This window comes from Natrix helvetica, assembly GCF_964273705.1.
Source record: "Natrix helvetica genome assembly, chromosome: 5".
Taxonomy (NCBI): domain Eukaryota; kingdom Metazoa; phylum Chordata; class Lepidosauria; order Squamata; family Natricidae; genus Natrix; species Natrix helvetica.
The window spans coordinates 78,751,156-78,873,051 of NC_138551.1; the positions used below are offsets into that span (position 1 = coordinate 78,751,156).

General features: G+C 42.0%; 3 protein-coding genes across 6 annotated transcripts; 1 reads left to right on the forward strand and 2 right to left on the reverse strand.

Annotated features, from left to right (window-relative positions):
• Nucleotides 1-13,325: 13,325 nt before the first annotated feature.
• On the reverse strand, nucleotides 13,326-44,645 carry FAS (Fas cell surface death receptor; the record flags this gene model as incomplete). The annotated part of the gene is made up of 9 exons (XM_081954083.1): nucleotides 44,594-44,645; nucleotides 37,679-37,814; nucleotides 31,687-31,824; nucleotides 26,232-26,343; nucleotides 20,046-20,113; nucleotides 16,752-16,826; nucleotides 14,849-14,916; nucleotides 13,525-13,549; nucleotides 13,326-13,333 (listed from the first exon to the last, which is right to left on the reverse strand). The coding sequence occupies exons 1-9, from the start codon at nucleotides 44,627-44,629 to the stop codon at nucleotides 13,326-13,328; spliced, it is 666 nt and encodes a 221-aa protein (XP_081810209.1). The 5' UTR covers nucleotides 44,630-44,645.
• Nucleotides 44,646-62,615: 17,970 nt separating this feature from the next.
• Nucleotides 62,616-80,653, forward strand: ACTA2 (actin alpha 2, smooth muscle). The gene is made up of 9 exons (XM_081956485.1): nucleotides 62,616-62,771; nucleotides 68,487-68,657; nucleotides 72,212-72,340; nucleotides 72,624-72,734; nucleotides 74,095-74,179; nucleotides 74,271-74,432; nucleotides 76,958-77,149; nucleotides 78,717-78,898; nucleotides 80,328-80,653. Exons 2-9 carry the CDS (start codon nucleotides 68,529-68,531, stop codon nucleotides 80,469-80,471), a joined length of 1,134 nt encoding a protein of 377 aa, XP_081812611.1. The 5' UTR covers nucleotides 62,616-62,771; nucleotides 68,487-68,528; the 3' UTR covers nucleotides 80,472-80,653.
• A 717-nt stretch (nucleotides 80,654-81,370) lies between these two features.
• On the reverse strand, nucleotides 81,371-119,961 carry STAMBPL1 (STAM binding protein like 1). 4 transcript variants are annotated; one of them, XM_081956483.1, is made up of 11 exons: nucleotides 119,627-119,961; nucleotides 102,557-102,624; nucleotides 101,687-101,904; nucleotides 98,095-98,170; nucleotides 96,795-96,890; nucleotides 93,210-93,546; nucleotides 91,918-92,042; nucleotides 88,095-88,232; nucleotides 86,110-86,222; nucleotides 84,890-84,989; nucleotides 81,371-81,681 (listed from the first exon to the last, which is right to left on the reverse strand). In XM_081956483.1, the coding sequence occupies exons 2-11, from the start codon at nucleotides 102,572-102,574 to the stop codon at nucleotides 81,625-81,627; spliced, it is 1,278 nt and encodes a 425-aa protein (XP_081812609.1). In that variant the 5' UTR covers nucleotides 102,575-102,624; nucleotides 119,627-119,961; the 3' UTR covers nucleotides 81,371-81,624. The 4 variants fall into 4 exon arrangements, with proteins under 4 accessions (XP_081812609.1, XP_081812607.1, XP_081812610.1 ...); XM_081956481.1 differs by having other exon boundaries at nucleotides 102,545-102,624; XM_081956484.1 differs by lacking the exon at nucleotides 119,627-119,961 and adding an exon at nucleotides 106,660-106,792.
• Between the last annotated feature and the right edge of the window lie 1,935 nt (nucleotides 119,962-121,896).

Consider the following 121,896-nt stretch of genomic DNA (forward strand, 5'->3'; position numbering starts at 1 on the left):
ACCAGCTTGTAATGGCATCTTTCAGCTCTTGCAGGCGTGCACTTTCGATAGGAAAAAAAAAAACAGAGGATCAGGCTACCCACGATGTGCTGCACTGGTCAGTTGAATTGACAGCAAAAATTATTTGGAATCGGAGGTTTGGACTTCAGTGCCCATTGTATAGTATTTTATGCAAATGATCTAATCTTAAGAATCCCAACATTTAGTATGCATTGGAATTTGAAACCTATTTCTCAGGATTCTGAATGACGCCCAAATGGCTGGTGAGATTTACAGTAATACCAACTTTCTCCAGTCTGGGATCCTCCAAATTTAAATTTCAGAATTCCCAGTTAATTCTCGGAATTTTGGGAATTGCAGGCCAATTGTTCTTCTGTAATTGTTAAGAACTCCATCAACAGCTGCTGGTGCCAGCATGAATTTCTTTAAACACTTTCACAGTATTGCTGCCCTCAAAGACTCTCCCTCTCCCCCCCTCTCCCCTCACCCTCCCCTACATACATACATACATACATACATACATACATACATACATACATCCTTCTATCATCTATCTATCTATCTATCTATCTATCTATCTATCTATCTATCTATCATCTATCTATCTATCTATCTATCTATCTATCTATCTATCTATCTATCATCTATCTATCATCTATCTATCATCATCTATTATCACATTTATATGTGGCCCATCTCACTATTGAAGTGATACTGGGCAATTTTCAGTTAAAAAACAATAAAATCCATAAAAAACACAAAATTAAAAGACAAAGTTAAAAAGACAAAGTAACTCAGTTACTTTCCCTTGTTTGCCTTTAGGTGAATTCAAAAAACACAGACACAAACAAAAAAGGGATTGTTGTTCTTCATAATAAAAAAAATTGAATAAAAAAATGTAAGGATGAATGGATGGAAGGAAGGAAGGAAGGAAGGAAGGAAGGAAGGAAGGAAGGAAGGAAGGAAAGTTTTTCTGGAAAAAGCAAGTGTAATTGTGCTTTATCACTTCCTTTTCCCACCAAACGTTTCTCATCTGAAATGTCCTATTTCCAACCAACCCATACTAAGAAAAAAAAACCCACTCAGTTCCTTATTTTATGTCCACCTATGGGGGTAAACAGTGGCCATTGGAGCTGGAGAATCGTATAACTGGGAAAAAGTAATTTGGGAAGGGTCAATTCTCATCTCCCAGTTGCATTGTTCCAACCTAAATCACCCAGATCTACTAACTTAATTAGCCATTGGAACCACAGACCCCCACACTATCTTTTTCCCTTCTGACCAGAGGTGATATTCAGCTGGTTCAGGCGAACCGGTAGCGGAAATTTTGAGTAGTTCGGAGAACTTGCACCTCTGGTTGGCCCCACCCTCTGGCCCCCATCATTCCCTGTCCTGTGTTCCCTGAGTTGCACGGCAGAGAGGATTGCTGCACCTCAGCTGAGCTAAAAAACAGCTCAGTTCACCTGCGCTGACACCGAGGGTGATTTTTGAGTGCTGCACGCATGCACAAAGTGCTCTCTTACTTATAGAACCGGTAGGAAAAGATTTGGAACCCCACCACTGCTTCTGACCCTCATCCAGATTGAATGTGGCTGTCATTTCCTGAATGCATCCTGAATGTACTAAGGAGGGTTTCCTTTTCCCAAACAAAAGAAGAGCAATGTGGTATATGCAGTCCACTGCAACTACACTGGAGAAACCCAGCTGCCTTTACACAAGAGGATGGCCCAGCAAAGGAGAAATGACACCACAGAACCAGAACCAGCAGCATACCTTCATTTAAAAGAAAAAGGACACTCTTTTGAGGACAATAATGTTCTCAGGGAAGATAGATGGTTTGAGAGAGCGGTGAAGGCATCCATGTACGCCAAAGTGGAAAACCCTTTCCTTGACGGAAGTGAAGGCCTCAGAGACAACCTCTCCCCCATTTTTTATGCTGCTCTTGCTGTCACATTCAGGAGTTCACGTTGAAAATAAACAGAGAGTCCGTTTGTTTGGTGAAAAACTTTATCTCTATCTAAGAAACTATGTGTTAATGGCACTAAATGACTATGATACAAAGGTAAGCAAATCCAAGTCAGTTCTAACAAAGTTAACCCCATCACCGTATATATACCATTACCCCACCCATTTCCACCCACAAATTCACCCAATTACCCAAATGATATCCCTAATCACCAGCACCAATCACCATGACCCTCAGCCACACCCCCACTCAGTGTCATCATTGCCTCCTTCCTTATCGGCTGCACCCAAGTAGAAGAGTTACTTCAGAGTAGGCAGCTACACCTGAGTAGAAGAGTTACTTCACAGTAGGTGGCTTCACCGGAGTAGAAGAGTTACTTCAGAGTAGGCGGCTACACCAGAATAGAAGATTACTTTAGAGTAGGCTCTGAAGTGTAGCTGCTGTCCAGGAGGTTCTAACAGGCTCCGCTGACATCAGAGAGATGAGAGGGCTTTGGTGATGGCCCCAGCGGCATTAGCGGCAGTTTCAGCGTTGGCAGTGTGTAAGCATGGCTCAGTGGATGTGGCATTGGCGGTGTTAGTTATGGTGGTGTGGAAGCCCTCGCTGAGGTTGGGAGGTAGTGCCGCCATGGAAAAGCCGCTACCCGCAAGTATCAGCACAAGGGCTGACACTTTCATCAGTCCCCAGGAAGATCAAGACCAGTTCAGAGATTCACCAGGGAGGCCACAGGCATGACAACCCACCCAGGAGAACAGATTTAGGGGGTGAGAAATGAAACCATCCTGGAGTTCATGTATGGTGTGTCCCTTTGATCAACTTGCTTCAGGCCAATGAATCTGCTTGGATAAGCAGCTAAACGTTCCAAACCAAAAAGGAAAGTAGTCCAGGTGACATGACTCAACTTCTACATGATGACTGAGAATCTTCATGGGAATGTTTCCTTTTGTCAGCATCTGTAACTCTCTGGGTGGAGTCAGAGTTGACTCCACCCAGTGAGGTGGGTTGGGGGGAATTCTCAGTGCTCTTTCATTTTTGGGTATTCACCACGAGCACCTTTGTGCTCCTAAAGGAATGCAGAATTGCTGGTATGTTGCGACATAGTTCCGGGTTTATTCCCCCCCCCCCCCAGTGAATCATTTTTTCCATTGAAGACTTCTATGTTTCTTACCTAGAACAGGAAGTGTCAGAGCATGTTTTGTTTTGTTCTAAGAAATGTTTCCTTGTGAAAATAAGGATTGATCACTGTGATGTTTTAGCACCTATTATTATGTTCTTCGTCTAATGCTATTTGTTGAACTATGCATCCCTAACCTCCCTGCATAATTGGTTCAGAAAGATTTCTTTAAAAATTCATTTGGAAACTCCCTTCCTATAATTTAAATAACTGCGCTACGGAATGAAAAAGAAAGTTCTCAACCTTGTTCTGGGCAATTTCTTTTTAGGTGTTCAACACCCCCCCCCCCCCATCATTTTTATTTTTCAAGGCTTAATGATTCTCAAGTCTTCCCATCCGATTTCACAGCCAAACGAGTTTTATTACAACCAACAAAGCAGAACTCAGAAATTCACGAGCAGACTTCGTTTTCTTGATCATTCCTTCTTATGATCTTTCTCTAAACATGTTTCATTTTTCTCTGAAATCCTCTTAAAGCACAGTAGAAATGAACCCAAGACCCAAAGGAGACCTTGACTGACACAGAATAAAGTGAAATGATTATTTCATGAGATTTAGAAACTATACTACTGACGATTTGATCCAGAATTGCATCCCCAACCCCTTAGCCACATCAGTCTGCAGTTTAGTATATATTCTAAGATGTTTTTCACATGTATCATCCCCACGTCAGATATCTCCGACTTTATACCAGCACATTTGAATTCTGTTTCTTAACCACATTACTTTGCATTTGTCTCAGCAATCTTTCATTCTGTTATTTTCAGGCTATTTTGTAACATATTGAGATTGCTTAGAATTTTTTCCCCGGACTTTTAAGGCTCCCACCTAGTTTTTTTGTTAGTTGAAGATTGGTAAACATTTCCCCCATCTTTTTGTCTAGGCCAGAGGTGGGCAGCTATAGCCCCTTGATGACTGGTGGACTTCAATTCCCAGAATTCCTAAACCAGCATGGAATTCTGGGAGCTGAAGTCAACAAGTCATAAAGGGGCCATAATTCCCCACCCTGGTCAATAGAGGAAAAAAAAGACTATGAGATTGAAGCAGGGGTGGGTTCTGGCAGTCGCTACTGCCAGTTTGCTCATGGCCGTGGAGTGCACATGCTCAGTGCAAAAAAAATTGCTCTGCGCATGCGCAGAAGCAAAAAACAAGATGGCGGCACCTTCGGTGCGGTTTGGGAGCGAGAACCTGGTTCAGGGGCATGGCAGGTCTGGGTTGCTGGTGGTTCCAGCGACCCAGGCCACCAAACCACTACCGATTTGGCTGAACTGGTCCGAACTGGTAAGAACCCACCACTGGATTGAAGGCTGAGCTTTGTAGTGCCACATTGGAAGTTTCACTCCAGTCTTATAAGGAATCATTGATAGACAACAATTTCTATGTGATTCTCACACTTTCCCCTTTGTGAATGTTTATTAAGTACAGAAAACTCATTTCTTCTACCTGAAATTGCCCTTGTGAGATCAGATGGCATGACTCATACATCAAAGCTCTTTTTTTTTTAACAAAACATTTTTAAGAGCAGCTACTTGTCAGGGAAATTCCATGTAGAAATTACAACACACAGCTCTGAATCTATTTCAGGTCAAGCCATGTGTCTATCATGACCCACAGAGCTGTAGTTCACTGCACAAGGGAAATACAAGCAGGTGGAGAGTAAAGAAGGGTATTTTTATTTTGTGGTTGGCTAGAAAAATATTGAGCTAAGACATAAGAAAAATCAAGTGTGCTAGAACTCTGTTTTACGAGAGGCTTAATCAGTGCCCATTTATAATGCATTATCACAACCATCAAAGAAGGAGTAGGAACCAGAGGTGGGTTCCTACCAGTTCGGACCAGTTCGGCTGAGTAGGTAGTAAGTCAGCCTGCCAGTAGTATTTATTTTAGTATTGCATATGCACGTATAGTGCGCATCAAGCGGGGCGTGCAGCGTGTCTCTGAGCAAACCAGCAGTAGCAGCAACCGTACCCCACCCCTGATAGGAACCCTTCGTCCTCTATAATTTTCTATGGGAATATCCTTGAGAAACAGGATGAGGAAGAGCTGCAGCCAGGGCAACAATCGGACAAGAGACTTCTCAGCCCACAGGAGTAATAGAAGCATCTTAGAAGGGATTCTCTCTAGTTCCCTGGAAAGGTAAGGGGACAGAGATGTGCATCTATACTTGCAAGATTCTATTGACTGTTTTGATTAAAGAAAAGAACACAATTAGGTTTGTTTCCACTTGGAAACCGCTTTTGGACTTTGTGCTTGAGCTGGGGCAAAAAAAATAAAACTTTGATTTTGGGTTTTGCTGATTAGATAGGTTGGTAGTTACAGAAATAGCTACTATGTAGCAATAGCACTTAGACTTATATATCGCTTCAAAGTTCTGTGCAGCCTTCTCTAAGTGGTTTTACAGAATCAGCACATTGCCCCCAACAATCTGGATCCTTATTTTACTGGCTTCGGAAGGATGGAAGGCTGAATCATCCTTGAACTAATGAGAATTGAACTGCTGGCAATTGGCAGAATTAGCCTATAATACTGAATTCTGACCACTGCACCACATAATATTATATTATTAGAAGAGCCGTGGTGGAGCTGTGGTTTGAGTGCAGTACTACAGGCTACTTCTGCTGTCTGCCGATTACCAGCAATTCAGCAGTTCGAATCTCACCAGGCTCAAAGTTGACTCAGCCTTCCATCCTTCCGAGGTGGGTAAAATGAGGACCCAGATTGTTGGGGGTAATATGCTGACTCTATAAACCACTTAGAGAGTGCTGTAAAGCACCGTGAAGCTGTATATAAGTCTAAGTGCTATTGTTTTTGCTATTATCTTATTCTCCTGCACAAAGTTAGTTGGAAGTATCCTACACTGCTTCCTCTTCCCTGTTTCCTCCCATTTCCCCATTATTTCAATTTTTCTTTGTATTTCTGCATTTTATATTTTGATAAACTATTAAAACACTTAAACCCAGACTTGTAGTATTCCATTCTTGTAACCTTACAATAAAATTGCATTAGTACTCATAGTTTTGGTTTCTTATCTGGCCTACTCTGAAGCACTGGCAATCTGTGAGAAATATTTAAATATATACACCAATACTATATACACCAAAATTTAGTTTCCACAGATAAATGTAAGCTAAAGTGTGGTCGAATCTCCAACTACAGTGGAGAGAGGAGTGAAAAGGATTGTGAGTTTAGACTCCTTGCATGGCTGAGTAAATTTTAAGTTGGTGAGAATTGAACTTCTGACAGTTGGCAGAATTACCATGCAATACTGCGTTCTAACCATTGTACCACCACAGCTCTACATTCATTCATTTTTATTAATATCTCACTCAGGTGTAGAATTCTCTCCGTGCAGAGCCTACCATGTCACCAAACAAAACTATACAAAAATAAATATTTCAACAGCAGGAACTGGAAGTAAAGAATAGCTTCATTTTTAAAACCAGATATTTAAAATGCTTGAAGTAGATGGATAACTCCACAAATGGTACCATTTGCAGAGAAAGCATTCTATAAGGGGGTAAGCAGGGCTTTTTCAAGTTGAGCTCAACTGTTGTTGACTTCATGAACATAACCAGGTAGTATATGCGTAGCAACAGTACAAAAGCAGTTTACAATTGCCCTTTTGCTGGATTTCTTGAACTTCCTAGTTTAGTGTACATCACTGTTTTTTTACGTTGCAGTCTGTGGACTTCTTGTGATATCATCACAGGGGATCTATGAAGGCTTGAGCAAATGTTATTATTTAAATCTTGAATTAAGTTTTGGGGGTCCGTGGCCATGGTCTGTGGCCACAAAAGGTATTTAAAGGGGCTCCATGATGAAGAAAAGATTGAGAACCATGGTTTATATCAGGGTTTTCAACCTTGGCAACTTTAAGCCTGACGGACTTCAAAGCTGGCTGGAGAATTCTGGGAGTTGAAGTCCACCAGGTTAAAATGCATCCAGTTTTGGTCACCACACTATAAAAAAGATGTTGAGACTCTAGAAAAAGTGCAGAGAACAACAACCAAGATGATTAGGGGGCTGGAGACTAAAACATATGAAGAACGGCATGGAACTGGACATGGCTAGTCTAGTGAAGAGAAGGCTAGGGGAGACATGATAGCATGTTCCAATATTTGAGGGGATGCCACAGAGAGGAAGGGGTCAAGCTATTTTCCAAAGCACCTGAAGGCCAGACAAGGAATAATAGATGGAAACTGACCAAGAAGAGATTGAACCTAGAAACAAGGAAGAACTTTCTGACAGTGAGAACAATCAACCAATGGAACAACTTGCCCTCGGAAGTGGTGGGAGCTTGATCACTTGAGACTTTCAAGAAGAGGTTGGGTTGCCATTTGTCAGAAATGGTGTAGGGTCTCCTGCTTGAGCAGGGGGTTGGACTAGATGACCTACAAGATCCCTTCCAACTCTGTTAATCTGTTAAAGTTGCCAAGATTGGAGACCCTTGGTCTACATCAGTGGTTCCCAAACTTTTTCAGTCCACCGCCCCCTTGGTGCTACATACTGATCTTCAGTGGCCCCCACCCAGTGATGGAATTCCATTTTTTTTACTACCAGTTCTGTGGGCGTGGCTTGGTGGGCGTGACTGTGGGGGTCATGTGACTGGGTGGTTTGCACGACGGAAGGAAGATAGTAACAGTAATATTCAAAACTGCAACAACTAATTGCACATTTATTCAAAATCCAATTTAAAAACCTTTTAAGTTAATGTTAATTCAATAAAATTGTTTAACATGATCCAGTGATACCAGGTTTTCAAAGTCTGATAGTCATTTATCAAGAACCTTAGTAACTAGTAACTTAGTAAACTCAGTAAAATTTAGTAACTACTTCACTGTTCAGTAAATTCTTAATGTGATGGATGGGCTTGATGAAGTGATACCAGTTTCCCAATGTCTGGTTTTAAGTCACTTAGCAGGAGTCTAAAATCACCACGTTCAGTAATCTGAAGTCAATTTCTTTGCTTGGAGAGAAGTTGGATGACCACACTGAAGCCACGTTCCACCAAATATGATGTTGGAAATGCAACAAGGAGCTTCTTAACCACTGTCCATAGTGCAGGATAGCAATCAGAAATTTCTTTCTGTAACCAAAACTCTTGGTACAATTTCTTAAACTTTGGCTTCAGCTCAATGTCATTTTGCAGCTCTATGATTGTTCCTCCACTACCCCATCTTCCTCAGTATCTGAAAATGGATTTATCACCCAATCTGGAATTTCCATCAAAAGAAGATCCTGATATCACTCAGACATCTAAGTCTTAGAATGTCAGAGAAACAACTTTAGCTGGATAGTCACATCCCTGCAATAACATCATTGTAATTTTCAGTTTCATTAATTTCCACAATATCAACACTAGCTTTGCTACTAACCCCTTCCAAACCATCTGCATAGTCTTTAAGATTTGGTGGTCTAAATATCAAAAACGGTTGACACACACCACACATCTATGCCAAACTGAAGTACAATCTATTTTTCCTTTTTTTTAAAAAAAAATCTCAATTTTAAGATTTGTATTACTGTTTTCATCCAGTCCCCATCCAAAAATGGCAAGAAACTCTGGTGTCATTTTCTTAAGCAACCATGGACAGATAATTGCTCATACTTGCTTTAATATTATTAGCCAAGTTTCTTATTGGCTATGTTAACAAAGAGGTGCTCTGGTCATTGTTAACCCTGCTGCAAAATTTATGTGTGCACATATACACACATACAAAGGCATACAATATAATCTTATCTCCTTCAGATTGCCAATTATTTTGCACGACACAAACATTCTGCCTTTAAATGCTTATGTGGTTTCAATGGCTAAATTTCTGTTCGCCAAACCAACTATTCAAAACCAGTAATTCTGCAAGGAGAGAGGATGGGAATGGGGATATTTCAAAAACTAAACACATATCCTAAAAGAAAATCCACCCGCAACCAGCATTGAGTGGAGCTTTTATAAACTTTAGAATAAATGAGCTGGAAGGGACCTTGGAGGTCTTCTGGTCCAGCCCCCTGCTCAAGCAGGAGAACCTATACCAGAGGTGTTCAAACTTGGCAACTTTAAGACTTGTGGACTCCAACTCCCAGAATTCTCCAGACAGCTATGGACTTCAACTCCCAGCTATGCTGGCTGGAGAATTGTGGGAGTTGAAGTCCACAAGTCTTAAAGTTGCCAAGTTTGGGGACTCCTGATCTATACTATAGTAGTATATACATATAGTATACGTTCTGACCCCCCTTCCTCCTTCGCCCACACAGAACACGCTCCGGAACAATACTATTTTAACAGGGTTTATTTCACAGACAGGCAGACAGATTCTTGGCAGTAAACCACCACAACAAAGCTCACAAACACAAGACACGAAAGCAGCTATCCAGCATGCTACGTTTCCAAGACCAAATTTCTTGCAGGATTTCTTTGTTGACTGCTGCAAAGGGCGTATACTCAGTCAACCCTTTTATAGCCTGAAGGGGAGTCCACTTATCAGCAGCTGAGAGCCCTTACAGCAGATAATTGCATCCTTGCTCCTTGTGTCTATGGGTGCGGTGATAACGGGCGTCCAAGAACTCCCTGCTGATCTCTGATTCACTGTCCCGTGACTCCTCCCCACTGCTCCAAGGCATGGCATCAGGAGCCCCCCTCCTCTGGTTCTCACCGCTGCTCCATGCCTCAGGCGCCTCCTGGTGGCCGACCAGACTCTCCGATCCCTGCTCAGAGTCAGAACCCTGCCCAAGATCCTCCTCATTCTCCAGAGCCAACTCATAGGGACCCTCACTCTCGGAGTCTGGTGGCAGCTGCAACGGCTCCTGCTGGGCCACAACACTATACTATACCTATATCAAAGAAAGCTCCCGTGAGTTTAACAACACCCGTATTTCCAAGGCTAGAAACGGAAGATTGCAATTCGAGTTCCCTCCTGCTGGTAATCCAAACCTCCCTAACCAAAATCCACACCACCAAAAGGGAAAAACTGCACATCCGCTCATCACCCCCTCCCCCCAGTTACTTTTACCCAGCAGCGTCTCCATGGAAAGGAAAAGGATGGCACGAAATATGTGACCATTTTTTAAACCAGTGGCAAAGAGTTCTCTCGCAAGCTCAACTAGAATTTGATTGGTGGGGTTCCCCCCCCCTAACAACACCATGCACGATCTCCCCACTCACCGACCGTTTTTTAAAAAAACTTTTCACAAGCCAAGCCGGTCAATTAAGACGCCGGCGGTATTGGGGGCAGGCGATTGAAGCACCACGTGCCCCGCTCCTGGGAGGAGGGCAGTGATTGGAGGGGAGGGTGGTGATGTTGCTTAAAGGGAAACCCGCAGCTATTTCCAGGTTTGTTTGGGTAATTTCATCCTTCTGCCCATGCCAATGGGCTTTAAACAGTCCATCTTCTGCTCAGCAAGTTTCTCCTTTCCATCTGAGAATTAGCTAAGGGAAAGCTATCAACCTAGGGGTGATGCCCTCTGCAACCAACACAATACATTATCTTTTTTTCCTCGCCCTCTTAGCGCCCCCCTGCCGCCCTCCTCTTACCTCTTAGTGCCCTCTGCCATCCCCCCTTGCCTCTTAGCGCCCCCCTAAGTCATCCCAACCACCCACTTTGGGAATCACTGGTCTATATCATTGATCTTCTATCTTTGTACATAGATTCTGAACTCAGACATGATACTGTAATCAGATGCTGCCACCTGCTGAAACATGATCAATGTGCTACCAACAAAAAAAAAATATTGGTGGTTGTTTTGTTTGCCCACACACCACGTCATACTTCGAAGGAGTCCTTCATGAATTGTATAATGTCTTATGTTGTTGTAAAGCAGTGATACTGCACTTGACAAAGAACTCCTGAGGTAGTATTAGTGTAATTTTTGAAGGACGCTTATCAGGAACATTGCTGTATCAACTAGTCCTGTTACTGATGTTATGCATGCCGAAATATGCCGTGTCAACATAGACAGTCCAATCTGATCACATAGAGACATCTGGAAAACAAAACAGAAGTTGTTCTTTTCAGATAGGTGGCTGAAAATAATGCGAATGTGAGTTCAGTTCCCAAGAGAACCGTCTGTTGAATCAGTCCTATTACATAAGAATAGCACAATGTGATTTTTATCTGAAAAGCCTTATACTTTGATGAGCATTTTAAATATTACCTCTTTTAATCTTCTGGATGGCTGAATCCTCTCTCAATTATTTCTTTAACTCTATTAGCCGCATCATAAAATTTAAGTTCTCTCAGACTGGTGATTAAAGTCTGATAAGAACCTTTTCGCCCATGTATTTCGTGCCAACGTTCCAGTAATTTTATTTTTTGTTCAGAAGAATCGTTTGGATTATCATGCACGATCCCATCAATCTGAGGCGTACAAATACCCAAATTCCGAACAAGACTTCTAACTTGGTTCACTTCCATATCACGTACAATTTTAGGAATGAAAGGCTTCAGGTTAATATCTGCAAAGGAAAATAAGGAAAAAATGCATGCAATTATAATAATCAATTATTGTCTTCAATTGTTTGTATTCAATCAATTTTAAGGGTGACCCATAGACATCAAAATGATAACAACGTGAAAAGACATCACCCTAACAACCAAGTTACATGTGGCTGAATTCTCAAAAGTTTAGTAAATTTAAGCAAATGAGCTTCCTAATCATAGAATGCAGCATAGCCAATATATTCTGTGAGATAGGGTGAACAGGTGACAGAGGGCTCAGGCTTCTGTCACAACAAACAGCTCTTTATTCGGTAACTATGTACAGATCTAGCGCTGGCCTGTCTGACAGCTAGCCCTTTTATAGGGAGCTGTCAGACGGCTCAGCCAATCGGCTTTGAGCATTTTCCCGCCGTAATGGAGGACCTTGGTGGAGCCTATTGCCCCAGTCTCAGTTATGTAACATATTCACTTACAGTTTAGATTCTGAGGGGTTCTAAATGTCTACAAATGTTGCAAATAAGCAGACATATGAAAAGGAGAAGTTAGAAACGTATTCAGGATTTTTTTTTAAAAAAAAATCTTATTTTCTCTTTTGCTACTTGTGGTATTTTAATTTTTGTTAAATTTGCTCCAGTCTGTTTTTCTTTTTATTAACACGTAGTACACACACACACACACACACACACACACATACACACCAGTCATGAGTTCCAGATCCCGTTGCAACCGGTATGCTGCAATGGGGCCATCCGTGACGCTCCAGCTGTTTGGCGTAAATGGCCCGGTTGGGTCAAATACAGGTAAGAAGAGCGGGCAGGCAGGTGGATCCTGAAATGGTACCTGGTGCTCCCAGTAGGCACCAGTACTCCTGTCCCGGGGCATACCAGCTGTAACCCACCACACACACACACACACACACACACACACACACAAAAACACACACACAGAGAGAGAAACACACACACAGAATGTACACAGAGTATAAATACAATTGAGATTATGATATTAATTATGACTTTTAATAATTTACGTATAAAACTTTTACACATAACAAACACTTTTGGGGCAGGGGAGAAGGAATGTATTGCTAAGGCCATGATTTTCGCAGATGTAACATAATGGCTGTTGAAACTATGCCATGAGAAAAGAATAACAGTAACAACAACAAAGCTAATGCTGGAGAAAATGGTTGATAAAGCTACGAAACCAAAGCTTAAATATTTTGCAAAAATCTAAGGCAAAGGCGATTAGAGAAAATCCAAAAGGAGTTTTAAAAATGCCCCCCCCCCAAAAAAAAGACATTAACTAGATATTGTCACTGATGGCCAAAGCATGAGCTTACAAGAATTCACAGCAGTTCCTGGCAGAAATATCCTTGAAATAATATTTTTCAGCTAATGAGGAATCTGAAACAACTAGGTAACAGAATATTTATAGCAAAGGCCTAGATAACAGTATTCCTATATGTTTAATAAATAGAATTGTGCAAGGCTACAAGCATAAAGTAAGTTACATTGGAAAGGAGTTTCTGTGAAGGTTTCTTTCTAGATCTGTTTTGGAAATTCCCAGTCACTTCTCTAAGACTTCTTCCTTGAGATCATTCAAATTAGAAGATCATTATAAGCCATTTATGAATTGGACTTAGAAAGAAACTGGAAACCAATTCAATACAGTAATTTGCCTCTATCAGGGCTAGGATAGCATACTTGGATTGTAAAAATCAAGAGACTCATGAAATGCCAGCAAAGCTTGTCTAGATCTCTAGACAAGGCAAAGGGGATAAACAACCTCATTACCACATTCTGGATTAATGAAAGACCATCCATTACAGAACAAATCTTAGTGGTAGAATGACGTAACTGAGCCATTACTATAGTCCAATACAGCCCAAGTATAAAAGCAAGCACATGCAAGCATATAGTGCAATGATTCGTTTTTAATTTTTTACGTACCTGGACACTCGATTATCATCTGCTCCTAAAAGGAAACAATTAAAAACAAATGAGCCATATCCACACCACCAAGCTTTGCTTACTTTTTTAATGTTTAATTTTTTATTAAAACTTTTGAACCGGAAAATTAAAGTTAACACAAAGTAATAGAAAGTCAGGAAGAAGAAAGAAGAAATCAAAGAAAAGGAAAAAAAGTTAAAGAAAAACAGAAAGAAGTACAAAGAAGTGACTTCCAATATTCATAGTGCAAATTCTGTAAAGTAAATGTCACTTTTTAAATTAGTACTAGGCAAAATATACCATTTTGTTCCCAAAAAGTGAAGTTTCATATCATATCTAAAGAACTCTTCAGCAAAAGCAGCATACTCTATATGGATTGAAATTGATCTTTGATCCTTGTAATAAAGAAGATGGGTCCTGATGTAATCAAACATTATCAGATAAGTAGTGGCTCTGAATTGAGAGGAAATTAAAAACATTTAACAATTATACTTCATTCCCATCCATTTTATTAGTTTTCTACACATGTGTTTATTGGCCTGAAGCCATGATGTTCAACCAATGACTTCTTCCCTTTTTAATCAAATTAATTTGCAATTTGTGGTGAGGAAAGTAAATAAACAATAAGAATCTCCACAGACTGGAACAGTTTATTGAAACAAGTACTGGTTTATATTCAGGAATGATTTTAAGAACTCTCCCAACAGAGACAAAATGTCAGAGATGAATGTCTCTATTTTGTTTTCTGGCATTCTATTTTATGCATGCATACACCTCTTATGCATAAGCGAATGAGGTTACTAATGCATAAGTAAATGAGAAACAAAATACAAAACAATAACTATGGCAAGTTACATCATTGAATAAAACGAGTGGCAAAGTAAAAAAAAACAAATTCAGTGCCCAAATAAATGAATAAATAAATACAAGAATAGTAGGTACAGCACGTAGTTCTAAATTTTCTCAATGTCTGACAGAACCCATTCTTTTCTTGACAAAGAAAAGGGTATTACAGTTTCGGGGTGTCTATGGGGGCCCATGTTATTTTTATAGTATGGTCATGGCCATAATTTTGACTTTTTGACCCTCCAGTAGATGTCCCTGCACAGATGGACATCTCTACCAAGTGGGTCTCACACCTCACTTCAAGGATTAGAAAGAACATCTGAGCAATGTAAAGACAAAAACCACAAAGAAGCATTAGTAGTGGAAAAACACCACTACTACTATTAGGAGCTAGACGGAGCCTTGTTAGTTCAATGTCTTAGGTTACTCTCCATCATCTTTCTTAGTTCACTGGATTACTTCAAAAAAGGAGACTCACATGTGATTCATAGTTATAGCCCTCTTGATTTGGAATGTTTGGCCTCATTTGAATTCTGTACCTTCGACCTACAAAGGAACACAAAGAATTATTTGCTAGACAGTCTTCAAATAACCAGAAATAGCGTATTAGGAATGTGCTTATAATAAATGTGAAATGTAGTAATTGCATGTAAAATTTCTGGAATTTGTGGTGACTGGAGTTCTTAAACTCTCTTTTAATTTACTTCAATTTGCCATCCTAAAATGGCAGGATGCTGAAACATAGAAGTGAGATGGTATATATGGCACTGGGATTGCAAGTTACCAGTGCCTGACAAGGAGCTTGTGGTTGACTTCCATTTTTTAGGGATGTTTGTCTGTGTCTAATTCCGTCTTTTAATTAATGCGTAATCTACAAAAATCTGGTTGGTGTGTCTTGTCACACTAAAGATATACAAACATGAGAGCTGGTAGAATAGGAGCAACAAGTATCTGGCCCAACCTTTGCCTTCAAGCAAATATTGAGGGTGTCAACTGCCACAGTACGTTTGCTAATGTACTTTGATACCAGGCAGTGACAGTATGCCATGAACTCTGGTGAGAGTGGATGGGAATGGGAATGCTTGGGGGAAAGAGAAAGTAACTGCTGTTGTTCTGACCTAGGCTTCCTGATACAGTAAAAAACACATACTTAGTCCTAAAAACCCTCTTTTTATTTCAAAGGCTGTGAATTATGTTCATTCACAGTCCATAATGAGTCCCAAATAGTTGAAAAGAATTCTACAGTAGGCTGCCAAATTCTTTTGGGATAAGGCAGATAAGCACCCACCTTTATCTTCCTTGAAACACTGCCAAAGACTTAATTGGCAATTAACTTGGCAAGGCCACACAGAGCAAAGAATCAAAACAGAGCTTCAGAAGGTAAACTGACCAGCATGAACCAAGGTGCTTCCTGCAAAGGCTCACGTGCCTTTGCTCCTCCTTTATGTCCTATGGGAGTGGCCAATCACCTCTAAACCTTACTCCTGAGTCGTCCCTTCTGTCTTAACTGTTCTTGCCTTCTGGCAGCTCTGCACATGCGCACACTGGGAACAGAGGGAGCCTGTTCCTCTGCCTCACTGCTGTCCGACTCTAGAGGCTCTGGAGACAGAACATAACTCCCAGATAGCCCTGGGCCCCTCTCTGCCTCCGACGCAGAGCCCTCGTCCAAACCTTCCCCAGACTCCAGGACTGGCCGATGTTCCTCCCCAACCTCCTCGCTGTCCAACTCTTCTGCCAGTCTGCAGGCTGTGGGCAGACCACAACAGCTGAATCACCCTGTGAGACTGCCTCAAAGTCACCTGGTTGGGAGAAGAAGGCAGCTGCATACCAACTTACGCTTGAAATGACCATTCTGAAAACATCTTGCTTGAACCTGAATGGTCATGAGGGGATCAGTGAAGTGAGGCAATTAAGGGAGGGGAATCTTGAACTTAGGGATTTTGACATGCGATTCTCAGTTCTGGCATTACTGCAATACACTTAATAAAATTATACCTTTCTCAACAAATGGAGCCAAGGATCATTACTATTTAGAGGATAAAGTACGGGCAGGTTTGACAGATGGTTCAAATACTGCCAGGATAAACCTTCCCATTTTGGATGCATTTCATTAGGGACCAGAATTATAAATCAGTTAGGTTAGGATAAAGTGAGTAGACAATATTTCTTGGATTCCTTTCAATTTGCTGTCCAAGATGAGAATTTTTCTCTATCTCAAAGAAGAACCTTGACTTCCAAAATTGTTGAAAGAGGACACAATTGGGTTTTAAATGTAGGATGAAAACTTTGGGAGATAGTTGTTCCTCTGCATACTTGCTGACTTTAAAAAGTAATAGTAAAGTTTATAATGCGTTTTTTAAAGGAAAGTGATATCAACTTACGATAGTACCAATATAAAATCGATCCCACAATCAATGCTACAAAAGGCAGAATTAACCAAAGCCACCGCAAATCACCTGTGAAGAAGAATATTTAATAACATCACATTTTCCAATCCATATGGGTCAATTCGCAGATTTTTGAATCAGTTCTGTTAAACAAAGCAACAAATGCAGGGCTAAAAATGGAAACAGAAACCACACTTTGGTAGAATTTTAAACATTCCTTTGAATTAAATCGAATCAAACAGAATACCGGTAGTCCTTGGTTTACGGCCAGAATTTGGAGCCAGAATTTCTGTTGCTAAGCAAAGTGGTTGTTAAGTAAGTAGTGCCCAGTTTTATGTTTTGCTACCATTAAGCAAAACACTGAAGTTGTTAAGTGAATCATGAAGTCGTTAAGCAAATCCTGCTTCACCCATTGACTTTGCTTGTTGGAAGCCATCTGGGAGAGTCACAAACAGCAATCATGTGAACCCGAGAGGCTACAACCACAGTAAATGCCAAGTACCCAAATTTTGATCATGTGACTGTGGGCATATTAAATAGCAATAGCACTTAGACTTGTATACCGCTTCACAGTGCTTTACAGCCCTCTCTAAGTGGTTTAAGGAGTCAGCCTATTGCCCCCAGCAATCTGAGTCCTCATTTTACCCACCTCGGAAGGATGGAAGGCTGAGTCAACCTTGAGCCTGGTGAGATTTGATCTACCAAACTACTGGCAGGTGGTGATCAGCAGAAGTAGCCTGCAGTACTGCACTCTAACCAGTGCGCCACCTCAGCTCATATGATTGTTGTAAGTGCGAGGACTGGTCATAAGTCACTTTTTTCAGTGCTGCTGTAAGTTTGAATAGTCGCTAAGTCAAGGTTGTAACTCAAGGAATACTTGTATAATTGATTACCCATTTTATACTACAGGTTTGAAACCATTAGCTTTTGCTAATCTCATGTTGATGTCCATTTATGCCCTGAACAGACACACAGTAGTAATAGTATATGCTCTATAGATAAGATCTCTTTTGAGCTGAATTAATTTTTGATGCTTTTATGGACACATCCTAGACATTTATAATGTTGCTCAAACACTGTAGACATACTCAAACTCTTTGGAAGAGGAACCAAGTTTGATAGTGACTCTTCCAAACATTGGCCAAGTATCTGCAAAATTCAGATACTTGGTGAAATCCAAATGAGTGGATGAAACTCATGAAAAGCGTCATTTAATTCTTAAGATAGATTTAAAATTGTTTCAAAAATGAGTGCTAGGTCAAAGCTGTTTGCTTCCATTCGATTCACCCTGGCTGAATATTGAGCCAATTAATAAGGGGGCAGATTTCTGCAATTGTCAGAAGATGAATCAAAGGCAGGTGAGATGGGGGGTTGAAGCTCAATAAATATTTATTTATGCAAAGTGTTATTCAATGCTTGCTGATATTCAAGAGTGGCTTTGATGCCTTCTGGGAAAGATTGATAAAGGACCCAGGCTTCTGTCCAAAGAGAAGAGGCGGCACAGCCATTGATTAAGGTACTAATATCACTCTATAAAGCCCAATAAGACCATACCTAGAGTACTGCATCCAGTTTTGGTAACCACACTATTAAAATGATGTTGGGACTGTAGAAAAAGTGCAGAGAAGAGCAACCAAGATGATTAGGGGACAGGAGGCTAAAACATATGTTGAACGGTTACAAAAGGAACTGGGCATAGCTAGTCTAATGAAGAGAAGGACCAGGGAGACATGATAGCAGTGTTCCAATATTTGAGGGGCTGCCATAGAGAGGAGGGGATCAAGCTATTTTCCAAAGCATCTGAAGGCCAGACAAGGAATAATGGATGGAAACTGAACAAGGAGAGATTCAATCTGGTAATAAGGAGAAATTTTCTGACAGTGAGAACAATCAGCCAAAGGAACAGAAGTTGCATTCAGACGTTGTGGAAGCTTCATCACTGGAAGTTTTCAGGAAAACAGACTGGACTGCCATCTGTCAGAAATGGTGTAGGGTCTCCTGCTTGAGTGGGGGGGGGGGGTTGGACTAGATCACCTACAAGGTCCCTTCCAACTCTGTTAATGTGCTAAACTGATTAATTCTGCCTTCTCCTCAATGCCTCTAAGGTCATTCCAGGGGTCTTGAGTGAGAAGTCATGTTGGAAGGCACCCCTATCTTCAGAGCTGGCAGAGGTCTATCCAGCACCAGATTTAATCCAGCACAAGATTAGATCCAACCATATTATTCCATATTACAGACAGACTGATGTTGGACTCCACTACTTTCCTGGTCCCCTTTGCTTGCCAAGGTGGTAGATGAAGCGAAAGGAAGTAACAACAGAGAAAGAGTTTTGGACAGACTGGCTATTAGAGCCTCAATGAGCTGAAAGATAGCCTTGCATACATTCAAATTCAGTTCTTCCCATGGGCTTCAACAGGGAGGGGTATCAAGCAAACTCAAGATAAAAGATACAATCATTAATCAAAGATGCCCCCCCCCCATACAGATCACAAAAAGAGGTGGGGCTTCCATCGTGAAGTTGTGCTGGCACCTTGATTTTTTTTGACACCTCCTTTGTTACCCCTTGTATCCCTTCCTTTCTGGAGCATTAATCTGTTCTGACCTAGGCTTCCTGACACAGTAAAAGCAGATGCTTAGTCCCAATAATCCTCCTTTTATTTCAAAGGCTGTGAATTATGTTCGTTCACAGCCCGTAATGAGTTACAAATAGTTTGTAAAGAGTCCGACAGAAGTCTGCCAAAGTCCTTCGGAATAAGGCTGATAAGCACCCACCTTTATCTTCCTTGAAACACTGCCAAAGACTTAATTGACAATTAGCTTGGCAAGGCCACATGAAGCAAAGAGTCAAAACAGAGCTTTAGAAGGTAAATTGACCAGCATCAACCAAGTTGCTTCCTGCAAAGGCTCACATGCCTTTGCTCCTCTTTTATGTCCTATGGGGGGGGGGCAATCACCTCCAAGCCTTAATCCCAAGTCGTCCCTTCTGTTTTAACTGTTCTTGCTTTCTGGCAGTTCTGTGCATGCACGCACTGGGAACAGGGGGAGCCTGTTCCTCTACCTTGCTGCTGTCTGACTCTGGAGGCTCCGAAGGCAGCACATAACTCCCAGATGGCCCTGGCCCCCTCTCTGTCTCTGACGCAGAGCCCTCGTCCGAGCCTTCCCCAGACTCCAGGACTGGCCCATGTTCCTCCCCAACCTCCTCACTGTCCAAATAGGCTGCCAGCTCTGCAGGCCACTGGCAGGCCACAACATGATCAAACATAGTTCATTAATCAAATAAATAGTTACCTTGTTTTTCCCCACAAACCGTGTTTTGTGTTCGGGTGCACTCTTTTGCAATGATGCCATTTTTACACCTGCAGGTAAAAAAGTGGATAATAATGAGGGGGTCCAATCAGAGAAATCTTTTCATCTGATCAAGTTCTTCCTTCTTGAATTTTGGTGTATTCTACCGTCCCTTTCGCCTTGATGGATCAAATTGGTGAAAGGTGCATTGAATTGCTTGCTGACAAGGAAGGTTCCCATGATCTCCCACAATGTGCGGAGAGATATGTCAGAAGAAAAGAAAGTGAAAACTGTATACTGTGCTCATTTTTGCCTTCCCAGCTTTAAAAACAATGTTCTAGGCATTCAGCATCAATCTTAGGATTTGGCTTACCCTGTCAATTACTAATATGAGTCAAGAGATTTGGTGGTGTATGAATTCAATAAACAGATAAGTAGCATCTATTTATAAAAGTTATATCCGAGTCTTTGCCATACAAAATGTTACATTTAAAAGGACAAGAAGGATGTTGCAACACTCAGAGAAAAGGCATGTGATAACCAACTATCACCCCATATGTCAACCCATGACTCAGGCAATTAAAGACACTGAGCTTGTCAGCTGGAAGGCTGACAGTCTGGGTTTGAGACCCAAGTGCTGCACAATGAGGTGAGCTGCCATTACTTGCCCCGGCTCCTGCCCACCTAGCAATTAGAAAGCATGCAAGTGCAAGTAGATAAATAGGTATCACTTTGGTAGGAAAGGAACAGCATTCCATGGCCCCCAGCGTATAATCATGCTGGTCACATGATCATTGAAATTCTTTAGACAATGCTGGATCCCTTGGCTAAGAAATGGAGATGAGCACCGCCCTGGGTCAGACATGACTGGACAGGGGCAATTTTTACCTTTATGTCACGTTTGCCGCCAGGAATTCAACACGCGGAACCAGAAGGCGGGAGAGTCAATCAACCAATATGTTGCAGCCCTGCGTAAAGCAGCAACTCACTGCGAGTTCAGGGATCTGGACGAGCATATCCTGGCACAATTTGTCTGTGGGTTAAGAGACATTTCCCTACAAAAGAAGCTGTTGGCAAACCCAAATTTAACCCTACAGATAGCACTAAACGAAGCAAGGGCATCAGAGTCAGCAGAGAAATCATCGGTAACCATACAACGCGGTTCCAGCGGAAGCCAGCCAGCACCCAGGCAAACCAGAGTTCACTACGAGGACACAAACCCCGACTACGAGGATCCCGAGTTCGAGGACAGTCACCTGATGAGGAGCAGTCACATGAGGCCAGGGGGGAGACCCGGATCCCGCTTGCCGCCCTGCGCAAGCTGCGGAGGGAATCACCCCCGGTCTACCTGTCGGTTCAGGAACGTTGTTTGTTCAATCTGCAACAAACTTGGGCACATCGCACGAGTGTGCCGGAGCGGAGTCCCTGCCTCATGGCAGCCACCTACGTACCGCCAACAGAAGCCCAACCCAGGGGCTTGGCGAAATCAAAAAGGGCGCCCAGAGAGAAATCCACAAGTGTTTACCCAGAGAGAAAATCCCCAAAGAGCTGAGCGAGCGTATTCCCAGAAAGATTACACACAAGGAGCTGAGCGAGCGTATTCCCAGAGAGATTACACACAAAGAGCTGAGAGAGCGTTCTATCAAGACGCTCAACGAGAGTATTTTCAGGATACAGATGCTGAGATAGAGTTGACCCAGAGAGAGGAATTGCGAACGTATCTCACCACAATAAGTCAGGTCCGCACCAAGCGGCCTAAAAAGCTGAAAGTCACAGTCCTCTTGGAGGGCTCACCTTGCGAGCTAGAAGTTGACACAGGATCGTCCCTGACGATCATTTCATGGGCATCCATGAAACAGGCTATCCCTAGCCTCAAAAAGAGCCAACTACGCGCCCCAGACATCCTGCTACGAGACTACCAGGGAAACCGAGTCCCCATCGTGGGCCAAGGCACGTTCCAGATCCGTTTCAAGGACATCGTAGCCCAGCTGCCCGTGACCATCGCCAGCGCACCGTTACAGAACCTTCTAGGACTGGATTGGTTTGAATCATTGGGGCTAGAAGTCACCGGAATCAACGCCGTGGAGAACAGCAGTGCCGAGCAGATTTTTAAGGAGTTCGAGGATGTGTTCAGCCCCGGTCTTGGTAAGTATGTGTGTAAACCAATCTCATTCAATTTAGACCCCAAAGTGGCGCCGATCCGACTTAAGCCGAGACGAGTGCCTTTTGCACTCCGCCCAAAAATAGATAAGGAAATAGATAAGTTAGTGGAGCAGGGAATCCTTGAGCCGGTGGATCACGCGCGCTGGGAAACTCCCATCGTGACACCAGTCAAGCCAGACGGATCAGTCCGCATCTGCGCGGTCTATAAATGCACAATTAATGTCGCGCTACAACAGAGCGCATATCCTGTGCCAGTAGTACAACACCTATTGCATTCGTTGGGGCCAGGAAAGATATTTGCTAAGTTAGACATGGCACAAGCTTACCAGCAGTTGCCAGTGGATAGCGCCACAGCTGAGGCCCAAACTATAGTGACGCATAGAGGAGCATTCAAATGCAACCGGCTACAATTCGGTGTGAGTATTGCTCCTGGTCTGTTCCAGAGCGTCAAGGAACGGCTGTTGCAAGGGATACCGGGAGTCGTCCCCTATTTCGACGACATCTTGGTATCCGCTGAAAACGAGGAGCAATTGTTAAAAAGAGTCAGAACTGTTTTGACCCGAATCAGAGAGAAGGGCCTCCGCCTTAAAAAAGAAAAATGCCAAATTAACGTGCCTAGCGTAGAATTCCTAGGATATAGAATCGATGGTCAGGGAATACACCCCACTTCAAAGAAAATTAAGGCGATCCAGGACGCCCCCACACCACGAAATCAGACCGAGTTGCAGGCCTTCCTCGGACTACTTAACTTCTACAGCGTTTTTCTGAGACAGAAGGCGACCGTTGCTGAGCCATTGCATCGACTACTCCAGAGGAACGCACCATGGAAATGGGGACGATCCGAAGCAGCAGCTTTTGCCGCAGTAAAGCGCCTGCTCACCACTGACTCGCTGTTAGTCCAATACAGCCAGACACTGCCGCTGGTATTGACCTGCGACGCATCACCTTTTGGAGTTGGCGCAGTCCTTAGCCACAGGATGCCAAACGGAAACGAAGCACCCATCACTTTCTACTCTAGGACTCTTTCATCGGCCGAGAGGAACTACAGCCAGATGGACAGGGAAGCGTTAGCTGCTGTAGCTGGAGTAAAATGTTTCCATGAATACCTCTACGGCCGCGATTTTGAACTAATCACAGATCACAAACCGCTGTTGGGACTCTTGGCGGGAAACAGCCCCACTCCCGTCTCCCTGTCTCCACGCATGACCAGGTGGACTGTTTTCCTGGCTGCGTACTCATACAAGTTAATTCATCGACTGGGCTCCACTTTAGGACACGCAGACGCACTCAGCCGTTGCCCATTACCGGACCTTTTGCCAGACCCCACTCCCGAAGTACTGGTGCTGCTCATTGACTGTTTGGACTCAGGACCGGTTTCTTCCTACGACGTTGCAAGGTTCTCCTCTAAAGATAATATAATAAAGCAAGTGCAAACTTGGGTTTGGAGGGGGTGGCCGAAGGGAAACGTGGGCCCGGAATTCAAAGTGTTTTGGTCAAAACGGGATGAACTCTCAGTGTTACAAGGTTGTTTATTGTGGGGGGATCGAGTTGTTATTCCTTATGCGTTACGTAGAAATGTGTTAGATGCATTACATGCGGGTCATCCGGGGATTGTTAGGATGAAGGCGTTAGCAAGAAGTTACGTTTGGTGGCCAAACATGGACAAAGAGATAGAGGAATGGGTGGCCACTTGCGATCCATGCCAGGAATCGAGACCAGCACCCCCGGAAGCGCCCGCCACAGAATGGGAGAAGCCTAAAGCACCCTGGTCGAGAATACACATCGACTTCGCAGGGCCAGTTCAAGGTCAGACCTTCCTCATAGTTGTGGACGCATACTCCAAATGGCTAGAAGTAGTCCTAATGACTTCAACCACGGCAGAGGCAGTCATTAAGGTTCTACGGCGACTTTTCGCCACTCATGGCCTGCCCGACCTCCTGGTCTCCGATAACGGGCCCCAGTTCACGGCCATGCAATTCGAAACATTTTTAGCTGGTCAGGGGATTCAGCATGCCCTCGTCGCGCCATTCCATCCGGCATCAAACGGACAGGCGGAAAGAATGGTGCGATCCGCAAAAGAGGCCCTCGCTAGGATGGGTCCAGGTGATTGGCAAACACGCATTGACCATTACCTATTAATCCAACACATTACCCCCAGCGCAACGACGGGTAGGAGCCCCGCTGAGCTACTCATGGGCCGCCGTTTACGGTCTCACCTGGACCGTCTTCACCCAAATTACTCTGCCACAGCACCCCCAGACTCCACAAGCAAAATTCGGAGTTTTAGCATAGGGGACTCTGTATACGCCCACAACTATGCAGGGGGGGCATTGTGGATGCCGGCAAAGGTCATTGGCATCACGGGTCCACCATCGTATCTGTTAGAACTAGAAGATGGGCGGAACTGGAAAAGGCACATCGATCAACTTCGGGGTCGCCTGGCGCATTCAGATCTACGAACTGAGAACGAGAGCTACCTGCCAATGCAAAGTCAGCCGCTCGAGAGCCCCATCACAGAGAACTACGACACCTGCGAGCCCAGAACAGAACAAGAGGTTGAGCGCGAAATGGAACAACCCCCAAGCAACGAAAGCAAGCAAATCCCCGAATGCCAAAACAACGAAAGCCTGCAAATGCCCGGAAACGAAACACAGAAAGAAACCGATCCTGCAACTACTTCTGACCACCCCGAACTGCGATGCTCCACCCGAGTAAGGCAAACACCAACGTATCTTAAGGACTATGTTACTAACCGCAACGTTCCATCTAGGAGGGGAGGGGTGTTAGATATTAACATATATCGTAGCAAGTCTCCTCTCTGGTCCGCTGCTACAGCGGGAAACAGGTATCATTCTGATTGGTCGAGGGGCGTACCCGACTCCTATAAAAGGGGAACCCTCCGACCACAGAGCAAGCTGGATCACTATTACTACTAATAAAGAGCTGTTAAGTCACTTCGTGTCCGCAGTCTGTTCTCTCGCTGCCCAGATCTAACAGTATACTCCTAGTGTTGGGTAGGCAATATATATCTATATACAATAACAAATGGTCGTTGCTGCTTTAAATGGGTGAATGTACTTACCAGCTGTAATTAACTTTACAATAAGAGGGAGTCAGGAGAGCTCACTCTCTCTCTCTCTGCTTGCCCTATGCTTGATAACTACTTACTCACTTGATGACTGGAACGTGAACTGCGACTGTAAGCAATTGTTTGTTCTTTGAATTGTGTTTGGACATATATCTACTATCACTGCTTGTGAAGCAATTATTAGTAGTAAAGCTACTTATTTTTACTAGCAGTGTCTGAAACTCTATTCATGTGTTTTTCTACTAGCAACGTTCTTTCTCTCTAGCTGTACATTCCGCTGCACTATTTTCTGTCTCCCAACGGAGATACCCCTAACAATTCCCAACTCTAGGGGGCAGTGCTCATTTCTGTTTCAAAGTCAAAGAGCCAGCACTGTCTGAAGACATCTCTGTGGTCATGTGGCCAGCATGACTGAAGGCGCACGGAGCACTGTTACCTTCCAACCAAAGGTGGTTCCTATTTTTCTACTTGCATTTCTACATGCTTTCGAACTGCTAGGTTGGCAGAAGCTGGGATAAGTAATGGCAGCTCTCTCCATTATGCGGCGGTAGGGATTCGAACCACTGAACTGCCGACCTTTCTGATCGACAAAGCTCAGTGTCTTAGCCACTGAGCCACCGTGTCCCTACTGAGTTTCCTTACTATTTTCTTTCTCCTTTTTCCCCTAGAAAAAGACGTCCCCCTCCCCATTTCCATTTCCTTGTCTGCTACTGGTACTACCAAGGAATCTCCTGCCCCTTCCTCTCAAATATTTTAAGGTTTTATAGGCCTCCCTCCTTCTGCCTGAGAAATGCAAGTCTTTCCTGGACTTCTTGTTTGCGATAAAGCAATATAAGATGTGAAGCTTTAGGTAGGTTGAATTTCTGGAGAAAAGAGATAAATGGTCACATCTGCACTGAAATACATAAGTATCTAGTTTTGTCATGCTTAGTACTTACTCATCACATTTCTCACAGTGGCGGCAAGGCTTAGTTGAATTGCAAAAGAAACCAATCCTACACCTACATTTTACATTCTGGGTGATGGTACAACTTGTTTCAGCTTCCATCCCTAAAATAAATGAAAACACTTTGTTATTCAAATATTTTTTTTTAAAAAATCTTATTTTTAAATGCCTGCCATAATTTGAAGACTAGGCACCCTCTCAAGGAAAATAATGCTGCTCTTCCAATACATGAGAGAATTTCAAATGAAAGACAAAAGCAGAGGGGGTATTCAGCAGGTTCTGACCAGTTCTGGAGAACCGGTAGCGGAAATTTTGTATAGTTCGGAGAACCGGTGAATACCACCTCTGACTGGCCCCGCCCCCATCTAGTCTCTGCCTCCCGAGTCCCAGCTGATTGGGGGGAATGGAGATTTTACAGTATCCTTCCCCTGCCATGCGCACCAAGCCACACCCACCAAGCCACACCCACAGAACGGCTAGTAAAACATTTTGAATCTCACCACTGGACAAAAAATTATTCTTTGCACTGTCACTGGCCATGTAAATTGCATCTTTCAGTAATAGATGTTTGACTGAACATTCAGAGAAACTTTAAAATCAGAAGCACGTCACCCATAAAGCCAATCTCTATTTGAAAACAGGTCTGTGGTTGGAAAAATTTCTCATGAAGAGGCTCTAACTCTGAACTTCCTGCATCAAACGAGGGCCTGAACAAAGTGGTTTTCAAATTTCCCTCCAATTCTAGAATTGTCAGGGTTTTTTTTTTTTTTAAAAAATGCTCAAGCCTGCACCAAACCTCAGTGACTCGAGACTTCTTTCTTTCCAGCTAGCATACACCAGGACGCAAACATGCTTACATGTTTTTAAGTTGTATTCAGAACAATACCACATTTCACTTCTTACTATGTTACAGAGCCCCTGATTATGACTGCGAACATGAGAACAAGCTTACCTGACTACTAAAGTGGGCAGCCTCCTGCCCACACCCTCTTATCTTTTTGGGAGACCTCTACTGCATTTTTCGGAGTATAAGACACACCTTCCCCCCCTAACTAAAAGAGCGTGGAAATGTTGGTGTGTCTTATACACTGAATAGAGCCATTTTTTGCCCCCCTAAAGCCCTGCCCTGCCCCCGCCTCCCATTTTTGCAAAAAATGGGCTATTCTTCACAAAACAGAGGCGTTTTTGCCTTCTCCCAGCCCCCAGAAGCACTCTGCAGGCTTTAGCAGGGCTGGGGGAAGGCAAAAATACTTCCATTTTTGCAAAAACTGCCCATTTTCCACCCATTTTTCACAAAAACGCTGGCGTTTTTGCTTCCCTCACCCCTGCTGAAGCTTGCCGAGTGCTCCTGGAAGCCGGAGAGGACAAAAACTTTTTTTCTTACTTACCTTTTCAAAATCTTGGTGCGTCTTATACACTGGTGTGTCTTATAGTACCTCTTATTAATTGGACCATCAATGAATGTACATCCGAACCCATACCTGCAACCCTTCACAATGCTGTTACTAACCTGGGGCTAGATTAACTAGTTAATAACAACACTAGGCTCAACAACTGCCTTGATCTCATCTTCTGCAACAGTTCAAACTCAATTTACGTTCTACAAACAAAAGAACCCTTTTCCAACAGTGACCACAGCATAATTGACTTTTGTCTCAATATATGCCCTTACAAAGATAATCACAATGATGGTATCCCCAATTATAACTTTTATAAAGCCAACTACAGTCTTATAGATACAGACCTCTGATCTTTTGATTGGCAAATTCTGTTTACTGGCTGTAATACTGCCAAAGACCATTATAACCCTTTTTTTTTTGCTCGAAATCAAGAGTCATTAGAGGTAGACATATCTCTAATAATCCCCAAAGCCAGATAAAACAGATTACCCATAGCAATAAGGAAGCTTCAATGTAAAAAAAAAAATCTCTTTGGCGTAAAAACAAAACTGGTTACGTAGCTAACTTCAAAAGTTAGCTATAAAACCTTATGCTGCCAGATAAAGACAGAATGCATCAATTACCACAGCAAACAAGAGGAAAACTTTCTATGCACAAAATCCACCCACGCCTTCTATAATTTTATTAATAACAAACTTAAAGACCCGAGATCCATCCCATCCCTAAAAGGACCTAGCGGTAAAGACTGTAATGATGAAGCTGTTAAAGCCAACCTATTTAACATGTTCTTCAGTTCAGTCTTTCTAAACAGCAATGGCTCATGACCCACATTTCCTAGTCGTACCAGAACGAATTGCAACGATCTACTACATACCGATTTTACAGAAGGTAACGTTGAAAAGGCACTACATAGCCTAAAACCTTCTCTATTTATTGGACCTGATGGATTATGAGCCTACTTCTTAAAAAAAGCTCTCCATTGCCTTAGCAGAACCTCTAAGTATAATCTATGAAAAATCTTTCAGTACCAGCTCCTTGCCCTATGGCCGGGATGGCGAACCTATGGCACGCGTGCAACAGGTGGCATGCGGAGCCTTTTGTCAGGGCACACAAGTCGTTGCCCAGTCAGCTGATTTTAGCCTTTTTTTGAGGCCATTTTTCACCCTCCCCAGGCTCCAGAGGCTTTATAGGAGCCTGGGGAGGGCAAAAACAGCCTCTCCTGCCCCCCCCCAGACCCTCCAGAGGCTTCAGGGAAGCTCCTGAAGCCTCCGGAGCGCAAAAAAACGGCCCTATGGGCAAAATGGAACTTCAAGAACAGACATATGGTTTTCTCGTAGAGCTGGTTTAAGCCCTCTGGAGTCTTCAGGAGCTTCCCTGAAGCCTCTGGATGGTCTCCAGAGGCTTCCGGGTTGCTCGTAGGGTCCTTTTTCATCCTCTGGAGCCTTCAGGGAAGCCTCCTGAAGGCCCCTCAAGGCTCCGGAGGGCTAAAACTGCCCCTACAAGCAAACTGGAAGTCCTTTCTTGAAATTTTGGTTTGCCCATGGGGCTGTTTTTTTGTGCTCCAGAGGCTTCAGGGCCTCCAGGGGGTGGGGGAGGCTGTCTTTGCCCTCTCCAGGCTCCTCTAAAGCCTCTGGAGCCTGGGGAGGGTGAAAAAGGCATGTAGAAAATGGGGTGTTGCACCTGTCATGCGTGCATGCTTGCTGGGGCTCATGCATTGCATTATGGGTGTGGCACGCCCATGCAAGGCCCCCCTGCGCTCCCTCCCCCATGCAAGCCCAAAAAGGTTTGCCATCAATGCCTATGGTCACTAGCCACAGTGACCATAGGCATTGATGGCAAAAAGGGTGACCTGAGCCTAGTTGACAATTACAGACCAATTTCTTTACGTTGTGCCACCTGCACAATCATGGAATCAATCACAAAGCAGTCCATTACCCTCCAATTAGAGATAAACAACCTACTCTCTAACAAATAATATGGTTTCAGGAAAAATATTGTCCTGTAATCTACAACTTCTACACTGCAAAAACATATGGACTACACAACTCGACCAGGGTAAAGCAATAGACGCAATTTACAAAGACTTCTGTAAAGCCTTTGATTCAGTGGTACATGACAAACTACTTCTAAAACTAAAATCTTACGGCATTTCCCTGCACAAGTGGATAGCTCCGTCAGACAGGAAACAAGTAGTCAAAATAGGGAGCGCTCCATCAAAACCTGCACCTGTTAACAATAGTGTCCCCCAAGGCAGTGTATTATGACCCACACTCTTTATACTTTACACAAATGACCTTTGTGACCATATCATAAGTGACCGCATTTTCTTTGCTGATGATGTAAAACTATTCAACATCACTGACAATGCTACTGCCCTACAAAGAGACCTTGACTACATGTCAGAATGGTTAAACAATTGACAACTCCAAATCTCAACCAACAAATGCTGTCTTACACATTGGCAAAATAAAATCAGAACACCAAATACAAACTGGGCAGATACGACCTGGTAGATCAGTGATGGCGAACCTATGGCACGCGTACCACAGGTGGCACGCGGAGCCATTGGTCAGGGCACGCGAGGCGCTGCCCTGTCAGCTGGCCAGCGCACATGCGTACGCTGGCCAGCTGAGTTCACCCTTTTCTAAAGCCATTTTTCGCCCTCCCCAGGCTCTAGAGGCTTTATAGGAGCATGGGGAGGGCGAAAAGAGCCTCCCCCCCCGGAGGCCCTCCGGAGGCTTCAGGGACCGTCGGGAGGCTTCCCTGAAGCCTTCAGAATGCTTAAAACAACCCTCCGAGTAAACTGAAAGTGACTTCCGGTTTGCTCGGAGGGTCGTTTTAAGCGTTCCGAAGGCTTCAGGGAAGCCTCCAGACGGTCCCTGAAGCCTCCGGAGGGCCTCCGGGGGGGGGGCGGGGGAGGCTCTTTTCGCCCTCCCCAGGCTCCTATAAAGCCTCTGGAGCCTGGGGAGGGCGAAAAAAGCATGTAAAAATGGGAGGGGAGCGCCTGTAGTGTGTGCATGTGCACTGGGGGGGGGAGTCGCACATTGCATTATGGGTGCGGCACACCCGCACACGACCCCCATGCACTCCCCCCACTTGTGGCACGCGAGCCAAAAAAGATTCACCATTGCTGTGGTAGATGATCCTCACTCTGTCAAGGACTTTGGAGTACTCATTTCTAATGATCTAAGTGCCAGAGCTCACTGTAACAGCATTGCGAAAAAGCCATTAACCTAATCTTGTGAAGCTTCTTCTCCGGTAATATTGTATTGCAAACTAGGACATATAAAACCTTCGCTATACCTATTCTCGAATACAGCTCATCTGTCTGGAACCCGCACTGCATATCAGACATTAATACATTGAGAGAGTCCAGAGATACTTCACAAGAAGAGTCCTCCACTCCTCTGCACACAACAGAATACCTTATACCACCAGGCTTGACATTTTGGGCTTAGACAACTTAGAACTACGCCGCCTTCGGTCTGACTTGAGCATAGTCCATAAAATTATCTCCTACAATGTCCTACCTGTCAATGACTACTTCAGCTTTAACCACAACAATACACAAACTCACAATAGATACAAACTTAACGTAAACTGCTCCAAACTTGGTTGCAAAAAATACGACTTCACCAACAGAGTGGTCAATGCTTGGAATGCATTACCTGACTCTGTAGTTTCATCCTCAAACCCCCATAACATTAACCTTAAACTGTCTACTGTCGACCTCACCCCATTCCTAAGAGGTCTGTAAGGGGGGTGCATAAGGGCACCAACGTGCCTACTGTCCCTGTTCTACTGTCCCCACTTATTCTTATCCATTTCCTGTATTCATAATCACGTTCATACTTATATCTGTACATGCTTGACAAAATAAATAAATAAACAATCTATTTTGCTGCACAGGAATCTTGCTGGTGTTCACAGACATCTGCAGCTTGCGAGGGCCATATCTTAGGCTTTCTGTAATCGAATGAACTAAATATCCTTTTCTCCTGTGGGAAATACATGGATGTTGAGTAAAATATTGTTGATCATACATACCGTGTACTCCATCACATAAATTACATCGTAGGCAAGCAGTTATATAATTGTCTTTATCCATATAATCTTTACCCTCTGTGCAAGGTTTGCAATTGGCTTTCGGATTCTTTTTGCAATCTAATGATTTGACAACAGAACCTGTAAAAGAGAATGTTTCAGAAAAGGCCAATAAAATCCTTCTGATTAGGAACATGGCAAATTTGGGCCAAGGGAGACATTGGAAACATTGGGAGCTTCCTATAAGAATTTTCATAGATTTGTTACTGTGAAATCCATAGGTAACCACAAATGGTACTCTTATTGATGGGACTGTTCCATTCACTAGTCCATCAACAGGACTTCTGTGCTACTAGCTTACATAGTATGTTTTTCAGCCCTATGAGGAAAATCAGGTGAGCAAACTGGTTGTTATCATCATCATCATCATCATCATCATCATCATCATCATCATCATCATCATCATTATTATTATTGCATCAACAGAATAGTATCATAGCGGCCAGTTGTTTCGCCGGATTTGGCATTAATTACTAGTCGGGCCCCACCCAGGGGCCTAGGACGTCGTAACTTCTTCTTCTTCTTCTTCTTCTTCTTCTTCTTCTTCTTCTTCTTCTTCTTCTTCTTCTTCTTCTTATTATTATTATTATTATTATTATTATTATTATTATTATTATTATTATTATTAATCACACAGTCATCCAGATGTTCAGACAAATGCCAAATCTTTGGCATTTGTGTCTACCTATCGTGTCCTTTCCAAGGACTTGGGATAGGTAGGTCTGGATATTGTTGTTGTTGATAGTATTAGTTATTATTTAAGATTTATTCTTCAATTGGATTCACAATCTTGGACTGATAAAAACATAATAGTTTGTCCTAACCCAGGACTTAAGAACTGTTAAGGTAATGTCTGAGTATATAAGCAGTTCCGAGTAGAGGTTTTTTGATTGGTTTTTTTTTTTTTTTGCAAAGTCTGATCAGATCAGGTCTGATAAGTTCAAAATTTCTAAGTATCTAGGCAACCCTTTGGGTATTGCTCCAAGGGCTCCTATTATTTTTGCTACACCCATTGGTTTCTTCCTCCACAATTGCTCAACTTCAATTTGCAGTATTTTGTTATTTTTTAGTTGCTTCTCTTCAGTTTGTGCACACTTAATGTTGCAATATTAATGAACAAGACCTCCCCCCCCCATAACTTTGATATCAGGCATGTTGTGGGCCAGTTGTCTGTCTGTTTGGATTTGAAAGTCCCACAAAATCATGACCTGTTCGTTTTCAAGAACTTTGTCAATTTGGTATTCCCAATAATTTTTGTTGCATTCGAACTGAAACTTCTGGCAAAGCTTCCAACGTATGATTTTTGCAAATCGTTCATGACGTTAACAGTTCAAGTCCTAACTAAGGGCCTAAGAGCTATTAAGGTAGCACAGAAGAAGAAGAAGAAGTTGGGCAATAGTCAGTTTGAATCACCATGGTGTAGGAGTTATGGTGCAGCGCTAGTTGTGGAAAGACTTAGATTTCCCTTAGGCACAGAAACTATCTGGGTGACTTCGGCACAGTCATCCTCTCTTACCCTTAGACTGAAAAATTACAATAGCCTTTGGATATATTTTCCAAAGATGGAGAGGAACAGCTGCAATGCTTAAATTAGAGATATCTCACACCCTGGAAGGAATGGAGGTGTGGAAAACATCTCAGAAGGGACGTCCCCTAGTTCTCTGGAAAGCAAAGGCAAGATGAGAGAGATACTATATGCTTTCAGATTTGCAAGATTATGTTACTGTAACCCTACAATAAAGGTAGGGTTAGTACTCATGGGATTGGTTCTCTATCTGGACTACCTCAAAAGGCTGACAGAAGTTGAAAAACATCTGTCTACAAACTTGCAATGGACTAGGATGGTAGACTATGATCACTGAGCCCTTCAGTGGCCTTCATCTTGCAGTGGAGTACTTTAGGCTGTTAACATTCATTCATTCATTTGTTTATTTGTTTGTTCATTTCCTGGTCTGCTCTGTTTAGAAAAAATATCCATGTTTTTCCTTTTCTAAACATGCCTCTATTGGGGTTTAATCTGAGACCCAGAGGCATTCTGGGAAATGAAAATGATACCTCAAACGAATACATTGTTTTGCTTCCCAGTTATCATTTTAAGAATATGCATTGGAAAAAAATAACATCTGGAGAGAAATGGAGTTTTCCTTTCTTAACCATTTTAGATTTCCTGACTTACCTGGATCTATGCACAATCATCTAATGGAATACATTGTTGGAAGAAGACTTATGAAATACACGGGGCTTAAACAGCTTACTTGTTAGAATCTTATTTGACCACATGACTTAAACTAAGTTTGCAAAAGAAGATGTACCTATATATTTTATTTTAAGAGGATTATGAGAATGACCCTTTATCCACTAGGATGAAAAGTGGGTATGACAATCTTCTCATTTACTTACTACTCCCATTTCCTTGTCAGGAGACGGAATGTGACAACTTGCTGCAGGCAACTCGCTGCGGGCAACTCATTGTGGGCAACTCGCTATGGGCAACTTGTTGTGGCTAACTCACCATGGCCAACTCACTACAGCCAACTCACCATGGCCAACTCAACACAGGAAAATTTAACAATTGAGTTTAATTATTTAAAATAAATAAACAATTATTTTAATTTTTATCATTCACATTTCATTTTGTACCTTCTTTTGCATCCTTTCTTTAATGATTCTAGTCCGCCATTTCTTTGATATTAGTGTAATTCTTGTTCTGCAGTAAGTTGCCCCGTGGCAAGTTTGTCAGTGTATAAGAAATTATGAACTGGAATAGCCATAACAAGAAGTCAGCCAATGGGAACGGTTTGGTGCCTGAGATACAGGATTTATTGTGAGCCATGTCAGACGGCTTGGAGGGTAGGCGTGGCTTAGCTTAACTGTTCTGTGTATATAAGACTTTGTTTGTCTTTGCTTGGTTGTTCTGGTTCTGGCTTCTTGCCCTTGTCCTTGTAATTGCTACTTCTTCTTCTCTACCACATTGCAAGAGCTGCATGGGTATGGTATACATGCATCATGTTTTATATTATTGTATATAAAGACGTTTATTCTATAAATGAATCCTGCTGAATTATTTGCTTGTGTACTGGCTCTACAAACTCTAACAGAGTTGGCCATGGGAAGCTGGCTGCAGCAAATGGTCATAGACCTGTCAGGAGGACAGAAGAGAGAGAGAGAAAAATGCTGCAACTAGCATGCTTCTCTCTCCATCTTTACATTCCATTTACAGCACTACACAACTACATTGTGTGTTAATGTATCATGTTTTAGGAAAATCTTTGAACTGTCTTATGGAGCGATTCCTCAAAAGTGGTTCAACTTCCACTTTAAGAAAAACAAACGTAGGTAGTCAAGTTGGGTTATTCAGAGTGACCTCTGAAACAGTGCCACACGGCCTTCATTCAGAATGAGAGTTTGCATGCATGCATAGCATAGCAATAGCACTTAGACGTATATACCGCTTCACAGTGCTTTTACAGCCCTCTCTAAGCAGTTTACAGAGTCGGCCTATTGTCCCCAACAGTCTGGGTCCTCATTTTACCCACCTCGGAAGGATGGAAGGCTGAGTCAACCTTGAGCCTGGTGAGATTTGCACTGCTGGTAATCGGCAGTCAGCAGAAGTAGCCTGCAATACTGCACTCCAACCACTGTGCCACACCATAGCATAAAGGAGCACTGGGGAAGGGGGAGGTAGACAATAAAGATGGCAGTTGCGACATCAAAGCCCTGAGTAAGCCACCTTGAATATTTTGAGACACATTTCCCCTGTAGTATGTCAGTCAAAGCTCAGGAGAAAGACGGATATGGAGCTGCTGCAGTTCTCTGGAATGGTCAAATGTTCTGATGCCCTGCAGAAACCCGTTAATAGTCAGTAAATACACCAGGATAATGTTGGTGGGGGATGCTTCTCTTTCGCTGCTATAAAGAGAAAGAATGAGAAGAGAGAGTGGCAACAAATGGCTCCTTTCATAAAGAAGGCCAGACTTCTAGTTAACATAATCAAAACTACATGGCAGACTTTTCATTGTGCAAAGTACACCATTGTGATACTGATCTTCACTAGAAACTTGGCTACGGCCAAAATTGAATTTCCAAGTTTTTGTCCTTAAAGTAACTTAGGCTATGTTATTATTTTAAAAGATTTTTTCCCCCTGCGAGCTGCCTGAAACTATAGAAAAGTCAAAAAGCACGGCTTCCTTATTGCTGTGTCACTATGTACTTTCTTCCAGTCCCTGAGGTAATACAAAAATATTGCAACACCCTTTGTGCTCTGCTCGCTTGACCAAACCCTATCCTGCCTCAGTGACTAAGTCAGTAATGGGCGTGGCTCTTGTAGATGCAACAGGGTTCAACTTGAGAAAAGTGATGGGTGGAGCCCAGGGATGGGTTGCTGCGGGAATTACTGCCGGTTCGGTGCGCAAAATCTTTTGCTCCATGTGCGTGCGCATTTGCACCTATAAAGCTCTGCACATGCGCAAAATGTTAAAAAAGGAAAAAATACATTTCTGCTATGAAAATTGTTCTGTGCATGCACAAAACCAAAAATCAAGATGGTGGCGGTGTAGGAGAACTGGTTTGGGAGTGTGGCAGGCCTGGGTCGCTGCTGGTTCCAGCGACCCAGGCCGCCAAGTTACTACCGGTTCAGCTGCACCTATCTGAACCGGTAGCAACCCACCTCTGGTGGAGCCTCCAAATATTATCTGCTGGCAGGAAAAGAACAGCAAAAGGATAGATGATTGAAAATAGAAAATTCCTTGTAATTATGGGCCACATGGAGGGAATTTTAACTTCCATTCTACTAAGCTGAAATGCTTTTCAACTGTTGAGACCCAACCTGGCAAGATCGGAAACTAAGAAGGCAGAAGTACACAGAAGATGCATATGAGCAAGCCACATGGGGTAGCTCTTTCTATTTTAGCTCTTCCACTTGGTGAAAAATATGTTAAGAAGATGAAATAATGAATGAAATAAATAGAGGCTATGGATGAGGTCTGCACACTATTGGAATATAGTTTCCTTCGGATTCTGCTCCGGCTAGAATGGTGTTTCTCAACCTTGGCTGCTTGAAGATGTGTGGACTTCAACTCCCTGCAATTCTGCAACCAGCCTGGAAAACTGGAGAGCTTCTGCAATCACAGAGAGGTGGAATCAGGGGTGGGCTGCTGGAGATTCACACATGTTCAGGTGATCCTCTAGCGAGGATTCTGTCTAGTTTGGTGAACCCCCAAATGCCACCCCTGGTTGGCCTCTCCCACCCCTCCCGCCCCTCCCCTCTCAGGAGTCTACACATGGCCTGTTCATCATGCCAGATAAGTCCAGGGCCTTGAGGAGGGTGGGAAATGGGCCTACCGGAAGTTCCGGAAGTCTGGAAATGGGCCTGTTTTCTGGCCTCCGGAGGGCCTCTGGACTCCGGGGGAAGCGGTTTTCGCCCTCTTGGAGGCTTGAGGAAAGCCTCCAGAGCCAAGGGAGGGCGACCTCCCCCCCCCCTCTGTGGTGCAAGAGGCCGACTAGGCCACACCACCATGGTGGCACCATGGTGGCAACGTGGCAGTGAACTCCGTTGCTGCAATTTTTGAAGCCCATCCTTGGGAGGAATGCATCATGTTATTTTGCAACCCATCACATGGATCTGTGCTTTAAACTTGGCAACTTGAAAATGTTGGGTTTCAACTTCTACAATATGGAGCCAATATTGAGAAACACCAAATTAGACAATGATGCATCAGAAAAGTAGAGCCTCGCTTACTCATCTTTGCAGTGGGGACCTACTTCTGTTGGTGACCGCTGCCTTCCTACTAACTTCATGCATTCTCAGAGGCACCTCTGAGCCATCCCAAAAGGGGCACACCTTAATAGCAAAACCATTACAAAAATTCAAATTCTTTTCACCTTTTCATAGAGACATCAATCTTTTTAACCCCTATTTCTATGTGATAATACTTACCAGGCTTACAAAGGCTACAACAGATACCATTGGTGTCATATTGCTCACTGGGACAGCTCTGGTTAGTTTGCTCTAGCTTTGCTGCAAGTACAGAAGCATTATTGTGTAAGGATCTGGCAGTGGTTAAATCAAGAATCTGTAATGGAAAGGAAAACACAGTATTATTGCGTTGTAGCTTTTGGTTTTAGGGACTATTAGAGGGGATTAGTGCTGTGTTACTAATTGTTCTCTGTACTCCTTAGCAGAGACTAAGTTAAAAAAAGAGAAAAAATGAGTGATGTGAGCAGATGATAGAAATAGAATGATGAGTATAATGGTTCTGGTGGCATTATTTCATTTATTTATTCATTTCAATTTCCGGCTGCTCAACTCCAAAATGTCTCAGGGCACCTTCACAAGTTAAAAGAACATGATATAAGATAACAACTATCCTAAGAACAGAAACAAGCCCCAATACCATTTTCCAAGTTAAAGGGAACTACCAGGTTAAAGTATATACAAGTATATAAAAGCTATGCTAACTTGTGGATTGGGGGGGAACTCTTGATTTCTGATGTAATCCTGAAAGCCCACCTCTTTTTGCTGTATAGAATAGACAGCTTGCGATTTCCTGCCTTGTGTGATAGCACCAGAGGGGGCGGGGGGAGGATTTGGCTGTGCCAATTCATGGTTTGGCCATCAGTTTGCAATACATGTTGTACCCAAAAAGTGTCAAATGCAGGAAATCAGGACTCCAGGCAGTTCAAATGGATATTACTTTACTTTACTTTTACTTTTATTGGATTTGTTAACCGCTCCGTCTCCCCTAGGGGACTCGGGGAGGTGTACAAACAGAATAAAAACATTATAAAAAACATTATATACCACAAATTACAAAACCCCATAAAACAAATTAAACATAAGTCTGTACAATAATGCCTAGATTAATTAATGATTAAAACCAAATTAAATAGCCCAATTTAAAATAACCAGTCAGGAATATCAAGGGATTAGATCATGATTGCGATTGGGTCAGGCCAGCTAATTGGAAGAGGTGGGTCTTGAGTTCCTTACGGAAGGAGCGGAGGTCAGTAATGATTCTAATGTCAGGGGGGAGGTCGTTCCAGAGGGTCGGGCCCGTCACAGAGAAGGCCCTACTCCTGGGCGTCGCCCGCTGGCATTGTTTGGCGGACGGCACCCGGAGGAGTCCCTCCCTGTGAGAGCGAATTGGTCGCAGGGATGTATGGGGTAGGATGCGATCCCGCAAATAACTAGGCCCTGAGCCATGGAGCGCTTTAAAGGTGAGAATCAACACTTTGAAACGCACCCGAAAGGCCACAGGTAGCCAGTGCAGCTCGTGCAGGAGAGGTGTTACATGGGAGTACCTGGTACTCCCCATAATTGCCCGCGCGGCCGCATTCTGGACCAGCTGCAGCCTTCAAGTGCATCTCAAGGGGAGCCCCATGTAGAGAGCATTGCAGTAATCCAGGCGGGACGTCACCAGGGCGTGAGTGACTGTGCGAAGCGTGTCCCGGTCCAGTAGGGGGTGCAATTGGCGCACCAGGTGAACCTGGTGGAAGGCCCCCCTAGCCACGGCCGTCACGTGGTCATCCAGCGACAGCCGTGTGTCTAGGAGGATGCCCAAATTGCGCGCCCGGTCCACGGGGGTGAGTTGCTCACCCCCAATGGTCAGAGATGGAGCCCATTGGCTGAACCAGGGTGCCAGTAACCACAGCCACTCCGTCTTGGAAGGGTTGAGCTTGAGTCTGTTGTCGCCCATCCAGACCCGTACGGCTTCCAGGCACCGGGACATCACCTCGACGGCTTCGTTGGGGTGGTTCGGGGTGGAGATGTATAACTGAGTATCATCAGCATATAGATGATACTCAACCCTGAAACCTCGAATGATCTCACCCAGCGTCTTCATGTATGTGTTGAACAGGAGAGGTGAGAGGACCGAACCCTGTGGCACCCCACAAGTGAGTGGCCTCAGGGCCGACCTCTGCTGCCCTGCCAACACACATTGCATCCATCCGGAGAGGTAGGAGGAGAACCACCGCAGAATGGTGGATATAGGTTTATTGTGTGCTAATGCTCTTTACAAAAATTTGAGCTACTAATGGTCAAAGCCAATTGGCAGTGGATAAGAGTCAGTGGAATTCAAGCTGGGCTGGACTCAGATCTCCTTGCGTGAGGGACTCGAGGCTCATGATGCATTTGACCCCTCCCTCGGATCCAGCCTGGTCATCTCCTATTGTCAGCATTCCAAATATCATGCAGAATTAAATCAGAGTCCAAGGCAGAGCTGTCCTTAAAGTTCCAATTTAATAAGACAGACATGTTGGCACATCTGTGGAATCCCAAATCTAAAAGCCTCCTGGGATTCCACCCAGTTGAAAGTTCATAATCTTATCCCCACACCCATAAATCCATCACATGGTCCAATCTTCTTCAGCCACGCTGGCATCTCCACCCAGCTGGTTCCGGTCAGGTGCAGAGGTGCAGAGACAAAAGATGACCTTGGGCGACTAGAAAGGAATGACAACAACACATTCCACAATTCTACTCCTTTCTATTCCCCCTCCCAATTACTACACTAATGAAACAGCATAATGAAATAATAGAGAATGTGGCAGGCCAAAGATCCTAGAAAGAAATATGACTGCAGGACTGACACCTATATCAGAACAGAGAGAGCTCCTGACATATGAGGATAGTCAGTCTCTAGCACAGTGATGGCAAACCTTTTCGGCCAAAAAGGGAGTGCACATGTGGGGCCATCAGGGCTGCAACCTGGAAGAGGAGCTACCCAGGGTGTATGCGTGCGCTGGAAAATGAACTTCTGATTTCCAGCATGTGCATGCACGCCAGCCAGCAAGTCTTCTGGTTACTGGTTCTCATGCACGCCTGACAATCAGCTGGCCTGTGCGCATGCTCACACCAGAAAATGGAAGACCAGCTCTTCCAGTTTCCGGCACTGCTGCATGCACGAAGGCTAGCTGATCATCGCACACGCGTGCACACCAGAAACCTGGAAGAGGAATTGGTAATGCTGTGCATGCCAGGCGACATGGCACCATGTGCCACTTTGGGCACGCGTGCCATAGGTCCGCCATCACGACTCTAGGATATTCTGAGTGGCTCTCTGTGGAGACCAATAATGAACCTTTTAGTCCTTAAGTAATACGGCTGTACATATCCTTACAAAAATAAAGTGCTTCAGCGTATGCAGAGCACATATGAAGAATCGGTTTCTGAATCATTAAAGCAACTGTATCTTTTCCCAGGATGATGTCGCAGCTTTGGAAACAATCTCCAGCAACTCTTTCACCCAGAAACAGTTTTCCAGTAACAACAGCCTGGAAAAAAAGATCTGGCTGTTTTAATTATTTGAAAAGAAATGGCAAACATTTTTCCCCAAGGGTTTGCACCGTCCTTCTTCATAAGCCCCGCATCTCTTGCCACCTGGTTTAGAAATACATTCTTTAATTCTTCCATGTATTCTCCTTTCTGATCTTTGTGCTTTAATTCTGTCAGTATTGGTGTAAGTGTTCTGACCCCCCTTCTCGTATACCAAAGCACTCCGAAACAAGGTCTCTGCAAGATGTTTTATTTACATACAGTTTAAACCTTGGCAGAAATCCAGGTACAGATAACACGTTGGCAGCAATCCAGCCTGCCGAGGTCCAGATAACACCTTGGCAGCAATCCAGCCTGCCGAGGTACGACACAGATTTGAGAGTGTCTCCAACTCTAATGATAAGTTGATTCCTGCAAAACAACTTTCGGAAAGTTCCTCCTTAAATAGCCTTGAGAGGAGCCTGATTATGATCACCTGAGCCCAATCATCTCTTGTAAATGCATAGCTGTTCTCTACGTCTATCAGCTCTCCATTGCCGGGCATCCAGAAACCACTCCCTTGTCTCCTCCCCACTGCTCCAAGGCATGATGTCAGGAGCACACTCCCTTTGGCTTTCACCACTGCTCCAGGCCCCAGGCGCCTCCTGGTGGCCAACCAGTCTCTCTGATCCCTGCTCAGAGTCGGAACCCTGTCCAGGGTCCTCCACATCCTCCAGAGCTGACTCATAGGGACCCTCGCTGTCAGAGTCTGGTGGCAGCTCCAACAGCTCCTGCTGGGCCACAACAGATAAGGGTACACATGGGGAAGAAATGGAGGTAGTGACAGATTTTATTTTCCTGGTCTCCAAGATCACTGAAGATGGGGACTGCAGCGAAGAAATTAAAAGACACTTGCTCCTGGGGAAGGAAAGCTATGGCAAATCTAGACAGCATACTAAAAAGCAGAAACATCACCCTGCCAACAAAAGTGCATATAGTCAAAGCTATGGTTCTCCCAGTTGCAATGTATGGCTGTGAAAGTTGGACCATAAGAAGAATGAGGGGCAAAGAACAGAAGCCTTTGAACTATGGTGCTGGAGAAGACTTCTGCCAGTCCTTTGGACTGAAAGGCGATCAAACCTTTTAGTCCTAGAGGAGATCAACCCTGACTGCTCCTTAGAAGGCCAAATCCTAAAGATGAAACTCAAATAATTTGGCCACCTAATGAGAAGGAAGGAGTCACTGGAGAAGAGCCTAATGCTGGGAAAGATTGAGGGCAAAAGAAGAAGGGGACGACAGAGAATGAGATGGCTGGATGGAGTCACCGAAGCAATAGACGTGAGCTTAAATGGACTCCAGAGGATGGTAGAGGACAAGAAGGCCTGGAGGAATGTTGTCCATGGAGTCATGATGGGTCAGACACAACTTCGCAACTAACAACAACAAAGCGTACAAAACATATTCTGTATAAATTCAGCCCTATGGGATATCTGGGGGATATGATCAAAGTATGAAGACAATGGCCATAGCAGTGTGATGGAAGCCATCTTGAGCCTGGCATTCCTCAGTCAACAGAGCTAACACAAAATTCCCCTTTCTTTTATTCACTTAAACATGATCCCTTTCATTTTCTCATGTGAGGGGAAGTTAAGCTGAGAACTGTTCAGGTATAAGAGCTTTCCCTCCCACAGAATGCCAGGTAATTTGTTAGGATAGGGCTACCTGTGGTCTTTCGGGTGCGTTTCAAGGTTTTGACCACCATCTTCAAAGCGCTCCATGGCATAGGGCCTAGTTACCTGCGGGATCGCATCCTCCCACACACATCCCTGCGGCCAATTCGCTCTCACAGGGAGGGGCTTCTCCTGGTGCCGTCCACTAGGCAATGCCAACGGGCGACACCAAGGAGTAGGGCCTTCTCTGTGATGGGCCCAACCCTCTGGAATGACCTCCCCCCCGACATTAGAACCACCACTGACTTCCGCTCCTTCCGGCAGAAACTGAAGACACACCTGTTCCGACTGGCTGGCCTAGCATAATTTTTAACGTCTACCTCCTGGCATATATATTTCCTACTGGTTTTTTAGGGGACTTAATTTTATAGGACACTGGGGTTTTAAATTCTGTATATTTTAAATTATTTATTTAGCAATTACAGTTCTGTGTATTTTTATCCTCCTCTTATTTATGTATTTATCCATTTAATAATTTTAATTGTTTAAATTTTATTTATGATGTTTTTGATATGGACTGTACACCGCCCCGAGTCCCTTTTGGGAGAGGGGGCAGTCTAGAAGCGCTAATTAAATAAAATAAATAAATAAATACGTTACTTCAAAGCAGGGACGAGTTGGGTAGATAGAAATGCATTTCTGAATCCTCTGAATAGAAACCTTCTTTTTCACGAAAAGCTAGTTCATCCAAAAGAGCTTCCCTGGTGTGCTACTTTGTTTAACCGCAGGGACTTTTTCACATGAAAGATCAGTTAAAAGTTTCACATTTGGAATTAGAATTGGTTGTCCAGAAATAGCTAAAATAAGATGAAGAATCTAAACCACTGAACCAAAAAAGTTTCAGAGGTATTTTCTTGTCAATTTGAATTTAACGGCACATCATCAGAACTGGTAGTGATCATTTTTTAATACTTCTCCTATCCAAAGACTTTTTTTAAAAAAGGAAATTAGCATGGTAAATATTTTAAAAAGACCTTCGAAATGTTACAGCTTGAATATCCTGTGCAAAGAGCATGTGCAGCGCCTTAAACAGGAACCGAGCGGCAATATTGTTATGCCTCTGAAAGATATCTTCCCAAGATGCAGAATAATTAAGAAAGTTCCTGTTTATAAGAATGAACTTAGAATGACGTCTAAAATCATTGCAGTCGAAATAGTCTGAGGTTTTAACTTCCTAATCAATTGAAAATTGTCAAACGGTTTTAGTTTGCTGGCCAGTGAGGAAGTAAAAGCATTTTGAGATATTGCCTATATCAGACTGTAAATTTCTATTTCTACAACTCAAAGAGAAAACGCTTTAATACCTCTTCTTGAACTGAACTGCCTACAGACTTCTTAATACCTTTCTTTTCTACTTAAAAATTGCAACGTGGTTTTTGCGTGAAGTTACAAGTTCCTTGAGGAAGAAAAAAAAATCGCTTCTCATTGGAGAGGCTTCATCAGTTGTGATGGGAGATGGGGAAATGGAAGTGAAGGTACTGACAGTTGTGACTGGAATGAAAGGATTGTAACACACACACACACCTATTCAGTCAGAACCTATCCTTCCCTCCCCCCCCCCCCGCAGTCTCAACCTTCAGTACCTATCCTTCCATTCTCTCCCTCCCTGCAATAGGAACTGATGAAGCTTCTTGAATGAGAAGGGAAACGTTGCCTTCTCTCCCTCAAGGAAAACAAAACCAAACAATCCGGTTGTCTTTTGAAGAAGAAGTTAAAAAAAAAAAAGCACCTTTGAGACAACTATGATCCTGATGTCTGAGAATCTCCACAGTCAGTCAAAATGAGCAACTGAATTTCTGCTACCAAAAAAATGCCCCTGAGGTGACCCTTTTAGAGTAGAAAGCTCTACATATGGATAAATACTTACAGGACAGACGGCTAAGAAAAGCAGCAACTGGAACATATTTTCAAACTAGCTCTTAAGCGAAAGTAAAAGGACAACAAGGAAATAAAAATGAAACCTTTATTTTTATTGGGGTAGAAGGTCGACAAGGCAACACCCTACCTTTTTTCAGTGTTTCTATGGGAGGGAAATTCCATTCTGCAACTAGTTGCAGAACAGTACTGTCAATGCAAACAAAGGAATTCACCCATGTACCTAGCAAAGAAAGAGATTTAGAATATAGAATAACAGAGTTGGAAGGGACCTTGGAGGTCTTCTAGTCCAACCCACTGCTTAGGCAAGAAACCCTATACCCCTTCAGGCACTTCAGTTTCCAGACACATAATTACAGTTAGTCCTCACACTTACGACACTTAATTTAGTGACTGTTCAAAGAAGTGGTGGTTTTCAATTTTTTTTAGAACCCCTTCTGTAGGTGAGGCCTGTGGGAATGGCTTGCCAGCCATGTGACTGGGTGGGAGTGGCTTGCCAGCCATGTGACCAGGTGGGAGTGGCTTGCCAGCTATGTGACCAAGTGGGAGTGGCTTGGCAGTCATGTGACTGGGTGGGCGTGGCCAACTTGTATAATGTGGTGAAACTCACTTAACAACGCTCTTGCTTAGCAACCAAAATGTTGGCTCAGGAACTCTGGCATTGAAGTGTGCAAGTCTTAAAGCTGTCAAGTTACAAGACCCTTGCACCCCTAACCCTTTAGAAAAAAAATCCCAGGGGTGTTCAAACTTGACAGCTTTAAGACTTGTGGACTTCAACTCCCAGAATTCCTCCTCTCGCTCTTCATCTTCATGATATATGGAGAGGCAGGGGGAGGGAGTTGGAACCGGTTCTAAAGATTGTCTTGTGGCTGTTTTTCACACTTATGACCGGTGTAGCATCCCCATGGTCATGTGATCAAAATTCAGATGCTTGACAATTGACTCATATTTATGACAGTCGCAGCGTCCCAGGGGTCTCCCTTTTGCGATCCTCTGACAAGCAAAGTCAGTAGGGAACCCAGATTCACTTAACAACCACATTACTCACTTAAGGACTGCCGTGATCCACTTAACAATTCTGGCAAGAAAACGAGGCAAACGTCATAAAATCAGGCAAAATTCACTTTAAAAGGTTTCACTTCATGACACACATTTTCGGGCTCAATGGTTGTAAGTGGAGAAAGGCCTGTAATATATTGTAGAGGGTGTAAGAAATGGACTTGAAGGACAAGAGAAAAAGGTGCCACTAAGATCTCAATACTGAGATCAGAAGATCTTGAATTTATTCCAAGAAAGAAGATTTATTTATTTAATAAATTTTTTCTAGCTGCCCACTCACTCTCAGTGATTCTGGGCAGCTTAGAAAAGAAACAAATAAAGGTCTCAGACAGACCCTTCCTTAATTCGCATGGAGAGAAACGCATTCAGACTTACAAGATTCTGTTATTACACTTGTTGCAATAAAAATAATCCTGACCAGAGATGGTATTCTACTGGTTCGAACCGGTTCGCTCAAACCGGTAGCGGAAATCACGGGTGGCCCTGCCCACCCGCCCTGGCTCTATGGCATCCCATTTAGGCCCTTTTTAAAGCCACAGTGCAGGCGCGGAAGCCTGAGTGCATGCATGGACATGCGCAGGTGCTCACATTTGTGAACTGGTAGGGAAGGTAAGTGACTACCACCTGTGGTCCTCACCTGGTATGTGACACTGGTTTCCTTAGACCAGTGATGGCTAATCTTTTTGGCACTGAGTGTCGAAACTGGAGCATGTATGCCAGTGGTGGGTTCCAGATCCCGGTGCAACCGGTACGGTGCACGGGGCCGGGCGTCCCCCAAATGAACACATGCAGCGTGCGCATGCGTACTTACTCCCCCATGACGCTCCGCGATGCCTCCGTGATGGTCCAGCTGCTCAGAGGAGCATCTTGCAGGCGCCGTACGTTCTGTGCGTATGTGCGGAAGCCTTGAAAACCTCAAATACCAGTAAGGAGCGCGGGCAGGTGGGTGGGCGCTCCAGAACACCATACTGGAACGGTACCTGGTGCTCCCGGCAGGCACTGGTACACCCATAGCAGGGTGTACCGGTCATAACCCACCACTGGTGTGTGCCCATGCACTAGAGAGCCAGAACCCAGAAGAGAGCAGCCAGCTGGTGCACATGCGCATGGCGACCAGCTGCTCTTCTAGGTTCCATCACAGACATGTGTGCCAGACAAATGGTCAACACGCATGTGCACCGGCCAGCTGCTCTCTTCTGGATTCCGGTGCATGCACGCACGCTGGGCAGCTGGTCTTCATGCAAAGACCAGTTGGCTAGAGCAGCTGGCTGGTGCACATGCATGTGCCAGAACCTGATGAGCAGCTGGCAACAGCGCACATGCCCACAGGGAGGGCTCTGTGTGCCACCTCTGGCACACATGTCATATGTTTGCCATCACGGCCTTAGACTAATCCATACCTTCTAAGGTTGACATCTACAGAACTGATCACTACAGGGAGTGGTTATAGCTTAGAAAGATTCAAGGAAAACAATTGGAATAATGGACTCATCACCCAGAACTGATGCTTTATGGAAAGGGGGCTGGGTAAAACAGCTCATCCTTGTCCCTAACAGCAGAACGTGTCCCATCGATCTTTTGGACGTGTGTGTCCAAAAAGGAGTTGAGCTAGGAAGATGGCAGAGAAGTGGGGAATAAACCTCCAACCTAAAGACTTAGCAAACTCAGCAGCAAGGCTGAGAACTGTAAGAAATGCTTAGTTGAAAGATGCAGGCGGCATGTAGGGGATTTACAGTACAAATGCAAGAGGAGGGAGCTATTTTTACAGTTCCCCATCATGCCACTAGAGGGCCATATACATCACTGTACAAAATGAATATGTAGCCAAAATAAAAATGGCCTTTTAAATTGAATGGTTTGACGGGAAACCAGCAAGATTTGGAATCCGTTCTCCAAATTATTATTGACTTAGTTTTGGCTTAGCAACACAACCCCAAGGGTTATGGTTTCCTAACTTGAAGCTAGATTTAGACCCAGTCTTAGTTGTTGTTAACAGAATTTTTCTTTTGGGGTCTTATTTATAATTGAACAAGGATAGGTTTTCCAATATTCCCAGGAATAAGAGAGGCTTGAGAACCTCTATTCCAGTACAAATATATTAAGAATGGGATAAATATGAAATTCTGCCATTGATGTGAAAACTCATTCTCAATTTGTCATTGTTGGCATTTAATGGGCAGATATATTTTAAACATTCTATAGAAAGAGAGCCAGTTCGGTGGTGTGGTTAAGGTACCAGGCTGAAAACACAGATCCCATGAGCTGTTCTCCTGCTTTGAGCACAAAGCCAGCTGGGTGACCTGGGCCCAGTCACTCTCTCCCAGCCCTGGGAAGGGCGCAATGGCAAACCACTCCTGAAAAATATTGCCAAAGAAACTGCAGGGACTAATCTGGTCAGTCCCTTAGTGTCAAAAACTGGCAGGCAGGAGGAAGGAAAAAAGAAAGAGAGAGAGAGAGAGAGAAAGAGAGATGACAGAAAGAAAGAAAGAAAGAAAGAAAGAAAGAAAGAAAGAAAAAGAACAGAAAGAAAGAACAGAAAGAAAGAGAGACAAAGAATGAAAGGAAGAAAAATAAAAAAGGAAGGAAGGAAGAAAGGAAGGAAGGCAAGAGGGGGAGGGAAGGAGGGAGGAAAGGGAAAAGAAGAAAGTAAAGAAAAAATAGAAAGAGAGAATGAAAGAAAGAGAAAGAGAGAGAGAGAAAGAATGAAAGGAAGAAAAGGAAGGAAGGAAAGAAAGGAAGGCAAGGGAGGAGGGAAGAAGGAAGGGGAAAGGAAGAAAGTAAAGAAAGAGAGAGAGAGAGAGAAAGGGAGAATGAATGGAAGAAAAAGAAAGAAAGAAGGAAGGAAAGAAAGAAAGAAAGAAGTGTTAAAAAACGGACACTGGCATGTTTCAGTAATATCTCTGTGCTGACGATGACATAGAAATAATGCTATTAAATCAAGCTCACCATATTTCCAGTTTGTTAAACAGAGACTAAGGTTATCTAATCTAGATAATGCCAGAGAGGATGGATTTTAGTTCTTCTCTTTTGCTTCTGTCAGCAAAGAGATACAGTATACATTTAAATGGCTCAAGCTGTGTCCCTCAAATAGGGACAAAACTGTGACATATAGCTAAAGCTTCATTCTCCCTTTGCGGGTCTGTTGAGATTTACTTCCCAGGACGTTTCTGTCCGTTCATGCTGGATCGCAGAACAAGAGTAATCTGAATCAGAAGAGGACATCTGATAAGACCCTGTTAAAGTTAAGAAGGGAAGCTGGCTCTGTCTTCTTCGAATGGGTTTATTGGCTTCTGCTGTGATTGAAAACATCTTTGGATGCAGTTTAAGAAGACTTTGAAAATGTATTTAATAAAAGAGACTGATTGGTGGGATGGGTTGTGAGCAGATTCTGAGAATAACAGAAGGACTCTCAAGCGCCAGGGAAATGAGAAAACCCGGGCAGTTCAAGTAAATATAAAGAATCTGAACTACTAACAGTCAAAGCAAATTGGCAGTAGATAAGAGTCAATGGAATTCAAGATGGGCTGGACTTATAACTCCTGTGGGTGCGAAGGGACTCCAGACTGATGATGCCCTTGACCCCTCCTTCTGACTCAGTCTGGCCATCTCCTACAAGGCTACATTGTGGTATCAAATTAGTAATCAAGATATGCCGTTTACACTCTCAATAAAAATAACATTTATATAATTATAAAATCCTGAACCTCTTACCCACCATTTAAAATTAGTAAAGTTAAATGGTGGGTAAGAGGTTCAGGATTTTATAATTATATAAATGTTATTTTTATTGAGATTGCAAACGGCATATCTTGATTTTATCGGTTGTTTTTTAAAAAATGGCATTCAGTCTTTATTTGCTGGGTTTTTATTGCATTGAAAATAAAATGCAATAAAAACCCAGCAAATAAAGACTTGTATTGTAAGTGAACCTTTTTTGTTTTAAACACTGCAATATAGATGAGAAAGAAAAGCCAAGAACTCTTCCTTACGGCTGTGACTTTCCTGATGCCAAGCTCTGTTCTGCCTCAGTGACAGAGGTTGGCAAGTGTCACTGGGCTGACAGTTTTAATTCGACCTAAGGATAACAATTGAAGTTTTCCCCTCCCACTCAGTTTCACCTGCCAGTGAGAAAGACTAGCAATCATTCTCCTTAATGTATGGTTAGATGTGATCGTGTGGTTGTGATTGGGGGTCTAGGAAGAGGCGTTGGTTGTCTTTCAAATTGACTGGGTAGAATAGAATAGAAGAGAAGAGAAGAGAAGAGAAGAGAAGAGAAGGGAAGAGAACTTTATTGTCACTTTGAATGTAGAATTATCAGCATACATTAATATGAAATTTTGTTGCATTCAGCTCTCAAAAGATAACCAATATGCATATACCCACATAGCAGTGGTGGGTTCCTGCAGCGACCCAGGCCTGCCACGCCCCTGAACCGGTTCCCTGGTCTCTTCTGCCATCACTGGCATGTTTCTCCGCATGCGCAGAACAGTTTTCAGTCAACTGTGCATGCGCAGCAACATGTGGCGGGCGCTCGCTCGAGTGAAGCAAGCAGTGCATGCGCAAAACACCCTTTCAGCGAACCAGTAGTAAACCATTTAGGAACCCACCACTGCCATATAGTGGGCTCACTATGTCTAATATTAGTCATATTTTCTGGGTGAGTCCAATTTCAGAAACACTGGTCAGGGTTCATGAAGGTGCCACCCATTGAACCAGGTGTTTGATATCTCTTGAAATCCAGGTGCTCAGCAACAGAAAGCAAAGGGGCCTAATTTCAGCTGCTTAGAATGGTGCAGCCGCTCAGCTCTTAAAGATGCTGAGTTTGTCAGCTGGAAAGGTGGCAGCCTGGGTTCAGGAGCCGAGTGCCATGTGACTGTGGCAAGCTCCTGGCTCTTGTCCACCTAGCAGTTTGAACGCATGCAAATGTGGGTTGACAAATAGGTACCACTTTGGTGGGAAGGCATTCTGTGAATCTCAGCATATAGTCATTCTGGCCCAGAGGTGGTATACAGCAGGTTCTGATGAGTTCTGGAGAACCAGCAGTGGAAATTTTGAGCAGTTTGTAGAACCAGTGAATACCTCCTCTGACTGGCCACATCTATTCTCTGCCTCCTGAGTCCCAGCTGATCGGGAGGAAATGGGGATTTTGCAGTTTCCTTCCCCTGGAGTGGGGAGGGAATGGATATTTTTACAGTATCCTTCCCCTGCCACACCCACCAAGCCATGCCCATCAAGCCATGCCCACAGAACCGGTAGTAAAAAATTTTGAATCCCACCACTGTACTGTCCACATGACCACAGAAACTTCTTCAGACAATGCTGGCTCCCTCGGTTAAGAAACGAAGATGAGCACCGCCCCCTTAGAGTCGTACATGATAGGGAAGAGGAAATCTTTACTTTTCGAAGAATGGTCAATAGGAATTGGACAGAACCTTGGCCTGACCACATCATCACTAGCATCTTCTATGAAAGGTTGTGGATTGTGTGCAAGAGAAGACTCTCATCAAGAGAAAGGAAAACACTAGTTCAAAAGTGAAACGACTGGCATAACATTTAAGCTACCTCCATAGAGGTGAGCATGGAAATGCCTTGAAGACATGTTTTTCCAAAATAGTTTGTGATGCATCCTTGTGTTGCTTTTATAGGGATGTTCAGGACGAGCCACTAGTGCTTGCTTTGTAGTGTGCATTTCCAAGAATCGGGCAGTTCTAATGATCTCATTCCTCTCATTGCACATCCTGCTGACTTCAGCATTCATGAAAACAGGGACGAATCTGAAGATGGAAGAATTGGGGGGGGGAAAAAACAACTATAGCAGGGGTGTCAAACTGAAGGCCTGGGGGCTGGATCCGGCCTGCAGGGTGCTTAGTTCTGGACAGCAAAAATGGAGCTGTATTCTTTGCTCGCAGAGGGTTGCAGCACGCTGTCCCAGCTGAAAACAGAGGTCACAAGGGCCATGCATGGTCTCCATGAGCTCCTTTTTCACTGGCAGAGGGTTGCAGGAGGCCATCACAACTGAAAATGGAACTCGGGAGCTTGTTTTTGCTGGCAGAGCATTTGGACTACCGCAGGCACCGCCGACACAAATGATGTCATGCTGTCCATGCCAATCCTGGTCCTCTGAGGTCAAACCCAACCCCGATGCAGCCCCCAATGACATTGAATTTGACATCTCTGAACTATAGGACTAAATCCCAGATCGTAGAGGTTTAATGTGGTGGATCAGTTGTGGTACTTCCCTCTACCATGTGAATAGTGGGAGGAAAGACTTGGCAATAGGACACAGTGAAGGTATCGCCTCTTTTTCATCTCATGTGATTATTCATGCCTGAACAAACTTGAAGGGTTTAAAATACAGGCAGCCCTTGACTTACAACCATTTGTTTAGTGTCTGCTGCAACAACGCTGGGAAAAGTGACTTATGACCGTTTTTCACACTTACGGCCTTTGCAGCCTTCCCACTGTCACGTGATCAAAATTTAGATGCTTAGCAACTGGCATGTCATTGTGATGGTTACAGTGTCCCAAAGTCATATGATTCTCCTTTTACAACCTTATGGCAAGCAAAGTCCAGGGGGAAGCCAGATTCGCTTCGCAAGCGTGTTACTGACTTCACAATTGCAGTGATTCACTTAACAATTATTGTGGAAGGAACGGTCATAAAATGGGGGGGGAATTCACTTTAAAATGTATCATTGAAGAGAAATTTTGGGTTTCAGTTGTGGTTGTAAGTTGAAGACTACCTATAAATCTAAATTTATGCATGCAACTGTTTTAATCTGTTCTTATCATCCACAACCATATCTTGTGGATCCATAAATCAATCTATCCAACTTTGCATAAAATCAGTGCAGCTAAAAAAAAAAAAACCTTGAAGAACACTTTTGTCCTTATTTGGTGTTTTTGGGTCAAGTGAGGTGCTTAGACTCAAAGTAAGTTGCTGTTCTGCTGGAGAGAATTTGCAAGGGCTGTCTCTTGCACAGTTTATTATATTTAAATCTCTCCTTATCCTCTTTCATTTATAGCCATATATTAAAATCAGCTCGATTGTCTACAGGGGAACTGACTTTTCTCCACACATAGCTTAAGCATTCCCTTCCAAATGGAATAGTAATTTGGCTCCATGCCTGAATGTACTCACAGCCAATCACTGCAATGTTAACCATAAATGTAAATGTATTTCTAATGCAGAATACACCGAGTAGAGCAACTTCCCTCAAACTGGTCCTTTCCCCCCATTTCCTAGCTAGCCATTTGAAGTAGGGCTACCTATATGTTTAGCCGAAGCCACAGGATTTCATTCTTGAGGCTTTCCCACTTGGTGTGAGCTTTAGAAGTGCACCCCAACACTTTTGTTCATCTCTTCACAGAAATGTGATTTTTCTCCCCTCGTTATGAATGACTCTTTAGCTCTGACGTTAAAAGCAACAGATGGCATTTCTATGTAAAAAGTTAATATGATAGTCCACAGCAGGGGTTTCAAACTCGTGACAGCACGTTGTTGTCATGTGACTTACCACAATTTCCCGCCCTCCTCTCGCTAAAGTGGGGATGGGCGTAACCAGCCCATGAGATATCTGGCCCGCAAACTGCGAGTTTGACTCCCCTGGTCCACAGGATAGATCAACTAGCTTGTTGCTGACAAGATAGTTTGCATGAACTCAGGAAGGAAGGAAGGGAGGGAAGAAAGAAAGAAGGAAGGAAGGAAAGGAGGAAGGGAGAGGGAAGAAGAGATAAAGGAAGTATAGGGAGGAAGCAAAGGAAGAAAGGGTTGTATAAGAGAAGGAAATCTTTTACTTCACCAATCTCCTTTGGAATATATCAAGTAAAGCGCAATTTGGGCGTCCTCCTAGATGCCCGGCTGTCCATGGATGACCATGTAACAGCCGTGGCTAGGGGGGCGTTCCATCAGGTCCGCCTGATGCGCCAATTGCGCCCCTTATTGGACCGGGATGCCCTACGCACAGTCACCCATGCGCTAGTGACGTCTCGCCTGGACTACTGCAATGCTCTCTACATGGGGCTTCCCTTGAGATGCACTCGGAGACTACAGTTGGTCCAGAACGCGGCCGCACGGGTGATTATGGGGAGGTCTAGATACTCCCCTGTAACACCTCTCCTGCGCGAGCTGCACTGGCTTCCTGTGGTCTACCGAGTGCGTTTCAAGGTTTTGATTATGATCTTTAAAGCGCTTCATGGCATAGGACCTAGTTACATGCAGGATCGCATCCTGCCCCACACATCCCTACGACCAATTTGCTCACACAGAGAGGGACTTCTCCGGGTGCCGTCCGCCAAACAGTGTCGGGGGGAGGCATCCAGGAGCAGAGCCTTCTCTGTGATGGGCCCAGCCCTGTGGAATGACCTCCCCCGTGACATCAGGATTATTTCCGATCTCCGCTCCTTCCGTGTACAGTTGAAGACCCACCTCTTTCAATCATCCGGCCTGGCTCAACCGTAATCTTTTCATATTCCTCCTGACTGTCTTTTTTAAATTTTAAATTTTTATTGTATATTGGGTTTTTTATTAGACGGGGCATGTTAATGGTTTTAATTTGTCTTAATGTTTTAATCTATTACCTCCTCCGTGCATGTATGTCTTTGTATATATGTATGTTTATATATGTCTTAGTGTACGCCGCCCCGAGTCCTGCCCGGAAAGGGAGCGGCTAATAAATCCAAATTTATTATTATTATTATTAAGTCTCTCTCTCTCTCTCATTTTCTCTTTCTCTCCCTCCTCCTCCCTCCCATCTGTACATGTGTGTATCTGTCTGTGTCTGTTTATCATCTCTATTGCCTCTATCTGTCTATTACCTCTATCTATCTATCTATCTATCTATCTATCTATCTATCTATCTATCTATCTATCATCTATCATCTATCATCTATCATCCATCATCCATCATCCATCATCCATCATCCATCATCCATCATCCATCATCCATCATCCATCATCTATCATCTATTATCTATCATCTATCATCTATCTATATCCATCCATCCATCCATCCATCCATCCATTGTATTTTTATTTATTTCCTTTTTCATTTTTATAAATTACACAAGGTGAAGAACAGTAATTGTTTTTCTCTCCCCCCCCCCCAGCTACAATCCTGTGGGGTGTGGTGGGCTGTGAGAGAGAGAGAGTTTGTGTGCGTGTCTGGCCCGATGAAACCCATCCAGCTATCAAGATTCAGCTTTTTATCCCTTCTGTGAATTTGGCCTCTTGACCGTTTTTGGAAAATGATAACCAGGTACTTACAAGATGGCAGCGTTTTATTCATCGAACTGGGATTCTGCCAAATCCTTACAGACTCCCGACTGTCTAGAGCAACAAAAAGACACAGTAGACAATTAAAATGTCCATCATTATAATAATAAACACGCAGCAACCCAACTACCCCAAACAGTTGCCAAAGGCAAAATCAGCTTAAATAATTTTCTTAAAAGGACAGAACCACAAACGGTTAACCCATTGGTGACAACGAGTCTCTTTGCAACTCATTTCAGGGGAGGCTGATGTTGATGGTGGGACTGAAAAAGTCCCATTTCTAGCCTCAGCAGAGACACCCCTGTACCCCAATTTGCTTTGAGTGGGGAAAAAGCCCCCCCACCCCTGCTAGTGGCTTTTCATGGACAAAAAACCCAGCTGCCATTCTACAAATGACTCAGTGTGGTGAGGCTTGGATTTCAGCTGCACTTTGATCTGCTAAATTCATTACAGGATGTGTGACAGAGTGGGAAGAGAAAGTAAAAAGTTGGTCCTTTTTAAACCACAGAATGCCCTAAGTCGTTTTGCACCATCAAAACTGGAGTCTTGTTTCTCAAATGCCACTTCGTAGTTTTAGGGTCTTCCTTCAGATTCATTTTTTCCTAGGCTTTTGAAAGAAGCCTGCCACTAAAAATACTAAAAATAAGTCATTTAAAATACATGCCTTCTTTCATCATTTCAAATACAGTTGGATGGTTTCTTATGAATATATTTCTTTCTGCTTATTAACACGAGGGATACAGTTTAACTACATTAAGGAACTGCAACTGGCTTAGCGGTTATATTACAGCTGCTGAGGCTTTAAGACCACATAAAAAGTTTTTCATTTCCTTATTTTCCGTGATCAGCAAGAATAGAGTAGATCTTCTGGGAATCCTACCATGATTCAAACTTTAAAATGGTAATGCCAGCACCCCTGAGCCTTAACATTGGTCCTACATACATAGACATAATATAAATGTATAAAATGGTCCTTTATATTGGTCCTTATAAAAGTAAAGGTAAAGGTTTCCCTCCCACATATGTGCTAGTTGTTCCTGACTCAAGGGGGCAGTGCTCATTTCCGTTTCAAAGCCGAAGAGCCAGTGCTGTCTGAAGATGTCTCCGTGGTTATGTGTTCGGCATGTTTAAACGCCAAACACTGTTACCTTCCCACCAAAGGTGGATCCTATTTTTCTACTTGCATTTTTACATGCTTTCGAACTGCTAGGTTGGCAGAAGCTGGGACAAGTAACAGGAGCTCGCTCCGTTAGGTGGTGCTAGGGATTCGAACCACCGAACTGCCTACCTTTCTGATCAACAAGCTCAGCATCTTAGCCACTGAGCCACCACGTCCCTTCTATTTGTCCTTATGGTACATTTTAAATCCCTAGGTACAAAGTCTAATATAATTGAAAGGAAGTGAAATCAAATATATTTATATTACATTTTAAAACTCTAGATGTGAGGTTAAACATGATAAATTATAGATTCATAAAACTGTGTAGGTATTAATATGATTACACAAAACAAAAGTAATGGCAATGAAGAACTCTTTAATTGGTGGTTGTCTATATTCCTTCCTCCTTTTCTCCTATATTTTTTGTTTTTATAACTAAGGGGTAAATTATATAAAATATATATATTTGGACAAAAAAGTATTATTTTCATAGCAAAGCTGTAGTGCATTCTAGAGAATTCATTAGGATACTGAGAAAAACAAATGAAAGGACATTATATAGGACAGCGATGGCAAATCTTTTTTGGCTTGTGTGTCATAAGCGGGGGGAAGCTCAGGGCATACACGCATGACAGGTGCTCCCCGCATTTTTTGCATGCTTTTTTCGCCCTCCCCAGGCTCCAGAGGCTTTATAGGAGCCTGGGAAGGGTGAAAAAAGCCTCCCCCGCTGTCCCCAGAGGCCTTCTGGAGGCTTCAGAGGCTTCCCCGAAGCCCCCGGAGTGCAAAAAACGGGCCCTAAGGGCACGAACTTCCGGTTTGCTCGTAGGGCTGGTTTAAGCCCTCCGGAGCCTTCAGGGGCCTTCCAAAGGCTTCCCTGAAGGCTCCGGAGGACTAAAAACAACCATACGAGCAAACTGAAAGTTGCTTGTAGGGCTGTTTTTAGTCTTCCGGAGCCTTCAGAGAGCTTCAGGAGGCATCTTATAAAGCCTCTGGAGCCTGGGGAGAGCGAAAAATGGCTTTAAAAAAGGCTGAACTCAGCTGGCCAGTGCACGTATGCACACTGGCCAGCTGACAGGGCAATGCCTCACGTGCCCTGACAAATGGCTCCACGTGCCACCTGTGGCACACGTGCCATAGGTTTGCCATCCCGGATATAGGAAATAAGTTTCAAATGTATTTAAAACATACCTAGAAGTATTGTTGTTCCAAGAAAAGATAGGCTTGTGGATCCTGGAATGCAGCAGCCAAAAAGCACACCAGAAGAGACAATGGAAATGCTTTGTTTGTGTAAATAAGGGTGCAACGGAATAATTTTCCAAAACTAGCACATATACTGCATTGGTGGCCACCCGTTTATTTATTTCTACAAGGAGGTTTCAACAACAGAAAAATAAACTCTAAGTCAATACAAGTTTGACCATTTTCAACAGTTCAGCTGGATGTCATGATGGGTGAGGGAAGGTATGAATTCAAGTTGTTACAGTAGTAGCTTATCAGTTGACCTGGGGCTTGGTAGATAACATACAGTATCATTCACAGCCTTCAATTATCTGAAAAATCTACTGTTTCGTACATAGCAAGAGACATGGATCAATAAAGAGTACCTGATCTGGCGGGTACTGTAGTATCTGGAGAAAATGTCTATCCATCCATCCATCGATCCATCCCACAAGTGTATGCAGGAGGAACAGTATGAAAAGAACAAGAACATATTAAAAACATCAATATAATGACACAGATGATGCCTGTTAGAAACAGCACTATCTATTATATCATCAGATGAAATATCTGGGGCGATAAAAAAGATGTTAAGATCACTTTGGAGACTCAATATCAAAATGGCAATTTGATTTTTTTCCCTTAATATTCCAGTCTTATTCCACAGTTCCAAATTTTGCATGTCTACATTTATCAAAAAATAATCTTTCTTTTCACCACATTACCATCTCCTTTTCAAGTACAGCAAGCATTAGTGGACTCCCTAATATTTTTTTCCTCAAATACCAACAATGTCAGATGCATGGCATAGTAGCATGCTTGACTTTCCTCCAGAATTCTCAACTAATAAAACTGAATCCAAACAAATAACTTTTCCCAGAGATCTTGTATGTATGTATGCATAATTGTAGACAGAACAATTACACATAAATAATTTAATCATGATCTCCAGTTTAAGGTAATATTTAACTTACGATTGTTTAGGAGTTACCAGATTTAGACTTGTTGTTATTAAGACTATGCAAAGTTTCATATTCAGTTTCTGAGCTTATGAAATGCAGCACCTATTTGCACATTTTGGAAGCTAAACAAATAACTTTTCTCAGAGATCTTGTATGTCATTACCCAAACTAGGTAACATCATCAGTGCTAGTAAGGAGTGGGGTTTGCTGACAGTTTATATTCTGGTGACTTGCCCTGTCAATTTTGTTGGGAGTGGTCTTAGATCAGGGGTGTCCAAACTTGGGAACTTTAAGACTTGTGGACTTCAACTCCCAGAATTCCCCAGCCAGGCTGGCTGGGGAATTCTGGGAGTTGAAGTCCACAAGTCTTAAAGTTCCCAAGTTTGGACACCCCTGTCTTAGATATTCTTTGGTTGGGCTGTTTGCTGTTGACTTCTTTGACAGTTTCTTGATTGGGGATATTGTTTACTTGATTGTTGGTATGATGTTAACCTTGGAATTAATCTATGCTGATCTGGGTGCTGATTGCTGGTGGAGAGGTGCTTGGGTCTTTTTGTTCCTTTTTGGCTGATTGATTGTCTCTTTTACAGAGTCTATAAGGTAAAGGTTCTCCTCGCATATATGTGCTAGTCATTCCCGACTCTAGGGGGCAGTGCTTCTTTCCGTTTCAAAGCTGAAGAGCCAGCGCTGTCCGAAGATGTCTCTGTGGTCATGTGGCCGGCATGACTAAATGCCAAAGGTGCACAGAACACTGTTCCCTTCCCAGCAAAGGTGGTTCCTATTTTTCTACTTGCATTTTTACATGCTTTTGAACTGCTAGGTTGGCAGAAGCTGGGACAAGTAATGGGATCTCACCCCGTTATGCAGCATTAGGAATTCGAACCATCGAACTGCCAAACTTTCTGATTGACAGCTCAGCGTCTAAGCTACTGAGCCACTGTGTCCCCTTTGCATAGCCTATAGATGTTGTTAATGTCTTGTGTCTATTGATGTCTATTGATGTCAGTGTGCCAGGCTTCTAGAAATTCCTGGGCATTTTTCAACTTGGCTTGGTCTAGGATCATCACATTTTCCCAATTGAAATTATGGTTAAATCTGTCTATACGTTGTAAAATTAAAGAATTGCCATCATGTCTTCTGACTGCTAGTGTCTTGCATGTCTTCAAGTGATGGCTTCAAGGACTTCTCCAAGGAATGTCTAAATAATCAAAATAGTGGCTGCACTCATGCAGTTGAATTCTCACTTACTTTATATGTGCAACCCATGCCCAAAAAAAAGGGGGGGGGGACAAATGTTCAAATGAGTGGTTATGACCCCAGAAGGTTGTTTTATATTGGTAACATCTACTATAGCAGCAGTCACCAACTGGTGGTCCATGGACCACTGGTGGTCTGTGAGAAAATTTTGGTGATGCACAGAAACTTTTTTTTGTATTTTTTTTATAGTGCACTAAATCAGGGATCCTCAAACTACAGCCCCTGGGCTAGATACGTGCAATGAATGCTTGTATTGCTGCAGAGACTCTCCCCCTTCAGGGTCTTTTTGTGCGGGTCAGAGTGGGGGAGAAATTCCGACTTGGGGTCTGCTTCAGCCTCCTGGTGCGGGGCTTTGGGTGAAGGCTGGAGGGAAGTGCCACTGGTGGCAAAGAGCTGGAGGGCCTTGTTCCACTGGGATTGCATCATGGCCTGGCACTGGCTGACCATCTCAGCCTGCTGAGCCTCCAGGCACTGGTACCTGGCCTTGCACTCCCACAGGTCTTCCCTCTGCTTAAAAAGCTTATGCTTGTAGTCCTCAGTGAGGTGCTTCTGCTGAGCCCCCTTCTCGGTCAGATCCAATTTGAACTGAGCCAGCTGTTTTGCCAACTCTTTCTTGTGGTGGCTGCTTAGCTTAGCTCCAACAACTGCTTCCTGTTGGGGCCCTAAGGAGTCTGGGTGGGCAGGCGAGAAGTGGCAAGTAGAGTCTGGTAAAGTGCCCCTTGATGTGAGTGACATTGAGTTGGCCACACCCACCCAGTCACATGACCACCTTGCCATGCCCACCCAGCTGGTCATTAGGCAGATCATATTAGTGGTCCGCGGGGTTTAAAATTATGAATTTAGTGGTTCCTGGGGTCTGAAAGGTTGGTGACCATTGTACTATGGGGCCTTTTCTTGAGAGGGGGTCCTCCTAGAGTCATAAAATTCCACTTAACAATTGGACCTCCAAGTTGGGCACCCCTGCCTTAAAGAATCTGATTGCCGCCACAAATTCAAATATCTCTTTTTCTCTCATAATTCTTGTCTTTTTCTTCTGTGAACAAAGTTGATTGTTCCTGTTGATTTCTAGGAATTGTACTTGCAGGCTCAGAAACTGGTGTGCCTGCAGAGAGAAACATGATTTTTAAATAAAAAGGATGAAGGCTTTTTAGCAGTATTGCTCAGGTTTTAGGAGGTGGTTTGCGAGAGGCCCCAGTCAACTGCTTTGCCTTATAAAGCAAAGGCATGTATTAGGTTCCCCTCTCCCGCCCTTTTCCAGTGGAATGCTTTGGATCCGGCTTTGTAAGGAAGCAAAATCAGACAGTATTTCAAATTTATTGAAAAGGCTTTTTATTCTAGTGAGATCCGTGTGAAATGTGCTCTTTAATAACTGATAATTCTGAGAAAATGATCTGAAGAATTCTGACTCTAACACGTTTTTCAGCTTATTTGGGTCCTTCCAGATAGTTTGGATTACAACTCCCCTCATCCTGACCCCTAATGGGAGTTGTAGTCAACAACCGCTGGTGGGGGGAAAACCAGTTGTGTGTGAAGGGACACTGCTCTGGATTGAAACCCATGTGTTATTCCTAGATAACTCCACAAAGAACTGCAGGCAGCCTACAGAATGCATCCCTGATTCCAAACAATATTAATTTTAGTAACTTGAGCTACTACAACATGGATTTCATATCCGAGTCTGTTTATTTCTATACCAATTGCTAAACTGAAGTAAAGAACACACTAATCCCACAATTAATATGAAAGCCTGGGAAAATTCCATTCAGTTCAGCAAATTTGGCTATAAACCTTTAGTAAATTTTTAAAGAGGCCCTTGGACTTTAAGTGGTGTAAAGAAAGATGGTGAGATAAAAGCAGCCACATTGCTCACAGCCTGAAAAGGAACATAGTTTGGCCACATCATATGAGCCTGCAGATGCCATTGATTGAGATGTTGGGTTGCTTGCTTCAACTAAATTTAGGGGCAAACACTGGGATTTATGGGTTGTGGTGGCTAAGTGGCTAAGCTTGTCAATCAGAAAGGTGGGCAGTTTGCTGGTTTGAATCCCTAGCACCGTGTAACGGAGTGAACTCCTGTTACTTGTCCCAACCTCTGCCAACTTAGCAGTTCGAAAGCTTGTAATAATGCAACTAGAAAAAAATAGAAACCACCTTTGGTGGGAAGGTAACAGCGTTCCGTGTGCCTTTGGCATTTCGTCATGCCGGCCACATGACCACGGAGATGTCTTTGGACAGCCCTGGCTCTTTGGCTTTGAAACATAGATAAGCACTGACCCCTAGAGTCAGGAACGACTAGCACATATGTGCAAGGGGAACCTTTACCTTTACTTTTATGGAGATTCTCTCTCTTTTTAAAAATCATTTTATTTATGATTTTTTCTCTTTAACATCCATAAGTGCTTGGTGAAATTTTTCAACTTCTATGGGGATTCCCAATCATCCAGATTACAGTTCTCCAAAAGTTGCTTTTGAACTGGAGAAGCTTCTTGGATGAGAAGTGAAACCCAAGAAGATCAAGTGTGCTTTTGGGAAAAAGCACTTTTGGGATGGCAATAATCCATGTTTTTATAATATGGAACATCATGAGCATAGTTTTCCTTTCCTTTTGTTTTGACTCTTATAACCCAGAATATCTCTTAGTCATATGTTTGATAAGGCATCTGCTCTGCATTACCACTTTTCTCTATGGCCACATAGTTCTAAAATCAAATCACAGCTTTGCTTTTCCTGTTGTGCACAACGAGGCATTAATCTCTCTGGCAGTTCTAACATTTGGTCCCTCCCCTCGCCTACTCTTTCCAGGATGGAGCCAAGGCTGGATTAATTATTCCTCTTGTGCTCCATTGACAGCTCCATTCACATAGTACACACATGGATCTCCCCAAAGCATCTGCTTCATGCCAGAAACTGTCCCTGATGCACCAACTACCCCAGGAATCTCTCAGTAGCAGCTAGCCTGGATCCTCCTTGTGTTTATATAGCAGGCAGCCAAAAGCTGCTCCTGGCTTTGTGAACAGCAGAAAGGAATGCCGAGTGGAGGAGACCGATCAACCAGCAGCCACCCAGAACTGAAGGATTTGTGGAGAAGCCCCTATATGGTTCTGTTTGACAGAGAGATGGAGATGGAGACTGGGTTTGCTCCTTGTTTGGTGAGCTGGTGGGAGGAGACAGGCTATATAGTCAGAGAATATGCCATTTCTCAGTGCACCATCCCAGAACGGCACGCCCTGAGCTGAGAAGGGTAAGTGGCATGAAACCTAGCATAGAGTGAAGAAGGTGGAAGCTGTCTTCTGACTTAAGAATTGGGGAGGTGTCTCCAGATAGGACAATCTCTGTCTCAGCTGCATAATACAATTAGCAGGTTTTGCTCATGAGTTCAGAAGATAGAAGCACCATAGCCCTAGGCTCTGCAGATGTACCTGGAAGTAACACTATAACTGAAATGATTCCCTGCATTAGACATTTTGTAGGGGTGAAGCATCTAACCCAGGGAGACTGGGTGTCTGAGTGAATCTGCAACATACATAGGATTTTGTGGATTGGAGCCTCTTGGTTTAAACATTTTTAACTCCTTTAAAGATTTAAGTCCCTTCCAAACTGTTTTCTCCTGCTGAAATCAGTGAGGTTGAAAGAAGATTTACTGGATTTGATTTCTGCATTTGTCTCATTTTCCATCCTTAAAACTGCAGAGATAAAATAGCTATAGGGTTAACAAGTTTAGGGTTAGCAAACTGAATTATTTTTTTCTGCACAGCTTTCCATCTGTATTCTGTAATACGGTCTTTTGTTTTACCTCCTTTGTGTGGATCATCCTGATGGACAGCTCCCCACTCTTGACTTGTTGCAGTTCAAACTAACCAATTGCACATTTTTGAAGTTGTAACTACAAATTATGAGTTCAGTTTTTTTTAATTTTGTACAGCTGAGAAAGTTTTTTTCATTTTTGGTACCTTCTTTTTCAAGCCTTCACCTGCATTTCCACATCTCAGACAAGGCAGAAGCTTGGGATATAAGCGTATTTAGTAGTTGACAATTGCATTACCAAGAAGGCAGGGCTAGCTTTGATTTCAGTTGCTTCAAGGGCCTGTGTAAGTAACAACCTGTGTTTGCTTGATGTTTATTTTGAGCCTGCTGTGCTCTTTAAGTACGAGAATAGAAGTCATGGTTAGTATCTTTAGGTGAGAGTTCACTAGAAGTAAACATACCATCACCCAATTACTACTTCAATGATAGTTAAGAATAATTCTGAGCAGTAAATGTTACAAAAAATAATTGAAGGAGATGCTTAAAAGTGTCAACCAAATACAGGCTTGTAATGAGTCCTAAAGTCTCTTGTCTGGCATAATCCAAGACAGACACTTTTCCTATTTACTTTTAGTAGACATTCTTTTTAATAAGTTTTGATTTTATTTTATAGTATATAAAAATTCCAATTCCAATTGAACAGAGTGTTATCTGGGTACAAATCATTTTAGGAAGTAATAATCAAAGTATTTACAACAATATTCAAGGTATTTAAATCAATTATACTAATGTAACACCTCTTCCTTGTATCTCTTATCCTTTCATAAGTTTCCCTTTTAATAGACATTCAAAGGTAATCTCCCACACACTGAAGAGGGAGAGGGAGGGAGGGAGGGAAGGAGGGAGAGAGGGGGGAGAGAGGGAGGGAGAGAATTTGCAGTGGATGTCTATGGGACTCTGTTCCTCTACATCCTATTAATCCAAACACAAAAATATAGGAAGAACAGAAATGTCATTTGTCTCAGTATACAATATTTATTATTATATTTCATCAAACTTCCTATTATTTTAATTTACATGCTTTTGGTAAGTTGGCCATCTCCGTAACATACTTGCTATTTTTATTTTCAGCATTATTATTTTAACTCTAATTAAATTATTATAAATAATAATCGCTAATACTAGGAACAGTCTAGGAGTTGGGATTCAGTGAAGCAAGTGGGTGGAGGTATTTATGTGCATTTAGATGTTGTTTCATCCCACCCAGCTTTTTCTTCATTCTCTTTTGATTCATTGCCACTTTGATTTCTTAAAGACTGACTTCACACATGGTAAAAGGTAAAGCCATAACCTGGCTTGTATGCTTTAGGTTTGGTTAACATGGGAACTCCACTCCTGAGATCTGTAAGCCATGATAAGTCACACTTTCGATACTAACAATGGATTGTTAGTAATGAGCCACGGTTTACAAATAATAACCCTAGATTTACACTCACTGCAAACAAATTGTTTTATTGTCTAGAAGTCTGTTGGTCTATGACTTGATCGATTGACTGATTGATTGATTGTCTAGAAAACTGTATGAACACAATTTAATTCAGGGTAACCCAAAACCCAGAACCTTTCCCATGGTTATACATTTTTTGCAGAATTTTTGCAGAATTTTCTGTTTAAAGGGAGACTATTTCAGATATTAAACCTGAATTTGAATTCTTCCCCTTATTCTTGAACTATGTGCGTGTGTCTGTGTGTGTCTGTGCTTTTCAACTGCTTCAGTGTAGATTTTCAGTTATATTGCTATCATGTATCTCATGTTTTGTTCTGATACAGGTAGCTTGTTTGGCTAGAAAGTGGCATTGTTGCTTTTGTGGTTGCTATTAAGCAATGCCTTAAGATTACCAGATTTGTGTTCCAAAACCCAACAGGCCACAAGATGGAATTAAAAAGCACAGAAAATTCGAATTACTTTCTGGCTTTTAGTAGTTGTTCAGATGTTTGCAGCTCAGATCTGATAACCTTATTGATGACAATCAATACATTTATAATAGAGTTTGTCTTTGTTGTTGCATGCCATGATTGTGCTTAACTTTGTGTATAAGTACAACAATTATTTGCAGAGCTTATGCAGGACACACATGCATGTTTTCAGGTTTAGTGCTGAGTTCTGGGTTCTGCAAGTTACTCCGAGTTTCCTAGAGCTTTAAATGACTGCTTGGCTCTCATTAAAAGTCTTGCCTTAAATGTTTGGTTTCCCTAATTTTCCTGAGCTCGGGCAGTTACTAAATATGGTTTTTATTTAGAGTTCCCCATGCTCGAGCAGAAATGCCGCATTCCCTTCTCCCCCCCCCCCACCCTTTAAGGATATTATTTCCCTTTTTGGCTCAGTTGAGTAGAGTTTGAGGCAAGGAACCCTTGACCTTTTCTGCTCTGTTCCAAAAACAGGCTTTTAAAAGGCTTTGTTTCCTAATTAGGAAATAGTTTGTTCCCAATCAGCCAGAAGTTTTCAGCATAGGTGCAGATTCTGTGTTTTTAGTAAATGTTTATCTATAAGTGAATAATCCTTATAAAATGCATTTTTTTCAGCATTTCTCTGGAAATTTTCTTTCTTTTTTTCTCTTTCTTTTTCTTTTCTTTTCTTTTCTTTTCTTTTCTTTTCTTTCATTTGGCCAAGAATTTATTCTGAACTACAGTATACATTCTCATTCAATTCTACCCTCTCAAAAAAGTAACGGTGAATAAAAAGCAATTTTACTATAGAATATTCAACACAAAATTTGTTTACACATTACGTTTTGAGATGTGTATCCCCTGCAAATATGACAAATCTTTATTTGCACAAATGTGAGGTTTTTAGTAATGTATCCATCAACCGAACTCACACTAATTCACTTGCCCTCTTGTAAGGTGTGGGGAAAAAACCCCCAATGTTTATATTCCATTCCTAAATATGTATTTCTTATCTCCTGGCTTACATCAGGTTCTCTCACACAACCGCAGTAACATATCCCACACATTTCAGGATCTAAAGCAGGGGTGTCCAAACTTGGGAACTTTAATGCTGGCTGGGGAATTCTGGGAGTTGAAGTCCACAAGTCGTAAAGTTCTCAAGTTTGGACACCCCTGATCTAAAGCCACATGAGGACTAAGTGTTATAGCAATTTCCTTTTGATGGGAAACACTTTGGAATCTCATCACTGTGAATCTTTGAGGGAAGAAAGTGCAATAAAAATAACGGAGAATGGGTGTCTATGGGGAGGTACCACCAACCTCTCTGTGTGTCCCCATTTTCTGCCTTCCAATATGTGTCCTTTCCTTCGGATGCAATTCAGTGAAATCCTCTTCCCTTTGAACCTCCACATCACATCTAATGTGGGAAATACAGCCTTTATAATCAATTTATGTCCATTTGATAGATAATTATCTGGTGATAGAAAATTATTGATTGGTGATAAACAATTATTGATAGATAATTATCTGGGGATCAACCTACCCCATGCCTTTTTGGCTATTTTTAGTTATTTCTTTTAAATGCTAAGCATGAACAACTCAATAAAGCAAACAAAACAAAACCATAATTGCCTACATCTCAGACTTGTGAGGTGTGTTATCCAATATTCTGAATCACAATTAGAAGGTTGTGTGATATCCTGCCTGTGATGGTGGAGAAGGCCTGAGATTTTACCTCAGCTCAAGCTCATTAACTATGTGAGCTATGATCTGACCATCTACTTTCCTCACAGTATTTTTAAATACACGTCCATCCCCTATTCTCTTTTGGGGCTAATGCAGGAAACATGTAAGAAGTAGTAAGCTAATAAAATTAGAAGCAAGTGTTGCATTTTTTATTTTTTGTAAGGATGAAATGACGAGAGGGAAGAATTATAGATATAAAACCATCAGCTACCTGGAAGAAATTACCATATTTTTCGGAGTATAAGATGCTCCGGAGTATAAGAGGCACCTTAATTTTGGGGGAGGAAAATAAGAAAAAATAATTCTGCCTACCAGGTATTCAACTGGCTAGCATCCTTAACCTGGTCAGCTTCAGCACATTCATTCGCTGGTTTTGAGCTCGTGCCTCGTTGGGGCTGATACGCAGCTTCAAAAGCACAGATGATCATGATGGGAGTTCAAGTGAGTAAAGCAGGTGAACTGCAGAAGCGGTAAGACAAGGCAGCAGCTGTTCTGGGTTGCCATTTTGGCCTCTGTGCCTCGCATTTTCAGCTTTCATTCAAGGCTGGGGGGATCGCCAAAACACATCACCACCAATCGCTGCCCGAAAACGCAATGTGCAGAGGCCAAAAATGTGCTGTGTGGAGGCCTAAAGCGTGATGCGCAGAGGCCAAAAACGCAAGCCCCAGAGGGGCCGATGGTCTGTGGCAATCCCTGCAGCCTGGAACAGGTCTAAAACGTGACGCACGGAGGCTGAAGGGTGTAGGCCAGTGGGTGAATGGGGCTACATTTGAAGCATAAGACGCACCCAAATTTTCACCCTCTTTTAGGGGGGGAGTGCATTGTATACTCCAAAAAATACGGTATATATATATATATATAATCTTTCTCATCAAATGCAACCATGAGAAATGTATATATTGTAGAACGAAAGCTGAACTGTTCAAGAAGGATAAATTTTCTGCACTTAATAACCCCATTCTGTTCTTTTTCTGCAAGTTTTGAAAATCATGCCTTAAAGATGCACTTTGTTCATTCTGCTTCTTAAAATAAGGGAGACCTGGTTAAGATTAAAAAGCTAACAAACTGTAGGGGAAGCTTTAACCCTTTTTTATATGCCGTCTTAATACATTTCAACCATCACTTGTCAATCAGAAAGGTTGGCAGTGTAGTGGTTCGAATCCCTACCACCGCGTAACAGAGTGAGCTCCCGTTACTTATCCTAGCTTCTGCCAACCTAGCACTTTGAAAGCATGTAAAAATGCAAGTTAAATAATAGGAAACACCTTTGGTGGGAAGATAACAGCACTCTGTGCACCTTTGGCATTTAGTCATGCCGGCCACATGACCATGGAGACATCTTCGGACAGCGCTGGCTCATTGTCTTTGAAACGAAGATGAGCACCACCCCTTAGAGTCGGGAACGACTAGCACATATGTGCTTATTCAAACAGAAAGTGAGGCTATATGTTTTATTGCACCTTTTGCTGTCCTCTGTTGACTGGATATTTGCACTGAATCTTCTCTCTTCTCTTTGTAGGACAATACCTGTGTGGAAAATCTCAGAAAGTGACTCTAGAAGATGTGTGAGGAAGAAGACAGCACAGCACTGGTTTGCGATAATGGCTCCGGCCTATGTAAGGCGGGCTTTGCTGGTGACGATGCTCCCAGGGCTGTCTTCCCTTCCATCGTAGGACGTCCAAGGCATCAGGTGAATGGATAATTCAGTGGCTTAGTGAAGAAATCAAAAAATTCATTTGAAATGAAACTATGGGAAACTTGTAGACATGCTCAACCCCATGCCACAGTCCTCATGTAATTTTATTTTAGATTAGTGCAGTTGATATGAGGACTTTTCAGTCAGACTCTTGAACAGGTATCTTAGAAATTGTCCCAAATATGCTTTTTCAGGCAGCAACTGGACTTCCTTGTTTTTTTCCTTTTGAAGATGTTTCACTTCTCATCCAAGAAGTTTCTTCAGCTCTGACAAGATAGTGGGGAATGGAAGGATTTATATTCCTGGCGGACAGCTGCTTATTTGCATCCTTTTAGAGGGTCCTTGAAGCACTTGGAGGTTTATCTGTGTCCTCAGTATATAAATCCTTCCATTCCCCACTATCCTGTCAGAGCTGAAGAAGCTTCTTGGATGAAAAGCGAAATGCCTTCAAAAGAAAAAAAACAAAGTCCAGCTGCCTCCTGAAAAAAACACCTTTGGGACAACCATGACCTGAATGACTGAGAATCTCTACAGACTGTCTTAGAAATTAATAATTTTTCTGGGGACATTGGCAACCTCTTTTAATTTCTTTTTCAGAAAAGATTGTTGCTGCTTTTGATTGCAAGTAACAAATATATTTTACGTGGTATGACGGGAGGTGGAATACACACAAACGGTAGCAAAGACGGGTCTTAGGATTGCCCGGAAATGAAATATAAAATAGCAGCAAATCTGATACAATTATTTAACCCCCCCCTCCCCACTTTCTAAATAGTCACGGATGTTACATTTCAGAGTCATTGCTTGTGAAAACTCTGAAGCTCCTGAAATTTTTAACAACGTATATAAGCATATGTTTTATAAAACCATCCCTGTCCACCAAATTGTTTCCTTCGTGTGGTAAAGTAGAGGAAGGGCCGTTTGTGGTTTTCCTATTCAGTTGCCATTATGGACATAAATGGTTCAAAACTGGAATAATCAAAGGCCCTTCCCTTTGGGATTAACTATGCTAATTGTCTACAGTATGGTTTCCATTGACTTTGAAAAACTCTGTGCTTTTTGATATAGATTTAGGTTTTTCTCTTTCCCTGCTTTTGTCTCCCCTCTGTGCTGTTAGCTGATTTTAAAATGTACTAATTTTTTTAAATAAACCTCAAGCTATATTTTTTTTGTCAGCTGAATTGAGTGGAGTGTATACTTGCTCAGATCTGAATATAGGAATTGACCGGGTCTACATAGGTTACAAATTAAACAGGAAATCACCCTTGCTAATATTCCAATGCAATAGTCTGATGAATTCTTGTGGTTCAGTGGGATGAAGAGTACATACATAGTATCTATTAATGATGATGAAGATTCTTCTTCTTCTTCTTCTTCTTCTTCTTCTTCTTCTTCTTCTTCTTCTTCTTCTTCTTCTTCTTCTTCTTCTTCTTCTTCTTCTTCTCCTCCTTCTCCTTCTCCTTCTCCTTCTCCTTCTCCTTCTTCTTCTTCTTCTTCTTCTTTGCCAAAACCTGCAATTTTAAATAAAATTATTTTGAAGTAGTGTGAGGCACCTGGGTTGACTTCTGGATAAACATGCATGGGCTGGGCTGGGACAATCATGTAGACTACAAAGTTTGTGTTAGACGGCTCTCTGCTCATTTTATCTCAGTGAATTGTTTTTATTCTCTTCTTTGGTCAAAAGGGAGTCCCAGAGTAACTTATATTACAAATGGTGAAGAGAAGAGTAATGTTTGTCTGCAGATTGACTATCTCAATAACATATTACAGGAGGAATGAAAAACAGGGGCGGGGAAAGCCCACCAGAAAAAATAAAAAAAGAGGAAAGCATTAATTCTAATTACATCAAAATAATTTGCTGGATGCCATTCAGAACAGAAACCCCATGCAGCTATTTATTCAACTGGCCTGGTTGACAGACCCTCTTTTTCTCTTTTGTGGTTGCTGTCTAGTGACAGTTCATTGAGGACCCTGATTGGCCAAATGTAAATTGAATCGATGGTAAAATAGTGATGAGTAATCCATACTGGATCTCAGGTTGCAAAGGCCCAGAAGAATCTAAAGAGCACTTCTCGTTTCCAGTAAATGGAATGGGAAAAGCATTTATTCAGGAAAGCTACTATTGAAAATATCTCAGATTACATTAGGCTAAATGGTTCGGGGCTGCTGTGACCCAGGGCAGTGCGTATCTATGTAGGCTTGTGATTCTTTGAGTGACATAATTATTTAAGTGCACATAACACCCAAACCAAAACCAAGTATGCCACATCAACACAATAACCAACCCAACATACAGGAACATGATCATATATCATATATCCATGATGGCAAACCTATGGCACACATGCCACAGGTGGTACGTGAAACCCTCTCTGCGGGCATGTGAGCTGTTGCCCCAGCTCAGCTCCACTGCACAGGTGTGGGTGCCTCCCACCAGCCAGCTGGTTTTCGGGTCTCTGCTGCACATGTGGGAGATGTACACACAGGTTCAGGGGGTTGCATGCGCTGGGTTGGCGGTCACACATGCATGTGCAAGGGGTAGGGGAGGGCGGGGAATGCGGTACACCCCCCACACCCCAGATTTGGTCCCAGGAGGCTCCAGGGAGGTCTACTAGGCCCAAAATGCGGCACGGAGGGGTCTCGCACGCATGCATGGATGGGACGTGGGGGTCATGCACAGGGATGGGGTGCATTGCATTATAGATATGGGCATGATTTTGGCACTTGAGGACAAAAAGGTTAGCCATCACTGTCATATATCATATCACCATCACCATCACCATCACCATCACCATCACCATCACCATCACCATCTCATCATCGTATTGTACCATATCATATCATCATATTACATGGAGCCGTGGTGGCTCACATGGTAAGATGCTGAGCTTGTGCTCTACTGAGGTCAACAGCTCAGTGGTTCAATTCCCATGAGCAAATAAACTGTGTAGGGACAGAAAAGGAGCCTTCTCCGATTGCCTACTGACATTCAGGCGTCCCATGGGTAAGATAACACCACCCAAAAAAATCCCTTTCACAGAGGCAGCCAGCCCCCTTGGTGACCATACTGCTTCATAGTTCTTTACAGCCCTCTCTAAGCAGTTTACAGAGCCAGAATATTGCCCCCAACAACCCAGGTCCTCATTTTATCAACCTTGGAAGGATGGAAGGATGAGTCAACCTTCAGCCTGGTGAGACGCGAACTGTGGTAGCTGGCAGTCAGCAGAGGTAACCTACAGTAGTGCACTCTAACCACCGTGCTACCTCGGCTCTTATATGATATGTAATTATGTTTATCTATTCTGCGGTTGGTTGTTTTGCTAATTGCTATTGTGCTTGTGTGGCATGCTTGGTTTTGGTTTGGATGTTATGTGCACCTCAATCATTATGTCCCTCAAGGAATCATGAGCCATGGTTTAATGTGGGCGAATACTGTATCATAGCTACATGCTGGAGAAAAGTAACACTGTGAAATGATAACTTTGCTTTCTGTCCCAGTTTGTTTCTAAGCCAGATGTGGCCATGTATCTATTTCTTCTAACTTTTAGGGTGTGATGGTAGGCATGGGACAAAAAGACAGCTATGTAGGAGATGAAGCTCAAAGCAAGAGAGGCATCCTGACCCTGAAATACCCCATCGAACATGGTATCATCACAAACTGGGATGATATGGAGAAGGTATTTAAATTGCCATTTCGACAGATTTAATCTCTCTTTCTGTCTAAGATTTAATGATGTCTATCAGAGATGGCTTCATATTATGCCTTAACTTTTAGAATTTTATTATGCAGGCATAATGGCAAAGATGTTTCTAATGTTTACATATTTTTGATGAAGGGTTCTTTTTCTCCTTCTGGAAACTCAAGATGCATTAAGTTTTTCTTGGATTTCCGATTAATTGTCCAAGGGGTGGGGCTGAGTTAGAGATCTTTCTCATCATTCATTTTGCCATTTATTCTAGATTTGGCATCATTCATTCTACAATGAGCTCCGGGTGGCTCCTGAAGAACATCCAACCTTGCTTACAGAGGCACCTTTGAATCCAAAGGCTAACCGAGAAAAAATGACACAGGTAAATGGAATATAGTATCATGTTTTGTTAACCTGCCAAAGTTGTGGTTCTACTAGGAGTGAAATTCAGCAGGTTCTAACAGGTTCTAGAGAACCGGTAGCAGAAATTTTGAGTAGTTTGGAGAATTGGCAAATGCCACTTCTGGCTGGCCCCAGAGTGGGGTGGGAATGGAGATTTTGCAATATCCTTCCCCAAGGAGTGAGGTGGAACTGGAGTTTTTGCAGTATCCTTCCCCTGCCGTGCCCACCAAGCCACACCCACAGAACCAGTAGTAAAAAAAAATTGAATTTCACCACTGGATTCTACCCCATACACCTGTGGAAGGTGATCCCTATTTAAGTTTTTGAGGAAAAGAACGGAGCCAACACATTAAGACAATACTAATGTCTCACTGCTAACTTCCTCCCTCCTTCCCCTTCCTTCCTTCCTTCCTTCCTTCCTTCCTTCCTTCCTTCCTTCCTTCCTTTTTTACAAAATCCCATATTCCTTCTGAAATCGTCTTTGAGTTTTGAATTACTTATTTATGGAGCAGATATAACAAGGGACCATTTCTTCTATTTCTAATTTTTGATCTTGGTTCAGGTAAGTAAATTTCTCACAAACTATATTCGGATAACATTCTGATGCTATGTTTGGGTCTTAATCAGTACTTATAGTTCGGATGTCATCCTGGCATCCTAGCTGCTTGTGAATGAGACTTCTGATATTTTTTTACAGCCTTCCAATTTTTTTTATCAGTCTGGACAATTGTGACCCATTAAGTCAAAGAATGCCCACCAGTCTCATCAATGGCCAATCCATTAGCTCCATGTGACTCACAGGGCTTTCAAGAAAATTGGTGCTGTGATTTTCCAGCAGAACATTTAAAAAACCTAATACACCTTTAAAAGTAAAATAGTCAAACAAAAAGATGGAAAAATTGATGAACTGCCAAACATGGTTTTATATCATGTCTGTCTGTCTGTCTGTCCGTCCGTCCATCCATCCATCCATCCATCCATCCATCCATCCATCCATCCATCCATCCATCCATCCATCATCTATTTATATTTCCTGTTCCTATCTATCCATCTATCATCTATTTGTATTCCCTATTTCTAAACTTCCCATCTCCCTCAGAGATTGAGAATGCCTTTATTGCTATATATCAGTAATTTCATGGAACTGCAGAATTGTGGGAGATGTAGTTCTAGAGACCTCTAATAAGCATCTACTGCCAGTGATCTACCCATTAAATACAGTCACAAAATATTTTATAACAGTGCAATCCCAATGCCTGGCTTAGAAAAATGGCATACAGGTGTTCAAATTAAAATAAGCCAAGGGAAGGATTTATTCATTTTTTCCCCATTATTTTCAGATTATGTTTGAGACATTCAATGTCCCAGCCATGTATGTTGCTATTCAGGCTGTTCTGTCTCTCTATGCCTCTGGACGTACAACAGGTAAGAGTGAGAAACTGCTTTGGGCCTTCAGAACATGAATGAGAGTAAGTTGACTTGAAGACAATCAAAACCTGTTTTGTGTTACCTCAAGGGATTGTGCTCGACTCTGGCGATGGTGTCACCCACAATGTGCCAATCTATGAAGGCTATGCTCTGCCCCATGCTATCATGCGCCTGGACCTGGCTGGCCGTGATCTTACAGACTACCTCATGAAAATCTTGACAGAACGTGGCTACTCATTTGTTACTACTGGTAAGGAAAGTACATGTTTAGTTTAATGAAAAGAAGAACTAGGGGAGACATGATAGCAGTGTTCCAATACCACAGGGGCTGTCACAAAGAAGAGGGAGTCAAACTATTCTCCAAGGCATCTGAGGGCAAGACAAGAAGCAATGGATGGAAACTATTGAAGGAGAGAAGCAACTTAGAACTGAGGAGAAATTTCCTGACAGTTAGAACAATTGATCAGTGGAACAACTTGCCTCCAGAAGTTGTGAATGCTCCAACACTGGAAGTCTTTAAGAAGATGTTGGATAACCATTTGTCTGAAGTGGTGTATGGTTTCCTGCCTAAGCAGGGGGTTGGACTAGAAGACCTCCAAGGTCCCTTCCAACTCTGTTATTCTATTCTATACATATGATCTTCACTGACATAGAGCCTTTATATGGTCCTACTGTGTATATAAAACAACTTATTTTCCAATATTCTCACAAGGAATCCAATTGCCATAGTTTCCTGATGTAAAATTTAGTACATATTATCAATATTTCAAAAAAGTGACCTAGAGGCTGGATTCAAATGGTCTGTTGTTGGCAGTCAGAATACAGGCAGATCGCTGAACTGGTTCATTGCATAAGATATCTCTAGTTGGTGCCAAATTCTCTTAAGAGGAAAATATGTTGCAATTTATAATGTTTTCCTGACAAGCCCACAGCTCGTTTCTCAGAAACCTCAAGAAAAAGAAACCCTACTTACGGTTTGAAAAAAGCGGAGCAGAAATTGGTACCTTTCCAGATGCAATAAATTATTTTCTGCCAAGAGTAATTCAAATTATAGTTTGACACCAGATGAGAAATTGCATTGCTAAGTTTCTTTACCTCTGAATCATTGTCTGCTAACCCATGGCCTCTGGGGACATAAAATCAGAATTGTCTACTATAGACAACCTCTGCTGCATCTTACAGGCTCTGAACTAGGGATCCTTGCTTATAGAGGGTTGTAATGAATAGTGTCTATCCTAGTGTAGGATAGATTCCTTATTATCCTTGCATTATGCTTGGTGCTTCAAGGGACTGGAGAAGAAGAAAGAAGAAGGGGAATTTTATCGCACAGGGTGTTGCTCTCATTTCATGCTGCCCTTATACATGTAGCTACTAGCCCTGCAATCAGGAAGTCTTCTTTAGGGCATAGAATAGAATGTGCAAGTGTGTGTGTGTGTGTGTGTGTGTGTGTGTGTGTGTTTCCTTTTGCCAAACCACCTGGTGTGCCCAAATATGGGAGGGAGCACACTGCTTCCCTTTCGCCTTTCAGCCCCACTCCAGGAGCCTTCCAGGCAGTTGCTTACATGACAAAACATTTTGTGTTACATTTTTGCTGATAAATAAATGAAGGACACTAGTATAGATCTATTTCAAGCTTCAAGGGAAGCAGTATGCTCCCTCCCATATTTGGGCACACATGGTGCTTTGACAAAACCACCACCACCACCACAACAACAACACTTAATTACTCCCCTGCCTCAGCTGATAAGGAAGGAGAGTTTGTGACTTAGAGGTGCCACCTAACTGCCTAATATGTAAAAACAGCCCAAGTTCGAATCCCAGTAAAGATATGACTAGCTGATGAGAGCTAAATAGCTTGAAATAGATATATATTAGTCTCCATTTATTTATCAGCAAAACTACAACTATATATATATATATAGATAGATTATATATATATATATATATATATATATATATATATATATATATATATATATATATATATATATATATATATATATATATATATATATATATATATAGAGAGAGAGAGAGAGAGAGAGAGAGAGAGAGAGAGAGAGAGAGAGAGAGAGAGAGAGAGAGAGAGAGAGAGAGATATTGAGATTTTTTGGGTGGGGGATATATATATATATAAATATATTTAAAATTTGATAGGATGTTTTTTTTTCCTTTTTGAACATTGAAATTGAAATATTTAAATTGAAACACTGTGTAGGAGGAATGGAGAATCTGGAGGTCGAGTTAAAAAAGGAACCAGCCTAGAATCTTTATGTGGCCACAAATCCAACCCCCCCCCCCCCTTGAATTCTGTTGACCCTTATCTAACTCCAAGCAGATGCTAAACTTTAGTTGAGAAGATTTCTATGCCTAAGTTGTTGAGCAATAAATCAATTGAATTGAATAAATCAGTTGAATCGGATCTTCACCTTATGGACCTGGTCTTTCAAGCCTGACATTTGATGGCAATATAATAGCAACCGAATAGTAGCCCGGGTTTTATTTTCCAAACAACCAGTTTCTGAAATTAGACAAGTCCATCTAGAATGTTTACTTTTAAAGGAAAACAAAAATTAAAAATGTTGGGCAAATTCAGAATATTTGCAGGGTAGTACATTTATGATAAAAATGCTGAACGTTGAATTGGCTTATCTAGTTTCAGTCAGCATAAATATTAAACTATAGCTAAAGCAAATACCACAAGACTGCACTTTTTCTTGTATCTGATGGAACAGGAGTTCATGCAGAAATCTCTTCTTCAAATTTCATCCACAGCTGAGCGTGAAATTGTCCGTGACATCAAGGAGAAACTCTGTTATGTTGCCCTGGATTTTGAAAATGAGATGGCCACGGCTGCTTCTTCATCATCCCTAGAAAAAAGCTATGAGTTGCCTGATGGTCAGGTGATTACTATAGGGAATGAGCGTTTCCGCTGCCCAGAGACCCTCTTTCAACCCTCTTTCATTGGTACGTTAATATATACAGATCATGCTATATTTCTGTGTGCTTCGAGTCAGTTTTGGTTCCTGGTGACTTCCTAAACTAATCCCTGTTCTTACCAAGGCTTTTTGGAAGTGGTTTCTAGTACTGAGAGAAAATAACTGGCCCAATGTCACCCAGCTGGCTCCTGGGAGTAAGGCAGGACTAGAATTCACAATCTCTTTGTTTTTAGCCTGGTGTCTTAACCACTATACCATATTGGCACTAATCTGTCTGTCTCTCTCTGTCTCCCTACCTACCTATCATCTCAATCATATCTATCTATCTATCTATCTATCTATCTATCTATCTATCTATCTATCTATCTATCTATCTATCTATCTATCTATCTATCATCTATCTATCTATCATCTATGTATCTATCATCTATCTATCTATCTATCTATCATCTATCTATCTATCTATCTATCTATCATCTATCTATTTATTTATCTATCTATCATCTATCTATCTCTATCTATCATCTATCTATCTATCATCTATCTATCTATCTATCTATCTATCTATCTATCTATCTATCTATCTATCTATCTATCTATCTATCATCTATCTATCTATCATCTATCTACCTACCTACCTACCTACCTACCTACCTACCTACCTACCTACCACCTACCTACCATCTCAATCATATCTATCATCTATCTATCTAACATCTATCATCTATCATCTATCTAGCATCTATCTATCTATCATCTATCTATCTATCTATCTATCTATCTATCATCTATCTATCTATCTATCTATCTATCTATCATCTATCTATCATCTATCTCTCTCTCTCTCTCTCTCTCTCTCTCTCTCTCTCTCACACACACTCTCTATCATCTATCTATCTATCTATCTATCTATCTATCTATCTATCTATCTATCTATCTATCTATTATCTATTCTATCATCTATCTATCTATCTATCTATCTATCTATCTATCTATCTATCTATCTATCTATCATCTATCTATCTATCTATCTATCTATCTATCTATCTATCTATCATCTATCTATCTATCTATCATCCACCTACCTACCTACCTACCTACCTACCTACCTACCTACCTAACCTACCTACCATGTCTCTATCATCTATCTCAGGGATGTCAAACTTGTGTCGTCATGGTGTCATCATGTGATGTATGTTGACTTTTTCCGCTTCGCTCAACCAAGCATGGGCATGGCCAGCGTGTGACACATCCGGCCTCCGGGCCATGGGTTTGACAGCCCTGATCTACCTCTATCATCTATCTATCTATATCATATCCATCCATCCCCTGTCACCATGCCATGACGTTTGACTGGCCTGCCCTTTGACAGCTATAAAAAAGTCAATTTGTTCATCCAGATTTCTGGTATAAACCTACCTGTAGTTTTCATGCAAATTTTATTTCAGATTCCATTTGCTCTATTTGTAAAAAGTTTATAAATATTTTCAACATTTGATTGTAAATCATTTTGAGGCGGTACTGTAAATCAAAAGATTTAGTATGTTTGTTACTTAAGAATATTTAACAAGCATTCCTTGGGAAATCCTCATCAGGTATGGAATCGGCTGGCATTCACGAAACTACCTACAACAGCATCATGAAGTGTGATATAGACATCAGAAAGGACCTTTACGCAAACAATGTCCTATCTGGTGGGACCACCATGTATCCTGGCATTGCAGATCGTATGCAAAAGGAGATCACTGCCCTGGCTCCCAGCACTATGAAAATCAAGGTATTGTTTGATTGATCACTACCTAATTCGCAGTGCCAGAGATGGCTATGTTTACATCATATGTCAGGATTCCTAGAGATTAGGAATCTGCTATGTTTCGGAGGATGAACTGCAGCTGTGAGCATCCTCACCACTAGCCATGCTGGCTAGGACCACTGGGAATTGTCGTTCATCAATATTTGGGAGTCATCAGCGAGTTGAAGGCATGAAAAATCCTAAACCAATCATTTTCTCAGTTCTACCCTTGAACTGGGAATGGTTATTGGAAATGTATTTTTTGTTTGATTTGATTTTATAATTAAAAATTATGTTTACTTTCCTTTGGCTGGGATAGTTTTATTTTGTCTTTAGAAAATTGGATCTTCAGCTTGAGATGGATTTTATCTCACAGTAGCCATTTGAGGGAATGCAGCAACATGCACTCAAATACAAGTCAATGAAAACGCTAACAAAACACAGTGCAAAGCAATAGCATTCCAGCAAAAGGAATCTGAATGGAAATGAAATGAAAATTATAAATTGAAATAAGCACATTTGGATTTAACTTAATACTTTAAACATAAAAATTAACCATCAATGGCAATTTTGTTTTTAATCATTTCATTGGGATAAACTGAATCCTAATCCAAATTCCTAAATTGAAGAGGTACATGTTGAAAGAAAGTTCCCATAAGGAGATTCATCACATCAGTAGTGACTGGATTTAACTTACTAATATCATTTTTAAAGTACCTATCATTTTTTTTAATCACAGTGAATCTTGGGGAAAAGGTTCCTATTTTCACATAGAATCTTCATAGAATTGTGTTGCTTTTTAAAAATAGAATAGAAATGCAACCAGAGTAGATAACGTATGTAAGAGTCTAAAATCGTGATGGCAAACATATGTCATGTATGCCAGAAGTGGCATGCAGAGCCATCTCTCTGGCACACGAGCTGTCGCCCATTGTTCTTCCAGGTTCTGGTGCACCGCCCATCTGTTCTTCATGCACTGGTGCGCACATGCGCACTGGCCACCAGGTCTTCCGGTTTCTGGCATGTATGCATGTGAGAAGACCAGCTGGCCAGTGCACATGGGCATGCTAGAAACTGGAAGATAATCTTCCTGGCACACACATGTGCACCGGGCAGCTGCTATCCGGTTTCTGGCACATCTGTGTGGCTTTTCGGTGCTGAATAGGTTCGCCAATACTGGTCTAAGGTAACTGAGTATAGCTCATTTTTCTGTCCAAAATGATATGCGTAATCTCACCTTCAGATGCGCAACAACATCAAGAATAAATACATTTGCTTGGGTTAGATACATAGCCATATACAGATATGAAGTCACTGTTACCAGTTTTGCAATGTGAAAAATGATGCCTGCATAATTTGTTACATTCTCTGTTTAAAGTGGTTCAATTAGATCTGTTCAATCTTTTTTCTTCAGATTATTGCTCCACCTGAGCGCAAGTATTCAGTCTGGATTGGAGGATCTATTCTTGCTTCTCTTTCCACATTCCAACAGATGTGGATCAGCAAACCAGAGTATGATGAAGCTGGCCCATCCATTGTTCACCGCAAATGCTTCTGAGCTGCTTCTCCTTCTGTGAAAAATATTCTAATTAGCCTACCCCAAGTACCTTCCTTACAATTAGCTGGGTTCCCAATAAGATGTATTTGAGGTTTTTAGGGGGCAGAGGAGGAAAGAATTGTAAACATGCTTTTCAGGTGCTTTGAATTTTTATTAATAAACCTCAACTTTTTCATACTCTACTTGGAGTAAATAGTATTCCTTCTCCTCTGGAAAAAAAGAGTGAGATATGGCATATCAACATTACACTAGTCAATATTTGCATTAAAGTTTTATGGATAGTGGAAAACGTGAATCTTGATGACTAAAGGAAGTTTGTGCTAATTTTAATCATCCACAAAGATAGCAGCTATTGTTTACATTTTAAACTTAGATGGACACACTGTAATTTATGCAAAAGTAGAATTGTTTGCCATTCCTCCCTAAATCCTCTGGTTATATCTGGTTTTCAATTCTCCATGTCCTATGACTGTTACTTGCTGTGACTCAGAAAAATCAGAACTATTTTAAGGTTCTTTCTTCTACAGTGAATTTATAGGGAGGCAACACCAGCCCTGTAATAATGCAGTAGAAGGTGTTTGGGACCCCATGCTAGTTGAATAGAAGGAGCTCCTGTTTGTGAGTTCACACATTCATAGTTTACTTTATTATTTGAGCACAGTTTTCCTGTGTGTTTCTCAGCAGAACCTGCTTTATTCCTGTTGGCTAGTCTGTTCTTTCTTCCATATTTCCTATTCTAGTTTATAGCTAGTGTTATAACCAGTATTTTTAAACATGCTGTAAAAATTCACACGTCACACTTTGGCACCCCTGAATACCTGTAGGGCAGGAAAACAATCATATATATACACTCCAGAGGGGAGGAAAAATAAACAAAAATTTGCAAACGGGGTCAAGACTGTCATTGTGTCGAGTTCACTTTATTGTCATATTATTCCAATAAAATAACATACCCGGACTGAATGCCACCGTGAGCTTCATTTTGACTGTACAATGAAACAACTTCAAAATGAGAAAAGGGCAATAAATATCAAAGTGTTAAATCCAAAACATACAAATAGAAAATGTCAGTAACTTGGAAAATGCTAGGAAAACCTGGCAACCTCATTTTCCATTGGCTTTATGTTTTACCGAAGGGGTTCTTCTCTCTGCATCACCTCAGATCCAGCACAGTTATTTTTATCTCTTTTTCAATGACATGTTTGCAGATCTGCAAAAGAAAACACCAGATTAACCTTAGATTATCTGTCATTAGGCAGCTGCTGCAAAATTAAATAATTTAAATCTGCAACAATTTAAGGAGAATGTGGATTTATTTCACTGGGTTATTCGTCTGGGGACGAAGGTTCCCCTTCCATCCATATTGCAACCCTGAAAGAGGCATTTTCAAACAACCATGTTCTGTTCTTCCTTCCTTTGGAAAAGGTAAAGATTTCCTTGAGTTAAGCTGGACCCCTAGTGATTTCATTCACACATCTATATAATTTTCATTATCAGCTTCTGGGATATATATATTTTTAACGCAACTTAATTAACTTAAATTTCCTGAAGATTTTCTGTTCAAGGTCTAACTTGGTTTAGTTCTTGAGACAGTAAAAGCCAACATTATTTAGGTACTGATACCTACTTTCAAGATGTCTGGTCAGTGTAAACCTAATCACACTGCTCATCTGGTTTGGTAGTATCCACGATTTAACAGATCTATTTTATTTTCCCGAAAATAAGACAGGGTGTTATTTTCTTTTGACCCCCAAAATAAGCACTTGGCCTTATTTTCGGGGAGGTCTTATTATTTTTCAGGTGCAGGAGGCAGCGAGCGTGGTCACCTCATGGCTGCTGCTGTGTTGCAATATTTTTGGGGAGGGCTTATTTTAGTGTATGCACTCAAAAGTCCAATTGGGCTTATTATCCGGGGAGGGCTTATTTTTGGGTAAACAGGGTAGTTCTTCTGATTATCTAACTTTCTCCGTAACAAACCCTGAGGATGCTGGGATGTAGGATTTATCATCTGTAAGAAAAGTAATTTACTTTTTTTGTAGGAGAATATAAATAGTTCCCTGGGACAAATGGCTATCATCCAATCTTAGTTTCTACGGTAGGAAGAAGAGTAACTTCATTTTGAAAATGGATAAATATCTATTAAATCTATATTTGTTATATGGAAACAGACAATCCTCTCTCCCCACATACATATCCAACAATCTTGGGAACTATGTTAGTTTTTAATACAGTATATCTTTTTCCAGAGGCATTCTTACATTTCAATTCTGAGCAAATGATTTGACATTTATCAAATTTAGAGATAAGATAACTTGTCTTTTTTTAATGTGAGCACACTGCCTGCCCTCAAGAGAAAGTCTATATCTACCCAAACCTATGCAAAACACACATGTACACATGCTATATACATAAACATATACCTGCACCATACATATACATACATACATGCATGCATGCATATCTATCTATCATCTATCTATCTATCTATCTATCTATCTATCTATCTATCTATCTATCTACCTACCTACCTACCTACCTACCTACCTACATACCTACCTACCTACCTACCACTGACCATTTTGAATTGGTAATGCAAAGAGGAAACTTGAGAGCTCACAAGGTTAAAGCTACATGCAACAAAATTGACTGAATCTAGATCGTGGGTGCCAAACTCAATCATGTCACGTGACGTATCATGTGTCAGGCCTGAAGTCATATTCCTTTTAGAATCTTTGGCCTGCCACACTCTCTATTATTTTACTATGCTGTTTCATTAGTGTAGTAATTGGGAGGGGGAATAGTAAGGAGTAGAATTGTAGAATGTGTTGTTGTCATAATAGAACATTCCTTTCTAGAAGCCCAAGGTCATCTTTTGTCTCCGCACCTCTGCACCTGACTGGAACTAGATGGGTGGAAATGCCAGCGTGGCAGAGGAAGATTGGACCATGTGATGGACTTGTGGGTGTGGGGCAAGGTTTTGAACTTTCAACTGGATGGGAATCCTAGGAAGCTTTCAGATTCGGGATCTCCACGGTTGTGCCAATATGTCTGTCTTATTAAATTGGAATTTTAAGGATAGCTCTGCCTTGGACTCTGATTTAATTCTGAATAATATTTGGAACACTGACATCACGATGTATAGCAACATTTTTCGCCTTTGTGGAGCTGGGGTGGGTGTGGCCTACATGTGACATATCTGGCCCACAGGCAGCCAGTTTTGACACCCCTGATCTAAAGGTTCTGCTTTGAATACCACGAAGCACCCTCCCAGAAGGTAACAATGAAAGCAGGTCATTAAGAGGATGTGTAGCATCCTCTTAAAATCCTGCGGACTCTGCTAAAGCATCACTTATGTGCTATGTCCTGGATAGAAGGAAGCAAACTGCCAATGATCTTTTCTGCCATCCTCACCACTCTTTGCACTGCTTTCCTGTCCGAAGCAGTAATGCTTCCAAACCAGACAATAACGCAATATGACAGGATGCTCTTGATCGTCCCTCTATAGAAAGTGGACAGGGGAAGGAGAATGAACTTTTCCCATGTGACACAGAAAATGTAGGTGCTGCTAAGCCTGCTTCACCAGTTTATCTCACTGTTGAGTGACCAAGCTAGCCTATTCGTTAGCTGCATACCCAGAAACTTATTATTGCTAGCTACCTCCACAGATGAATCGTTAATACATAGAGGTGTGTGGCTGTACCTGCCTTTTCTGAAATTGACAATAATCTCTTTAGTTTTTCCTACATTTAAAATGAGACTGTTTTTGTTACACCAGTTCACTAAACCCTCTGCCACCTTGCTGTAAGCATTCTCATTGAGAAAGCATTCATCTCACTCATAGAATGACACTGAGCGGTATATCTTTTACCTTTACAGAGGTTAGAATATGAACAAGACAGGAATAGTGAAGAAAACACTCTCATGACTATCTTGTTAGCAAACTCTGAATTCTACAGACTGCAATGCAAAACATCTGGAAGGTGATGCTTTGGGGACAGCAGCTATAGCAAATTATTATGTCCCACTTTAATTTCCTTATCCTGCATCTGACCCTCTCAATGCATCTGCAAGGTAATTTTGCCTTTAGCAGTTTGTGCAGAATTTCTATATTTTCACTGCAGTTTGAATTTGCCTCAACATTTCCTATCCAAATGAACAAATATACTGATGTAGGAAATGAACAGCAACACATATCTAAGTATTGTTGGGCTAATCTCGGTCCTGGTGTCATTCTTTTCCATCTTCCTGCCAAAATATAAACCTGAGATTTCTCCAGGCTGGCTGGTAATATGAATTGCATCATTTGGAGGGACTAGATTGGAGAAAGATTTTAACTTATACTACGTTCCCATTCCTGCATGTTTGAATAGTGGGGCAGTGAATGTACAGAATGTTAAAAATGAATATGTTGCCCTTACATTAAATAGCTTAGGATCCTTGGTATGAGGGTGAAAGCTCTTCTTCTTACAAGCAGAAACTTCCAACATGCCAGCATTAGTAAGTCTGAAGATTCCCATCCTAGAAAACAAAAGAAATATTACATCTAAGAAAGCAGCACTAACCCAACAATCATCTACAGCAGATAATGCCGATCTCAGTTGCACAAAGAATACAAGGACTTCATGGTATCTGCCTGAAAATTGAATTTGCAGCTGGCTACTAATGGAAACACAACATAAAGTACTGAGAGAAGCCATTTACTCAACAATTCAAGACACTTCTTGAAAATTACATTAATGAAGAGTCTCCTTGTGGATAAACCTGTTACTACAATATTATGACAATCAAGGACTATCTAATGCTCAGAATAAGTTTCCTTCTCATGCTGAGAGGCTTCCTTGCAAAGATAATCTATTCCTGGATTAAGACAGTCATTCCTATAGCACAATTTCTTCACAAATGATTTAAGTGATCTCTGAAATAATGGGCCAAAGGTCTACAGTATTTTGATTGCTTCAGCAAAAAAATGTTAAAATGACAAATAAAATCCTACTTTTGAAAAACCCACCACTTAAAAATGAACCAAAAACAGTTTAATGATTTAATCAAGGCTAAACATATTGCATGCTACATGAAAAAGATAAATCCCTGGCATTTTTAACATAAAGGATGTGAATAAATATAGAGAAGACCACAAACATAAAAGTGCCACTACCATTTAATGAGACATTTTCTGGGCTATAATAACATGAGTTGGAGTACAGAGCAGGATTCACAAAGGTTTCTTTCTATCGCTCCTGGAGGGGAAGGAAGACTTCCATTAAATCTCTATCTCTATGCATCTATCCCTAATATTTTCTTCCCCCAAAAAACTAAAAAGTGAGTTGGCGATTTGAGAACCTGAGGTTCAATAATAAAACTATTCAGGTTTAATAAAAGAGAGAGGGGGGGAAGGAGGAAGGGAGGGAGGGGGCAGTATGGGAAGGCATAACAGAAGGCATAACATAGGGAAGAATATTCAGGAATTAAATTTGATTCTAAAGTATACCATTATCTGTAAAGACTGAAACTTGTACAATATGTGTATTCTCTTTTCCCCCCACTTGCCTTCTTGAACATTTTACAGGTGACATAGAACACAAGAAACTAATTATCTGAATGTAGTTATCTGAGGATGGGAAAGGAAGCTCAGACTCACTCATTATGTTTTGGTGAACAAACAATTGCAATGGCCTCTGGCAGCATCAGCTGATAAGAACAATGCGTATGAAGATCAACGCTGGATAAGAACGCAGTCTGGGTTGGATGGGACTGCAGAGAAAGGCAACATTTTACATAGCGTGTGACTTTTTGTTCTATTTTATGAATACAAAATGAAGAAGTCAGAATTAGTTGCCCTCACTTATCATTTACTAAATAATAATAAAAAATGTTGTTTATTTCATCCACTCTGTCACAGGTTCTTTTAAGTATACCCAAGTTAGTGGATTTCAAAAGTCAAGAGAGCTAACACAACACCACAGGTCCTTAGGTATTCCACTCCCAAACTCATACAGGCTAGCATTCTATGTTCTCTACTCCACTCTTCCCCCGTTGCTGCTACACCTCCTCCTACTGTTCCTCCAACTATTACTGCTTGTGAGTCCTATTGCTGGAGAATAGTAACTCGTTCTATGAGCTTCAGGCTGTTTTACAAACATACACCCACCCACCCACCTACCTACCTCCTTCTCTCTCTCTCTCTCTTTCCCACACAGAAACACCACCACACCCAGCTGTCTCTTTCCTCAACCTTTATAACCATCAATTGCTGTGTTGGCTATGAAGAGTCTTAAAGAGACAGCAGTCATAGATGGTGGCCATTTTGTAGGCATCCTATCCTCTCACAATGTCAAAACATGACTCCGGGTAGCTATCAAAAGTTTTAAATGACATATAGAAAAACATAGTACACAGGCAACTGAAATAAAACCAAAACACTACCAAGTCAATGTTTACATCACCACCTCACAGGTTCTGCTATACAGCCCAACCACCATCTGTGGTGACATAGAGATGCCTTCAAGGCCTTAAAGAAAGGTCGATAGAGCTGGGGCAATCTAATCTCCATGGGGATGATTTTCCAAATAGCTGATACCATAACAGAAAATGCTCTTTAGTATTGACCCAGGACATCTTTTCAATTATTTATGAAACACATTTATGCAGCCATCCTACTCATACACAGTGACTCATTGCCATACAACATTAAACTAATAGAAGAACTGATTGAGATTTAAGGGGGGGGAAAGAGGGGGGAGGCAATCGCCAAATTTGAACTTTATTCAAACACTATATTTAAATATTGTTGCTCTAATGGTGTAGTAGAAAATCTTTTTTTTATAAGAATTGTATTAGTTTTTTTAAAAAAACATTTATAGGAAAGGGTAAGTAGGTATACAAAAACTTTTGACAGCTACATCGTGCCAAAGGTAGAAATCCCCCTAAATCTCGCAACTTTTACAAAAGAAAAAACCAAAAAGTAAAAGATAAACAGTAACAGCTTTTTGTTTTACATATATTCAATCATCTCATGTGTCATTTCCAACAATTACATTATATCAATAATTGCAATAATGTTTCAAATATACTTATTTTTGTGACCTGAGTCTTTTCAATATTGCTTCCTCCCCCCTGTCTTCTGGCAGAGCCATGGCCCCTCCCTCCCTCCCTCCCTCGTGTCTTGGGTACTGTCCCCTATTTCATCTAGGAGAGGGTGTAGTGGAAAATCTTTGATGTAGGACATTGCACCCTTCTAACCTGACCTCCCGTCACTCATTCCACAACTGACATCATCTCTCCTTCTGGAGTGATCTTATTTGGAAACATTTTTCAAGTTAAAACTTTGTCAGGCCTACTTGGATCAAGGGAGACACTTCTGAATGAAGAAAGGTTAGATTTTGCCCCAGATCCAATCTACGTCATCTGTTACATATGACTATAAAAAGCAAACATATGTTTGGGTATGTATATATGTAAAATGCAAAGATACGTTAGTCTGGGAGAAAGAAAACTGATCTGGTCTGCTACCAGATGGCATGGAGTTCTGAATATTAGCTTAAAGAAAATGCCATCTTACATTGGAATTTCCTCCTGCTGCAAGGAATGCCTACTATCTAGCCAAGCATACTTATCTCTACCTACATGGATCCATCCCAGCGTGAGAAGATCATGTTGGTCTTGAACACCGAATAGCTCTTCCACATTCTCCATATCACAATAGTCTGGTCCTGCAGACTGTTTTGGTACGATTACATGAGTAATAGTGAATTCATTATGAGTCTGTAAGACACAAGCCCAAGAAAATAGCTTAGAGGTGCCGAGGTGGTACAGTGGTTAAGAGTGCAGTACTGTAGGCTACTTCAGCTGACTGCTAGCTGAAGTTTGGCAGTTCAAATCCCACCAGCTCAAGGTTGACTCAGCCTTCCATCCTTCTGAGGTGGGTAAAATGAGGACCCAGATTGTTGGGAGCAATAGGCCGACTCTGTAAACCGCTTAGAGAGGGCTATAAAAGCACTGTGAAGTGGTATATAAGTCTAAGTGCTGTTGCTATTAGGGACTTCAGATCCCAAGACCAGCACTGGCATCAACCAAATTTTATAACTTTTTATTTCACAGCAGCTATACTCATTTACACCAATCAATATTAAAGGATCTTCAAGACAACAGGCAGAACAGGGGCCCTGGAAGTTCCTGTACTAGGGAGGCTCTGTGTACTACGTACAAAAATGTCAAATGAACAAAGGAAATGAGTACAAATAAATTGGGACAGTAGGCCAGGGATAGTAGGCACACTGGTGCGCTTATGCACACCCCCTTTACGGACCTCTTAGGAATGGGGTGAGGTCCACGGTAGACAGTTTAAGGTTGAAGTTTAAGGGTTTGAGTATGTAACAATAAATAATAAAATTCCAATAAAATTCCAACAATAAAATTCCAAGAATAAATCTTGTGCCCTATATAGAACTTATTTTCTTAGATATTTATATGGTTATAAGTTACTGAAGTCTCTTAAATGATATGTATCTATTTTTTTTAAAAAAAATAAAGACTATTATTTCCTTATTCTTACTATTTCAATTCCATTTTCTTGCCCAGAATATGTGAGTCTCATAAAAGCTGCTCAATAGTTCAAAGTAGAATTACACAAAAGTCTTTTGAGGTGAATACTTTTGAATTCAAAATACCCTATTTCAAACGCAACACATCACCCCCTGAAAATAAGATGGACTGTTTTGTATATCTTAGAAAGGTGTTTTTTTTAGTATTAATATTTGTCTTCTGAGTGTAAAACACTTGTTCAAGACACATCAAAATATTGTTTTAATCTTTGGCATATACAGGATTTTTCCTTGTTGATTTGGATTTTAATTTGTTTTTATTGCTCCTGAGACAAAAACATTTATTGCAAATGTTACAAAAAATGTTGCAACAGCTATTTATTTTTCATTCAAATTAGGGAACTTCACATTTCACCATGAGGCATTTCAAATCAAAATGGTTTGAACTGAATTTAAAGCTATGCAAAATATGGTATTTAGTCCGAGCTAGCATATTTAGGTTTTTTTACATTACAGAATTGGTCACACAGTAAGGCTATTTTAGTACTTCTGTAATCTGAAGCAGCAGCAATAGTCTCAACGTCTCTTCTTGACCTAAGAAATAATTTAGAACTGCTGCCTCCTTCTGTTCAGATAAGGATAAAATTATTGACTATAGATAAAAGCCACATTTATGAAGAGAACAGCTCAACACAAACATATATGACAAAGAATGGGAACAATCACACAAGTTTAGAGATGTGGAAGTTTTTTCATGCCTCAAAATTCTGGTGGGTTCAAATGAATCCATCTTGAGGGAAGGCAATTAAGTCTTCGACAGTATCAAAATGATTTGCATTACAATTAGCAATACCAACAGCAATAGCACTTTGCTTTATATGCTGCTCCATAGTGCTTCACAGCACTCTCTGGGCAGTTTACAATGTCAGCATATGGCCTCCCCCCTATACACACACACACAATCTGGGAATTCATTTTACCGACCTCTGACCTCCGTAAGGATAGAAGGCTGAGTCAACCTTGAGTCAATCAGAATCGAATTCTGGGCTGTGGGCAGAATGAGCCTTCAACGCTGCATTCTAACTGCTTCTTAGAAATGTGTCCATATGGATTTTGGATATTATTCCATTCTTAATCTCTGGAAAATTCTCCCTATTTCCAAGATTGAACTAGCCTCTACTTTGGACATAAACTGATAGAAACATGCCTTTTTCAACACATGTCTGGAGACTAACAGCTATGCTTTCCTTCCTGCCCAGTTTGCAGTGGACTATTTTATATTTTTATTTATTTATTGAGGGTTATGATTATGTTTATATCTTTAATTGTTTCCATTATCTGCAAGTCTTCTAGGGATACGTAATGGTGGTAAAGAAATACGGAAAATAAAATTAATTTTAAAATAAACAAATTGATTCCTAAAGGTAAAAAGCCGAAGAGACAGCTCTGTCTGAAGATGTTTCCGTGGTCATGTGGCCGGCATGACTAAATGCTGAAGGCGCACGGAACGCTGTTAGCTTCCCGCCAAAGGTGGTTCCTATTTTTCTACTTGCATTTTACGTGCTTTTGAACTGCTAGGTTGGCAGAAGCTGGGACAAGTAACGGGAACTCATTCCATTATGCGGCCCTAGGGATTTGAACCACCGAACTGCCAACGTTTCTGATTGACAACCTCAGAGTCTTAGCTACTGAGCCACCTTATCCCTTTTTATTGATTCCTAATGGGATATTTTTCTAAACCACTGCAGCTAAACATTCCAAAGTATTAGAGACCCAAATAATTATTTAACCAACAAGTAAAAGATATTGAATTGCTGAAGTTCTCTGAGCTGTTCTTCCTTTTACATCATTTCCTGGGAAGGATTGGTTCACCCCAGCTTGAAAGTTTTACAAAATCATTACTAAGAATAACAGATAATTGGTCTCTTTGCTAAGTGGCAAAGATTCACTGAGGTATTGATTAAAATTCCCAAACTCAAATGATGAGTCAAATGATTTAGTTCTATAGAACTTCTAAATAAATCCCTACAGATTAAAATGCCAGGAAGGTCTCAGCTACAGCACATTGATTATTTGCATCACTCCCCCTCCCCGAATCCAGAAGTTTCTAAAAGTGTGGTCCGAATCATTGGCCTAGCTTTTTTTAGGAATTTTATCAGATTTGGCTGATTGTTTTTTCCTTGACTATCTTAAAATTGTTTGAGGCTAGTTTATAAATTTCAATATAAATAAATAAAATATATTTTAAGTGTTTTACTTGAGAAATCTTATTAAACTCAGAGAACTCCACTCCATATTAAAGTATACAGGATAAAACTGCTACAGACTGGATTTTAAAACTCTTTTTAGTTTTAGTTTGATTATAATTATTTTAATACAGATGCATTATATATCCTTAGGGCCTGGACTCAGCATTTCATATGAGAGTCATGGTTTAGAAACAGCTTCACTGCTAATGATAACAAGCATTATTCAACAGCAAAAGAAAGAGAGAGAAAAAAGAAAAATAATCCAAGTTACCCTATATTTGCTAAAAGGTTTTCTTCCTTCCCTCCAAAGAATCTGGCACAACATACCCATCATTGTATTTAATATCACTTTGCTTCTAATAAAATTTCACGAAAACTAAGAAAAATGCAATGCAGAATCACAAAAAGGAAGCTGCGCACATAGCAGGAAAATAGCTTAATAGTTACAAGTTTAAGATCAACAATATTGCCACGAAAGTAGCAAGCAGCATAAAAAGATTTATTGAAAGACCCAGAGGGGGAAAAAACCCTCACTTATCACATCAGTACACTGATGTTTCAGATATACTTTCATTATATTGTCATAACAAAAACTCATTCCAGTCAAAGTACCATTCAAAGTGCCTTTGCCATACAAATGTGAAGGTTTTATTGTACCAGTTTTCCACAGAGAATGCCACACGTCTCTATTCCTCTTGCGGTGTTTGCATCTGCAAGCAGCAAAAACTTGTGACAAAGATCACTGGGTAGAACCACACTTCGCAGTCCTTCAGTAGCATCGTCTAGCAAAGAGAAGTGAGATAGTGACACTTACACAACGGTCTACAGACTCATACCACATAATCTGAAAAGCACTCAGCAGGCAGTGTGCTGTTTTAGAGTGGGTGTTTAAGTGTTCAGCACTACAGCCAATCTAAAGACTATAGATCTGACTTATCCTGATCAAAACAGACTTTTTGGGCCTGATGCACCTTTTGTTTCTTTATTGTTTCTTTTATTTCTTTATTCTTTATACTAAGAAATGATAAGAGCCGTGGTGGCACAGTGGTTTGAATGCAGTATTGCAGGCTAACTCTGCCCATTGCCAAGAGTTCAATCCTGAGGTCAGTAAAATGAAGTCCCAGACTGTTGGGGGCAATATGCTGATTCTGTAAACTGCTTAGTGAGGACTATAAAGCACCATGAAGCGGTATATAAGTCTAAGAGCCGTGATGGCTCAGTGGTTAGAATGCAGTACTGCAGTCTACCTCTGCTGACTGCTGGCTGCCTGCAACTTGACAATGGTTTCTTGTGCTGAAATGATCAGTCTCGGTAGTGCCTTCCTGTCTTCAGCTGTTAAATCAGCGTACCATTCTGTAATGCAGTATGTGGGGACACTTTCTATTGTGGACTGATAGGAAGAGATCATCAGCCATTGTTCTACCTGTTTTTTTCGCAGGACTCTAAGGAAATGAAGTCGCTGTTGGGCCTTGCCAATCACCAGGGACGTGTTGTTTTTTCAAGTCAGATCTTGACTAATAAGCACTCCCAAGAATTTAAAAGAGGAAATCCTCTCCACACAGCCCCCCTCGATATACAGTGGGGCAGGTTCCTCTTTGTGCTTCCGGAAATCTAGCACCATCTCCTTTGTCTTACTAGTATTTAGATGTAAGTTGTTTTTTGAGCACCATGCGGATACCTTCTGGACTTCTTCCCTGTATGCTGATTCGTCCCCTCCAGTGATGAGACCCATTGTGTCATTCCATCCTTCCAAGGTCAGTAAACTAAGGACCCAGATTGTTGGAGGCAATATGCTGGCTTTGTAAACTGCTTAGAGGGCTGTAAAGCACTGTCAAGCAATATATAAGTCTAAGTGCTTTTCTATTGCTAAGTGCCATTGCTATTGCTATAGAATTATCTAGAGAACCTATCCAGCCCATAAACAACAACAAAAAATTTTACTTTCTTACTCTGAACGGCACTTAAGGTAGCAGCTGGCTTTAAGGCCCGACTGATTGGAGGAGAGTGACTAGCAGAAGCATCACACTTGTTTGCTATTATTTTGGGGAAAGTATTGTTCAGGTGTGGAGCAGATGACAATGTGTTCGCATCAGCTGGCTCTGATGTAACTGAATTATTCTTAGTTTTCTGACCACGAGCTATTTCTTGCTTTTTTAACTGATCTTCGAAGAATTGAAACTGTTCTGTTTCCAGTTGCTGTTGACGGATCTGTGCAATCCGCTTCTTTTCTGCCTCGATTAATTTCTCTTGCTCTAGTTTCTTCAGTAATTCAGATTTGCCTTTGTTCTGGAAAATATAATACATTAAAAGAACATGTCGTCAGCTAAAACACAGTTAATCCAAATGAGAAAGTACAATGCATTTAAACAACATGAAGCACAATAGATCTGAATATTTTAATATCCGTTGCATCTACCAAGAACATCTCCAGATGTTACTAACATCTGAAGAGTGATGCTGCAACATCATTCTCCAGATGTTGATAACTCCAGGAGCCAGCCCTAGCCCAGCATGGCTAAGATGAGGACTGCTAACAGCTGCAAATCAGGAACATCTGGAAGACTAAAGGGTCAAGTTTCTATACTTAAAATAGATTTTAAAAGCAAAGGATCTGGATCTGGAAGATGATTAATTCTTCAGACTAGAGATTTCCTCCAGCTTAATTTATTCTGATTATTGAAGTCCCAATATTAGACTTCTAGAATTCAATACCTCTCTAATGTCTGAATAATTATTTTCCACCCTCTGCCCCATTTTGCAAGTTTCATTAGGTCATATTTATTCAAATCTTTGCCATCATGTTTAGTTTGAATTTGGGAAACAAAAACAAAAAAAATTATATCACAAATATACAGTATAATAGACAGGAAAGGACTGCAATGTTAACTAAATCATTAGGCTCATGTGAAATAAATATGGAGAGTTACATTGCATTTTAGAAAGTTATTCATACAAAAAGTGCCACAAGAAAATGTATTTTGCTATTTACACATGCATCCAGAAGAAGCTGTTTCTTGGTGCACATTTCATACTCATCACACGTTTTATCTTGTAATGTTTTAGCATTGGAATAAGGCTCCATATACAAAAGCAAATACAATCTCATCAACAATATGTTAGGCTACAAAATCATATATAATTACTTCTAGTAAATATCAACAATAACTCTCCATCTCTGCAATATTTCAGCAAAGAAATATTCTTGGCATTGGCTGTCTTTGTTTTCAGCACCAAGGAATTCTTTTTAATTTTCTCAGGCCTTTTCATTTATATCAATATCTTAATTATTCATATTTATGGTGCACAGAAACTTTTAACTGCTCTGGCTGCTGCTTTTGTTTATTTTACCGTCTGTCTTAATGATTATTGAAATACTAATTTTAACTTAATGGGTTGTAAATTGCAGTGGAAAAAACTTAGTTCTAAAGGATAGCACAACATTTTAAATTGTAAATAAATAATGGGGACCATTAGGCCCCAACTTAAAACCTAATTATTTTCATAGGTTTTAAGCAGCCTGTCTAAAGGAGAACAGTTGCAATTTTCAAACAGCGATAAAAACACTTAAGGACACAAAAAGGTGTTTAAGAAAATTATATATCTGGTTCTTCTGTCTGGAATAGAGCAGCACAGATTGGCAAAAGAAATCACTGCATTTTTAACAATTGCTGACCCTGGAACAAGGCAGTCCTTGCAAAAAATAGATGACAATGGATTGTATGTACACTTATCTCTTATTTATGTATTTACTAGTTGATAACACGGCATTGCTCGGGTACTTATTTATAGGGGGAAAATGTCTGGACCAAACATAATTTCTAATGTTGGATTTTTCCCCTTACCAGAGGGAGCCCCCTTGTGGAGTACTGTGAAGCCATTACCATGACAACTCCACTGCACTGTACAGTAGAATCCATTTTAAGGCATAACAGGCTGTATCTTAATAGAACACACACATCAAGGGGCATTAGGAGTGTCTTACCCCCACAGTATTTTTTTTCCAGAGAATAAGTCATCTATGTACCAAGTTTGGTTGAAATTGCTCTAGGCGTTCCAGAGTTATGCTGGAACACACAGACACACACACACACACACACGTGTGTGTGTGTGTTCTGCCTTTATTATTGTTTACAAATAACTCAAGACAGTGAACATAGCCAATACTTGTTCCTCTTCCTATTTTCCCCACAACAACAACCTGTGAGGTGAGTTGAGTTCAGAGAGAGAGAGAGAAAATGACTGGTCCAAAGTCACCCAGCTGGCTTTCATGCACGCACATGCGCACCAGCCAACTGCTCTTCTGGTTTCCAGTGCTTCCATGTGCATGAAGACCAGCTGGCCGGCATGCCAGAACCCGGAAGAACAACGGGCGATGGTTCACTTGCCCGGAGAGATGGCTCTGCCTGCCAGTTCTGGAACGTGTGAAATAGGTTCGCCATCACAGCACTAGACAAAACTGGTTCTCTGATGCTGGCATTGTGACATTCATTATCAGCTCAATTGAGTGTCCATAGATCGGTAATGATAAGAAACCAAGATAATGACTGTACCTGCACAATTATAGACCTTTAGGCACATATATGACATTGCATACACATCTGAAGAGGAAGGGCTTGGATCACATAGTTGTACTTACCATCCTTGCCATTTGGTCCCCCTTCCTTCTGTGATACCCCCATATGAAAGAAGAAAAATGTTCTTGCGAGTTAGCCTTGCGAGTTAGTCCGGACAAGAAGCACACTCAGGAATACTAGTTTCACCTTGATTGTAAGGTTATATTAACAGGATCTTGCAAGTCTGAAATTATATCTTTCCCCATCCCCTTGTTTCTACAATCCAAGAAACTAGAGAGGGGTTCCTTCTGATGTAACTGCCACATCTACAATCCTTCTGCAAACTCAGATGCTTATCATCTCACTGTTCTCTTGTCTGTGGCAATTCATCCTATCTGCCAAAGTCATTCCCACACACATTACACAAAAAGGAGTAGCATGTGGTGGGATGAGAAGGAGGGGGGATTTTCAGGAGCACCATGGCTTCCCAGGGAGGAGGCAGTACATTCAGGGGAGAAACCTAATTAAGAGACTATTCAGTTTCAAGATGTGTGCGGGCGGTAGGAAGAGATTCAGGATAGCCACCCTAGAATCTTATGATTTGTCTATTAGGTTAGAAGATATGGCTTTAGTCTGGCAAGATTCTGTCTCTTTGGTGTAAGAATATAAAGAATTGGACTCAACTGTTTTGTCTCTGAGCTTGGCCTGATATAACATCACTCAATGGAAGACGTTGGTGCTTCCAAGATCTCATAACACTGGGTGATTATAAAGCCACATCAACTTTCTTTATCACCTGGACATTTTAAGGCAAAAGCAGTCACTTTGCCTAAACTAAAATGAAAGTTAAGAGTTTTAAAATTGCTATTTAATTTATAGTAGCTTTCACCACATAAATGTATAATTTTGCTTTGGCACTGCTATTCAGAGTATGTATGATGGAGTTTATACTTATCTATATAGCTGAAAACTAAAAGGTACCTTATCTTGCATGTATTCCTGGTATTCTGCACTGTATTTCTTTAACAACTCTTTCTTCAATTCATCAGTCCTTGGAAATGCTACATCCTTCAGTTTCTTTGTTAGAGAGAAAATAAGAGAAATAAAATGCAACTTTATACAGATACACATAAACACAAACATATACAAACACACACATAAATACTTCTGCTGCTTCATGTGCCAATTAGCTTAATCCTACAGGTAGAACAAATGGTTTACTAGTATAGAATTAAATTACATAAAGGCTAGAAATTGGAGACTGTGAGTTCTAGTCCCACCTTAGTCATGAAAGCCAGCTGGGTGACTTTGAGCCAGGCTTTCTCTCAGCCAATAATAATACTGTAGACCCGACAGACAAACTGGGTGGTCAGTTCCCGTGACAAACAATTTGGTTGACACCCCCCCTCTCCCATAAAGCACTTGCGGGAAAACAGCTCCAGCTGCAGAATATTTACCAATAAGATTGACATTAAATGGCAGGTTAATTCTCTGCTATCAACACAAGGATTATACAACTACAGGTACTGCTTGACTTACAACCATTCATTTAGTGGTTGTTTGAAGTTACAATGGCACTGAAAAAAGTGACTTATGACCCTTTTTCACACTTACAACCGTTAAAGCATTCCCATGGCCACATGATCAAAAAGCAGACATTTGGGAACGGATTCATAAGTATGACAGTTGCAATGTCCTGGGGGTGGTGTGAATATCTTTTCTGGCCATTTGACAAGCAAATGTGTCCCTAACTTAACTGCAGTGATTCACTTAACAGCTGTGCCATGTAAGGTCGTAAAATGGAGCAAAATTCACTTAACAACAGAGGTGGGTAGCTCCTGGTTTGGCCAAACCGGAAGTGGTGGCGGCGGGAGGCTTCGCCCCATTGCATGTGCGCACGAGCGAACCGGTAGTAAAACTGGTAGAAACCCACCACTGCGTAACAAGTCTCACTTAGCAACAGAGATTTTGGGGTCAGTTGTGGTCGTAAATCAAGGACTCATTCCACCTTTGGGTAATAGACAAAACATTCCTCAGATTATAGATTGCTAAATAACTTTCAGGATTTGGCCTAATGCACTTTAAAAAAAAAAAACTCAAGCTTGAACCTAGCATAAAAAAAAATCAAATACTGATTACAATTTGTAAATCTGAGCCTTAACAGGCTCAATAAGAGCATTCAACATTCTCAGGCCACTGTCAGGGTTTTTCTTTCATTAGTCATTCTTGGAAAAGAGAGAAATCCCCTAGACGGCCGTTTCTTTTAAAAAAGACACTCTACCTTCATAATATCCTGTTTCTCTGGAACTGCACATTGTTGGTAGTCTCGGTGACATGGCAGCTTCTCTACAAACAAACTGAAAAACACACACACAAACATTTATCCTTTTGCAAGCCCGATGAATAATACTAATGCTTTTCCACTGAGACAACTGCAAAATAGATAAATGAGGTTAGAAGGAATGTTTTTCTTCTTCTTCTTTCATTCACAGAAGCTTTCTTTATCTTTGAAGTTTAAATTAGCAGCACTGCTACCCTGTTTCCCCGAAAATAAGCCATCCCTGGATAATAAACCCAATCGGACTTTTGAGTGCATGCGCTAAAATAAGCCCTCCCCTGAAAATATTGCAACACAGCAGCAGCCATGAGGTGACCACTCTCGCTGCTTCCTGCACCTCAAAAATAATAAGACCTCCCCGAAAATTAGGCCAAGTGCTTATTTTGGGGGCTCAAAAGAAATTAAGACCCTGTCTTATTTTCGGGGAAACACGGTATTCTATTGTTGGGTCCTTCAGGCTCAAAGACCGCAACACAATATTCAGAGTGTCAACGCCTAAGATGTTTCCATGACTACTATCAACTTGAGAAGGGGAGGGAATGCCATGCATACTTTTGGCCAGAGTAAAAGTTTCATATTTCTGTACTGGGATGTGAATGCGCATGTCCAGAACCCTGCCATAACGTCCTGTTGGAGAATGTGATTGATGACCTCAGCCAGAGGGGAGGGGGCACAGGGGTAAAGGTCAGACACCATTAAATGTGATTTAGTTTCAGCTACACAGAAGTCCGTGCTAAGATGTTCGTCCTAATAAACGAATGGGTTTTTTTTTTAATTTCGTCTCGGGGCTCGTAAATTAATTAGGGAAACTCTTGGAACCTTCACACAGAGCTTTAAAGGGATATTTAGCTATTCTGAAAGTCCATCAGTGTGTGGCCCTCTGAAACTGTTCACGAAAGGGATCTCTACTCATCCCCACCTCCTTCTAAACACAAAATGGTCACACCAAAGCTTCACTTGGCCATCTGAACAGTTGGAAATGATGAATGGGCAGAAGCCTCTTCCACTTTGGCCAGACAGTAAGTACCAGAAGAGGCCTTGAATGAAAGGGAGATTCATTTCCATGTGAGATGCACACTGTGGTACCCTTGCATCTAATGATACAAATTGTGAAGGGCTTCATCAATGCAAAGTACTGCTCCTTTGAAGGCATAAGCCAAGGTGGTGATGGCATAAGCCAAGCTTGCGATGATGACCAGAAGGTTGGTAGCTCAAGACCCAAGTGCTGCATAACGGGGTGAGTGCCCGTTCTTGCCCCAGCTCCTGCCTGTTCTGACCTAGGCTTCCCCCAAAAGCATGAAGCAGATTCCTGGTCCCGACAAAACCCATTTTATTAAACTAATGTGAATTCCTCTCATTCACATTCAGCAAAGGCCTGGTAAACAGTCTTTCAAAGGTGAATTTATGACCACAGACCTTATCTAGCTTGGAAAGCTGTTATGTAAATATTTTCAAAACGCAGTGCTGTGCAAGGAAAGTCTTGGCAAAGAGTCTCTGACATTCACGGACAGATCTTCACACTCCTTAAATGAATGAACGGACGAACAAATTGTTTCCTACAAAAGACCACTCCCCTTTTGCTCCTCTTTTATTTGCTATGGGAGAGGCCATTCACCATCGACCTGTGGCTTTACTTCCAAGTTGACCCTGATTTCTTAGCTGTTCTTTTCTTCTGGCAACTCTGCGTATGCACACACTGGGAACAGGCTCCAGCTGTTCCTCTGCCTCACTGCTGTCTAGCTCTGAAAGCAGCTGAGAACTGCCAGACGGCCTTGGCCCCATCTCTACCTCCAACGCAAAGCCCTCGTCAGAGCCTTCCCCAGCCTCCAGGACTGGCTCATGTTCCTCCCCAACCTCTTCAATGTCCAACTATGCTGCCAGCTTTGCTGGCCATTGGCGGTCCACAACACTGCCAACCTAGCAGTTTGAAAGCATGCAAATGCAAGTGAATAAATAGATACCACTTTGGTGGGAAGGTAACAGTGTTTAGCGCCCCTCAGTGTATAATCATGCTGGTCACATGATCATAGAAAGGGTCTTTGGACAATGCTGGCTCCCTTGGCCAGGAAATGGAGATGAGCATTGCCCCTGGAAGTTGAACCCACTGGACAGGGGAAATCTTAGAATTGCTTGTAATCATATTATTTATTATGGTGCAGTACCACTATTTTTAGTGGAACTCTTCTGAAATAAATGGCTTGTAAATTATACTCAATGCCAACTTTCAGAAGGTATTTTTGCATGTTTACATTTACCAAAAATAATCTTTCTTTTCACCACATTACCATCTCCTTTTCAAGTACAGCAAGTATTAGTTGACTCCCTAATATTTTTTTTCTCAAATACCAACAATGTCAGATGCATGGCATAGTAGCATGCTTGACTTTCCTCCAGAATTGTCAACTAATAAAACTGAATCCAAACAAATAACTTTTCCCAGAGATCTTGTATGCACGTATGTATGTATGTATGTATGTACCCTGTTTCCCTGAAAATAAAACCTCCCTGGATAATAAGCCCAATTGGGCTTTTGAGTGCATGCGCTAAAATAAGCCTTCCCCCGATAATAAGCCCTCCCTGAAAATATTGCAACACAGCAGCAGCCACGAGGTGACCACGCTCGCCACCTCCTGCACCTTAAAAATAATAACACCTCCCTGAAAAGAAGGCCATGCGCTTATTTCAGGGGTCAAAAGAAAATAAGACCCTGTCTTATTTTCAGGGAAACACGGTATGTATAATTGTAGACAGAACAAACATATCCACAGTTTTAATGATGATCTCCAGTTTATGGTAATATTTAACTTACGATCATTTAGGAGTTACCAGATTTAGACTTGTTGTTATTAAGACCATGCAAAGTTTCATATTCAGTTTCTGAGGATACGAAGTGCAGCACCTGTTTGCACATTTTGGAAGCAGTTACATCTTTTCATGGGGTTATTCTGCTGCTCTTTGCAGCAGCCATGGACTAATGGCATGTGATTGCTTCTAAAAGGTAAAAGTTCTCCTCGCACATATGTGCTAGTCATGCCCAACTCTAGGGGGCAGTGCTCATCTCCGTTTCAAAGCCAAAGAGCCAGTGCTGTCCGAAGACGTCTCCGTGGTCATGTGGCCGGCATGACTAAATGCTGAAAGCGTATGGAATGCTGTTACTTTCCCACCAAAGCTAGTTCCTATTTTTCTACTTGCATTTTTACATGCTTTTGAACTGCTAGGTTGTCAGAAGCTGAGACAAGAAATGGGAGCTCACTCCATTACGCGGTGCTAGGGATTCAAACCGCCGAACTGCCAACCTTTCTGATCGACAGCCTCAGTGTCTTAGTCATTGAGCCACCACATCCCCGTGATTGCTTCTAGACGGTTGCAAATCAATGCTTTCTCTCATGACCTCACATGTCCCAAAACCTTTCTGAAATTGAATCCAAAGGACTGCACAGTCCTAATCAGTATATTCTGCTAGTCCTGTACCAAGGTTAATAAAATTAGTATAATTTCTAAATTTTAAAGTGCGCATTTTCAAACTGATCCTTACGTTATAAATTTATTGTAGAGGACGAAGGCATTTTCAAGATTTCCCTCTTCCAGGTAGACAGAAGCCATGCGCTCCATCTCCACTCCGGATCTGAAGTAGCGTCGGGGTGTAATGTCTTCATTTATTGTGATGTTACAGCCAAGCTTGCTTAAGGCACGGACACGCTCCTCTGGGCTCAAGGAAATATCTGTGTGGTCAGGAATAGCTGCTAGCCTTTTCTGTTAAAGCAGAGGTCATACACCGCATTTTATTTTGACAGGTGACTTTGATTCATGTATGTTCAATATTTCTGATAGGCAAATGAAATTATGGGCTAGATATACCCCATGCTTTTAAGAAGAAGCTTTCATTATGTTTCCACAAAACCCCTGCAAAATAAATGATTACGCTAAACCAAACATTTCCACTGCATTGTATGCATGCCGGCACACACATTCATCAAAAGCGCAATTACCTTGACGCTTATTGCAACTGACATGCAACCAAAGTGAGTCCCGTTGTGTTGCATTTCCTTGGGTTTTTTCCTTTTCGTTTGTGTACACTTACGCAAATGCATTTTAACAATGAACTTTTCGGTCTCTATTTTTAAAATCAATGTGAAAAAAATATAAGATTCATGCTGAAAAGCCTAAGATTAAGAAACTGTTATTGAAAATAACATCTTCATAGCAATAGCATTTAAGGACAACATTATGAACCACAAACTGGGACTAACTTAGATGCATCTTTACTAGATTTGGGGAATCAGTGCATCCCAGGATATATTTGAATTTGAATAGAATGCTTGTTCTACAAAAGCCCAGCAGATGTGTTGCCTGATCAGCAGTTTTCCCCATATTATAAAGCATTCATCCTTACCAAGGAACTCACAGTGAATGGTTCTTCCATGTTGTGTCAGCAACCCAGCTTATTCTTTTTCTTCTTTCCAATCATGCCATCTAGTCACAAAAGAGAATGGGAAAACATATAGAACTCAGTGCAAACAGCAAACAGCACAAATTAGTAGCCATTGGAGAAATTCCAAAGAAATGTAAGCAAATGAAATCAAATTCTATCAATTATTCCATATATAACAATAAAGCACAAATATAAATTTTAAAAAACAGAAAAATCAGCCCTTAAACAAATCATAATGAAAAATGGATACTAACCAGCTTCTGCAAGCTACAGCTAGAAACCTGGCAAACTTTATAGTGCTTATCTAGATTACATCTGGCAGAAGGAAGACTGTTATTCCTTGATCAGAGAGATAACAATTTCCTGATAATCAGATTTGTGAATGCCAAATGTCATAGGTGGTACAATAGGCCCTTTAATGATACACAGATACTGACTCAACTGCTGTGTCTGAGCAGACACACTGACACTTCTAATCTATCTATAAATTGCTCTGTGTGTGTGTGTGTGTGTGTGTGTGTGTGTTCCAGCATAACTCTGGAACACCTCAAGCAATTTCAACCAAACTTGGTACAGAGATGACTTACTCTCTGGAAACAAATACTGTATGGGTTAGACACCGCTAACACCCCTCGGGGTGGTGGTGGTGGTGGTGTTCTGTTAAGATACAGCCTTTGTGCCTTAAAATGGCTTCTACTGTACTGCGCAGTGGAGTTGCCATGGTAACAGCTTCACAGAACTCCACAAGGGGGTTCCCTCTGGCAGTGACGTGCGGTGAGGTTTATGGCTGGTGAGGCTGGTGTCATCATCAAACTTCTCCGGTCGGGCTGCAGGTGGTGCAGCGCGGGCAACCGTCGGCCTGTCACCAGGGAGACAGTCAGTGAGGTGAACTGTGTGGTTGCTCTGAACACACGGGCGCAGCCCGACCAGAGAAGTTTCTCTTCTCAGAAATGTCTTCTCAGTGGAGCTCCTGAAAGGGACAGGCAGGCTGCCACAGCTCCACTGAGAAGAGATTTCTGAGAAGAGAAATTTCTCCTTTCTCCTACTTCCCACCCCCCACTCCCTTCTAGCACTGATGATGTTACTTAGGTTAGGGTTACTGGGCAATGTGTGTGTGTGTGTGTGAGGCTGGAGTTACGCCCATCCCCACCCCACACTTAGTTGCAGCTTACTCCGGGAAGCCGCAAAAGTGGCTGGGAGAGGCGCGCGGCATGGTTTAGCCTCCCTGGACATCGCAGCAGCAGCCCCAAGTGCGCCGACCTCGCCATTTTTTGCATCGGGTGAGCACGGGATCCTTGAAAGGGGAATGGGACGTGTGCAGGCGGCTCCTCAGTGCCAGCCTCAGATTAGCGTGAGCCGCCGTCCCCTTCCCCTGCATACATGGTCCCATTCCCCTCCTTCCTCAGCCAACATGAAGGGGACCGCGGCTCATCAACAATCTCTTCCTCAAATGCAACATTCAGAAGACTCAGGTCACATAAATGAGTTGAAACATTATTGCAATTGTTGTTATAATGTAATTCTTGAAAGTGATACAAAAGATGATTGAATATATTGATGATTGAATGTAAAATCAAAATCTGCCAATGTTTATTCAAATTTTGATGGTTTTTTTTCTTCTTTTTTGTAAAAGTTGTGAGATTTGGGGGGATTTCTACCCCCCGCATGATGTAGCTGTCAAAATTTTCTATACCTATTTATCCTTTTCCTTAAAACATTTGTAAAAACCAATAAAAAATTGACAAAAAAACCAAAAACAATCTCTTCCTCAATAGGGATTAGAATTTAGCTACTATTAAAACTTCCCTAATTCTAAAAGCTACTTTGTGCCAAAATTCATGGGACCTTCAGAATCATTTCCTATCACAAAAACATTTTTCAACCTTTCTGATTAATAATAATATTCACCAGTACCAGAGGTGGTATTCAACAGGTTCTGACTAGTTCTGGAGAACTGGTAGCGGAAATTTTGAGTAGTTCAGAGAACCGGTAAATACCACCTCTGACTGGCCCTGCCCCCATCTATTCTCTGCCTCCCGAGTCCCAGCTGATCGGGAGGGAATGGAGATTTTACAGTATCCTTCCCCCGCTACGCCCACCAAGCCTCACCCACAGAACCAGTAGTAAAAAATTTTGAATCCCATCACTGACCAGTACTGGAATACTTCAGATCTATTTATTTTTTGTGTTTCTAGACTGCCCATCACTCTCAAGGAGGGCCTCTTAATGATAGATTCAGGCTGAACAATTAATTGTGTGCCTTAATAACCTTCCAAGATTTTTGGAGGGTACGGGGATGAGTGTGAGGAGTTAAAATAAAAATCATATTGTACTGTACAGTATTAAGTCATGTATTTTCATTTGAAATAATGTTTTAATATGGTGTCCCTGCGTGTTGTTGTTGTTGTTGTTTTTTACTTCTGTGAAGACATTGAAGATGATTTATTTTATGGAGTCATTAGAGTTATATCCCATCCTTTTCTCCAGAAATTCAAGATGGCATATGTCAGATTCTCTTTCTTCATGATTTCCTCTTAACAGCCCTGTGAGATAAGTTGGACTGTCAAGAATGATCAGCCCAGTCACTCAATGAACTTATTTTGGTGAGGGTGACCTGCATTCTAATTCAAAACTTTAACTACAAGGCACATATGCCTATGTTATTAGCTAATAGTACTTGGGCACTGGACAGGAAGGCCTGGAGGAACGTTGTCCATGGGGTCGCGATGGGTGGGACACGACTTTGCAACTAACAACAACAACAACTTGGGCAGTAATACAATCCATAACATTTTGGAAGAAGCATTATAGTGGAAGATGGATTTTTATCATTTTCGACAGAACCTAAGTATAATACTTCATTTAATCTGTCAACCAAGCCCTTTTAATTTCATTAAATTGACAATGAACACAGTTTTCAAGAAATAAGGCAAGGTATAGTCAACTTCTGTACCAATATGATTGAGTTATTTTTTGTTATCATCCTTCCTCCCAACAGTTCCAGTGCGATTGACATAATCTTTTTCTTAACCATCTGTATAATTCATCACATTATTAAAAAAAAACCCACAAGTAACAATTAGAGTCATTCTGCCTGCACAAAGCTAACATTCTATTCAATGCTGTCACTATGTACCATCTTCCTCCAAAAATAGTACAAATATGAAACATACATAAAAATAATTGAAGATGGGGGGGGGGAACCTGACCAGGTTTGACCTGCATCTCTCTCATGAAAAATTCAGTATTTACTCCATTGTTACAGGAAACAAGAAACAGGATTTTTAAAAAAAAATAGGGTAGGGGTTCATATAGCTTCCAATGACATCATAGCAGGTTCTACCTTTGAGGTTCAGCATCAGGAAGAACTGCAGATTTTAATGCCATGTGTTGGAAATTCTGTGATTAAGCACTGTGCATTCTAAAATAGGAAAATTATGCTTTTGTTTTGAACAGAAGTTATGCTGGTTTTGAGTTCAAAACTAACATAACTTCTGTTCAAAACAAAAGGTTTCTACTTTGTTTCCCTGAAAATAAGACCTCCCCGGATAATAAGCCCAATCGGGCTTTTGAGTGCATGTGCTAAAAATAAGCCCTCCCCTGAAAATAAGCCCTCCCCCCCCCAAATATTGCAACACAGCAGCAGCCATGAAGTGACTATGCTCGCCACCTCCTGTGCCTCAAAAATAGTAAGACCTCCCCAAAAATAAGGTCAAGCTCTTATTTCAGGGGTAAAAAGAATTTTCAAGGGAACATGGTAGATAATACTTTTTCCCATTTTAAAATGCACAGTGCTTAAACATAGCATTTCCAACATATGCCACAGTACATTAAAAACCTATATAACTTATATGATTTTATTCCATATGCAAAGAGCATATGTATTCTACTACCGGGTGACATACGAAAATTATCTGGTTCTGTTGTCATGATTGCAATCTTGTGAATTATATTAGTGAATAAGCAACTAATTTAACATCAAAGAGTATATTTCATGGCAGAACAAGAATCCGAACACTGAATGGTCTGATCAATAACTAATTTCACCCAATATTCAATGCTGTTTTTTAACTTACCTTTGTGACTCTCGGGAAGAAACTTCTGCCCAAAAGTTATTATTTTCTTTTTCAATTACCAATTACTTTTATGAAACCATTAGACTTCATTTGTTTCTGACACTGCAGGCAATTTGATGAGCTATATTTGAAATGTGGAAGCCCCCTAATATACAGGATGCACAGAAGCAAGCTATTCATGCATTGCAGTTCATTTCTGCATACTTAGCCAATCACAGTTGGTTTTATAACTGTTTGTTCAGGCAGGCTGAGAAGCACAATTCCACTTCCTCTAAGCAGTGAAAAACAGAAAGTAGAAGATAAGAGTTTTAGACCCCAAAGGAACAATTAGTGTTTTGTACAGTTGCATGAATCCCCGGAGGGATTAATTTCTACTTTCAATTAGAAAATGGATTCAATCCAGGCAAAGATAATTGAAGATGCAACTCTTCATGCCATAGAGAGTAGAGGAAGATAGTGTGTGACTGTAACAAGTGTGTAAACACTATTAGTAATGTTACAACTATCAGCAACTGCTTCAATTGCTAGTAACATCCATGACTATCAGCTCTGAACTTAGCACATGGAAATATAAGTTCCATATTCCTTTCCTCAGCCTGTTTATTACATGCTGGCTATTTCACTAGATGCACTAAGACAGGAGTATCGAACTCCATTTCATTGAGGGCCACATCAGGGTTGGGTTTGCCCTCAGGGGCCCAGGGTAGGCATAGCCAGCTCAATGTCACTCATGTCGGGGGTGCCTATGGAGGCCCGAGCCCGTTGCCAGCGAAAATGGGTTCCTGAGCTCCATTTCCAGCTGTGACGGCCTCCTGCAACACTCTGCCAGCAAAAACAGAGTTCGGTGGGCCGCTTCTGCTGTTTCTAGGGCAGCTCCGTGGGTCAGGTCTAAGCACCCTGTGGGTCGGATCTGGCCCTGGTCCTTGAGTTTGATACCCCTGCACTAAGGTTTTACAAGCAATCTTCAAAAACACTTCATATTCAACTTTTTTTTTTACAAATTAATCCCAAATTCCACATTTAAAAAATTAACTAGAATAAGTTAATTAGAATAAATCTTGGATATGCTTTGTTTATTTATTTTAGTAAAAGGACTGAAATATGACTATGGACAAAAATGTTAGAAAACTTCAGTAACATTTTATGTATTATAAAATCTATACTGGGGAATACATTATATAAATCCCCTTCAAAGATCACTAAAGATACGCATGTTTTCAGAACTTTCAGGTAAATTCCCAGTAAGAAGAGAAAAACAGCAGAGGAAGAAATAGTGGTCATGGTGCTGAAGTCACAGACATGGTCAGGTCCCTGCACAGAAGGGGAAGTCTAAATATATGAAAATTGGGCTCAACTATACTAAGTTTAATGCGTGCATGACAGACACAGACTTCAACGGGTAATTAGAACTGCAGAAAAAACAATTGCTACCAATCTGCCTTCTATTGTATACTGTACGAGGACTGTGGAAGTATCTACAGACCCTCACATCCTGGACATAAATTGTTTCAACTTCCACCCTCAAAACAATGCTATAGAGCACTGCATATCAGAACAACTAGACACAACGACAGTTTTCCCCCCAAATGCCATCAGTCTGCTAACAACTAATCCTCACAACACTTTTAAATTATCTACTAAGACTATATTACTATTATTCCTCTCTTCCTTCCTAGTACCACACAGTCATATGTTGCTAATAAGCAATGAAATTATACTAGGAAACAAAACAATTTTAAAGATGCAAGCAACATGGTTATAGTCATAAGTTTTGTTTCCTAGTATAATTTCATTGCTTATTAGCAACATATGACTATCACTAAGTGTTGTATTTTATGATTCTTGATGAATGTATTCTATTTTATTTTTCTTTATGTACACTGAGAGTATATGCACCAAAGACAAATTCCTTGTGTGTGCAATCACATTTGGCCAATAAAGAATTCTATTCTATTCTATTCTATTCTATTCTATTCTATTCTATTCCTATTCCTATTCCTATTCCTATTCCTATTCCTATTCCTATTCCTATGCTATTCTATTCTATTCTATTCTGTACAGTATATAAAATGATGATTGATGTAGTGAGGAATAATGGGCCCCTCAGGTCAACATGGCACTCAGTATGCTACAGTACAGAGGATAAAATAAAGATGATTTAGGTTACTAACAATATTTATGACACAGCTGAATTAAAGTGTTTGGGATATCTAGTTGCCAATACTGCTCTGCAGGAGAAAAAATACCCCTGCAGACAGAATATTAGAATTACATCAAGAATATGGAACATTAAAAGTATGAACATGGGAAAACCTGGAGTGGAATTCGGTCAGAAGATCAGACCGTTTACTACTCAGGTGGTGAAAAAGAAAGAATAAAGTTGCTTTTAAAGTTAGGAAAAAACAACAGGATTGCTTGGCTACAGCTCAATTAATGTCTGAATAGTGTATAACATAGCATTTCATGCACAACCCTTTAATATTATGATTTACCAAGTTAATGATCCAATCAATGATTCAGAAGAACAGGAGGTTTATGAGTTTTACAACCACTTTGAAACTGACAGAATATGAAAGCATGAAGTGCTGCTTGTAGTGGGAGATTGGAATACCAAAAGTGGAAATATCAAGGAGGGAAAGGCTGTTGGGATTCATTGGCTTAGGAAACCAAAATGAAGGGGAACAATTTATTAATATCTTTCAATCCAATGATTTCTTCAGAGCTAGCACTGGCTTTAAACAACCAGTATGATGTTCTATATGGAACATAAGTAGTCCTCAATTTACAACCATAACTGGAACAGGAACTTCCATTCTTAAGCAATGCAGTTATGAAGTGAATCAAATCTGATTTTACTATTTTTTGGGTTTTGCTGCAGATGTAAAGTGAAGCTGGCTATTCCCATTGATCTTGCTTGTTGAAAGTTGGAAATTGCGATAATGTGATCACAATGGGATGCTGCAACTATCATGAATACATGACAGTCACCACATGCCTGAATTTTGATCACATCACCATGGGGATGTTGGAATAGTTGTAAGTGTGAGGACTGGTCATATATCATTTTGAGCATATGATGGTGCAGTGGTTAGAGTGCAATACTCAAGCTACTTCTGCTGACTGTCAGCTGCCTGCAAATTTGGCACTTCGGATCTCACCAGGCTCAAGGTTGACTCAACCTTCCATCCTTCTGAGGTCAGTAAAATGATGATTGTTAGGGGCAATATGCTCATTTGGTAAACCACTTAGAAAGGGCTATAAAGTACTGTGAAGTGGTATATAAGTCTAGGTGTTATTGCTATTTTTTTCAGCACTTTTGTATCTCTGAACGATCTCTTTGTATCTCTTACAACGAAATGGTTGTAAGTCTAGGATTATCTTTATACAGAAATCAAACTGACTATGTTATTGCTGGAAGAAGATATAAGGGCTGTTATAAGAGCAAACATGTGTCCATGGGTTTACAGTATAGGAAGATGTATGAATTGCTCATATGCAAATTCCAAATTATGGGAGAAAAACTGAAAAAAGAAAGTCAACTAATTTCAACGATATGATCTCAAGTACATATAATGCTAGTTTGAAAGATAACATCAGGAATTGCATTGAAGTTCTGAACCTTATTCATTAGGAACTAGAGAAAATGGAATAAACTTAAGGATGTTAAAGATGCATGTAAAAAGAGACTACCAATAACCAAGAAACAGAAGAAAATAAACTGGAAATGAGAACAAACTGTGGTTATTGCTAAGAAGAGAAATCAAAGCCAGGAAAGGCAAAGATCCTAGGGACAAACGTACAATAAAGAATTTCAAAGAACTTTTAGAAGACACAAGCAGCAACATTACAACAATATCTGCAAAGACACTGAAGATGGAAATAGACATGGAAAATCAAAGACATTCTTTCAGAACAATGTCTGAACTGAATGTGGTTCCAATCTCAAATTGGCAGCTAACTAATGCCAATTGATAGATAACAATTGGTTCAAAGAACAGACAAAGATGGGGGGATGATACTGAAATTCTGTACAGTAAAGATGCCGACATCCAAGATATTTTTTAAACCATTTCCTACCTCCAAGGTTAAAGATGAAGTTAAATTAGCACTCTAGTCATTGCGAAGCTGGCAGGTTACAGGAACTGATAATAATAATAATAAATATTTATTTCTTAGCCGCACCCTCTCCCGAAGGACTCGGGGCGGCGTACAACAAAACATAGGAAATAAATATATAGACAAACATACATATACCAAAAACATATACCAAGACATATACAAAACATATACTAGGAGGAGGCGAACTGGTAGATAAAAACAAGTAAAAACACAATGTTTAAAAACCCCTAAGTAAATTGGATGCAATTAAAATATCCCAGATAAAAAACCCGTCAGGAGCGATATAATTGGATCAGAGTTGAGCCAGGCCAGCTACTTGGAATAGGTGGGTCTTGAGCTTTACACGAAAGGAGCGGAGGTCAGAGGTATTCCTAATATCCGGGGGGAGGTCATTCCACAGGGCTGGGCCCGCCACAGAGAAGGCTCTACTCCTAGGCGCCGCCCCCCGGCACTGCCTGGTGGACGGCACCTGGAGGAGACCCTCTCTGTGCGAGCGGATTGGTCGCAGGGATGTATGGGGCAGAATACGATCCCGCAGGTAACTAGGTCCTGAGCCATGGAGCGCTTTGAAGATCGTTATCAAAACCTTGAAACGCACCCGATAGACCACAGGAAGCCAGTGCAGCTCGCGCAGGAACGGTGTCACATGGGAGTACCTAGTACTCCCCATAATTACCCGTGCGGCTGCGTTCTGGACCAACTGTAGCCTCCGGGTGCATTTCAAGGGAAGCCCCATGTAGAGAGCGTTACAGTAGTCCAAGCAAGACGTCACCAGCGCATGAGTGACCGTGCGTAAGGCGTCCCGGTCCAGTAGGGGGCGCAATTGGCGCACCAGGCGAACCTGGTGGAACGCCCCCCTTGCCACGGCTGTCACATGGTCATCCATGGACAGCCGGGCATCCAGGAGGACGCCCAAATTGCGCGCCCGCTCCACGGGGGCGAGTTGAATGCCCCTGATGGCCAATGATGGAATTAATTGGCTGAACCGGGGAGCCGGTACCCACAGCCACTCCGTCTTGGAGGGGTTGAGTTTGAGTCGGTTGTCATCCATCCAGACCCGTACGGCTTCCACACACCGGGACATCACTTCGACGGCCTCGTTGGGGTGGTTCGGGGTGGAAAAGTATAGCTGAGTATCATCAGCGTACAGATGATATCCCACCCCGAAACCACGGATGATCTCACCCAGCGGCTTCATATATGTGTTGAACAGGAGTGGCGAGAGGACCGACCCCTGTGGCACCCCACAAGTAAGGGGGCGTAGGGTCAACCTCTCCTCCCCTGCCAACACACGCTGCGTCCGGCCAGAAAGGTAGGAGCCGAACCACCGCAGAACGGTGCCCCGGACCCCTAACCCCTCCAGCCGGCGCAGCAGGATACCATGGTCGATGGTATCAAAAGCCGCCGAGAGGTCTAATAGGACCAGGATAGAGGAGCAACCTCTATCTCTGGCCCTCCAGAGATCATCCACCAACGCGACCAAGGCCGTCTCCGTGCTGTGACCGGGGTGGAAGCCGGACTGGCGCGGGTCTAGATAATCATTTTCCTCCAGATGCTGTGGAAACTGGTAGGCCACCACACTCTCTACAACCTTCGCCAAAAAGGGAAGGTTGGAGACAGGACGATAATTGGCCAGCTCCAAAGGATCCAGGGAAGGCTTCTTGAGCAAGGGTCTCACCACCGGAGTATGGTGAGCAACAGAAATATGGCTAACAACAGAAGAAGAATCAGTAAAATGACCTTGGCATGTCTAAGATATGCCATCAAATCTGGAAAAAGACACAGTGGCCAAAAAATTGGAAAAGGTCAATTTACATAACAATACCAAACAGAATGGATGAATGATTGTATCATACCTTTAATTTCACATGCTAGCAAAATAATACCTAGGATCATGCACAAAGATTAAGCCCTATACGGAGAGAGATGCCAGATGTTCAAGCTGGATTTAGAAAACTCTAAGGAACAGAATGCATTATTGCTGATGTAGGCTGAATAACTGCGAAAGCCAAAGAATACTCCCCCCCAAAAAAATGTCAGCATGTGTTCCATTGATTGTAGCAAAGCCTCAGTTATTCATCATGTCAAGCTGTGGAGTGTGGTTAGAAAAATGGGTATCTCAGAACACCTTCCTGTCCTCTTATAAACCTTTTACATACCTCAGGAAGCCACAATTCAGAGAAAATATAACTAATTTCAAGTTGTTATAGGAGTGAGAGGAGACTGTATATTATACAGTGTATAGTCTCCCCTTATTCAACCTATGTGCGGAATATACACTGTGATGGATTGGAAGATGAGTGTGGCTTTAACACTGGAAGGACACACATCAATAACTTCCCGCACCATAGTAATGATGTGACTCTGATAGCATGCAAATGATACACAAGCTCCAGTGACAATTAAGGAGCACAATAAAAAATGGGAGTAAGATTAAATAATGCGTCATGGTGGCGCAGTTGTTAGAATGCAGTATTGCAGGCTACTTCTGCTGACTGCCAGCTGACTGCAATTTGGCAGATCGAATCTCACCAGGCTCAAGGCTGACTTGGCCTTCCATCTTTCCGAGGTGGATAAAAGGACCCAGATTGTTGGGGGGTCATATGTTGACTCGGTAAATTGCTTAGAAAGCGATGTCACTGTGAAGTGATATATAGGTCTAAATGCTACTGATATTGCTAAATATAAAGAAGGCCAAACTAATGACAACAGGTACAGCCACCTGTCTTAGAATTAACAATAAAGATAATGAAGTGAATGATAATGAAGTGATGTATACCTCTTGCCTTTTAGGATTAACTATCAACAGTCAAGAAGTACACTATATACTACAACTTGGAGGGAAAGTATTGAGAAAGATATTCAGATACCAGGATGTATTTATAACTGCAAAGGTCCAAATTACTGCACAGCAGTAATTTTCTCTGTGACACTCTATGGAAAATAATGCTGAATGTGGATGAAATGGATTAGAAAGATTACAGGTAATCTTTAATTTACAAACAATTTAGATGAGGGAATAGCAGGGGAACTCATCAAATTTGCAGATGACACCAAGGTGGCAGGAATAGCCAACACCCCAGAAGATAGGTTCAATTTCCAAAAGGATCTTGACAGGGTTGAACACTGGGCCATATCAACAAAATGACATTCAATACTGAGAAAAGTAAGGTTTTACACCTGGGCAGGAAAAGCCAAAGTTACAAGAACAGATTAAAAACAGCAACAACAAATGTTGAGTCAGATGGAAATTGACTCAACAGCAGTAACTGAGAGAGATCCTGGAGTCCTGGTGGACAATCATTAAAATATGAGCCAGCACTGTGTTGCAGCTGCCAATCTTAGGCTACATTAACAGAGGGATAGAATCAAGATCACATGATGTGTTACTATCACTTTATAATGACGTTGTAAGACCACACTTGGAGTACTATATCCCAGTGATGGCAAACCTTTTTTGGCTGCCGTGCCAAAAGCAGGGCGAGCACAGGGAGGGTCATGCGCCGTCGTGCCACACCCATAATGCTATGTGCGTGACTCCCTCAGCACGCATGCATGCGCGCAATCAGTGACCCCCCCCCCCACTTTTGCCACTTTTTTTTTGCCTTCCCCAGGCTCCAGAGGCTTTCTAGGAGCCTGGGGAGGGCGAAAACAGCCTCCCTCTGTAGGCTTCAGAAGCTTCCCTGAAGCCTCCAGAGGGCAAAAAACGGACCTATGGGGAACCCGGAAGTTCAGGAATGGTAACTTCCAGTTTGCTCGTAGGGCCGTTTTTTGCCCTCTGGAGTCTTAAGGGAAGCCTCCTGAAGGCTTTGGAGGTCGAAAATCCGTCCTACGGACAAACTGGAAGTCACCATTCCCAAACTTCTGATTTCCCTGTAGGATGAATTTTTGACCTCCTGAGCCTTGGTCCTATGAGCAAACCAGGTCTGTTCCCAAAATTCCAGTTTGCCCATAGGTTTGGTTTTTCACGTTTTGGAGGCTTCAGGGAAGCCTCTGGAGGGCGAAAAATGGCCTCAAACGAAGGCCGAAGTCAGCTGGCCAGTGGGCGCCCTGACAAATGGCTACACCTGCCATCTGTGGCACATGTGCCATAGGTTCGCCATCATGGCTATATCCAGTTTTGGTTGCCACAATATAAAAAAGATATTGAGAATCTGGAAAGAGTGCCGAGAAGAGCAACATAGATGATTAGGGGGTTGGAAGATAAAACATATGAAGAACAGTGACAGGAATTGGGTATATCTAGTCTAGTTAAAAGAAGGACTAGAGGAGAAAAAGGGATCAACCTATTTACTAAAGCAGCAGAAGGCAAGACAAGAAACAAAGGGTGGAAACTAATCAAAGAGAACTAAGGGGAAATTTCCTGACAGTGCGAACAATTAACCAGTGGAACAGCTTGAAGCTGTGGAAGCTCCATCAGTGGAAGCTTTTAAGAAGAAATTGGGCAGCCATTTGTCATAGGCTCTCCTGCTTGTGCAGGGGATTGGACTAGAAGACCCCCAAGGTCCTTCCAACCCTGTTATTCTGACCACAATCGAGTCAAAAATTCCATTGCTAAGCAAGGCAGTTGTTAAATGAGTTGCAACATTATTGCCACAGTGAAGCAAATCATTGTAATTGTTAAGCAAATCATGCAGTTACTAAGCGAATCATGCAGTTCTTAAGCAAATCTGACTATAGTCATCCAGGTCATGATTATACCAAAGGGGCTTTTTCAAAGAGGCAACTGGACTTTCTGGTTTTTCTTTGAAGACATTTCACTTCTCATACAAGAAGCTTATTCAGCTCTGACTGTATGATGGGGAACAGAAGGATTTATATTTATTATGCTCCTGATACTTAAGGAGTACAAATTCTTCCATTCCCCACCATCCAGTCAGAGCTGAAGAAGCTTCTTGGATGAGCAGTGAAAAGTCTTCAAAGAAAAACCAGAAAGTCCAGTTGCCTCTTGAAAAAAAGCACATTTGGGAGAATATGACTTTGCTTGTCAGAAGCCAGCTAGGAAGCTTACAAATGGTGATCACATCACCTCTGTCACATATGCCAGCTGCCAAGTCTCTGAATTTTGATGACCACACGAGCATGGGGATGCTGCAATGGTAGGAAGTGTGAAAACCGGTCACAAGTCCCTTTTTTTGGTGCTGTTGTAACTTTGAATGGTTACTAAACGAATGATTGTAGGCCGAGGTGTTTTTGAACTTAAAACAGATAATTGAACAAATCAACCAGAACTCGGAACACATCAGACTCAAATTAGCTTATTTCAGACCTAATATTGCAGACCTAGCTCTCTGGAGCAACCTATAACGGTGGAAAAGATGGTAGGAAAGAGAAGATCGCCTCGGTTATAATTGCAAGAGGTGCACCATGGGTAGACCTAAAAGGCCACTATGGGAAGAAGAAAATCTACCTGTATAGTTACTAAGTCTGCATTGACTTCGTGGCACATGATCAACCAAAGCAATATGATCGATTTCGCTTTTTCTTTTTCCTTTTGACCTTTGAGTCAGTTGTGATTCCTGGCAGCTTTGATTCCTGACTAGTCTGCAGTTTTCTTGCAAGCAATGTGCCATTTCCTCCTTCCTAGTGAGTGACTGGCCCAAGGTTATCCAGCTGGAAGAGGAACAAGAACTCTCCAGGTTTCTAACCAGATGCCTTAACCACTACACCATATAGCCGTGATGGCAAGCCTATGGCACACATGCCAGAGGTGGCACACCGAGCCCTCTCTGTGGGCATGTGCACTGTTGCCAGCTGCTCTTTGGGTTTCGTCACATGCATGTGCACTGGACAGCTGGTCTGGCATGCATATGCACTGGCCAGCTGCTCTCACTAGCTGGTCTTCACATGAAGATCAGCTATGCAGCATGCATGCACACACCAGAACCCAGAATAGAGCATGTTAGGGATGTAACCCTAGGCTTGGCTTGGCAATGTATATAAGCTATAATTACTGTACTGTTACTTTAAATGCTTAAGACATGTAATTGGTTTGTTACCTCAAGCAGCTATAAGAGGGAGCCAGAATGGCTGTTAGATCTCTCTGTTTTGTTAGAAGCTGGTTGGTGTTTACTGAGGTATTGTGGTTTGCTACTGTTTAGCTATACTTTGTGTGTTAAACTGAGAATATAGATAACTGACTGATTGAACCGTGTATGACTTGGACTGTTAACCGCACTCTGAATACTTCTATATTTCTACATAGTAAACTACTATATTTTTATACTATTCAGTGTCTCTGTATGCTGGTTTGTGCGTGTTATTCCATATCACTCTCATTACGCTTCTCTGCATACTCACTCTTCTAACGGGGAGCTTAATTACTTAACAGAGCAGCTGGTTGCATGTGTGCCAGAGCAGCTGTCTGGCACACCTGCACGTCACGGAACCCGCAAGAGCAGCTGGCCACCCCGTGCATGCGCACTGGCCAGCTGCTCTTTTCTGGGTTCTAGCGCTTCAGTGCTCGCACACACGGTCCAGTTTCAGCACTCAATGCCGAAAAGGTTAGCCGTCACTGCCATATAGGCTCTTCGTGTGGATATTTTTTTACATGTACTGTTATGTTTTTTGCTTGATTTGGGAAAGCTGGGAAGGATACCACTCAGAGTCATTCATGACTGACATCCAAGTTATAAGCACAAGAAAATTAAGAGATAAATTTAAAATAAACAAATCAGACTTTCTTTATAGTATTTCTCCAACCTGACAACTTCCAGAGGATGTGATTGCCAATTCACTGAACTCCTCAATTGGCACAGCCATTGCTGTCCTCATCAGTGGAAGTGCTACAATAGGTTAAAAATGGCTATAAGGCAGCTTAGTGATGAACCAAATAAATGATACGCCAACCTCTTACCCTGATGTCGCCAGGATTTCATCTCCATCCGGTATAAGATGGAAAAGAAATTTAGAGAGAAACCAACCAGTTTATTTTAAAATGTAAAAGCTGAAGGCAATGCACTGGGTAAAATTGGCTCTATGCACCTAATATAACCAATGCAAATATGTATATCTAAAATGTACCGCTTTTATGATTAAAATTGAGCTTTGCTTGTTTATTAAAAGCATATCCCTTGCATTATCCTCTGTACTGTGATCTTATGATCCTGAATTGCTGAATTGTTCAAGATGATTCAGATTTAATCCAGTCCTAGTCATATCAGTCATTAACATGAGATCATATGAAAGGTTAGCCATCACTGCCATATAGGCTCTTCATGTAGATATTTTTTTACGTGTACTGTATGTTTTTTGCCTGATTTGGGAAGGTTGGGAAGGATACCACTCAGAGTCATTCATGACTGACGTAGTTTATAAGCACAAGAAAATTAAGAGATAAATTATACTGGATCCAATATAGAAATGGCAAACCTTTCTTTATGTGTAATGTAATATAATAACATTTCTACTTCATTAAAATATATTATTTCAAGAGAAAACATGGTCTCTTCAAAATCTTAGGAGGACAAACTAGGCCAGCCTCGCAGACCCGCATTTTCCAACCAGGAAGCATTCAGATGTATTTCAAAACATCTGGAGGATTTACAAGGAAGGATGACACCATTCAAGACAATGTAACCGCCTGAAAGTTCTGTTCTGTTTTCTTGATGATGTGATTTCTATGTATCATTTTGAATCACTTATGATAAAAACAGGGCAAGAATAATTGCTAAGAATTTCATCTTTAGGATGTTGAACCTGAATGGAAATAGAATACAGCTTTAATTCTGCCAAAACATCAAGTCACCTTAAATTATGAAGTGCTCTGCCCCATCTCTCTCTCTCTCTCTCTCTCTCTCTCTCTCTCTCTCCCTCCCTCCCTCCCTCCCTCTCTCTCTCTCTCTCTCTCTCCCTCCCTCCCTCCCTCTCTCTCTCATCCATCCATCATCTATCTGTCTGTCTATCATCTACCTACCCATCCATCCATCCATCCAATTTATGGTTATCCGTTTCCAACAGGGCCTTCCAAGTCAATTATTGGTCCTGGACCTTCACAGCGTTGCTTTTACACATTACCCCGATATCCTTTTGCCCTGACAGGCATCCGATTGCGTTCAAAGGCAGCCCATGGTGTGCGATCAAGGCACGCAAAGCTGCTGAGGGCAGGCAAAGAGGAAAGCCGCAGTCCTGGAAGCGAAGAAGGAGCGCAAAAGAAGAGGCGCGGTAACGCTCGAGTCGCAGGCACCACCTGCTTGCTAGAACAAGAAATCATAGCAATTGCTACTTCCCCCGGGGGTGGGAGGTGAGGGTTGGATATACACCCCGTGGAACAACAACTAAAGCCAGCGGTCGGTCCCGTTGTGGGCTGACGGGGAGGAGGAGGGATGTTAAGACAACCACAACGGCAACCGACGGGTCTCTCTCTCTCTCCTTCTCTCCATGCCCTTGTCGCTATGAAAAATCGCTGCACCAATTTTCCGCAATTGAGGAAGCTTGGGGTGGGGGGCGGGGGGAGGGAAGATAGCAGTTCTGCAACCGTAGAAGCCCACTGTATCCCCCACCCCCACTCCCATAAACGCCCCCCTCGTAAGCCCTGGCAGCGCAAGTGCTACAAAACACGGGAATCTGCCCGGTCCTCTCTGCTAGGTGAGGCGAAAAAGCGCCCACCCGAAAGCCGCCGGAAACTCCGCGCGAGGCGACGAGCAATGGAGACCACCGCCTCAGCTAAAACGCGCAACGCGCCCGTGGTTCTCCCCCCCCCCCCCCCGCTCCCGCTCTCCTCCTTTGCCTTCGCTTCCAAGCGGTACCTCCGCGCGGCGAAGCCTTCCTTACGCCGCCGCCACCCCTTCCCACGCGCTCAGGAAAAGATACACAAAGGAGGCGGGCGGCGCCCTGGAGGCTCGCTTACCCTGACGCCGCTGCGCAGGGTGGCCAGATTCTCCTCGGAAGCGGCGAGGTTTGCCCGCCCGGCGCTCGCCTCCTTTCGGACGATGAAGCCGCGGCTGTCAACCCCGCCACGCTCTCTTTCACAATGAGAGGCCGAGGCCGGCCCAGCGCAGCTGCACAGCGGCTCGCCCGTCCTCGCTTCCTCCCCTGAGCGGCGGTGCCAAGCCGCCGGGGACGACGGGGCGCGGATTCCTCTCACGCTACAGGCCGCCCGTCCCGGCAGGGTCTCGCCGAGGAGGAAGGAGAAGCCCCCATTTCTTCCCCTGGCGAGGCGAAGGGGGCGGCGCCGCGCGCGGGCTGATAGTTCCACCGAGCTAACGGGGATGGGGTGGGGCAAAAGGCGGACACCTCAGAGGAAAGGGATCCAACGGCGAGCTCGGCGGAGACAGTCGCATGTCCGCCTTTCCTTTTGGGGTGGGGAGGTTGTTGTCCGTCCCCGCCCCCCAGCCTCAGGGAACCTCAGAGCGTTGGGATTGATGTAATTGGGGTGAGGATGGGAGCGAAACTTTGGGGGTAATCGCTCAAGTCAACCCCAAAATACGGGGATCAGGTGGATGAGAGGAGAAGCAGCAGTGCCAAAGGAGGACCAGAGGCAGGATGATGCCAGCTCTTCAGTGCAAACCAGAGACGCAGTGGTGTATTAACCATTAAGCAGACTAAGCACGTGCTTAGGGCACCGAGCCCAAAGGGGGCACCAAAAAGTTGAGAGAGAAAAAAAAACAATGAAGATTTGTGCAGTAGGTACAAAGGAGGGGGTGGCACCAAGATTTGTCAGTGCTTAGGGCACCAGTAAGCCTTAATCCACCACTGCAGAGAGGGCACCAAAAACATGGAAACCTTTATTGGAAGGGAATGGAAATGTAGATAGAGGTTCTCAGCAATCCACATCATCATGGTTGTCCCAAAGGTATGTTTTTTTTCCCAAGAGGCACCTGGAGAGCTGAAGAAGCTTCTTGGATGAGAAGCGAAACGTCTCCCCCCAAAATAAAATAACAGAAAGTCCAGTTGCCTCTTGAAAAAAAAACAACTTGGGAAGGGGGTGAAGAGTTCAGGACCTGCCTTTAGGGCTTAGCCAACTTTGGGGATGTTATCAACTTGAACGCCCTCCCCACTTTTTTTTAAACTTTAATTATTCCGATACTGTTTTAACTCTTTTATTGAAATAAAATATTTGCATAGTTTTTATGTATGTTTTTAATTGTACGTTGCTCAGAGTTCATCTGTGAGTGAGATGGGTAGTCTCTAAATTTGATATAGAAATAAATTAAATAAAAATAAATGTCTTGTAAGCCTGAAAGCACATTTCTGTCCCTTGCCTTTCCTTTCCAAAGAACTAAGGAGAGTCTCTTCTGATATGCTTTCCATGTTCCTGTTCCTGCTGTGGGCTGAAATGTCTGTTATCTAATCATTCCCTGGCTGCAGCTCCCAAGGTTATTCTTGAACTCTTACATTCGGAGGATGGGCCGATCTCATTCCCTTTTCCAGGCCAAGAAATATTCCTGTCAATCTATGCTGTTATATGGCTGCCTGTCTGCCTATTATCTCTATCATCTCCTCCGGATGGGTTCCAGCAGGCACTACTGCCGGTTTGCTCGTGGGTGCGCTGCACATGCATGGGTGCTTCACATGCACGCTTGATGTACACTATGCGCGCATGCATAGTACAGTAAAAATTGTTATGCACAGAAGCGAAAAACAAGATGGCAATGCCTATGGCATTGCCCCAAGAAATGGTTCCGGGGTGTGGCAGGCTTGGGTCGCTGCTGGTTGCAGGTGAAGCGGTTCGAACCGGTAGAAACCCACTACTGCATCTCCCTCCATATAACTGTCTGTCTGTCTGCCTATTCACACACGCATGCATGCTTATCTTGACTTTCCTCTATAAGTTTGTGTATGCACCCTAATTTTCCATTTAACTTCCTTCTAGATCATACAGAAACCCAAGTTATTTATGAAAAGGCAAATGCACGGTGTCACATCTATATCTGTCCTATGACCAACTAGGCATCTTTTCCAACTTTCAGCCTTGCTCCAGATTAGTTCAAGTGGTCAGATTTGCCATGAATAGTGTAGCTTAGTGGTTATGGAAGAATGAGTGTCTGGCTTGTTTGCCATTGGCAGCACCCATTTCAAAATCTGCAACCAATGTTATGACACCAAGCATTAGCTTAAATCCTTGGGGACTTTCTCCATCCCCCGGGCAGTGAGAGAATGTTTTTTTTTACTTGTCAC

Coding starts and splice junctions, on each gene's coding strand:
- STAMBPL1 (XM_081956481.1), bottom strand. CDS start 102,574: ATGGAAGAACCATTCACTGTGAGTTCCTTG. Junction 101,905..102,544: donor CATTCACTGTGAGTTCCTTG/GTAAGGATGAAT, acceptor CTGCTTTAACAG/AAAAGGCTAGCAGCTATTCC. Junction 93,547..96,794: donor AGGAATACATGCAAGATAAG/GTACCTTTTAGT, acceptor TATATTTTCCAG/AACAAAGGCAAATCTGAATT.
- ACTA2 (XM_081956485.1), top strand. CDS start 68,529: ATGTGTGAGGAAGAAGACAGCACAGCACTGGTTTGCGATAATGGCTCC. Junction 68,658..72,211: donor TAGGACGTCCAAGGCATCAG/GTGAATGGATAA, acceptor TCTAACTTTTAG/GGTGTGATGGTAGGCATGGG. Junction 72,341..72,623: donor ACTGGGATGATATGGAGAAG/GTATTTAAATTG, acceptor CATTTATTCTAG/ATTTGGCATCATTCATTCTA.